General features: G+C 37.8%; 8 protein-coding genes across 8 annotated transcripts in view; 6 read left to right on the top strand and 2 right to left on the bottom strand.

Annotated features, from left to right (window-relative positions):
• Positions 1–5,330, bottom strand: part of LOC115444514 (protein ERGIC-53) — an 11,912-nt gene extending 6,582 nt beyond the window's left edge. Inside the window, exons 1-3 of the mRNA XM_030170308.2 lie at positions 5,091–5,330; positions 1,667–1,821; positions 12–184 (exon numbers count right to left, since the gene is read on the bottom strand). Coding sequence (XP_030026168.1) covers positions 12–184; positions 1,667–1,821; positions 5,091–5,256 — 494 coding nt within the window. The 5' untranslated portion in view covers positions 5,257–5,330. The remainder of the gene's footprint in view (positions 1–11; positions 185–1,666; positions 1,822–5,090) is intronic.
• Positions 5,331–5,837: 507 nt separating this feature from the next.
• On the top strand, positions 5,838–10,338 carry LOC115444524. Its single transcript, XM_030170325.1, has 3 exons — positions 5,838–6,295; positions 9,167–9,364; positions 9,972–10,338. Exons 1-3 carry the CDS (start codon positions 6,086–6,088, stop codon positions 10,332–10,334), a joined length of 771 nt encoding a protein of 256 aa, XP_030026185.1. The 5' UTR covers positions 5,838–6,085; the 3' UTR covers positions 10,335–10,338.
• Positions 10,339–10,458: 120 nt separating this feature from the next.
• LOC115444523 (aldo-keto reductase AKR2E4) lies at positions 10,459–20,368 on the bottom strand. The gene is made up of 7 exons (XM_030170324.2): positions 20,133–20,368; positions 19,182–19,274; positions 17,923–18,099; positions 17,410–17,526; positions 17,132–17,299; positions 16,602–16,805; positions 10,459–10,764 (listed from the first exon to the last, which is right to left on the bottom strand). The coding sequence occupies exons 1-7, from the start codon at positions 20,175–20,177 to the stop codon at positions 10,558–10,560; spliced, it is 1,011 nt and encodes a 336-aa protein (XP_030026184.1). The 5' UTR covers positions 20,178–20,368; the 3' UTR covers positions 10,459–10,557.
• Positions 20,369–22,530: 2,162 nt separating this feature from the next.
• Positions 22,531–27,873, top strand: LOC115444531 (aldo-keto reductase AKR2E4). Its single transcript, XM_030170337.2, has 8 exons — positions 22,531–22,654; positions 24,472–24,570; positions 24,815–24,925; positions 25,394–25,465; positions 25,783–25,899; positions 26,271–26,438; positions 27,005–27,208; positions 27,674–27,873. Exons 1-8 carry the CDS (start codon positions 22,613–22,615, stop codon positions 27,857–27,859), a joined length of 999 nt encoding a protein of 332 aa, XP_030026197.1. The 5' UTR covers positions 22,531–22,612; the 3' UTR covers positions 27,860–27,873.
• A 2,940-nt stretch (positions 27,874–30,813) lies between these two features.
• On the top strand, positions 30,814–37,001 carry LOC115444525. The gene is made up of 9 exons (XM_030170326.1): positions 30,814–31,022; positions 31,525–31,632; positions 31,915–32,047; positions 32,231–32,345; positions 32,671–32,776; positions 33,617–33,795; positions 34,337–34,488; positions 34,739–34,925; positions 36,426–37,001. Exons 1-9 carry the CDS (start codon positions 30,911–30,913, stop codon positions 36,609–36,611), a joined length of 1,278 nt encoding a protein of 425 aa, XP_030026186.1. The 5' UTR covers positions 30,814–30,910; the 3' UTR covers positions 36,612–37,001.
• An 875-nt stretch (positions 37,002–37,876) lies between these two features.
• LOC115444519 (flocculation protein FLO11) lies at positions 37,877–43,063 on the top strand. The gene is made up of 8 exons (XM_030170317.1): positions 37,877–38,149; positions 38,474–38,575; positions 39,090–39,286; positions 39,518–40,049; positions 41,012–41,190; positions 41,522–41,673; positions 41,951–42,137; positions 42,570–43,063. Exons 1-8 carry the CDS (start codon positions 38,038–38,040, stop codon positions 42,756–42,758), a joined length of 1,650 nt encoding a protein of 549 aa, XP_030026177.1. The 5' UTR covers positions 37,877–38,037; the 3' UTR covers positions 42,759–43,063.
• An 8,980-nt stretch (positions 43,064–52,043) lies between these two features.
• On the top strand, positions 52,044–53,002 carry LOC115444527 (trypsin epsilon). The gene has a single exon (XM_030170328.1). It carries the CDS (start codon positions 52,144–52,146, stop codon positions 52,990–52,992), a length of 849 nt encoding a protein of 282 aa, XP_030026188.1. The 5' UTR covers positions 52,044–52,143; the 3' UTR covers positions 52,993–53,002.
• A 5,652-nt stretch (positions 53,003–58,654) lies between these two features.
• Positions 58,655–141,621, top strand: LOC115444504 (talin-1). Its single transcript, XM_037440143.1, is given in 64 exon segments — positions 58,655–58,984; positions 76,316–76,452; positions 91,151–91,264; positions 91,631–91,782; positions 92,200–92,357; positions 92,694–92,849; positions 93,166–93,269; positions 93,564–93,705; positions 94,176–94,367; positions 94,460–94,538; positions 94,978–95,146; positions 95,431–95,603; positions 95,897–96,058; positions 97,028–97,119; positions 98,083–98,171; positions 99,007–99,126; positions 99,406–99,544; positions 99,923–100,128; positions 100,284–100,385; positions 106,312–106,482; positions 106,805–107,006; positions 107,234–107,385; positions 107,585–107,704; positions 107,863–107,973; positions 108,286–108,375; positions 108,668–108,805; positions 108,985–109,103; positions 111,209–111,353; positions 111,532–111,728; positions 111,965–112,094; positions 112,426–112,550; positions 112,837–113,005; positions 113,322–113,489; positions 113,801–113,963; positions 114,170–114,297; positions 114,479–114,610; positions 114,934–115,119; positions 115,586–115,740; positions 116,032–116,175; positions 116,413–116,546; positions 116,790–116,902; positions 117,125–117,283; positions 117,364–117,491; positions 117,493–117,522; positions 119,631–119,733; positions 120,094–120,224; positions 120,558–120,690; positions 121,164–121,287; positions 121,538–121,702; positions 121,905–122,095; positions 123,139–124,245; positions 124,247–124,810; positions 127,895–128,011; positions 128,260–128,445; positions 128,773–128,980; positions 129,389–129,519; positions 130,277–130,396; positions 130,703–130,912; positions 131,025–131,503; positions 131,807–131,986; positions 133,338–133,373; positions 135,513–135,710; positions 136,584–136,699; positions 136,702–141,621. Coding segments are annotated over 60 exon segments (10,917 nt in total). The 5' UTR covers positions 58,655–58,984; positions 76,316–76,452; positions 91,151–91,264; positions 91,631–91,782; positions 92,200–92,218; the 3' UTR covers positions 137,547–141,621.
• The last annotated feature ends 2,558 nt before the right edge of the window (positions 141,622–144,179 follow it).

Below are 144,179 nucleotides of genomic sequence, written 5' to 3'. Positions count from 1 at the left end.
TCGAAGCTCACCTCTTATGGTCGAAGATCTTGGTGCCATCGTTGACCACCGCCATTATGTACGGGTTGTTGTGCTTGTTGTCGTTGTCGAAGGAGTCGAAGATGACCGCGAGCCCGTTCCACCGGTCCGAGGAGCCAAACACTTCGCCCGTGTAGTCGCCGCGCTGGGTCGTGTACCAGAACGCCTAGAGAACACGTAAAAGTATAGTCGTGAATACATAATAATGACACTGTTTGTGCCACCGAAATATCTATTTATATCGGCAAGCAACAGTGTCCATACACATGTTGATTGTTGTGTTCCGGTTTGATATATAGTACATTGTAACCAGCATAAGTACTGGACATTATGAGGCTTAATATCTCATGTCTCATGACGAGCGCAGTGGTAGCCATGTTATAGTTTGTAATTCAAAGCTCTGTATAGCGTCACTACATTTTATTTATCTATACTATTATATAAAGCTGAAGAGTTTGTTTGTTTGTTTGTTTGAACGCGCTAATCTCAGGAACTACCGGTCCAAACCGAAAAATTCTTTTTGCGTTGGATAGCCCTTTGTTCGTGGAGTGCTATAGGCTATATATCATCACGCTATACCCAATAGGAGCGGAGCAGTAATGGCTTATCTCAGGAACTACCGGTCCAAACTGAAAAAATCTTTTTGCGTTGGATAGCCCTTTGTTCGTGAAGTGCTATAGGCTATATATCATCACGCTATGACCAATAGGAGCGGAGCAGTAATGAAACATGTTGCAAAAACGGGGAAAATTATTAGTTTTGAGAGCTTCCGTTGCGTGCGCTGCGTAAACGGTTAAAGTTATGCAACAATGATGTATGACGGGATTGTTCCTCTTAAAAAGTTCTAAAAAATATATTATAAAACAAAGCCCCCCGCTGTATCTAAATATATTATAAAACAAAGCCCCCCGCTGTATCTATCTGCCTGAACGTGTTAAACTCAAAAACTACCCAACGTATTAAGATGAAATTTAGTATGGAGACAGTGTTAGACCCTGGGAAGAACATAGGCTCCCGGGAAACGACTACTTTTATAACGGAAAACTTTAGCCTGAAAAACTTTGTAACGCGGGCGGAGCCGCGGGCAAAAGCTAGTGGTCGAATATATTACTACATAAAAAATAATGTTTCCGATACTGAGACAATTGTCTGAAAGGAAAAGGTAGTCAATTTTTAAATTATTTCTCTCGGTGAAGCTTTACACCTATATAATGATTGTAAAGAAATTGATCAGTTTTCATATTTCATACTCTTATGGCAGGTGGTTTTTCTCATAAATGTTGATCGATGTATTTTGATGTATCGAAACTTTTATACGGCCATTTACACAATCTTTTTGCGTTCTTTTCAATGATCGTTTCTTTTCAAAGGGTTGATTTTCTTTTAGATGAAGAAAAAATTATATTTCGATTGAAGCTAATGCGTAAAATCGTTTAGAAATTTTTAAATTGTTCAGATACTATCGTAGCTGAGAGTCGTGCTTCCATTATTGCACTTCAATCTTTGGGATGGAAGTGGTTTTCTGCTCAATATCGACCAAGATTCTGGGATTATTCTAATTAAATATAATTACGCTGCCCTCTATATCTTAGACAAAATTTTAAATACAACGAATAATAAAAATTGGTGCTGTGTCGTTAGTACTTACCAACCCGTCGGCACCTATCCTGCCTCTGCCGGTGATCTTGAACATGATGTCCACCTCCCACCAGTCGAAGTTGATGGGTTGTTTGGTCCATATTGCGCCCTTCTGGCTCCGAAGTGATGGCGCCAGTCTGACGCTCTCTCCTGACGCGATCGCATCTGAAATGAAGTATTGTGAGGTAGTCAGTTCGATTCCTGCAGCGTTATAAAGTGCGGTGAATAATATGGAACAAAAGCTAAAGTGAAATAGATTAGCTAATATTGCAATGACAAAATTATATGAATCAAGCTATAAATAGGAACCGTCTAAGTAAGAATTACTAACAAACAAACATACATCACTTCATTCTTCTCGAAGGGATAGGCATCAGTGACAAAGAGTGAAATTTTCGGAAAGGGAATCCAATACAACATATACATACTAATACGCATGAATGCGTTCTACAAATCGTTCTAATGATAATTAGATTTAACATTATTAAATGATAGAAGACTGCAGTAATCGGGTTATATGGACCCTCCACTGGTAGGCAGAGAAGTAGACAACCACATGTTGCATGTGTGGGTCTTGTGTCTAAGCTCACATCTTTATCGATATGAGGATATTGCCCTTGATACATCTGCATATTATGTTATGTATTATACTATGATACGTGATAATGGAAATACCAATCTTTATTATACAAAAGTTATCTTTATAATTTATTGTTATTGTGATATGTGGAGGAATGAACGGAAGATATAATGGCTCAAATAGTTCTTGTATATTGTTTGACAATCCCTTTGAATTGTTAATATTTATCAACTTTCAGTGTTGACGTCATATGGCCGGTCGTACAAACACGCTTCTACGTTAAAGAAGGGTAATGATAGAATATTCTGAAAACTAGAACGATATTCTAACTCGAATGTGAGTCGACTAATGAAAGATGATTACTCCTCGGCAGTCGACACAATTATGCCGGCCAGTTGGAACTGGATATAAACATACTGATCCTGGAACGCGACACATTTAAGTGGACGAATATGGCGGGTTTTAACACTGTAAAATATATCCTACCACTAAGCAATAGCGTTTAATGCAAACTGTCAACAAAGGTTGCATAAAAAACTTAACAAAATGTATGTCAAACATATTGCTTGGCGGTAAAATATCGCGCCCTACAAAAATACGTCTGTAGCAGTAAATTTTGCTGCGTGATGCTTTCTAAAACAATTCAGTCCAAATTCGTCGCTATTCGTAAGACTATAAGGCGTAAATTGCATTGATTATAATATTTCGCAACTTATGTCCAGAAGTATGACATGCCCTCATTTATTTCTTTGATACATGTATTTTAACATAAGGATTTTAAGTTTAATTTATTCTTTATCACATGTAACTGAGCGATTGATGACCTTAATATATAAGTGTATGACAACTTCTGCAAAATAAAAACTTATGCTGTTTTCAACTTAAAACTGAGACAATGATTAGAAAATTTATTTTTTTTTAATTAGAAAACAAATTTATTAAAAATTTTAGTTATATTAGGTCATTTTAAAAAAATAATATTTAATCCCTTGCAATGGATATAATGAAACTAGTTTTTGATTTTAGATTTATAAAGAATAAAAATCTCACTGTGCATATCTCTGCTATAAAACAAAAAACATATATATTAATCCAGGACTTCCTACATATGTGTGTAAAATCTTATCCAAATGCATTCAGCAATTTCCACATTTACTTTTACCAAACAAACACCTCAAATAAGAATACTTAGATTTTAATACCATCCCCCATGCGGCATTGTTAGACTCTCTACACACTCAGAATATATTATAATACTGAAGATTAAAGATGATATGCCCCCATAGATATTATATCAAAGTAACGAATACATTAGAATTTTAAACAGTTCTCATACATTGCAAAATGTGTTATTATGTAAGAGATGAGTTAGCATACATTATGTGACATACTAACATTAGAAATAAAGGCTTAAACTCATTTGAATAAAATTTTAGACACTGTTTTTGTAACTTAGTAATATTGTACATTTATATTTAGGGTGGTCAGAGCGTGGAATAAACTCCTAGAACATGTGGTTACAGCTGGAAACATAAACCAGTTTAAGAACCGTCTGGATAAATACTTAGCTGCAAATGAAAACCTGTAGTAATAGCAAGATACGGGCATTATCAGTTGTTTCAACTGCCTGCCTGATATATATAATAGTAATATTTTGCTAAAATGTTTAGTTGTTTGTTAGAAGTTAGACCAGAAACCACTGAACTGACTTTGATGAAATTAAGCACATTGATAGATTATATTTAGGAAGAGCACGTAGATTACTTCTATTCAGGTAATTTGCTCTTGTACGAAAATATTACAATTCTTTAAATAAATGGTGTTGGTATTGTACAGGTAGCTTTTGTTTTCATTTTATATGGGTATGTGGAAAGTGCACTTTTAGCATCAGTAATTAAGGAACTTTTGTAACAGAAAAGGCTTTCACATGAAGCCACGGGTTTCACCTAGCACTGAATAAGAACCGCTGTGTTAACAAGGAAGTAACAGATGACAAATTGTCTAATAAAGAGAAACAATTAATGCTGAGTCTCATTTAAAAATATATTCAGGTTTTTATTGAAAGTTTCTAATAGCTTCTGGTATCCCATCCAGAAGAATTGTATCTGTATGGAAGTTAGGACACATAAAGTTTTTTTAGTGTGTTTATGATCCATTTATTTAACTACATATTTAAGTGATGTTTTCAAAACTTTTATTAATTGATTAAATTACTAATAAATTAATTTATATGGTAATTGTTTAAATGTATTCGTTTTAGAAATATAAAGTCGGCATAAAATTTTCAAAGATATATCATATATACACTGAAATAAACAACAGTAAATATTCATATTATAATCCTATTTCTTTTAAAATGCAGTTATTTAAAACAAGGATCAATAAAACTATACTTTAAAAGTAAAAGTGATATTTTTCATCACTGAATATTATAACAAAATGTATAACGATTTGCAAATTATCAAACATTCCAATGCATAACGAATAAACTTGTTTATGTTAATGTTCGTAATTTAATTTTGTTTTAACATAATTATCAAAGGTTTTCAAAGCGTGTCCGCTGCCGTCGTGGAACCAAAAAACACGCTCAATACCATATATAGATCTCTCTTTCTACCGCGTGTCTTATGACCTGTCTCCATCTCATTCGGAAAGCACAAATGACAGATATCACTGACGTGTCTATGTCAGAGCACTGGCGCTAACAACAAAACGAATTAACACCTTTATCTATATTATTATAATTAATTTAACTATTCTAACGATTTAGAACTGCAGATTGGTTATTATACTACCATAAAACTACATTAAAGGTGTGTCTATCATAGAAATTTGAACCAAAAAATATACTTACTGCCACCGTACTCCCAGAATGGCACAGATCCGTCTTTTTGAGCTAAATAAGGCGGTTTAAAAGAAAATTTATATTCAAAACGTCTGTGAATAGTCTGGGTGTTGGCACACACTAATATGCATAATAATAAAGCGCACACGCTTAATTCAAAATTTATTAAAGCCATCGCTACGTCGGATGGGCGCACTCGCGTGAAATAAAAAAAATGTTGTTCGTGTGAAAATCGTTGTGACTTGTCAGTTGTCAAAAACCTTGTTTGGATACACAAACTTGAAACATGTTTAATTTTCAACACGTTAACTTATAAATTTTTTCCTTATTATTAAATAAATAATTATATAAAATAAAATATTATCATAAACGTCGCACCGATCATACCGATTAACAAAAAAAAAAAATTTAACGACGGTTTTTTTATCTAAAATAAGTTTAGTGATGCGTTAAATATTTTTGTCTGATATATTGCAAAAAACAATGTATACATCGTGTTCTGAAAACTAAGCCTTACCTATTCTAGAACACTTCTAAAAAACTGACTAAAGTTTACGATGTGTTTTTCTATGCTGACCCTACATTAACGTAGAATAGGAGTAGGAAGGAATCGAAAGAACATTTTCAATATATGTTGAGTAATCTCTTTAAATCAGACGTAAACTTTGAATAAAACTGTTGAAAACATTGGCCAATCAAAAATGATGCCTACAGTGTTGTGTATCCGAATATTCCGTACATTCCGAAACCTCCGAACTCGGCTAGACGGCGTTGTTCTTGTAATGTCAAAACATTGAAAAAGGGAGAGATTCGGAGATAAAAGAGTGCAATTCTAACATAATTTGTTTTCATTATCCACATAATTATCTTTAAGTGGCGAAATAAATAATTGTAACATAAAATCCTTCCAAAATTGGACCGTAATTGTCCCCTTTTACCTTGATTTGTTCATTCATTTAGTGGCCATAAAAAACGCAATCATTAGTGCCGAAAAGGATATTGGTATGGGGGATGAGTTGCTGTACCGGCGACAAGTGTCGCGGCACCACTTGGAGGTGCTTGCAGAGTACATGGAAAGGTACCCACCGCTGGCACTGGCGAGCGCTAGATCCCGCGAGGGTATGATCCAGTCGAAACGAATGTGGGAGAAGATAGCCCGCGCACTCAACAAAATAGACGATAACATAAGCAAGAGCGGGAAGAATTGGGCTCGTGTGAGTAGCTTTTGGCTTTATTATACAAATATAAAATAGGTGAATAAATATTGTAGCCATAGTTCTGACCACTGAGATTCAAATCTTGTATCAACCACGAGAGACTGTAGTAATAAACTCAAAACAAACCCTTTAACATACCACTAATCTTAAATTTGCTTGTCTACTGTGCTCCTTAAGGTCAAAATCAAAATGAAACAACTTAAATGTGTATTGAATGACATCCATATGCATTTAATAAAATAACTGAAGTTTGTCAATCTTAAAATGTCTAAAATCAATGAACTGTTAATTAAACAAACTTTATTTCATCAGTTGAACCCGAGCTGCTACTTCCTCCTGTTACATAGATGATACTTTAAATTGTCTCTTAAAATACTATTATTTAAATTTAATTTCTATAACATAGAATTTTTTAGCCAAAATAAAGTAAGGAGATTGAAAAATACACTAAGCATATTAATTTTTTTTTGTGTAAAAGTATGTGTTGTTTTTTACCAATCGCTGGTAATGGTATTTCCAAGTAGACATGTAGATGAAAAAAACACAAAAGTGCAAGAGATATTCTTTTTTATTACCTATCTTTATAATAAAACAGTGAACAAAACTATTTATAACTGGAATGTAGGAAAAGAGCTGATGATCTTTAAATGCATCAATAAATCTTCCTATATCATAAAGAACCATACTAATCAAATCAGTTTTCAAACAAAAAATAGAGCATCAAAATCAGCCCGTTTGTTTTGGAGCAACAATTACACGGAGAGACATACAGATACCCAATTTAATTATTTATTCTGCTATTACTTATCTCAGAGTTAACTTGTATACTAGTATCTCAGTATAAATATTCTTGCAGTCACTATAACAGTAGTGAGAGTATATTTGTTTCAAGTAGATAGCAGCCACACTATAATAATAATATCAGCTCCAAATTATATACTGTGTCATTGCTGGGAACAGACCTCCTCTACTACTGAGAGGGATTATGCCTTAGTCCACCACGCTGGCCTAGTGCGGATTGGTAGACTTTACACACCCTTAAAAATCCTATAAAGAACTTCTCAGGTATGCAGGTATCCTCATGATGTTTTCCTTCACCATTAAAGTAAGCGATAATTCACAGAGAATGAACATAAATTTAAAAAAGTCAAAGATGCATGTCCTTGGGTTTTGAATCTGTGGACATTTGTCTTGTCAGTTCGTTCCACTTCTAACTAGGCTACCGCCATTTGCAGATGTTTGTTGCTAGTAAAATTAATTTAAATAATGTTAATTTATGATAAACAAGTATTGAATACTTAAAAATATTTTTTAATTTGCACATGTTGTGTTCAGAATTGGTGCATGCAGGACTAACCAACCAAATGTGCTTAACAATTAATAATTGTTTAAAATAAATACACTGTTACGAGTTGCCTTGTGTGTTTTTTTTAATAATCAAAGGCTGTTTTTCGTCAAATCAGCCTAAATCGGTAAAGTTAATTATCAAATGCATTGTCTAGCCAGGGTAACGAAACGTTGATGTATGCATGAGAACCTTTAACACAACGCTATCATGTTGGCTTTTTATCAGAGAAGAGTCATGGTAGTACACTTTTTGCTATGATATATTTAGTAAATTCAACCTTTGAAAGTGCATAAGATTAACTTACAACTAATAACATAGTCTCTTCCCGTCGACGCCACACGATCCGTCTGTGCCGACTCTAAAACCCGTACCTGCAATAATTGCAAAGGTCCACTTATGTGTGATCACGGATCTTGGCATGAAACCCGTTTTACATGTTTTTTTCATCACATCTCAGCACCAGCTTCGCCCAAAACTGGTTTTAAATAGTGTAACAAATGCGCTAGCGCAACAATGAAAGCTGGAATCGTAAACTACATTTATTTACTAGCTTTTCCTCGCAGCTTCGCTCGCGAGATTTTTTTTCCGGGATAAATAGTACTCCGGATAATGGTCCAGCGCTTGGTTCTCCGTTTGGATTACGCTTTAAGTTTTTGTAACACCTGCCTGTGATTACATGGGGATTGGAGTCAGGTAGGCGCCCCGTTGTAGAAAAAGGCCAATGTTCAACATGCGTAAAAAACGTTTTGGGACTACCCTAAATTTCGACAGGTCGAAATTGTATCGGCTCTCCTTATACACAATCAGAAACACCTAAGTACGCGCAAAATCCGCTCGGTTTAAATAAAGTACTAGTACTGCTTCGTAGGTCCACTGGAACATGTATAACCTGCGAATCGCGAGGCCCTGGGTTAGATTGCGAAGTCGGTAAACTTTGCGTGTTATAAACACGCAAAGTTTATCGACATTACATTTTAAAAAAATACATGTAAAGTGGCACTAATGGGTTTGGAATACCGTCAGCATACTAGTTGCCTACACGTGTCTCTTAGGGATATAGTTGGGAATTTAAATAAGACAACAAAGGAAAAACAGACACCTCATTTCTTGCATAGGCATACAATTCATTTACTGACGTGTGTATTGTATAATATGGGCATAAGCGTGGGCACGCCCCTTTGACTTTTCTAAAAAATGATGTGTGTATTCTTTGTGAATTATCGCTTGCTTTAATGGTAAAGGAAAACATCGTGAGTAAACCTGCATACCTGAGAAATATCTATAGGGATTTTGAGGGTGTGTGAAGTCTACCAATTCGCACTAGTTCAGCGTGGACTTAGGCCTAATCCCTCTCAGTAGTAGAGGAGGCCCGTGCCCAGCAGTGGGACAGTATATAACACAGGGCTGTAATTATTATGTTCCTTAAAATGCAGGGTTATTTTGGGACTTCTTTCGATAAAAACCTCGCGCAAACTAAACCGTGTGAAGCAACTGTACGAAATTGACTTTTAAATTTCCAGTACTGGATCGATCTGAAATTCAAAATTCGTCGCAAATACGCGTGCCAGAGGAAATGTCAGTCTGAGGGCGTGCAGTGTTCGGTACAGCTGAATCCGTTCGAAGAGAGGATCATCAAGGTCCTCACGGACGAGGAGGGCAACCTGCTGTCGCCGAACGGCACCTACCAGCCGAAGAACGTCGGCGTTAAAGGGTGCGAGGTAAGATTTTATAATTTGGAAAGTGGGGCTAAATTACTTTAGTTCGGCTATAATCAACTAGGAGGCCGCTAAGCTTTTGTTCGCGAAGAATTTGCAAGTGGATCTGACAAAAAATCGTTAACGCTTATTAACCTTTCTTATTCGCTGGAGTTGTAAACTAGTACTAATCTTATAAATAAAAAAAATCAGTTGACCGTGAAATCTTTTTACTAAAATAAATACATTTACAGTAGGTCAATGTGTTTTCTTTTTGGCCATAACTAAGACGTCTTTATGGCCCGACTAATAAAAGGGTACGGGTAGGCTAGTGGATTAGATTTATGTAATTCTTTTGGATGAAAAATGGCACACGGGCAGACCAAGTCCCGGATTAACACATGCTTTTGATCGAATTTATGCTGACGAAGTATTTTGTACGCGTCGACGACTACGGCGACCTTAAAAGCAAGAACAGCGCGCGGGAAATGCGATAGATACAAAGTTGTTTTATAGTGTAACTTTGCAATACATGTGTATCCTGAAAATGCATACCGTCGCGTATCAAATACGCCATCTGCTTAGGCCCTAATTTCCAGTTTAATTAATGAAATTACATTCTCCTTTACAGGATTCGAGCCAAGAGCTGGTAGACGACTGCAAAATGGACGACAGCGAGGACCAAGACTTTCCTGAGGAGTATCAGGACGACTACATCCTCCCCGTGGAGCAGTGTACCACAGAAGTGGTGAATGTGCCAGAAGCCGACATCAAACCCACCATATCTTCACAGAACGGGCTGCTGGACCCTATCCACATAACAGAGAAGAAGACCACGGACGAGCTCCGCAGAGAGCTGATAGAGTTCGAGCTGAGAAGACAGCGGGAACTCTTCGAGATGGAGAAGCGGCAGAGACGAGAGAAACATGAGCTAGAGATATCCATACTTAGGTTGCGGAAACAGGTGTTGTTGAAGGAATTAAAAAAGACGTAATGAGTTTTGTGGTTTTAATTTAATGGATGGCGACGTGGTTGTAGTGTACGCGGCTATTGCACTGCCGAGGTCTTGGGTACGAGTCCTAGATCGAGTGATATTTGGTTTCATAATAAACAATTAATTTCAGATTCTATAAATTGTATTCTATGATAATTGTTATGTTTCAATGTACAAAGAAAAGAAAACATGAAAATAACACTAACATTTATTTCCACCCAATCTAGTTAACAAGATCTTTCTGTCTCTTCTCGAAGGGATAGTAAGGGTGGTCGAGCCACTTCCACTGCGGGATCGTTCTGTAGTGCTTGTCGAAGGCTTTCAGTACGTCGCGCTCTTCCTGAGTTAATGAGAAGTCGAACACTTGGATGTTCTGCTCTATGCGGTCTTTGTGCAACGACTTGGGGATCGGTATCACGCCCAGTTCCACCTGGAAATGAATTGAAGTATAGACCTTGGCGCTGTAAAAATAATACATTACAAAAAAATGTTTATTCAAATTTTGTTGATAAACTTCGGTTTGTACATATATATTTTAATTATGTGCCTTCATAAAACACACAGCGTTGATGTGAAGAAGCTGTCTATGGTTATGCTTTGTCTATAGTTATATACCTGTATAATCTGTGGATTCTGTTTACTTACACCTTCTTCTCACCAGAGGCGCCACTGTCGTGACGCTTGTGGCGAGTTGACAGTTATTTGAATCATAGCGTTTGTGGTTTTGCTGTGTTTTGCCGCGAAGTTTCAGTGATAAAGTAATTGCAAACAACTTTATGTGCAAAATTAGTGCATCAAGTCCAAATTATTCATCATTTACTTCGGTAAGTCTTTAGCATATTTTAAGATGAGTGATAATCGTGTTTATGACCAAGATAAGCCTGATTTTGTTGCTCCGGAGGAGAACAAAACAGGGCTACGGGCTCGCGTGAAGATTTACACAGTTCATCTTCTTCCTCATCTTCGGAAGATGAGGAGGGTTTCGCTAGCCCACCGCCGAATAAGCGATCAAAACACGATCACCGACATAGCTCATCTACCGTCAATGATCCACGAATAGACGCATTAATGACTCAGGTAGCTTGTATATCAGATTATCTTACGAATTTACCGTACCATTTACATACTGCAAACCAACCTTCGGATAATTTAATAGGAACTCCATCAACATCACAAACACCTTTTTTAAATAATCCTACTCAGACGGACGTTAAATTTGGGTGAAATTCACGTTGATTTTGATAGTAAGATGGTTATTCCTGTAGCCGATAAAGATCGTCTCAGGAATCTAGAACAGTTGCAAATGTTTGATTCACCGGCGTGGAAATCGATCCGTTATAAAAAGGCATTACAAACGTGTGTTGCTAGCCCAGGGTTTACAGCATTAAAAGTTAATGAGGAACTCTGTCATTTCAACAATCAGAAAGATTATTTGCAGTCCACAGAACAGGTGTTAGCAGGCTTGTCAAATTCTGTCTTGGAGCAACGGCAGCTATTACAAACAGGTCTTCAGAGTCTGGTAAATTGGGCTGCCGCTAACCCTGAAAATATAAATTCTAATACCTTGGTAGAAAAACTAACAGGTCTTTTTGGACCTAACTCAGAGAGTAATAAGAAGTGGGAGACTATAATGCAGGTTATTTGTGGTAAGCGGGGAGAATGTATACAGACTAGGCGTGATAGAATTTTAAAAGAGATAGCCAATCCCAATTTAAAAGCCACATTACAGAGAATCCCGCCAAGCTCTGAGTATTTATTTGGACGTGAGAAATTGTTGCCAGTCATACAGTCTTTGGGTGGTACACAGGTTTGGTTAAATACTCCAAGCTACATAAAAGAGGACAAACCATCAACATCTTCTTATTCTAACCGTGTTACACATAATAAGGATGTTAGGAAGAACAAATATCATGATAATAAGTTCCACCGCACTCCAAAGAATAAGCCAGATTTTAAGAAGAATCAGCCCTTTCGTCACAGTAAAAAAGGCTCAGAATACAAGCACAATCCAAAGACATCACAAAAGTGACTATCACTTCGAAGGGGGGTTGTTTAAGAAATCATTTAAAAGTTTGGAAGGAATTGGGCGCAGGCCCATTTATTCAAAAGATTATAACCTATGGCCGTATACCTTTCAAACGAAAACCCCCTTGCAGTATCCATACAGCCATATACAAAGAGCTTTAACAACCAAGACAACGGACCAAATGTCAGAGGTCATAATCAAATTAAAATCCCAGAATATTCTAGAGAAACCATTGGTAATAAATTCTGGTTTCTTTTCAAAAATGTTTTTGATTCAGAAGCCAGATGGGGGGGTACGTCCTATTTTCGACCTCCGGAACCTCAACAGTTATGTTGCTACAACAAGATTCCAATTAATTTCTCAGGTGGACGTTATGGATTTCCTTCAAAGTCAGGATTGGTTAACGAAGATAGACCTTCAGCAGGCTTATTTTCATCTACCCATAGCGGAAACACACAGGCATTTTCTGCGCGTCATATACAAGCAAGAAATCTTGCAATTAACAGCCTTACCTTTCGGTCTATCCTCTGCTCCTCAAATTTTTGCAGCCCTATCAAATTGGATTGCGGAAATCCTTCGGGCTCGAGGAATCAGGATTATAGTATATTTAGACGATTACCTTTTGGCCCACCAGAATTGTCTCAGCCTTACCAAACAGGTTACGGAAACCGTGACTCTCTTAGAGTCTCTAGGATGGCATATAAATTACCAAAAATCAACACTAATCCCTACCCAGCAGTTAGAGTATCTGGGTCTCAGGTGGGATACTCAAGTCCAGACAGTAAACTTACCCTTCAAAAAAGTTCAGTCAATACAAAAGAGCATTCGGGGCATTTTAGAGGTAGAGAGTTGTACCTTAAGACAGGCTCAGAGCTTGCTAGGGCAACTAAATTTTGCCAACCATACAGTACCCAAGGGCCGTTTACATTGCCGCCAATTCCAGGTTTTTCTCAGACAGTTCAAACAGACCAGACCTCGGGAGAGAAGGCTACTAACCCCCTGTGTGATACAAGACCTAAATTGGTGGCTGAAAGAGATAGAGCACAGTACGGTCTCTCTTCAAAGAAAGGAAATTACTCATTTCCTCACCACAGATGCATCGGATGCAGGCTGGGGTGCCCAACTAAATGGGGTGTTCTTGGCCAAGAGGTGGACATCACGCCAGCGGAACTGGCATTCCAACGTAAAGGAATTGTACGCAGTTTTGCGGCCATAGAGAGTCGGCAGGTAAATTTGTCAAATGCGCATATCCTAGTGCAGTCAGACAATCGTACACTAGTGGCGTATATAAAAAATCAAGGTGGCACTCGCTCAATAGCACTACTAAATCTCACCAGCAGGCTTCTGGAGCTAACCGAGCAGCTCAACATAACGCTGTCGGCATGTTACCTCCCGGGAGGCTAAACGGCATTGCAGACCGCCTGTCGAGGGGTCGGCCAGTACCCGAGTGGCACTTGTTACCCCAGGCCACGGAGGCCATATTCAGACAATGGGGAGTTCCGGATATAGACCTGTTCGCATCCGAAAGCACCGCCGTCGTTACCAGTTACGTCACGCTGGATTCACAAGATGGATCAGCAGTATACTGCGACGCATTCAGTCGCGAGTGGGACTACAATCTTGCTTGGGTGTTTCCACCACCCAATCTAATTCCCAGAGTTCTATCGCACCTCAATACCGCGAAGGGTCTTTACATAGTGATAGCACCCCAGTGGACCCAATGTTACTGGTTACCAGACCTACAAACTCGAGCAATAGAGGATCCAATAACCATATTGCACCTGCAGAGGGTACTCATAGATCAGACCACCAGGCAACCACCTACCCAGGTGGACAAGATACATCTCCAGGCTTGGAAGGTTGGGGTGGTCGGAACACATCTCGCATTGGAGTGTAGATGAACAAAAATTATTAAATAGCAGCTGGCGTTCTTCAACTCTGGAAACATATAAGGCTCCGATTAAGCGCTGGCAATCCTGGTGTAAATCAAATGACACTAATGATAAATCTCCAAAGGGTGAAGATATTGCTCGATTTTTAGCAAACCTTTTTCTTAAAGAAAACCTAGCATTTAATACAATTCTTCTACACAAGTCAGCCATATTTACTCATTGTAGACCGTGGAAAGAAAATTATAATAAAAACTTTTTATTCAGCAAATATTAAAAGCCATATCGCTGGCTAGGATACCAACTAAAAAGACGCCTATCTGGGATACTAAAATATTATTTGACTGGCTGTTAGCTACTCCGCATTGTGAGACACTTTTGACATATCAAGGCGTACAGCTTTAATATTGCTTCTGGCATCTGGTCGCAGAATACATGACCTAACCTTGCTAGAGGTGACTGAGGAAAGTCTTGTTATTGAAAATGACAAGATTATTTTGTGGCCTAAATTTGGTTCAAAAACTGACACAGGAACACATCAACAATCAGGTTGGCTTTTGTTAAAGAACCAGAATGTTAATATTTGCCCAGTCCGACATGTCATGAAACTCTTAAAATTTCCAAGAACCGTCGAGCCAGTGGTGGTAATATAATAAGCCTTTTTATTTCCATTATGGGAGTCATTAAACCAGCTTCTAGGACAATTATAGCTGGATGGATCAGGTCCATTTTCAGGGAAGTTAAAATAGATGCACCCCTGGCAGCATTCGATCAGCAGTAGCATCAAAGAGTTGGGTAGAAGATAGACCTGTACAAGAAATATTAGACAGAGGTAATTGGAGGAGTATGTCAACATTCACCAATCATTATTGCCGCAGAGTACAAAGACGGAATGATCATTCCGAAGATTTGTTGCAGAGAACATTCTCAGTTATATAAACAATAGTTATTATTTTATTATTATTGTTATTTTTGTTTTGTTTTGTTTGATTATTTTACCTTATAATAAGGAATTGTTATTTTATTATTATCCTTTTGTTTTGTTTGATTATTTTACTTTATAATGAGAATAGAATTTATAACTGTGATCAAAATGATAGAATTATATGATTTTCATTTTTATATTTTCTACTTAAATAAAATATAAATATATATATATATATGTGTATATATATATATATATATATATATATATATATATATATATATATATATATATATATATATATATAATTGTGGTAAATATAATAATCACATAGCGTTTGGGTATTTAATTTCTCCCTTCTCACCAGCAGATAACAAACAGGTCTTCACATCAACGCTGTGTGTTTTATGAAGGCACATAATAGCACTGTTTTGCATTCCAACAAAACAGATATTATGTGTAGAATAAAACACACAGCGTTGCAGCAAGACTCTTGCAGGTGAGTGAAGACACGTATGATTCAAATAACTGTCAACTCGCCACAAGCGTCACGACAGTGGCGCCTCTGGTGAGAAGAAGGTGTAAGTAAACAGAATCCACAGATTATACAGGTATATAACTATAGACAAAGCATAACCATAGACAGCTTCTTCACATCAACGCTGTGTGTTTTATTCTACACATAATATCTGTTTTGTTGGAATGCAAAACAGTGCTATTATTGCTTTTCACGGCACCAAATAATGTATATTTTCCTAACGAAAGATGCTGTTGCAACTTTTAGTAGATTTCAACGGCTTTTAGCGGAATTGAAATTTCCTGACCTATAAATTACTGCCATCTATCGATTTTATTGCGTACAAAACAAGCAACAGAGTTATCTAGCTGAATTGAAATTTCCTGAACTATAAATTAGCGCCACCTATCGAGTCTTTTGTGTATAAAACAACAGATCAAATAGTTTCAAGTTAATGTTCAAGATGGCGTTGCCAAAAGAAAAGTGCGGTAAGATACTTTTTATTTTGAGAACGGACGTTGGATATTCCCTAATAATTTATTTCGGAAAAACATTCATAGAGGGCGCTATTATACATTTTTTTATATTGATTGCTAAGACTGAAAAGCGTTCTAAAGAGTAACTTTTGAAACCGATGTACGGTAATGAGCTCTGGAATCTTTCTCTGAATAAAATGTTGTGTATAAATAGTTTTTTTTTTAATTCATAATTACTGTATCTTTTAAGGCAGATTCCGTGGTAGATATTCTTTACCAGTGTTATGAACTGACTAAGATAAGCTTCAAGTAAAGTAGTGATGAGACCACGAACTATACAGTTTAATGGTCGATGGATGAGATAATATATTCGTATTCGACGTTTTTACACCCAATATCCGAGAAAGGGTTAATAATAATGTTATATTACTTACAATATATCTTAAAGCGACCTGCGGCACAGTCTTATTGTATTTCTGCGCAATAGCGATTAGCGCCGGGTCGTCGACTCGCGGAGGCGGCGCTTCCGGTAGCGCCTTCTGCGGGAACAGCGAGCCGAAGGGTGTGTACCCCATCACCACGATGCCTTGGCGACGGCAGTATGATAGCAACGACGGCTGCTGTAGATTCAGGTTGATCTGGAATTTGTAATATGAAAATTTAAAAATGTGGCATTGATTAGACTTAATAGAGAGGAGAGTCATCTCATGTTAAACAACCTCCATGTGCAATACCAGAAAAAGTAAGAATGAGATGCAGAAAGAAAGGAATAGGGATCAGGGAAAAATAGATAGTAATTTCAAGTTCAACTGCTAGGCAGAGACTAACGCCTAAACATTGTTTTCTCGGAATGGGAATCTATTGCGAGATCTCACGTTTCTACTACAGTGCACTCAACGACTGAAGCGATACTAACAATTTCTCACAATAGGTAGTAACTACTAATAATAATTCCTTTACACACCTCAACCTGCAACACGGCTGGCTTCTCCAGCCCGTTTTCAAGGAGTCTGTCGATCTGCTGCTCGTTGAAGTTGGATACGCCTATGGACTTGGCCAGGCCGAGCGCCTTCGCCTGCATCATCCCTCGCCAGGTGTCGACGTAGTCCGTAAAGTCATACGAGAGGTTATTCTGCAACGTTATGATTATTTTGATTTAACTAATAGATACCAATTTATAACACAATTTTTGTTAAAGAGTGATTTGCTCGTTTCTATGTAAAGTTGTATAAAAATACTCACAAACTGTCCAACAGGCCAGTGAATTAAATAAAGGTCGACATAGTCCAAGTTCAGTTTTTCAAGAGACCTTCTGAGCGCGGGTACCACGGCGTCTTGTGCGTGTGCGTCGTTCCATAGCTAGAACATTAAAATACCCAAATAAAATTTTGATCGCATTAGGAATTGAGTCTATTTCCGTAGTCCTGGGTTTATTAAGTGAGGTTTAACTGTTGCATTAACTTATACGAGGTTCTGGCGACAGACCTTTCTGAGGCCTTAATACCCGAATGTCGAAGGAAGGTCGTGTTTTTGTTAGTTCCCCTTGCATGCGCGAGGCCTTGGACCATAGCCCCGTTCGTCACCCCTAAGGCTATCACTGGCTTTAGGATCAGTAGGTTCATTAGTAACACCTAAAGAAGTCTTTTGGCACCTTAAAGAGACTGTAAGTAAGAACATAACATTTAATATAGGTGCGACACAAATTGTCCCGAGAATAGTAATGAATGTTATGTACCTAAATTCTTTTTCTCTCACCTTGGTTGTGATAAAGAGATCCTCTCTCTTGGTTCCTTCCTGTATCTTCTTAGTCACAGCTCTTCCGACTTGATCCTCGATCTTGTAAGCGAAGGCCGTGTCTATATGTTTGTATCCTGCATCTATTGCCCACGATACCGCCAGCTCTACTTCATTGGAAGCAGCTTCGATACGACCCTTAAGATTATCAAGCTATCATTAGATCTATTAAGCCAGTTCGGCTGATATCAGTAACGTAACTATATCGTAAAGGTTGGTGGCAAATTAATCGGATGAGGCCCCTCCTAATATTACAAATTATCTGATAACCTTTGTTAGGTCCCAATACACAAAATCGAATTATATTTTACAAAATTTCGCGACCCCTTGCATTTGGGGGCCCTGTGGTATTTTATAAATAAATACTGTATATCATTTCAAGCATTCCTTTCACCAATAGCGAAGGGATAACCCGATTCCTGCCCATTTACCTTTCGTAAGTATGTAAAATCGAATTATCATTAAAATGATTTGCAGGCCGCACTCAAACATATCAGTACCTAAGTATATGTTGTATCAAGTTCCCTTTAAAAAAATTAACCCTTTGACATTATTTTGCACCTTTGCTTATCTTCTCAAGGATACAGCACAAGCTATTGTTATATCACGTGCAAAAATACAACAAAAACACACGATATACTTAATAATAACATTGATACGGAAATATACAATGTCATGATTATTGAAATTTACGTTAATAAATACAAATATTATCTGAATGTTTGTACGGTTATCGTGAGGTTAACCAAAGCAAATTAAATACCAAATATATACAGATATAATTATAGTCTACTGATAATACATGTGAAGGATAGATACTTGTATTAACTATGTTCATAGGACAGCCCCTATTAATATGCTAAACAATGAATAAACAGTTAATTATTTTTTTCAATTTAAACAGTGTTACCTAAGATATTAAATATAGAAATTAATTTAAATAGTTCAAATGATTCTCAAGCACATTACTTTAATTACCGCTCATATAACGTAAACTGCGAGAAGTTCAAGGAATCGATTATAATACCTGTATAAAATATTTTAAAACAATAATATTTCGGAGCAAATAAATGATTTCCACTGAAATTAATTTACGAAAATATAATTGCCACTATTATATATTTTTTTCTGTTGAGACAAAAAGTACACATAAATCTATCAATAAACATAATATGTTCATGTTATCACCTGTGCCAAAAAACCGTAAGTATATTAGTTACCTGCGTGCCATTTCCAAGCCATGTGCCCAGAGCTATTGCCGGGATGTCCCTGCCGTCGAGTAATTTCAGCGTCGGCACAGACTCAGCGCTCGCCTGCGAATGATTTTAAAATTTCAACTGCTTTATAAAATTAAGAAACTTAGTTAGTAGCTTGGTAGATACCTATAATGTATAATATCCAGAAGACAAAATTAATAAGAGCTATTTAATTGATGGTAAATTATAATCGACGTCTGCTACCTAGTAGATACATACCTATTACGAATTGCGGTTGCTTTACTGAACCAAAAAATAGAATGAGAAAATAGAGAAAGTATTTTTCAAGACTTAGCAGTCTGCTGTCTCCATGAAACATTATTGCTAGAACTCCACATCATTTTTTTCGATACAAAAATAGTATCTCTGTTGATCTGCCTGTTTACAATAAAACGGGATGCACACACTACATATAGTACAGATGATATAACTATATATCGTTCATGGTTACTTTGTTCCAATAAATGTAAAAATAGGTAGGAAAAATAATAATCACCTATATATGAATCAGTTCGTCAGTAAATATATTGATATTAGTATTACTGTATCAACATCACAATTCACAGAACTACTTTTGTAGCCAAGCGCCGAACCGGCATTTATTTATGTCGTGTAAAGATGATTAAGAGATCATTATTGTTATTGGGTATCTTGGCTTTAACATAAACGTAAAAAGTGATGCGTGGCCGAACATAAAAAATATATATACATGTGGAATTAAGAATCTCCTCCGTTTTTATTGTTGGTTGAAAAACTAGTAATTATATGAAATCTCATTACACGTAGCATACCTAACGTTACTTGCTAATCTCGTAGTCCATGCACGTTTTCAAACATTTAACATATTTGACCAGGAATTATAACATTCTACATTTAAAGATTCCCCACAAAGTGAAAAATACAACAAATACTCACACATAACAAGAACAATTGGAACACAAGTACAAAATTAATAATCATTGTAACACACGTGAGGTAGACCTGGCTATCGACCACACACTGACCGATATTAGATAAACCGCTTGAATAGCATCCATTACGTGACTGTTTTTTTTAACGGTAAAACATCTTGTTCTCGCAGTGGCTCTAGCCGGATTTTGGCTTGTAGAGTCTAACCCCCTTATTCATAGACGTTTTTTATCGAACGATCGAGTAAGGCTGTGATAACAAGTCTGTTTCTCAGTGCTGACGGCATGGCAGTTTTCGCAGTGCGTAGACGTAGGGCCGTTGTGATTGGCTAATATTGAAATACAACAATAATAACCAATCACAACGGCCCTATGTCTATTTCTCAGTGCCGTTGGGCACTGAGAAACGGGCTTGTTATCACAGCTTTACTCCGTCCTTAGATAAAAAACGTTTATGAATAAGGGGGTAAATGTTAATGTTACTACGTCATATAATTAAATTGTATTATTATTTCAAGTCTCTATTCAAAATTTGGTTTCACAAATGACCAATGTTTAATCCCTTACCCAAAATCTAAGGATGAGAGTAGGTACCTTAACAGAATGGTTATTAGATAATGACTAATGGTGTTTAGTTATAAGGCTAATATTTTAATGATATACGAGAAAGTAGTTTATATTTGCTTTTATATAGCTAACAGCCATTTATAATATACTATCCCAAATGCTTTTTTGATCCATTGCGAAAATTTGCCAATCAGAACAAAGATTTTTTTAAATGCTCACAAATATTTTATTGGTTTGTTCTTGAGGATCGATTATGGTTGGGATTGTATGTTTAAAATTGCTGCTAGTCGGTAAATAAGCGACGAATTAGCTCGTAAAATCCGTGAATATTTCGGTTCTTTTCTGTGGTCAAACAGCGTTTTGTACGGATTTATTTGAATTAAAAAAACACGTCCGTTTTTTCGGGATTTTGTAGGTACAAGTGTGGTGATGATTTCGTCGCTTATCACATGTTGGGACGAAAAAATACTTGCGCCTCTGCCTACATCCTTGAAGATCAGAGAGTGAGATTATTTGTATTCAAAAGATGTAGTTTTGTAAGTACAGCGATGTAGTTGTCATTGATAACGTAGATTAAAATAATAATAAACTAATTTGTACAATTAATGGAATTATTTCTTCATTTACATATTAAAAGAGGATTAAAGTTTAATGGGTAACTCATTTAATATAATTGTGGTAATGTTTTCTTTTCAAAAAGCACGTCAATATATCTCTTCACTTGATAGTAATGAGAGAGTCAAGATAGAGTGACTGCTTGAGAGATTACGATATATGTCCTTCGACAGTATGAAGAATTACTTTTAATGTGCACTAATATTCTTTTTCAAAGATCGGCATAATTGTGTCGACTCTCGAGGGGTAATCTCTTGTCAGTTTCCATCGGGACCCTACTCCACTTACCATCATGTAGGGAGTTACTTTGGCGTGTATGTATAAAAAATATATTATTGACGCTGGGCCATGATTTATGAGAAGGAGCCGCTACTACGTATTTTTGAAATCCATTATTTATTAAGGTATGTATAGGTATTTAATTAATAATGAACTATTTAATATGCAGGTAGCAAAGATACTGATTTGGACAAAGTTGAAACAAATAGTTACATATGACATCAATATTTATGTTAACAACATTAAACCTTAGGCTTCGCGTATCACAGAGGCACACCTGCTACGCTATAAAGCCTGCCAAAATATATAAAGTATATAAAACAATACAATACATACTGTAACCTGTATAGGAGACCATAACACATGGACTTTATCAAGGTAGTGATTTCAAGTAAAATAGGATCTCGATAAACTGGATGATCATCATCATAAAACTCGTTTTAACTATACAGCAAAGTGTTGCAATACCAATCCTTGGCACAGAATAAAATAACAGAACTGAGAAATCAATTTTTTATTTGTACTTATACTTATAGACGTATACACGATGGGGCACGTAGAGATCTAACTATTTCCTTACGGTTTGCGATCTTAATAACTTTTCCATCCTGTGAGAAATAAGGAGATGGTTTCATATGGAGTTTGGACACAATTCCATTATAGATATTTTTGAATTTCTAAGAGTAAGGAGTAAGGTACTGTATATACGGTTTGACTTTGTCTTTACTAACGCCAAGCAGCGGTATGTAGGTTCTATTTCGGTTACAGAATGATGTAAAGGATAATTACTGAGAGTGAAGACAATATTATTATTTCGAAATCGTAAAGTGACGAGCGCTGTGTACCCTTAGATTTGTAATTTAAAGTTTTAGATGGTGTAAAGAAATTATTTCTACGTCTCTTCATAGATTATATAACTGCCAGGATTATATTTTATTCTTTGTCGATAGTCGATTGGGTAATACTTGAAGCTTTGCAAACACCGAGCCAGTGTTGTATCGACCTTCGCACGCACACCGCATTGTGATGGACAACAAAGCTTTGTACTTTGTATTTTTCTTTGTCTTTGTAAGTTATTCTTTTATTTACTAAAAAAAGGCCTGTAGGTCAAGTGGTACGAACGAAATGACATTATTTTTGGATCAAGAAATGGTTTCGCCGATTACCGTTCGATATTTTGTTATTTTTTACAAAGTTGATGCAAATTATTGCATTATTAAATTGTATAAACTTACTAACTCTTGTTGTAAACGGATTGATTATTGCTTTAAATAACCGCTTAATCAGCGACATTTGCGCTGCAACTAATTATGTCAGTATCGACTTACTTCTTTATGAGCGTAGTTTGTTTAATATTTGGTTATTCCTTCACTTTTAACTTATGCTTCTCCTGAATTATTTGAAACATTAATAACCTCCATTCGCTCTAACAGCATTAATCTGCGAAAATCAGATTTTTTTTGTGTGAAATACAGACTACTTTAAACAATTAATATTATATGTGTCTTATTGTTACTGTGTATTAACTACTAATCAGAGCTACTAATCACTACTAATCATGTCGCTGTTATCTAATACAATATCAGTGTCAACTGTCAAATTATTTCTTTATTTTTTTTTCTTCTTTTAAGCAAGCATTCAATACCGTATGTTAAACGCTAAAACACACGAGTACTCATCGCACATTTGACATTGGCAGAATTGTCGACATCGGCACTAATTGCCATAAAAAAAAGAAGATATTTGGTTATCGTTAACTGTAATTAATTGTAGAAATAAAGGTATTTTTCGGATTATATCGAGGTTTCTTATATTATATTTTTTTGCTGATGTTTCGAAGATATTGTAGCCTTCATGATCATGGAGTGGACAGAAGTGTAGGTCGTAAGATAAATGAACAACCGCGATAAAATCCAAAAATACTTATTTGCGTAAATATAAGAAATCATATATAATTAATATTTTTTCCGCTGCAAAGTCTTCATTTTCATTGTTCATCGTCTTTGTCCATTATTCATTATGGTCATTGAGAATCTTGACTATTTCAATATCACGTACGAGTATTTTTGAAATCGATAAGTAAGTGAAAATGTAGAGTTACTTATTTAGTCTCTATCAATAAGATAACGACATTATCGTTCGCTATATTATTGTTTTATATAGTTGAATGAATATAAAGTAGTATTCTGTTGGTTAAAATGCAAGAACGTAGTACTAACTTACTAAGTTGGAAAAAAAGTATCTCTATTTATAATTAAATAGAATCAATACTAAACCATACTCAGTGACCAGCATTTGTCTAGAATTATGTCTATATGGGCATCGTACCTAAGACATTTCATGGTCGACTGAATATGCATGTGAAGGCTAAAATGGGATTGCAGCCTAACTAATTACATGTTTTACTCCTTATTACTGTGTACAGAAATAATTAGGAAGGTTAGTTATAGTAGGCAGAGATTGTAGCGTATCTAATGACATATTTAATTAAAAATAAATACATACTAGGTAGGCCGGTGTACTCGTATTTTTTAGCAGTAGCGGTTAACAATAATTAGTGCCCTTCTGCTAAGGCAAATCAAAATCGTACGTAAGGGGCAAATTAACATGAAAGTAAATGTCGTTCCAATTACTTTTGGTATAATGGCCACATATTACGAGTTTCGCTTTTAAATCCTATGAAATAGGCATATTTATTTATATTTCAAATAGCTTAGATCAGTTCACACATGACATGGAAAGCCATAACGCCATATTGGCTACACACTCGAAACGCAGACAAATAATATGTATTTTGAAACGAAAAACTGGAACAAATTGAGAGATGGATCTTCGAAAAGTACTCAGGATCATTTCATCATTAATTATTATTATATTATTTTTAGAGTGTTCGGGGAGACAACAAAGTGCCTGTTGTAAAACTGAACGATGGAAAGGAGATACCTGGATTCGGGTTCGGAACTTGGCTGGGTTTTGGCAAAAGGGTAAAGGATACATCATTGAACTATATCATGTACTAAGAGCAATAGCGTTCGTCTTCCTCCATATGAAAATTCTGGAGAATCCTTAAGGATGTTTTTTACAATTCTTCACACTTATTAAAGTGTTTCAGAAGATTTCTTAGTAAAATTATAGTGTTTCCTTAGAGCATTTCGCTTTTAATTTAAAAAATATTATAAGTTCTATTTAAAAAAATATATAAAATAATAAGTACTCAAATTTCTTCAGGCGTGGACAGACAATCCATCCGATGATGCTGTACAGAAGTCAGTAGAGTGGGCGATCGATGCAGGATACAGACATATTGATACTGCGTACATATACTTCATCGAAGACCAGGTAACCTTGCATTAGCTAAGGAAATGTAAAGGTAGAGCTGATGATAACAAAGTATTTGGTTTTAGGACTACCTAACAGTAAATGAAGGCCATCTTAATTTAGAGAGTTATTAATGTGACTGGCATTTTTGGTGATCAAAAAACGAACTAGAAATATACCTAACTATGTTTATTTCGAAGTTTCAAACAAGCACATGAACGATGTCTTTACCCCGTTTAGTGGCAAAATTAGATAAGCTATCTATTGTATAGACGGGGTCACTTATACGTTACCTTTCATTCTAGAGTTGAAGGCTATAGTGAAGTGTAGAATAGAATATATTCCACTTTTCCATTTTATATTCACCCCCTTTTAGTCTTGTTTCATATCTAAACTAGTGTATATTAGAAAATGGTCGATTTCCATTTGTTTCCTATTTAAATTCACCCCCATTGTTGTCGCGTTTCATATATTAACCAAATATTACAGGTGGGTCGTGCGATAGAAAACAAAATAAAGCAGGGCGTAGTGAAGAGAGAAGATCTGTTCGTCACATCGAAAGTAAGTATAGTGACGAAGCTTGTAACAAAACCTGTATATCTAAATATTCCCCTTTCCTAATTATAACCGATAATGGTCTACTCATTTCTTCATGTTATTTTTAGGACTTATTGTTTTTGAGTCCTGGGTGTGTTAGGCTTTACTTTTTGTTAGGATGCACTCAACGGCATTAAAACTTGTGCCCCAGACAGTCGACAGAGTGACAATGAGCCCTCAGTATTGACAGCCATGAAGCTAATAGTTGATTCAACTAATTACTAAACTTCTAAGACCAAACAATACATAACCACTGGCATCGAAAATGCCTTTTGACACAGCTATGGAACACATTCCACGCGAAGGAAGCTGTGGTGCCGGCGATCAAGGACTCCCTGAAAAAACTGAAGCTGGACTACTTGGACCTCTATTTGATTCACTGGCCAGTGGCTCAGCACGTGAGTGTTATACCTTCAACGTTATTACTTATTATTGAATAGCATTTTTTTATGTTGTTGCTCGTTTTAAAGTATATAACCGAGTAAAAGTCGCATTGTGTTTCCCGATTGAAAAATAACCTAAGTATTTCGATCGATATCGAAGGGGTAGGTAATTCCATAAAAAATACTGTACTGCAATAAGTTTTAACTCACACAAGGTCTTACTAGATACAATAATTATCTTTAAAATCTACCAGATATATAATGATTTTTTTTTTTTTTTGTTCCGATATTAAACATCTCTCAACGTTGACACAAAATAAAGTAATTAGGTATTAAACAAGGTTATTAGACATTAGTAAATAGCTCATCAATATCTAAACTTCCAGGCTAATGAATCCTTAGCTGATATCGACTATCTGGAGACGTGGCAGGGTATGATCGAGGCGCTCAATCAGGGCCTGACCAGGTCCATCGGCCTGTCCAACTTCAACGAGAAGCAAATAGAGCGAGTTATATCAAACAGCAATGTCAAACCGGCGGCTCTACAAGTCGAGGTGAGTGTCTAGTTACCCGTCTAAATACTAATACAACATTTAATATGGAACAGCACTATTTTAAATGTTTTGTAAGCATAATATAATCTTTTTGAATAGAATTGACATAAATATATGTTGGATTTAGTTGACAAAACAAAAGCTGAACAAATTCTGAATAAAATTGTTTAAGTATATATTTCTGTGTACTTGCGAAATGCCAAAATATTTTTTGATCAGTGAAATAAATTAAACTACACATAATGAAATAAATAAATCTTTCTTTGACTTAAAGACTGCGTACACGAATACATTGGCATTTCAACATTGGGTGTTTACGAGTGGAGGTAATCACCTAACTAAACGAACATAGCTATCGTGGTCCACGTAAGTTTGTCGCGTTCCGGGATCGGACTGTAGGTATTCGGCTCCAACAGGCCGGCACAATTTTATCGACGGCCGAGGGGTAATCATCTCTCGTCAGTCGACTGGACCCAACTTCACTTACCATCAGGTGCAGTGGGGCAAATTAACCGAACTCGTATATTAAAAAAGGACACGCTTCTTTCACAAAACCTTCTTTCCAGATAAACCTGAACCTCCAGCAACCGTCACTACTATCTTACTGCAAGAACCAGCAGATCGCCGTGGTGGGGTACACACCGTTTGGGGCCCTGTTCCCCCACAGGGCACCGGCCGACGCTCCCCCGCCGCGCGTCGATGATGCAGCCTTGGTGGAAATCGCCCATAAACACAAAAAGACCGTCCCTCAGATCGTTTTGAGATATATTGTAAGTAAACCTAACATTAGTATCTTAAACGCAATAGGCCAGCGTGGTGGACTATGGCCTACATTTTTCAGTAGGAACATTTTCAGCAGTACAATAGAATATAGTACAGGACTTCATATTATTAAACAAATAAATACACATCACGGCTTTATCTTCGGAAGGATAGGTAGAGCTACAACAAGGGCACCCACGTTTCGCCTGTTTTCCGTCCCATGATGTGATGGGGATCAGCTTATTTCCAGATCGGGTTCTATTTCCAGACTCTGAGCTAATATAGAGCAAAAAAACTTATCGCTGCCCGATCCGAGATTCGAACTCAGGTCCTCAGGGTATATATTATACAAGTGCGCGGCCAAGCAATCATTATCAATCATAATTAATATTGCAAATGAAGGTATTTGTGTGTTACAATTGAACTCTTTAATGATATATTCACCAATCCCAGTAACTTATTTCTCTTCTTAGATGGACTTGGGTGTGATTCCGATTCCAAAGTCCCTGACGAAGTCCCGGATTGAAGAGAACTTCCAGGTGTTTGACTTCTCCCTGACGGATCAGGAGCGAGCGACGTTACGCACCTTCGACAAATCCTACAGGATCATACCTGTTAAGAACTGGATCGAGTCGCCTTACTATCCCTTTGAAAAATAAATAATAATCATTTAGGTATTTTGTTTTATTTGTGTAAAGTCAACCACAAAAGAAGCTGAAAAACTTTAAGATTTCAGATGGCCTTTAAATTTTAGTACGGTCAGCAACAAAAGTCGATGAACAGATATTAATTTACAAAACACCTGAACATTGAAACGGACCATAAAACACTTACCAAAGAAGAGTACAGATTAAGGTTATCATTCCAATATGGATGGTATCCAAAAGTAAAGGATTGGCTGAAAAAAATATGAAAAAGAAACTGACGTTGACGTTGAATCCTTCGAAGAGAATCTCCTGCCAGAATAATTTTGAATTTACACATTTGTTCCTTAAACCGGCCAGTGCTCTATAAAATAGGATGTTTAAAATGTAACTAACCTATTCCCATTAATGTTATAATATTACTTACTAATATATTATGATGTTTTGTCCGTACTTAAAAATTTATAATTCTGGTTATTAAGTTCAATATATACTATTATATAAACCTGAAGAATTTGTTTGTTTGAATGCGCAAAACTCAGGAACTACTTAACCGATTTTGAAAATATTTCACTAATAGAAAGCTACATTACTCTTAAGCGCTATACGCTACTTTCTATCCCGGGTAAATATAAAGCACGACTTCTCTCATTGAAAAACTTTTTCACGCGGGTGGAGTAGCGAGCCAAAGCTAGTATGTTATAAAATAACAATTAAATGAATATTCTGGACTGTTGTATTTAGTCAGCAATGTTTTGATAGTAAAAAACGCGGTGCGCTGCGCTTCGCGAGATGGATGTCTCAAAGCTTGATGGGTTCAATTTAAAGAATAGGAAAAAAAGCTTGTATATAAAACAAAGAATTTGCTAATTTCGGCCACATTTGTATTTATTACAGATCATAAAAAAATGTCGCTAGTAATGTTTAACTGTTAATGGTTTGACAGCTTTCAGCTACTTTTGTAGTTCAATTATGACAAGTTGTTTTGTATTTAAATTAATCAGTAAACTTATGGTAAATGATAATGATTACGAAATATTGGAAACAAATTATGTTCAACGACTTCTGTTGCTGACTGTACCAACACTCGTTTTTTCTTCTCTTAAATAAACTTCAAATGGTTTACTTTATTTTAGAGAAAGATAAAATGAATATTTTGATTCAAAATAATGTGTAGAAGCGCATTAAAATGTTGAATTTGTGCAGCTACTACTTACGTAGTTTATTGTACCAATTATACCTATTATCTGAAAGAAATAATCGAAGACATGGTATACGCTACGCTTAAGTTATCAAAATAAATAACACTAAATCTTGATCCCATTACAAAATTATTATCTGTACCTCAAAAATTGTTGTGACCAACTTGCTCCCTCATATGCTAAGTTGAGACTACCCAGGTCCCGCAATAATATATTGCGCAGTAACTTCCTGCTGCGTTTACACTAGCAATAATATTTCAATAGTTCTACAAATATCCTGAGGAAACCTGCATATCCGAGAAGTTCTCTATAGGAATTTAGAGGGTGTGTGAAGTGTACCAATTTGCACTAAGCCAGCGTGTTGGACTAAGGCCTAATCCCTCTCAGTAGTAGGGAGGCCCGTGCCCAGCAGTGGGACAGTATATAATACAGGGCTGATATTATTAGTATACATATGCGACTCGCCGCAATTCCAAGCTTTATAATTGACAGATGTCAGCTTGCCATAATTATGTACATGATCAAAATCACTTGTTGATTTTAGATTCAGCAAGTTTTCTTCTCAATCTTACTCTTGACAAATTATAAAACTCTAAATAAAAACTCAGTATCCTAAAACCAAACTTGCTTGTTTCAATGAATCGTAATTTTCTTTCTGGTGATAGTTAATACATTTTCAGTAATAACTTGGCCAAAAATCAAACCCTAACTGACAAAAAGCCATTAAACCCAAATCTCTTGCGTTCGAGCCAAATACTTATCATTTTAAGTTTCCACAAACCCTCCCCTCCTATGTACGCAGATAAAAACAATGTAATATATATTGCCAAGTAACTTTTCTACGACTCCCTATAAGGGTAGCCCTTTTAAACTAACCACATGAGAATATGAACCTTAGCCACATAAAAACACACACCAAAGTCCGAAAAACTTGCTATCAGTAAATTTGGCGCCACCCAGACATAGCTTCGCCCGGGAAAATATCAAACTTTATGAAAACACCAGCGTTTAGATGTCAACTTTGAGCTTATGAAATAGAACTGGAATTCGGATAGCAAGCCTTAGCTATCACAAAACGCATAACTTATATCGAAAAGTCAATACTGGAACTGCATTATCGGGACAAAGGAAACGGAATTTTGATCTGTAAGTATAAAGGTGATATTACGTTGTGCTTGTTTTTCGAGTTGTGATATTTTCGAGTCTGGGCGCCGGATCTTTTGGCGCCAGACGGGCCGTCGCCATGTCGTATTCCGTTGTAGGCAAAGGCATTTGTCTATTGTGCCTGCTTCCGTATTTCTTTTTATATTGGCTAATTTACTGTTATTGCAGTGAGTTTGCGAAAAGCCTTTGTGGCATCTCCTTACTTCAGAGAGTTTAAGTGGTTTCCCTTAGGGAGATTTAATGCTTTTTTTGGGGATTACCGAGATGTCACAAGATTTTCCTGGATAGATATAATATTATAATTGTGCGTAAATCTGTGACTTTTAAAGACATACATATGTACTTATTTACTAGGTAGGTCCCCAACCGCTACATAAATGTATATACAATAAATACAGGGCCAGCATTTATGACTGATTTGTAATACCAGCACGTATTACTACTTCCCTGGTTGATTGATATTGTGTTTCTGTTACTCCTATTGGTTAATTTTATGATGATCTGGTAAAAATAACACTCACCATCATCATTCGAATTATTCTCTAGGCTTTCGATGTTGGCTAAATCTCTGAAGAGTATTCATGCATTTACTACCTCTTTCTAGAACACAACATTTGACGTGTTGCCACTCAATTTTCATTTTATAAAAGCAGAAAGTAAAATGTGTTTGAGCTAAATTGTCCAGTTACATGAGAGGCCAATGTGGTGGGTGGTGTGCGTGGTGAGCCTGGTGACCGTCGGGGCTGCTGCTCAGTTTCACCACCATGGTGGCTATGACGGTCAAGATCGTGACCACTTTCTTGATGATGAAGGTACTTGACATGACATTCCGTGTGGTAAACGTATTAAATCTTATATTGAAAGGAAGTAACGCGTTTTAAGAACTCTGTGATAGGAAATTGAGGATTGTTTGTTGTTACGCTGTCTTGGAATGTGACTGCGCTTTATGGTTATTTTAGTAAATAGAAAATACAGTCGTGATTTAGCTGGTTTGTCAAATGAAAAAGGGCGAGTCTGTCGCCTAATTACGCGATAATCCAGACAAGAAGAAGCAATTAGTCGGGGGATGTAATTATTTCTTGCCTGAAAAAATTTTTCTTCACTTTTTGTTAAGTGAATTGGGCTTAATTTCACTTAACAAAAAGTGCATTGAAATCACTTTGCCGTGCCTTCTATAATAATAATAAGGTGTCCAAAGCATACGTAATAGTATGTATAAAAACCTGTCTAGAACACAATCCGTATCACATCAGCATGGGAGGCCTGCGTACAATATGGGATAGTGCCTAATACAGGGTTGGTATTATAACGCAGCGCCGGCACCGACGTCCGACAGTTCCCCATACGCGCTAACCAGGGTCCGCCGCTCTATGGACGGTGACGTCAGGACTCTCGACCCTGACGAAATAGACGATGTCCAAGGTGAGCCATTCATGAACTCGACGGAAGTCTCTTAAACCCTTTCGATGTTACTTCAGAGCGAATAATATCAGCAACATTAATACTATACTATTGAAGTACATTAGTAGTATAGATAATTATTGGATTGTTATGACTTAACATCTAATTTCTTAGGTTGATTATCAGATCAGTACTATAAAGAGATATGTAGTTTAATTTTAGACCGTGTTGCAACTGATGGATAGTCAATAGTCGTGAATGTAGACATAGACTTTGAAAATTCTTTAAGCAATTTCATTCCAGGCGCGATTCAGCAACTGCTTTCTGGAAGAAATGTGGATTTTGCGCCAACAAGAAGTTCTAGCAAATACAGCATGGAGCGGAACAAAAAGCAAGATGATACTACTGGCAGCGCGTTTGATATCACCGTGACCACGTGAGTTAAATTACTCACACCATTGGAGAAAGTTATGATTAAAAAAGTTTCTTTTGTTAAACAGATGAATTCTCACAAATTCTGAATAAGAGTTGCGTTGATTCAACCTTATTTATTTTAGAGTACGTAATTTTAGTTGTAGAACTAAGAGCTTGCACATGATAATATTCTTACCATGCGCAGTACTGACACTCAACAAACCTTCACGGATCTGACGCCGTCCAGGTCACACTTCACGAGCGCCTCAATGAACATGGAGCGGGATTGGCTCCGCGAGAGTGAGATCCTTAGGCAACGGGTGAGCTATCGTGTTAATCTGCTTCCACCTACCCTGATATCACTCTAATATAGAGTTGGCGTAATAGATATTGTAACTTATGTCGCTGAAATAATTTATCATTAATCGGCTCATGTTAAGAACTGTATGATAGGATTTTTTTTTTGCATAAACCAGTACTAAAACAGTTAGCTTAGCTACAATTCCAAAATAATTACTTAAATAGGATGTATTGACGGCCTTAAATTAAAGGAAGATAATTTCGGGAAGGGTGAGAAGTTAAATCACATGATATTCTTAACGCTGGATTTTCGACAACAGAATACCACAATGATTTTGTATGTAGAGAATCGGCGCATCAACGGATCAGTCAACTGCTAACACCACGGCCACCGAAGAGTCCACCACCACCACTGTGGCAACCACCACCATACCCAAGTTCGACATTGATGGTAAGTCTATTGTCACGACGAAAACACGGTGCTGTATAATCTCTATTACCATTACAGATTGTTTATTACCTAAATAGATAACCAAGTTTCTTTTCTTATGTTTACGCGAATGTTAAACATTGAAATTAAACTAATTTTCGGATTCTATAGCGGTGTTACTATTTTATTTTCTCCCGACGTTTCGAAGACTTTGCAGCCTTCATGGTCACGGGGGGACTGAGGTGTTGTTCATCCGTAAAGTCAAAGTTACAGTATCTACCTACATTTTACATTTATACAACTTTTTTAAATTTTTTAAAATTTTAGCTGTTGGTGGTCCGATCTACGCAGCAAGAACTCACAGTGTCTTGAAGTCTGGCAGCCGGTCTTTTAGGTTCCGATTTAATTAAATGTAGAACTGGATCCCAGGCTTGTGCAAGCTTCCAACCATCTTCCCTATTGAAATTAGGATGTTTTTTAATTTCAATAGCCTCGCGAATCATCCTAGGCAGGAATCGGTGTTCTTTGGCGAGGATTTGTGGCTTGTCTAGTCGCAGATAATGATTGGCGCCTCCCTCAGAGTGTTCAGCGACTGCAGACTTCGTCGAGCGTCGGTGTTTTCTTGTGTTTCAAATTATGATCCACTTGAAGTCGATTTCGTAAATATGGCCAGGAAAAGGAGATGAAGAAGTTATTATCAGCGGCGGTCGTTTATTGCCCGTGTTGTTAAATTTTCCGTCTCCTTTTCAAGTGTTATTCAACTTCTTTTCTAATACTGTTTTATATTTCTACAACTAGTATTTTATAAGCACTATTAAGAATATTCTTTTCAATAACTATACCCCAAGTTCCATGCATCAGCTCTTCTGGCCATTGTGGCCAATCTGACGTACGACTACGACACCAACCTGACGCACGAGCTGAACGAGACGCTGCAGCGGTACTCGATCCCGACGTGCGCGACGCCCACCACCACAACCACCACTACTGCCTCGACGGTTACCACCGAGAAATGGTACTCCACCATGGTTGTTGCTAAGGTAAAGCTTCGTGTAAAGTCTGTCTTGTCTTACTAAAGCAATATTAACTAATTCCACTATTAAGCAGTGTAGTGTCGAGAAAAAGTTGAAATTTTACTACGTGAATAATAAAAGTTGTAGTTGTAAAGGTAGTCTTAACACCAGAGGCCGTAACCAAGATACGTTAACGGTTCACTTGCCAACGCTATTGGAAAACTGAAAAAAATATGTGAATTACATATGCTTTAAGTCTATCGCAACGATACATCATTCTCATATATAAAGTTAGCGTTAACGATTGAAAAGAAGAAAAGCTTTTTGGCCCCAGGGCAAATATGCTGGTAAGTAGTGTAGTCTAAATAGAACATCGATTGTCGATCAAAGCCAAGTGTCCCTAGATAGTAGGCCACCGCAGTCGCCAGCACTACATACGTCGTATCTTATAACAAAACAATTTGTAAGAACGAGTCGCTATGACAGGATTTGCATTGCGTACAGTGACAACTTGACTGGATAGTCGAGACCAGGTACAAATGTCCAGTATTCTCAGTTGTATTTGCAGTGTTTCGTTTGCGGAATGGACGCGAGCGGCATTCCTCAAGACGCGTACTGCGCGGACGCCTTCGCCACCGACTTCCTGCCGCTGGTGCCGGTCGACGCTCGCGCTAAGGGTCACATCGCCCGTTTTAGGAAATATTGTCGATATTTTGATGTGTGAGTATTGCTTGCAGAGATAATTTCATTACTCATCAAACCTTTTATTGGTCAAAAGGCTAAGCGTACTTCATCGCCGTGAAGGTTTATATTTTAAGGTGTATATTATTATCTTTTATAGTTCTTTCGCCTTTATAAAAAAGGGTACATAGACCATGTTCAGTTGTGGTTGTCTTGCATATGCCATTTTTCTACGTCAAAAAACAGTTTGAGGGTTTGATTCTTTCATACCTACTCGTTGCCCCCGCAGGAACAATTTCCAGCTCAACCATTCGGACCCGCGCGCTGTTCTGGGTCGCTGGACAGGAGGCTGTGCGGTTCGGTGGATAGACCTAAGCGGCGTGTACACGCAGCGCACGTGCCGCAACCGAGTGCGACCGGCGACCGGCCGGCACTACGGCAGCAAGAGGATGGCCAAACTGGAGCTCACGCTGTCTGTTCGTATGATTTATCATAAAGTTCATACTGTCTTTGTAAGATCAAGTATCTATACTATTATATAAAGCTGAAGAGTTTGTTTGTTTGTTTGTTTGTTTGTTTGAACGCGCTAATCTCAGGAACTACCGGTCCAAACTGAAAAATTCTTTTTGCGTTGGATAGCCCTTTGTTCATGGAGTGCTATAGGCTATATATCATCACGCTATACCCAATAGGAGCGGGGCAGTAATGGCTAATCTCAGGAACTACCGGTCCAAACTGAAAAATTCTTTTTGCGTTGGATAGCCCTTTGTTCGTGGAGTGCTATAGGCTATATATCATCACGCTATACCCAATAGGAGCGGGGCAGTAATGGCTAATCTCAGGAACTACCGGTCCAAACTGAAAAATTCTTTTTGCGTTGGATAGCCCTTTATTCGTGGAGTGCTATAGGCTATATATCATCACGCTATACCCAATAGGAACGGAGCAGTAATGGCTAATCTCAGGAACTACCGGTTTCAACTGAAAAATTCGTTTTGTGTTGGATAGCCCTTTATTTGAGGACCGCTATAAGCTATATATCATCACGCTATGACCAATAGGAGCGGAGCAGTAATGGCTAATCTCAGGAACTACCGGTCCAAACTGAAAAATTCTTTTTGCGTTGGATAGCCCTTTGTTCGTGGAGAGCTATAGGCTATATATTATCACGCTATATTCAATAGGAGCGGAGCAGTAATGGCTAATCTCAGGAACTACCGATTCGAACTGAAAAAAATATTTTTGTGTTGAATAGTCCTTTGTTTGTGGAGTGCTCATAGTTATATATCATAACGCTATGACCAATAGGAGCGGAGCAGTAATGGCTAATCTCAGGATCTACCGGTCCAAACTGAAAAATTCTTTTTGTGTTGGATAGCCCTTTGTTCCTGGAGTGCTATAGGCTATATATCATCATGCTATGACCAATAGGAGCGGAGCAGTAATGAAACATGTTGCAAAAACGGGGAAAGTTATGAGTTTTGAGAGCTTCCGTTGCCTGCGCTGCGTAAACGGTTAAAGTTATGCAACAATGATGTATGACGGGATTGTTTCACTTAAAAAGTTCTAAATAATATAACAAAGTCCCCCGCTGCATCTGTCTGCCTTAACGTGTTAAACTCAAAAACTACCTAACGTATTAAGATGAAATTTGGTATGGAGACAGTTTGAGACCCTGGGAAGAACATAGGCTCCCGGGAAACTACTATTTTTATAACGGAAAACTTTAGCCTGAATAACTTTATAACGCGGGCGGAGCCGCGAGCAAAAGCTAGTAAATAATATACAGATGAAGAAACCAATTGAGGAATTATGAGTGATAATGCACGTTTTTTGGATTCGTAAATTGCCCATCAAATACACTTTTAAATTTACGAAGAGACACTAGGGTTCTTTTAAAGTTTTAGGCGTTATAATTTACTCTACATTATTAACATTTTTGTACATTTTGATGATTTAAATATGCTTCCTTGCAGAACATGGATGATGGCTGCATCATCAGTCCCATGGCGACACTGGTGCCTCTCTCCCGCGGTGTATCTCTCTACGCGCGGTTCCATGCTTGCGTCTGTACTGGTAACTGGTGCAACAAGGCCGTAGTCAAGCAGCAGTGGACTGGGTGGTCGTGGTTGTTGTTAGTTGTGGTGGACATTTTAAGATAGATGCGAAGAATGGTGGTGCACGAGAATGAACGAAAAATAATGTGTTGGATTCATAATAAATAGCAAAAATAGGTTTTAACGTGAAATAAAAAAGGAAATATTTATAATTTAGTAAAAATTGTAAATTATTTAGTTATCTTGTAGTGTGTATATTACGTTCTACAACAATAACATAACGTGTTTTATATTATTGTCGTTTATTATAGTTATTCAATGTTAATTATTTTTAATTCATATTTGTGCGCCGCCATCTTGACCGCCATAATGTATTTTCCATTATCTTTCTAAATGTGTTTGGAACTTAAGAGTGCAGTGTATTGAAGTTTTTAGTATTTACCTTTTACTTGTATTAATTTTGACATTATTAAAATATATAGTTTCATACCTGTACGTCTTTTTTTTCTTGTCAAGTGTATACCTAACTTCTTTACTCTTCTCACTGACAGCGTATTTTACTATTGTATAATATGTTGCCGGTGAAGATAGAGATTTACATTGACACTGGGTGTTGACTTATTATCGGTTTTGTTCAGTCAAAGTTATAAGGATGTTTATATACCTAACCACCATAGTTAGATTGTATGGTCGATACTATAGGATCCGCTATAGATAAACATTTTTTGTTATTATAACTGTTAGCTAGAAATAACGTTTGTACCATACTACAAGACTAAGTGGGTGATCAGGAGGGATAGCCAAGATACTTCTATACAATCGTAAACGCTAATCTATTATCGAAAGATATTATCACTCGTTAAGATATGTTATTCTCTACCGAAGGAATAAACATGCTTAATAAAAGAATCTATCAAGCGTATAGTTGGAAATATTGGATAAAAAATATGTGTTTGAGCCTCTAGAAGAGCTTGTTTTTTACTAACAACTCTATTAGTCTAGCAGTGAAATTAAATGAAATAATTAACTTTAATCAATAAAATGTTCAACATTATTTAGATCTCGTCATATTTACGTATTCTGAGATCTTGTTAAAAGCTGTAATGAACAACTTTCGTATACTAGCTGCTTGGAATTTAGTCATATTTAAGGACTTTGTCTCAGCGGGAAACTTTGTTATAAAAGTATATGCAGTAAAAGATTTGCTGATCTTTTGGAGCCTAGTTTTGTGATAAATAAATTAGTAAAAATGTATCCAGGTGTAACTAATAGCTTCTTTCTTATCAATCTCTATTTTAAACACTTTGTACTTTAATAAAAAAACTCTTTTTACTATGTATATACTATATAGTATCCACAGCTACTATCATATAAATGTTTATATTTTCTTTGGTATCCTGTCAATCAATTTCCAGTGTCATGTAATTTCAAAAGTCCAAAGCATAAGTTCCTTCTACAATAGTAAAATGGGTTTGAAAACAAGCATTAAAGACAGTTTAAGTTCTCTTTGAACTAGTTACATGCTGTGTCAATGTGGTGGGTGGTGTGCGTGGTGAGCCTGGTGACCGTCGGAGCTGGTGCTCAGTTCTACAGCCATTACAGCTATGAAGGTCCAAATCTCGACAATGATTATGAAGACGAAGGTAGCTTGCATGAAATTGACTAGCTTAGATGGTTATGTAATATGCCCCGAGGACTCTATTCCAACCGATTGATCAGCATTTTAATTCATTAAAACGTAGCTTGAACTGTTTCAAATTTTATCTGGAACTGTACACTTTAGTGATACATAAAGGTAATCTTTCCAATAATGTATATTGGCGTTGAAAATTTAATTCGGATGACACAAGAATCTAGAACGCATGGACGTTAGTCCAAATACGAATTCTCGATTGTACAATTTTAGATGTCAGTAAAACTAGTATTTCCCGAGAAGCCTGTTATTTTATTAAAACCATATCCCGTAGCTCCGTTGCTGTCCCGTCGTCCCGACGCGGTGACCAGGGTACGACGCTTCGGAAGCGGGGACCTCAGGATGCTCAACCCTCAAGAAATATACGACGTTAAAGGTTAACATATTCCTTTAGATTTGAAATTCGCATATACGGCTCTATGCAGCCAGTGGTCATTATTGCAGGTATATAAATCCTATATTATCTCGGCTTTAAAGGGAAACGGTATCTTATTTTTAAGCATCACAAGCTATTACTCGATGGTTTTCTATGATAGAATATCCCTCCGTTGTGCTATAGAGGCGAGTGGACAATCTATATTTCCAACTTCGCTCTATCTTTCTATTTGATTTATTTTATAGCGAGAAAAAGACAAATTAGTGTTCTCTGAGATTGACTAAGCTTTACATTCATCTTCACTCGGTGTCATAAAATGCGTGCCACTACTGATCCTGGCTTATAGGAGTTGTAGTGGGTTGTAGTGTGAGAAAGTCTACTACCACCCAAATATAATTTAGCCCATTTGTACTACGCTGTGGGATAATAACTACAGCGCAAGTCATTTATCATTTTAAAGATGAAGGAGGCGAATGGAATTAACTCAGTTGATAGTTTTCATCTATTATTCCAGGTGCGATAAAGCGACTGCTTTCCGGCAGAATGGTTGACATTACGCCAACGAGAAGGTCCAGTAAACAAAGCACAAACCGGAGTAAAAATGAGAAGCAACATACAGGCGCAAGGCTGATGCCGACCAGGTCGCGTCCCACCAGGGCTCCCATTATGGAGGACGACTGGTTTCGCGAGAGGGCAATCCTGAGGGAAGATGTGAGTTTACCAAGACCTTAGATTTTACAGTTTTGTCGCCAGGCTAGTTTGACTAGACCTAGGCGATGAATATTTTCTATGTTACAGTCTCTCTGGGTAGGTACTACCGCAATCAGTGTTTGTTTCTGCTGCCAAGCAGCAGTGAAGGACTGTTTTTGTATTCAGGTTTGTAGGACATTTTTGGTCGAGGTCGAGATATAAGTAATATCTAAAAGCTTGTATTGAATGTAGACAACCACCACAACAACGAGCGACGAGATCACCGCAACGACGATGACACCGACCAGGAGCTCACTGACTACCGCCCCCGAGGAACCAACGACTCCCACCACCGCAACGCACGCTGAAACAACGCCCCCGCCTACCACTAATGAGGTTACGACAGATTTGCTACCGACTACCACCCCCACTACAAGTATTGAAACGACCACGCTAGCTAAGACCCTCACCACCGAATCGGATGCGCCAGGAGAGACCCATGCCACCGAATCAACACACACTACTGAAACGGACTTGCCAGGGAAGACCCACACAACTGAATCGGAGACAACAGCGAAGTCCCTGACTGCCGATGAGGACGCCGCAACAAAGACTCTGAACGAATCCACACATGCGTCAACGAAAACCCCGCATACCTACTCAAAAACCACTGTAGCAGGGGAAAGCACGTCCAGGAGGCTTACCACCACGACCTCCATGAGTACCAGTGAAACTCCTGAACCTGAAACGACGGAAACATCCGGTCCCAAGTTTGACATCGAAGGTAAGTTTCGAAATATTCTTCTTTATTCTTTATACAGCAAAAGATATTAATAATAAATAATAATATCAACCCTGTATTATATACTGTGCCACTGTTGGGCACGGGCCTCCTCTACTCTCTACTCGGCTACTGAGAGGGTTTAGGCCTTAGTCCACCACGCTGGCCCAGTGCGCATTGGTAGACTTCACAAATCCTCGAATATTCCTATAGAGAATTTCTCAGGCATGCAGGTTTCCTCACGATGTTTTTCTTCACCGTTAAAGCAAGCGATAATTCACAAAGAATACACACATATTTTTTTAGAAAAGTCAGAGGTGTGTGCCCTTGAGATTTGAACCTGCGGACATTCGTCTTGGCAGTCCGTTCCACAATCTACTAGGCAATCGATGCTTAAAAAAATAAGATATTCATTAAAAAAAAATTGTTGTCTTGAAGAGGTACATTAGAAATATGTACTTTGAATTTTTCTTTATACATATTAAGTATGTAAATGACAAAGCTATGACGAGTTAAAATATTCTTAATCCTGCAAAAAGTTATGGACAGAGCACATATTAAATAACATAATATACTATGCAGATCACATGTCAGAGCGACATTCATCAATGAATATTAAATGGGAAAGAAACGATTATTTAATGAATGAATATAAGACATGACAAAACTCAAGTTGTATGAATTGGAATAATGGACGCTAGAAAACTAGAATTATTAATCAATGTAACTTTTAAGACCGAAAATTTAATTTTTTAGGAATATATTAAGGTTTTTTTTATGTCAAATATGTATCTGTATCGGCAGAAGATAACGCTTTTTTATTTTTGGTCATTGAAAACTAGTAGCATATAATTGTGTCATAATCTGAAATAGAGTACAAAATTTCAGCTTGTACATAATATATATGTGCAGAATACTATTGAGAATGGAGAATGCTATAAAAACTATATTTCCTCGTGTATCAGCTCTCCTGGCCATCGTCGCAAACATGACCTATGACTACGACACCAATCTGACGCAACAGCTGAACGAGACGCTGCAACGGTTCTCGATCCCCACGTGCGAGATCCCCACCACCACTACCACCGTCTCCACTACGGAAACCACCACCGAAGTATGGTACAATACCACCATCGTCTCGAAGGTAAACTTCACGTCTAACCGATTATAGTTATTGTTACGCGCCGCTATCCTAGCCGATGGCATTGGGCATTTCCGGAAGTATTCAGCTGCCGGGCAGGCTGGCAGAGGAGAAGAGATGTCACGCGGTGACTATTCTATTATTTTCTCTGGTTGGACGTTGTCAAAAAATGTCTAAAATTGTATGCTGTAATTATTTTGCTAATATACCTAATGTTTACTGTATAAAGAGCGTTTAACATTATTTTAGCAAAACATGTAGTTCAGAAGTTCACGGTACCCCTCTTTTTACTCTCCTTGCAAATATCATGTCAAGTTTCTTATAACATTTGCAGTGTTTTGTATGCGGTATGGATACCCACGGTATACCTCGCAACACTTACTGCGCAGACGCCTTCGCCACCGACTTCCTGCCGCTGGTGCCTATTGATCCTCGCGCCAAAGGCCATATCTCCCGATTTAGGAAATACTGTCGATATCTCGATGTGTGAGTATTTATTTCTCGATTATTTGAACATTCGGATTTCTTTGTAAATCTGTGGTTGTTGCTGCAGTGTGTGCTACATCTCAAGATGTGTAACTACTTCTCAAGATGTATATGTGAAATATAAAGAAAAGTCGAGGATATTTGGGTTACTTATTTTATGCCCCCGACCTAATTTTATGTACATTTATCTAATTTATGCCAGTTTAAAGGCAATAAAAAGTGGAGTTCTGCTGGTTCTACCTACTCGCATCTCATAGTAATGCTCTGTTTCCCCCAGTAACAATTACCAGCGCAATAGGTCTGATCCTCGTGCGTTGTTGGGTCGTTGGACCGGTGGCTGTGCGGTCCGGTGGGTCGACCTGAGCGGCGTGTACACCCAGCGCACGTGCCGCAACCGATTCCGACCGACGACCGGCCGGCATTACGGCAGCAAGAGGATGGCCAAACTGGAATTAGCTTTGGCTGTTAGTGGAATATTTTTTTTATTACCTAAGTAGGCAAACGAGTGTGGACCCGTGGACTTATGCAATACCGGAGGCAAAGCTATGTTGCTGTCTACCAGGAGGTATCCACTCTTTCTAAGCCTAAGGAACAACGATGCAGGGAGTTCATTCCATAGTTTGCATGTGTGCGATAAGAAAAGAACTTTGAAATACCAACGTGCCAGATTTTCGAGTACTGAAACATTTTAGAACCAAATTCAACAATACCAGAAAGATTTTCCTAGTCACTGAAACACGAAATTATTAGAGATCTTTTTTGGGACTTATTTTCCTTCATTGTTTCCAGTAAATTCGCTTTAAATTTTTGATTACCTACTGACAGTAAAAATACGTTAATATAACATTTGTTTTTGTTCTGCATTCCAGTGTTTGACATAATATATTTCCTTCTAGAACGTAGATGACGGTTGCGTGACCAGCCCCATGGCGACGCTGGTGCCTCTCTCACGCGGTATTTCCCTCTACGCGCGGTTCCATGCCTGCGTCTGTACTGGTAATTGGTGCAACAGGGCCGTAGTTGAGCAACAATGGACTGCTTGGCTGTGGTTGTTATTGGTCATCATGGTGGAAGTGGTAAGATGAAGTTTGTAAATGGCGGCGCACGAGAAATCGCGAAAAAATAAGTATATGTCCTCAAGTCGCGATTAGTGTGGTAATCACAATATATTATTTTTAGTAAAAAAAATGGTTTTTATTTTCTTCTTTTCATTATTCTTTAATGAAACCCGGTGCATTGTACGCAGGACCGTGCGCTCCCATTATTTGTAGGATTTGTAATGTTTTTAATTATTTTATGTGATCAGTCCAGTGTCTTGACAAACTTTTATGTTTATTATACTTTTTAATAATGTTATAAATATATTTTACACTTTACAATATAAGTAAGATTTTATACTGCAATATAGTTTTATTTAATGTTTTCTAACGCGCCCGTGCGACAAGCACTAATCTTTCAGTTGGTTTAAGAGCGGAATTTTTACATACATTATCAGTAAATAAGCAAATACGTATTAAAGACATCGAATACGTCTGTTCTGACTCTCATTCATCATTCACAAATAAGTATCAACAAAAATCAATGACAATGCCGCCATTTTGCCGCCGCCATCTTGTGGTTTCAAATAAAACAAAGACTTCACCGCAGCTACGATGCGGTTTTAAAAATAATTTTCAACCCCAAGGTGGCTATAATGCGTCGGTGGGAGTGCCCTTAAGGGCCGCGACCTCAGCCGCAACCAATCGTAGCCGAAAGCAAACAGGTGGGCGAGGGACGCCATCTTGTCTACTGAAAACTAAATGTAGAAGGCTCTCGAATTTTTCAATAGAAAATAAATTGTGTTATATAAGAATGAAATGAATGAGCAATGTCCTCGCTTAAGGAAAAGCGTGACAAAAGAATATTAAATGTTACTAAATCTTAACTCATTTAGTAGATTTTTCGATTGATGAATTGAGCATAATATAACAAAAAACTGTTCTTTCCGCGACTGCATCTTGCTATTACTATCTTTATCTTTCCCATTGTTTAATCGGTATCAAATATTAACAAGCGAGGTCTCATAGACTGGAAAACATAGAATTTCTTGTTTATATGTGCAAATAAAGTTTTAAATTTGTTACTTAACTTGAAAAAAAAAATATTTAAGTATGTTAATAAATATAAAAAACCACTACAGTAATAAAAAATTATACCTACTATAAAAACTGAAAAACGGCTAGATTTACTATTCTGGTCTCCAAGATACAGGCATTGCCTAGTTTGGCCCCTTATTAAATAAGTAAAGGTTTAAAAATTCTGTATAATCATAAACAATGTTGTCTGTGTCAATTACTTGTTCAAAATATTGTGACTGATTCAAAATTTTGCCAAAATAAAGTTAATTATTATAATTATAAATTAATCTTAGCGCCATCATTCGTCAAAGTAGTTGTTTATTGTCTAGAAATAATCTTTGGTACCTATTGACTACGTTATTAGCTTTAAATCTTGTTTTCAAATTAAAGGATGTATGAAGTTTGGATCTGTAGCAAAGACTCCATTAAAATAAGACCACAAATTACAGCTGACTGAGTCGTCAATATTACGTTCAAATACTTATCAGTTTTCTCCCTTAATCCTCGGAAACTAAAGATCTTACACAAAATCACCCGCGTGAAGTCAACAAACTGGATCCCATCACCAAAGTGGTCTCTAATCCAAATACATGTTGAGATCTCGCAAATCCGTGCAAGCTATTTGTCTACGCGGCGTCCCTCGCGCAAATAAAGATCGAGTGAATCGTAAACGTCACGGGGATTCGAACACTTAACTTGATTAACTGATTTACGGATTGGGGTTTTGACAAAATATGAATTCATTTTTGGGGGTCGTTCATGTGTTGATATAGGGAACTCTTGTTGTGTCATCTTTCATAAGTATGATTTTCTAATACGATTTGATATCGTTTTTTTTTGAGCGGGTTTAGTTAGGCGGCCTGTAAGAATTTAGTACAGCAAATCGTTGCTGCATCTTACGTGAAAACGTTTCTGTTTTGTAAGTCAGCAACACCTGATATTATTTGGTGTTTACCGTTTACATACAAGCTTCTACGTTGCCTGGGAATGGGATCAGAGTTCTATGGAGAGTCTAATAGCGCCGTCGTGCTCGACTTCCATAGTTTCAAGTGATAGCGTCGCGTCGCCCAGTCGTTGGCTGTTTGACGAAACCATAAGAAATAGTGGTTGAAATTGTTTATGACTAGTTAGTCCTAATGCTGGCTGTTGAAACATAGCAATGAAACTACTACTTGATTTCGTTGTTCTGTAAGATAAACATATTCACCCAACAATCCTTGTAAATTTTTGTATTTTACAGTTGATACCTCCCTTATTTTATACGGCCACAGCAAACCCTGTGCTTCTGATGATATAGGGAGTAAGGTCCAGATATGATGTCGACTAACGATAGATAATTATCCCGCACCAGTCAATACAATAATGCCGTTCTGTTTGAAACCGGATATACAAAGACTAATCCCGGTGACACATTTACGTGGGCCACTATGGTCGGTTTTACACCTCGTGTATAGATATATCTATCCGAGCGTATACAAATATCCTACGACCACGAAAAAAGAAAAAAGAAGCAGTCCATAGCAATGGCGAAGGGTGAAATTTTTCAAAAGGGAAACTGACACAATATATAGGTACTAATATGCATGAAGACGGTCTGCAAATCGTTCTAATGATAATTATATTCAATATAGAGGGAAGCCGATAGGAATCGGGTGATATGAACTCTTCCCCACTGGTCCATAGTCCACACATGGTGTTAGGGTCTACTTCGAAAAACGAAATCCGTAGTTTCGGATGACAGATCGCACGTTTTGTTACTACGAAGTGTTACGGATCCGATGACGGATTCGACGACGGATCAGATCGCAATATTTCAGACATGGAATTTGTAAGAACTTATAGGGTTTCGACAACCCTTTTTAAAACCATCTGCGAGGATAAAGTTCCACTGCTTTCTCCAAAAAAGAATAAATAGGGGAATTGATCCTGCTACTAAGGTAAGCTACAAAACGGTGACGGATCCGAATTTAGTAGTCAAATAAATCCGAAGTTCGTCATTTCTTCGTTTCGGACCGACGTTTCGACGTTCTTTTTCGAAGTAGACTCCCTTTTATCATAGGCCATAGCTCTATAAGTTACAATATCATTAATATATCTTATCCGACATACAAGAGTAAGGCACCCTCCACGGCTATAAATCAGGCATTCATAACGAGTTGTGTCGATTTTATTGCGACTATCTCCCCGCCATCTCAGATACAATTATATAACGGACAAGTTATAGATTTTCCTTTGAATGTTTTGATCGATCAGGGAATGAACTGCAGTTGAATGCCTTTTTATTTAGCTTCGCCGATTAGGTAAGACCGCATATATGATCCAAAAATAACTCCAAAAATAACCATTTACTCGATCAGCTGTAAGTCAAAACCCGCCATCTTGCCTCTTAAGTAGGTTTAAACTAGGTGATGTTTTTGAAAGCTATTTAAGCAATTCTTAACCTCCTCTTAACGCTAAAACAAGTTTATGAGTAAGACTGTATATGCTTATAATGAGAATTAATTTCATATCTACGTACTTGGCTTTTAATATGTACAAATGTATGATTAAACATGCTGTTTGATTGCTTCATATTAAGAATCAAAACTGCTTGTAACCAGGAGGATCACACGGGACTTCATATGTAAATTATTACGTGCTGTATAGCTTTGAACGTTTGACGTTCAGTCCTGTAATGGCTAGAAATTGATTGGCTTATGCGAATTTATTTTAGAAATTCGAAAACTCTAATATGTAGCTTTTTTTTGTAATCGAAGTCACTATGAATATTGCATTAATTCCAACTGCAAAAGCGTAGTGCCCCATGAATAGTTCCAGAAGATATAACAGAAACGATGACTATAAAATAGTTTTTGTACGAAAGTGCAGTGTCATGAGAAAAAACATCTCCGGACGACAGTCGGCATATCGCGAGCTTCCGGCGCGCAGCTTCCGGCATGACGTCACTCAGCACCCGGAACTTAGGGGCTGCGGAAAATATCTAATAGGGTGTACATAATATTTGGTGAATTGTGGATTCAAATATTACCGTATTCTTGGTCATTAAATGAGTTGATTTTTCAATCGTTGGACAAATTACTAATTTAATTCGTTTTACTAAACACAATAGTGACTACTTAATGGATATCTTATTAAGATTTTTTTAGTAATTTCCTGATATCAACACTGTTTTAAATAATATTTTAATCAGCTTACAATTCTATTCCATACTTATTTTGTGACATCTTTCTGAACAAACAAGACAACTGTTATAACTTGGTACTTATTAACTTAAAGCGCCAAAGTATACGATTGATTCACATACTAGGACGTCTGTAAAACCTTACACTTCTTCGCAGATAGTCAGCTTCGCAGATAGTAATAAATACACAGGTGCACTTTTTATTCCTTCACTCTGATAGTCCGGTGAGACGGCAATCTGACATGACCAAAGGGAGACCAGGCGCAGGACCGGCAGCTTTACATGCTTGACTACAAAATATGTATATTTACGCGATACATGCGTGCACAAACATCTATACTTAAATCTAGTATAAATCCGGCGTTGGATAGTCGAGCAAGTATTTATTTACGTCCTGTTGTACAGAATGTACAGTTTTCGTGAATCGTGGTCACATTACACAACTACCGCCGACAATTTGTTACCCTACAGCTTGGTATTGTTACAAAACATAAAGTTTTATTGTTCAATATATTATATTTATGTATTAGCGACGGATTCACTAACAAAATGCGGCTGTTTATGGGAATTTGCAAGTAGAAGTTAAAAACATGTTTTTGTTGTTTTTTATCCAACAAAGCCAAAGGAGAGTTACGATTTTAACAGTGTACCTATATAATTATGTTTATCAGGTCCGTGAGAGCTACTGTTTCTTATTTTGCCATTTTTTTCTACACACAGCAGTGATCTGTAGGCCAAATATTGTTGTAGAGTAGACATATTAACTCATGTGCCTGTGCCAAATTATAAAAGTAAAGACGTTATTACGTATGTAACCGATATGTGATCCAGTCTAGGTAATTGGTGTTGGATTCAAAAACGTCTAATTTTGATTATATTTTATTAACCAACTTGGTGGTTAACCACTAGGCATCAATTGTTCTATATTAACTACATTTCGTGTACTATCCAGCTACAAAGGCGACGACATCAAACTCTATAACCAAAACATGAGTACTTCTTGTCATTCCCTAACCACAATAAAGTCTCATAAAAAATAAGCAATACAATTTGCAACGGCGTCGCATTAAACGCGGCGACAATTAAAACGCGGTTAATGGTTAAAATAACAAATGTTATGTGTCTCCGAGGGGAAGTAGTCGCAACTGCGAGGGTTGACGGTAATCTGTATAAGGATAGCGGATTAGATGCTTTTACATATCTTAGTATCTATTGTTTATATGAAAATATTAAAATGGTTGTATGTTTAAATGAAACTCATCGTTTGTAGCTCTGAAAATACAAAGGATAAGCAGATGTAAAAACGAAAATATCTAACCGCCTTTTTCAATAAACGATAGTATCGTTATATTTAAAATAGCTTTTTCGATCTATCTCAAAAATTGACCAATCAGAAGAAAGCTTTTTTGACATACTTACAAGTAATTTATTATGATTGGTTCATTCTTGGATTCGGATTAAAGCTTGAGATTCGGATAGTTTATTGAAAACAGCTGTAAGTACATGCTTAGCAGGCAATACGATTGGTAAGATGCGTGAAACGTTCTCTGGAAGCAATATTTTACGAAGAAATTAATAAAATAGAAAAAATTGGAAATGAATTCAATGCCTATACTAGAACAACGGTATTTATAGTTATTTTCGTCTTGTGATATAATAAGTATTATCGTATTAATAATCCTTCTTTTCGTATATATGTAAGTAATATGCATAGTAATTGCATATCTAGGTACTCTATAGTAAGTACAATACGACCAATTAAGACTGCCGATTTTAAAATGTATACTGTTTTATTAAATTTAGCAAACATTGACGCGAGTACGTTTAACTAAATCATCTCTTGGTTCCCTTTTAATTTTTTAGGCATCTCTATTAAGACGGCGGTCGTTATGACAATATTCTAATTTGTTATATTTCCCTCCCTGTCCCGTTGCCACTCCCTTATCGTAACCACTCAGCGAAAACTACTAATTGACTGACTTATTGTTATTGTTTTTGCAAATGGTGAATTTCTCAGGGCTCTCGTTCCTTTTTTGTTGTCACTTGCTGAAGATATTTTTGTTTACATAAAGTTTTTAATAACTTACTATTGATTAAATATTATGTTACTAAATAAATCATAATTTGTATAGACTCCTCTTGTATGAAAAATTATAATTCTTAAACCATATTTGTATAGTAGTCATATAGTAGGTAAAGATTTTTTTATATAAACTTCTGCTCGTAATTCCACAGACGTAAAAGTTCGTTACCAGGAATTATTAAAAGTAGTATCTACTCAAGGCTATATATAATACTAATAAAAGCTTTTCTAGGATTGTAACCTTATGTTCCAAAATCTGGCGCGTTCATATAAACAAAAACTTAATTTTTATGAGATTATAAAATGTCTTCGCTTGTCTCTGCGTCTGCATTTTATGTAGTCTGTGGGTAACTTATAGCGTTAAAGAATGAATTCTAGATGACCACAAATCGCTCGAAGATTTCCCATCTGCCCAAGATATGCTCATGTAAGATAAATTGCTGCATGGGTCGTATATTCTTGAGCCTGGGGTCAGCCCCCACGATCAGGAGGGCCCGTCGCGCCTCATTTGTCGCCCCGCTTCTCTCATTTACATACGTGTCAAACATACAGATTTATCTGAGAGATAAATATCACGCATGAATATATTTTTGTGTATCTTTTTTGCGAAGGGTTTGCGTGAATTTTTATGAGTTTGATAAAGGAGCGATGTTGTTCCTAGTGGGTATTGTTAGAATATTTACAAAGCTTGGAGAATAGACAGGGAATAATTGGGAGTGAATTACTTAGTTTCCAGTAATTTGACTAAGTGCCAATTTGACAAAACTTTCGCTTTTCACCATCACCAGCTTTAGCTCTCCATTTTCCCCACGTTACATTACTTTTCAAGACTTAGGGGAAATGTGGCTTCATTATGTGAAAAATTAATTTAAAATCGGATATCTTCCAGAAATTACCTTCTACATCCAAACTCTATAATTCTCTATAATATTAAACTAGTAAATATATATTCTAAAGAAAAATGCGATAACTTCTACATCAAAATATTATCTAGATATATGCTAAAAAGAACTGCGTGAAAAAAACACCCAATATTCTGTTATGTACTAAGAATATCACGACACAGCATTACAAATACATACGAACCTTCAATGCACACCACTTACTCCAGACATAAAACACTAAAGTACTTATTTAATAAAACGGCATCCAGCCGCTCCGCTGCATCCGAGGGCCGTAATCACATTGACTTAATCAGTATTTATGATCTACATCATTTGATTTAAACTCATCGACATTTGGCCTGATAGTATTTTAAATGCCGCTAATGGCTTAGGCGTTTACGATTTAGAAATTAATGGATTCTCTGATGTGTTTAGCGTGTCATCAATTTAGCAACTAGCTTTTTCCTTTTGTTTATTTTCACGTTAGTAGCACCTACTGTGGAACAACGTAAACATAATATATTACTTATAAAGTATATACTAAACAACCCTCCAATTATCTCCAACATTTCATCCGTTTCCGCCCATCATTAATTCTTTTCAAGATGAATTCACCTGTATTTTGTATTATAGCTTAATTTTAAATACATCATGTTTTCATTCGGACCTGTCAATTATACTACACGTAATAAAGATTACTAAAAGCGAGTAAAAAATATTAACTACAAAAAAATTGTATAACTATTTTAAATTTTGTTTTTTCTTCCTCGTATATTACATAACTTCTCTCCTTTCAAGATTCTACAGTACATTGAACATTTGAAAGCCTAAGCCCCTGTGCCACAACCCCTTTAGTCGAAAAGGAAGAGTACAATAAATCTTATCAATCCTGAGTCCAGCGTCTTGTCACCCCGAGCACAGGACACGGGTCATCGCACCCGACCCCAGTCTTACGGTTCTGTTAATTGACTGATCAGATCAGATTTCTGTTTTATTGCCCACTGTGGTCAGGGCATCTGGTTTTATTGTCTAAATGTCGACTTTGTAAATTATTACTTACTTAGTTGTTTATTAATAAGTGCTAACGTTGGTTGAGTGAAGAAGCTATGGAACGGTTTAAGTTCTGTGTTCGTGCAGATTTTAGCACATATTGCAAATATCCGATCAATTATAAAATATTAAGTTATTAAAATTAATGGTAAAACCATGACGTTTTTATCACAGTAAATCTTTATAGAATAAAACCGCGAAAAGCTTCAAGTAAGTATCTTTGTCTTACCCCCTGTGGACTTTACTAGCACACATAATATTTGCTGCGTCTTGTAGTTAAAAAATTTAACTTAGACAGCCTAGTACCTTCTACTTACTACCAAATACAAAATACAATTTCTTATGTAAGTAATGATAGTTTATATTGAATAAAATTATATATTTTATTTGTATAAATGAAAAATAAAAAAAGAAATATTTAATCGAAAAAATGTACCAACAACTAAAATAATAGCAAAGTTGCAAAAAAACCTCAGAAAACAAATGCTTTCAAATTTCATATAATGTACGTATTCCTGTAAAGTTAATTCTATGTATGTATGTACCGTTAGGTACATAAATACAAAAAGGAATGCTTGCTTTGCAATAATTTATGCTTTTAAGGAAAAAAGCTGAATCGATCGTGGTAAGATAATTCTAAAAATATTACAGTATAAATTATAAGTACTGTTGTATAAAATGTAAATTTTATCTATAGAATATTGATAATAAATCACAGTTTTGTAACAAAGTTTCCTGGGGTCCGGAACCGTCCCGCAATCGGGAATCGAATTTGCCACACCGTATTAAATTAATGCTTCGTACATTTTTATGATGTTTATCGTCATTTGTGTTGCGTCCTATTGATATCGCATTAGTTTCGTATTATTTACCCTGTGAACTTCTTTTCATGTTTTACAAATTGTTTACGAGGTCCTTTGAAAATTTATTCTACTATGGGATTATGACAATATGGGGAAAATGTTTACAACATAAAGAAAACGTATTACATACTTATTTAAAGCACTAATTTTTATTTATGCTCTATCCAACAATATTTACCTTTATGACAAAATGTCATTTACCGACATCGAAGATCACTGTCAAATAAATCATTTAGTATTATTATTTATTTGTAAACCCCAATTTTAAAAATTCCACAATGATTCTCCCAGAATGAAGGCGGCGTGCATAATCCTGACGGTGCTGATCCTCATCGCGATCCTGGCCGTCTGCGTGATGGTCAAGTTCGCCACCGACATCGCCTTCGAGGAGCGCAAAAGGGAACACGCACAAGCCAGCAACGTCTTCCAACTCGTCAAGACCATGGGAGTGATTGCGCTCAACGAGAACGTGTCCCTGTCAGTGTCAGACAGATTTCCCTACCTCGCTGCAATCACCAGGAACTCGTCAAATTCGTGGTCTTTCGCGTGTTTCGGAAGCGTGATTCTAATCAAGTGGGTAGTGACTTCCGCACATTGTAGGAAACCAGGCACGACCCACAGGGTGCTGCTTCTGCACGACTACTCCCGAAACAGTAGCCTAACGTACCCCGTTCTCTTCTGGAGACTACACGAGAAGTACAACTCTAGCAAACCAACGCCTAAGTACGATATAGCTGTCGCAAAGCTGAATGTGGACTTTTACCAGTTTTCAATGAAGTCTTCACTATTTGATGACAAATTAGCGACAGTTGTAGAGGCCAGTGTTTGGAAGACTGTCTCTACTATGGACAAGAAAGTCTACTTGACAAATGACTTCGACAAGTTTGATGCTAGAGTTGTGGATAAGACGAGATGTTACGAGGGGTATGGAGTGGATTTGGATGACTCGTTGATGTGCGTGGACATGTCTCCGTATGAGGACTGCTTCGTCTTCGAGTTCGGGCCGCTATATGCCGGAGATAAAGTGGTGGGGGTGCTGGCTGTGAAGCCTGCGGATTGTGATACCAAGCTAGCCATATTCACCAATGTTTCGCATTATACTAACTGGATAATGAGGTCTACGCATACTAATTATAGATGATGTTTGAACATTTTGCATTTTTTATTATTATACGAAAAGACGTGTATGTCGCTTGTCTCATGATCGGCTCGTAAACAGTAGTAATGCTATTTAGAAATTGTTTTCGTAACAAAATAGTGGTAATAAGTGCTCTCCACTATACTGTGCACTGTAGAGTAAGAAATAAAATATCAAATCTCACGTTAAATAAACCAGACAATATTTTTCTTACAAACGCATGTGTAAATGCTGCATAACGTTAGAAAAGGAAAAAACCCTGGTCACTGGTACACATAATAATAATATAATAGATGGTCTCTTGTACACAATAGAGCTATAAAACTTACAAAATTTCTATTTATCCCTCGATATATTCAAAAGATGCGAGTCACGAACTTCGTATAAAATGCTGATCAGACTTGTAGTTGCTAAATTACCATTCTTTTGTAGAATGAATCGACAAGAATCAACTTAGATATGGATCTCGAATGGAGGCAATTGGGATAGCGATCTACATAACAAGAGAGTCGACGTGCGGGAGGGGGCGAGGAGGGGATGTATTAATGGCCATGTGGGCAACACTATCTGTTATTGTATCGCGTAGTGATGTTCAACTTTTACTATAATTTTCTTGTTTTATTGCTTGGGGGTGGATTAATGTTTTGATTTTTTGCGACGTAAATGATATTATTGTTACTTATTGCAATTTTAAGAACTACGAAGGAAAACGATGACCGTTCAACGTTGGGCACTCCGTATTTAGGAATAACACATGGGCATATCATTGCATTCTAAATATGTGTCAGACTGAATCATCTGGTGGTGCAATACTCAGAATACAGAACCTGTATTCTGAGGTTCCATAGGCTCGGAAAATGATTGTATTGTTTAGATATTTATAAATACAAACGAACAAAACCGTACAAAGCGGTGACACGTAGCCAAACACATTGTCACGTAAGAGATCTATATATATAGTAAGTGTGCGGGCCCTTTCTTTCTATCTACCTAGTAAAACATTATAATCTTACGTAGACACACCATCAATGGGTTCTATTCAAATTCCAATAAGCATGAGAATTTCTTTGAAAGAAATGAATAAGAGTTTTTTTTATAGTTATTTTTTAGAAAAACATACACAAAAAAAAACAAAAACAAAGAAAATTATCATTGCATTTTGGTCTGCACTCCAAAACGGTATATTTAGGCATATTATTTATAAGAAGATGTTTTATACACTAGTCTAAATTCCTCGAATTCAAGGAAATACACATTATAAAGTATTTTCTAACTGTAATTTATATTGAAAAATGAGTGTTAGAACGATGGTTAGAACAAAGACAGCCCTTTGTTCAGTGTCGGAGAAAGATGTGGACGCCGTGAGATACCGCCTACGAACAAATGTATTTACGGCTCGCACAACAGAATTAGCGGAAGCTTTCAATCAGCAATTACACTTCATCGAAGCGGAAACTGAAAGAATAGGTAACTACATGTCTTGGGCTCGGTAGTGCGTGCTGAAGCCAAAGTTCTTAGATTCAAATACTCGACTTGACTCCTGTTTAACGCAATTTTTTTGGAAGGCACACCACTCATATAATCTGCTGGTTAAACCGAGGATTACCATCATAAGATAGTTTTTTTATTAATTACTTCCTTTTGCTCGCGACTGTGGCTTTAACAAAATAAATGTCACACTGAATACTTACTGTACCGAGATATCCATTATATAATAGCTTACTTAGGTTACCTATTCAGCAGTTAGACTACGGCCTCGAGGTCTTGTCATCTAAGCTTTTTATACGTGCACACCAAAGTCACCCTACTGCACATAATGGTAAGTGGGGTCCAAAAGAAAATCTACGATTACCCCTCCACAGTCGAAACAATTATGCCGGCCTTTTGGAACCGGATATACGAAGTCAGATCCCGGAACACGACCTACTTATGTGGGCCACTATGGCGGGTTTTAACACTGTGTACGGTGGTCGCTGTCCGGGCGGACATAAAATATATCCTACCACCAGCAATAGCACATTTACCTACTTTAACACAAAAATATTTTAGCTTAGTTTGACACTATAATGATAATCATATCAGCCCTGTATTATATGCTGACCCACTGTTGGGCACGGGCCTCCTCTACTACTGAGAGGGATTAGGCCTTAGTCCACCACGCTGGCCTATTGGTAGACTTCACACAACCTCGAAAATTCCTATAGAGAATTTCTCAGGTATGCGGGTTTCCTCACGATGTTTTCCTTCACCGTTAAAGCACTGACAGTTTGACACTATGACTAATATCAATTATGATACTAGGTAAATTAATACATAATAATTTGCGTTCATCTTAATTAGATTCCCTAATGACTAACCTTAGCATGAGTCACTTAATCATGAGTTAGTCATGATTGATTAGAACACAACATTATATAATTGTAATGTATTTACCTATTTAAGGACTTATATGCTCACATTTATATCTTCAAAACGGCAGACAAGGATGCAAGTAAGTACATTGACGTTCACATGGTTTATTTTAGCTAATTATTAAAAACTGGCTATGAATGGTTAATGGATAACTCTGAAATATTGGATTATAACGGTTTAAACACAACTTTTTTTATTGCTTAGAATGACGAGACAAGCCTGCCGTTCGCCTGATAGTAAGTTATACGACCGGCCATAAACAGTAGAAACACCATCCAACACCTTGAATTACAAAGTATTGTTTGGTATTCCATTGCGCTCGCCATCCTGAGACATGAGATGTTAAGTCTTAACATGTCCAGTAGTTACACTGGCTGCAACTTTCTTCAAAAGGAACAAATCAGTAACTACATACTAACTACATACGTCGTAAAAGCAGCAGCTTGGCGGCAGAAATAAACATTGTGGTGGTGCCTACTTAGGTGGATTATCACATAAGAGAGACCTATCACCAGTAAACAACTTGTCAATTTTTGTCCTGGAATTGAATATACGTTAGTCTGCAGTCTAGTTTCTAGATCATAATGCTAAGTTTGGACTAGCAAGATCTTGCAGCAATATATGGCGCAAAAACTTACAAATTCACAGACAATGTTAAAATGATCCTGTATAACACTCTCCGCATTCCGAGTTTGTTTATTTTCATAAGAAATTTGGCAGAAACGATCCCACCCCTCTGATTTCTCTCTCGTTTCAACTAAACTAGATCACTTTACTAATTCTGATAAATATCTGGACCCTTGGAAATTTTGATAAATTGTCCATGTACTTCTCTTTCACTCGTACTATATTTATGGCACGAAGAAAAGAGACAGAAAACCGTAGTTTATGAGTGAGGGTGGAATTTGGAATAACGTGATGACATCACTTACTTAGATTATATGGTTTTATTGTACCCTGACAGTTAAAACTTTGCCATTACATTAAGTTAAAGCAGTTAAAAGTATAAAACATCATTTCAAATTGCATTTTGAGAAATTATAGTTATAGATCTAGTTACTTAAATGGTTTGCGAGGAAGGTGTTCGCACTGACAATATAATATAAAAATATTAATTCGCACAATATCATACAAATAAATTACAAGCAAAATAATGAAATAAAATATACCAGTAAACAAAATATCATATTAATAGAAACTAGTAATGCAAAAAACCTAGTGCATCATTCAGAATTTCATGGATGTGGGAGAAAAACTAATAACAGTGCATATAAACAACATATCAAGTTAATACATAAATGCAAAAACCTAGTGCATCATTCCGAATGTCATGGATGTGAGAGCAAAACCGATCCCAATCAGCATAAGCCGCAGCGCTAGTCTTTCATGAGTCTGACGTAATACTTCGTAATTATCTGAAATTTGGAAATATAAACATCACGCCTTTATCGCTGAAGGGGTAGGCCGGGCAACCAAGTCGCCACAAGCCTTTATTCGCCATGTGTCTTTCGTCCCACGATGTGACAGGGGGCAAGACTGTCGTCATATTGGGCACAAATCAGAGACGCCAGACGACACTGAGCAGTAAAATCCAATATAACTTTGTCCGACATAGGATTCGAACCCTGGACCTCAGTACGGTACGTACATATACTAAACTACGCCATCTAGACAGCCGAAATATTACGTGTGTACTAAATATTGCGGACCACTACATTGTATTAGTCATTCAAATAATATCAAATCTAGAGTATGAATAATAATATTATGTAAACTTTATATCTTAAATAATGTCAATTATACAGCTATAATTGTACCACAAGAAATGTTTGAGATTGTTTCTAGGCAAATGTTATGAACGCCTAATGAAAATATGAGAGCAATTCATTATTAAAATGATTATAATTGAGGACTGAAATGAATACGTCGAGGTATTTAATTCGATATTTAAATAATATTTCCATGATGTTATATTATCAACAAAATTTAAATTAAGTATGACATCATTGGCCTATATATAGCGTTTTTCGAATTGCTGACTTTCATTCGTCTGTCATTGTAAATTTAAATGCTCAAGAAAATGTAAATTGAGGTAAAATGTACCCAGGAAGGTAAAAAATAAAATATCTTATTTAAATTTTGTTAAGGGGAAAACCATACTCAAATATTACGATAGGCAGTTTTATCGTCGAGAGTTAAATATTTCTTCCAAACATCCATAGAGTCATAATATTATATTCTGTATTAGGTATGAGTTTCCAAGTAGTTTACCACAACACCCAGAAACAAATCAATATTTACAACAAAAAGAAATTAACTGCATAAATCGAACCTGCGGCACTACATTTTATTACTTTAGAGGGACACTGCGAGCCGCGCTGAGCCATGGAAGCTGAAACATAGTACCTTTTTATTAATTGCATCCAAAGCAATATAACTTTATTAAATTTTTTAAGTACATCGAAACATAAACAAAATTCAAAAATAAGTCGTACCTACTGTATTAGCTACTTACTATTAGTTTACTTTATCTATACTATTTTATAAAGGTGAAGAGTTTGTTTGTTTATTTGAAGGCGCTACGCGCTCGGGAACTACTGGTACGACTTGAAAAATTTGTTTTATATAAGTATTTATAGTAATTCTTTTATAGTGTTGGATAGCTCATTTATCGAGAAAGGCTATAGGCTATATATTATCACTCTGTGATCAATAGGAGCGGAGCAGTAAGTAAGTAATGAAAAATGTGGAAAACCGTGAAAATTTATTCCTTATGAGAACTTCCGTTGCGTGCGCTGCGGAAACGGTCAAAGTTAAGCAATAAACAGGTATGACAGTATTGTTCCTTTTAAAAAGTTCTAAAAATAAAAGACGTCCCATCTGTCTGCTTGTCTGAACACGAAAACTCAAAAACTACCCCACGGATTTCGATGGAATCTAGTATGGAGATAGTTCGAGACCCTGGGAAGGACATAGATTACTGTCTTCCCCGGGAAAATTAATCACGGGGGCGAAGCCGCAAGCAAAAGCTAGTCTGTAACAAAATTACTACGTTATAGACTTTAGAGCCTACACACTGGTGGTAAAATCAAAAAAACAACGCGCCATTTAAGGCGATGTTACCGTATATGAATACAAGACATAGAATAACATTGAGCGTAAATTTTACCAAGAAATCCATTCAATCTGCAAAACTACAAAAATAACGATGAGTCAATCACGGCGCGCTCACTCCGTCGTGAATCAGCTGGTAGCAAAAATCAATACAGAACGTTTGGAATCTATTCGTCACGCGGTTTAAACGCATAAACACGTTTTATAGTTCTAACGTGGATTAATTTATAATATTTAATACGGTTTTATGTTTTAATTTGTTGTTTAAGACAATATAATTAAAATTGATTACAAAAAAATTATCTGCCACCGGTGTGAAGTTAGTCACAGGTAACTGCAATATACCCAGAACGCACCAGATGGCGCAGTTGTACCCGTGATGTTGTTACATTCTGTATGGGCGTGTGAGTGCTTGTGTAAAAAAATAAGTGTTTTGTGATGTTTTAAGCCCTAATGGAGAATAAAAACGGTAAGTAAGGTGATACGAGTACGAATTCTCTTACTTCCGACGGTTGCATGCATGTACGCGCCACAGAAAACTCGTAGATAATGGGAATTCGTACATCTGTGCGATCGGACGTATAACCCGACCAAATGAGGTCGTGCGATTGATCCACAATTCCTTTTATACTCCTATACTTCTGTATTTAGTCGTATTATAATCCCGCCATCTTGTGACTGGAGCTTACAGGATTTCTTATAAATATATCGATCCGGAGCTTACTGTAACCTAATTCCGTCGTTATTCTTGTTGTACATGAACAGTTCAGTTTACATGTCAGCAGAAAACAATACCGCATTTGTTTTAACAAAAGAAAAACGCATCGGGTTTTTTGTTGACATAGTGTTTCTTAGTTTTTTTTTTATTGAAAGTAATATTTATATAATAATTTACGAAGGGCTGAGGCCTCTGCGTTGCGTGAAAGGTTTGCTCCCTCACGTAATACACCAAAACTGATAATTTAATTGGTGTTAATCATTTTACGGTGTTAACTCAGTGGCCTTGCGCATCGCGCCTACATTAATGACATCAGAAATTTTAAATAGATATTTTTTAGGAAAGTATTAAGCGATTTTGGAAGCATACGTCGGGAGCGAGGACGCATTACGTGTCCAGTTCACGATAAAATCGATGCAATAAGAGAAATTTCGGAAAAGGCATTGTACGCAATGCGAAACACCTCCGCGAAAAAAATTTAGAATAGGCCCTGCCTCTTCCCATGCTTAGTTAACGTATGTTTCCATTATATTCACCCATTAGACTATAGTTATTTATATTTCTTAGGTCACTGAAAAAATCGATGTCACAAGAGAAGGCAATATCGACTCATGACTACGCCTAGATATGATGTAGCTTCTCGCGTGCGAGTCCTCCTTATTTAGATATCAAACAACTGACATACTCTATATAAATTACCCTTTAACTATTTTTTTTCCAAATCTGTCTGGCCATTAAGTATGACGTCATTTACTTTCACACATGCGACGTCGTAAATTAATGGCATATAAAATTAAAAATAACTTGAAGCAGAGATAACATAAGTATCAATAAGGAATATAAATACTTCATAAAATTATTTATTTATTGTGTATAAAATTATACATGCTTGGATTTTGCTGCTCTCCCAAAACATGATTGGTGACATTGCATAATATTAACAAAAATGGTTTTACTTATCTAGGAAGAAAAAATATTTTATAAAAGACATTAATTTTAATAAATAGAAGGTTATCTATCAGTTTTCATATTGATAGCAATAAATCTTGTGTAAGGTCAGAAACTTGAATCTGATGCGTTCAACATAAAACATAAACAAATTACATTACATATTCTTGATCTTTGAAGTGTATGTAGTACTACTGCTTGCTAGAATAATGTAAAGCTGTGTTATACAGTCATCATATATATAAATTACAATATTCCTGAATATTGATTAGAATCGGATCTTAATCTTATTGGTCATAGCGTCAAACAATTCTACTGATTATGTGGACATTGACCCCACCATATTATATTAATATAGATTTATAGGATATTTACACTTGTCTGTTATGGTGTGTGCATAAATTGGGCCTTTAAAAATATTGGATGTATTCTAATAACAAAATGTACCATTTAAATGTTATATTTAAATGATTCTTGCATGAATGTTATAATTAGAGTAATGAAGTATATTATTTAATTTTATTTATGTGTTAGTGTTCGCAAGCAATACCAATCTGGTGTGATTAAATGCTAACATATTATTTTATAATAACAAATTAAAAATAAGTAGAGCATAAACAACGAATTCCACAATGATTAAATAATTGTTGTTGAAGTTAGATTATATTATATGTTTAACGGAGAATAAAATTTGTTAAAACATACTATATTATTAATATGTATTTGATTTATATATTGTATTTGTTTGAGACTTTTTATCTTGGCCTGGTTAAGTATGATGCATTTAATGCTTTAATATGGTCAGTGTAGTGTTTAAAATATAATGTTAAGCAACAAGATCCACTATACCTTTTGACAGTCAATATATTGTATTTACTGGTGGTCTAAGTTTATCTTCTATTTGTTTATATTTATAAGTACAACTATGTAACTATGTTATCAGTGTAGATATTAGTGACATTGTTCCAATAGTCGATTATCTTTATTTTTATAATTACATCACTGGCTTTCGTTCGATATAATTTTGTTACTGTGTAGCGACTCCCCTGATTACTATATATATAAGATCCAGCTATACTTTCGCGGGCTGGAACTTCGACAATTTGGTATTCCAATTACGATAAATTTGTTGTGTGATATGTAATATTGAAGCATTTGTTTGAATGCGCCAATCTATGTAACAACTGCTTTGCTTCTAAAAATTCTTTCTCCAATAGGAAGGTACGTTATTTCGTGAGTGCCATAAGGTAATTTTCATCGTTTATGCAGAACAACGTGAGCGTAGCCTCGAGCGAAATTGGTAAACACTATTATTAACAAGTAATTATACACAGATTCCTATCCTAATAACAATCTAAGATGTAAACGAAATGGGCGACGGGAACAGTTAACTACATACATACATACATAACATCACGCATTTATCCCCGAAGGGGTATGCAGAGGCGCAACTAGGACACCCACTTTTCGCCAAGTGTGTTCCGTCCCATGATGTGATGGGGGCGAGCCTATCGGCATATCGGGCACAAATTCCAGACTCCGGGCTGATACTGAGCAGAAAAAAGCAAATATTAACAACAGTTAACTAATCCCTACAATATCCATGTTGAGACAAACTTTCCTTATGTTTTCGCTGGGTCTCGAACCCGCTGACGTTGACCGGTCATCTCGTCGGCTGCGTCACGGGTGACGAATGCGTGGATGGTCACCATAACGTAAAATACCCGTCGGTGACTCATGGCCATGAGTCGTTTTTTCGAATAAGCTAATTTGTTATGGTTTTTGAGGTGTACATCTAAGCAATATTTAGTAATTAATTGAGATGCTAACTTTGTCCAATGTAATTATGCCTAAGCCTTAACCGTCCGTTGCATACATCACCCACATTCTAAGAATATTTAATTTTTATTCTAAAAATTGTAGCCGTCAAAGAGTTGACTGCAGTCGCGTAACGCGATCATAAATATTGCATAGCAATAAAATTTAGTACTATTATTAAATCGAAAATATTTAGAACTCGCAGTGTCACTAAACCGCAAAATATTTGAAAACTGGTCCGATCTTTTTTCTTTTTTATTGATTATAATAGTCCAAGCCAGTATAATACTTGGGCGCAGTGACTTCTTATGACAATATTTGTATAAACACGGGAAGACGTATAGTTTTTAAAATGACATGGTTCTCACGTTTTTATATAAGTTGTGTATATTTAATGATATAACATTGGAATAGCGCCAACACATGTATTAGTCATGTGTATGAGTAATTCTTATTGTTGTGATCTCCATTAAATCTCAGGTTTTATTGAGTGCACAATTATATAGCTTTTTATGTAACAGAATGACTTGACGTAACGTACTCGCTTGGAAGCGCCTGCACTTTTATATTTAATTTGCTGAATATCATTTTATAACAATCTGACCTGATCACAGACGTGTCAGTGGCAAGGCACCCAATTATTAAGTACTGCATTCCCCTTGTCATTCTCATTAAATGTAATGACTAAATATATAGTCAAAAGGAGGCAATGATACAACTAACATTATGCTGTAATTGTTAAGCTTGCGTGTCGTGGTTTACGGCACTTCGTTTATTACCTCGGATGGTATGTACTCGATAAGCTAATGCAGATTTTTTCAAAATATCTATCAACCTTTAAGTTAGTTTCAAACAGCTCCCAGATTACAGCCCACGCCCTTATATTTAGTTAAACGATTGCAAGCCGTACTGTGGCGTCAAGACGCAATGTTTACGAGCCCGGTCTCCGAAGAACGTTTCGCAACGTGCTTCCTGACTACCGACAAGTCTATTTCAGACCGACCCACATATCAGAAGCTGTACACCATAGTAGTATTATTATGTTGTACTAACATTTGTTCGCAGCTTCGCTTGGTTAATGTTAAGTTGGATTACTCCATAGCCGTAATATATTTGGTGGTATGAAAACGTGTGAATACACCAATGTGGTAACTTTCATGTTGTAGAGTCCTGCATGGCACAGCACTGTAGTCAGTACTCGGTATAATTAATATTAATGAACAATAATTGCGCTGTCCAGTGTCAGAAGCTTAGTTTATCGGTAGAAATTGAAGTGATGGATGGTATCTATAGATGGACTTATACTGGATACCTCGCCGATTCCTCAAGTTTATTATACTAGGGTCGCTATGAAATTGGTCACGGGTGGCGGCCTTTGTTTTTGGAGACTAAAGGTCGACGAGAGATGTAGAGGGTGGATTTCGTGCCTTCAAGTTGGCGACGACATGGCGGCCGTACAATAAATTTCAGTTTAAAGATTAATCAATTCGTAGGGATTTCTGACTGGTGCCGGTTCCGCGCAACTATCTCAGTGCATCAAGATACCTCGGGGCCGTCCCATATGTGCTGAAGGAGGTCACGGCGGGTTTTGGTTGGTATGCCGGTGTAGGGTATACATAGGGTTAGGGACATGGTGCAATGCTCTCTCGGATGTTGTTATACTCCCGAGTGTCGACATTAGGCCGTAAGACCGGTGAAACCAATATAACCATTTCATTGATCCGCAAGTGATAGTAATAAAAAAGGGCTGTTATGATAAATACAGAATAAACTAATAACTTACACAGAGCAAGCAAATCAATGGAGAACTTGCCATTTCAATAAATGTTTCGCAAATATTTGTTCCGGATGTTGGCTTTTAGGAACTTCCTTAAAGTACTGATAAGTGATAGGGAACAGCTGGGTATTTACGTTGTAACGCAACACATTGGTGTATAATGCAAAACGAAGTAGAAACCGACTATAAAATATAAAAAAGACGGTCATTAAACTAAACCTAAACGGTTGGTAAATTCGAAAATTTCTTTGTTGGAATGAAAAAAAAACTGAAGTGAAGTCTAGATTATGTCTTGAAGCCTTTTTTATACTGCATCCAAATTCAATCGTTGAACATATTTTTGGACTCGTATCCTTATTCAGCGTGTGACATATATTCCTGTACACGCATGCATTGTGCAGTGCAGATATTATCGAATATACGAGGCGCGTGACAAGGCCTTACCCTGACCCGCAATTAGGTCGTCCGACGCGAGTCGCCGCGTTCAGTTTCTTTTTAATACCTCAAGGATGATGTTATGATAATGCTTTATAATTATACATAAGTTCATTTATATCGGTGGGCAAAGGTGTTTTAGTGCATCCATTTCGCCAAGGTATTTCTGTCCCGTGATGTGATAGATGCCGAGCCTATATCGACCATAAATCTCAATTCTCGTGTGTCAGTGTGTCGTGTGTCTAATCAGCGAATCGTTCCCAAGACCTCACGGCTCATAGTTCATTTATGCTGCCAAAACATTAATGACCATTACATCCAGTCATATGACTATGACAGAACACACGTTTATTACCTAAAAGATATAGATTAAATTATCAACATTTTCGACAACCGATAATGATCGTATGTATCCAATTAGTAAATATAACACATAAAGAATCTTAATCATTTGACGCGTACACAATATCAATCTCAGCTTTAACTTTAGAACTCATTAATCAACATACTTACCCTTACACCTCTCCCTTTTCATAGGTAAGCAGTCTCCGATCTGATATTGATGGGTAGGCAGAGACTCGGATCTAACCAATCCGGCAATCGAAACTTAGAACCTCGTCGCAGTGGTCACAACGCGTACGCAATGTAACTACCCATCGAGACATACTCAATGACGTAGTCGAAATAAGGTTATGTAAAAGAATGATAAAGGATGTACGCCCAGTGGGCAGTTGGCAGTTGGCCAGTACAACTGAAAAACTCATTGAGAGTCTCATTTGGGTTAATGTTACGGATAGTGCTGTCGTGCGGTTATAGGGAGCAGATTTGGCTGTTACTCTGTGTGAAACTGCGTGGTTTACCCGACGATATCCAATAAATAGACGGCCACTATTGTGGGATTATCTCTATACCAAATTTGGTGGTTTTCACAGTTTTTGTAGTATAACTTGTATTTGTTTATTTCTGTCTCCAATAAGCAAGCAGTATTGATTTTCGATAAGAAGGACACCATAGCCACTGTAATTACTAAGCATTATGAGGAATTAAATTTAATTTCTGAGCACCCAAATTAGTGCTCACTAATTTGGGTCCCGTTGACTGCGTGTGGATAGTAGTAGAGTGTGTCATTAGGCGAGCGATTTGTTCTGTGTATGCAATTTGCCCATACAATTTTCTATTTCAATTCAATTAGATTATCTCCATTGTTGATAAACTTGATAATAAAAATCGCTGCAAATTTTTATAGGTCTCATATCATCTGTGATTGGAGTGGTGTGGTGTACAAATCAGACGAAGTAAATAAAGAATAGAGAATATAAAACAAATATCAGAAATCATAACCGAATTTTCTCTTCAACTTATAAACGTTATGTGTTTCTGTCATAATTATATATTGTTTTGCTGTCTTCAGTGATATATGAGTACATTATGTCTATATAGGAAACGGATAAAATCACTGGCTACAAATCCTATAAATCAATGACTATAAGAGATGTTTACAATATTTATAACACTTGCATTTTTCCCTCTCCAGTGTGGATACGGCCAAACACTACGCATTGCAGCCAGAATTAAGCTTCTAGGTCTATAAGGCTTAAATTGTAATTGTAAAGGTGTAAAACAATAACAAATCCGCCTGATTTGGCAATCGGGTCACCGATGTAGCGTCGCCGGTGAGTGCACGACGCACGGCGCTGCTCGCGACGTCTATATCCGACGATGACATCGCGGTGTACGCTACAGCGGAAGCGGCGCTTATCGCTTCCGCTTGTCGCTTGACACACGCGAATGTGCAGTTTTTTGCACTTATAGATCTTTTTATTTGACGTAACTCATTAACATAGTCTTGTTATACACAACTGCTTTATAATAAACGAGATATATTGATCTAATTCTTGGGCTACTTGATAATCTTTACTATAGGTTTTCAAGCTGAACACATTCTCGGAAAGATTGGTCGGGGAATAATAATTTCTGTATTTTTGACTTGACAAACACACATGTGCTGACTGCTGAGTTGTAGTTGCTATCGCGACTTACAGTTTCTTCCCCTACACGGACTAAGGGTAAACTATTTGCACAACTCACTGCCCCACTGACGATGCTCGCGTATAAAACGTTGTTTTTCTAAACATGAGTCAATCGATTAGTATGCGGAAGATTTATGCAAAAAGTTTTGCTGTTATAAAAAGTCAATGGATGACAAAATATATCTGGCTTTTTAATATTTCAATTCAAAGGTCGATAGCATCTGGTTTTTGTGTATTTCCTGTTTTGTGACTTCTTATTATATTTTTTGTCGTATATTTTGATGAGCTATACATTTAAAGTAGAACTGTCTGGGTTTTTTTACCAAATTTCTCCGTAAACGGCAACGATGAAGTCTCCTGTTTATTGGAAATTCAAACGACTGATTTCGAGTTCCACTTCTGCACTAGTTGTGGGTATAGTTTCTTCAAGGTAGATCGTGTATACGACAGTACGCCTGGGTATACACTTCATTGCTATATTGATTTATTTAATAGCAGCATGAAGGCTTGTCTGTAAATTGATTGAGAAAATAATAATTGTAATTACTGCATATAGTGAGATTTAATATTATTTGGAGATAAGAATTTGTACGAATCATAATAATTTCTCCTCAATTTTAACTACACTATATCATCGCTTGCGTTATCTTATACCAAAAGAAATCAATTTCAATTTTGGTTTGTACTTTATACGATGTACTGCCATTTTCAACAAACGATTCCAATAGCTTGTTTAGATCTGTCGCGAAAATTTACCATTGAGAACAGTTTTTTACATGTTTACAAATAACTTATTTTGATTGGTTAATTCGGAATCGGATTACAGATTGAGATTGGGGTAGTTTATTGAAAACGGCTGTTTCGCGCTCGTAACAAGGTTTGCACTACCCTTTAATTAATTGGTTTCTCAAGACAGGCTTAGACTAATTTGAGAACCTCTGGCAATGTTTTTCTGCACCTTTCTTATATTTAAATAAAGATTTTTTCTATTTCATTTTTTTAAGTTATTATTAAGTTCAAACCGCTGTAAGTTTACACATTGGGCACGTTAAATCGTGTTGCAGTGGAAGGTCGGTGTATTGTCTCTAGGTTATTTTTGCAATATGCAATGTTTAACCTTGTCAAAAGGAAATCCTGATGTAGCTAACATATTTAACTTTGCCGATTGACCGTCAAAGTTTGCGTCTCGTATTCTATTATAGTATCGTTTACAGTTACTTGGTTTTTAGTGGTTAACTTTGGATATGGTTTATATTACAATATGAATTTTATTCATAGGTATTATGACAAATATTGAATTATGTTACTACATTCTGATTTAGTTCTTTCAACTATGACTGCATGTGCTGCTGTGCATACCTTTAATAGTCACCAGAATTTGTATTATTATTTATTAGGCACATTAGGTAGTCTAAAAAACCCAAACCTCTATAACACTGGCAATACAGAGAATAAATGTTTAATAATAGTGTTTGTCGAATCGCCATGAGTAATCCGCCGAATTGCTCTTATTAGAACTTCATTGGCACAACTCGGTCAAGAGCACTGGCTGATTGGCGCGTCTCGCTCGTCCGGTGTGCACTCTTGTGGATTGTACTACGTAATTGTATGCAGTTTTTTAAACCTTACCTTTTAAATGGAATTTTGAAAATTGGGCGTGATCTTGGCCTACGATTATATTAAAAATTCGAAGGGACTAAGGGCATATTTACACTTAATAAACTATTCATGCATTTAGATGTTGAGTTGCTGAGTATAAAATAATAAAATCAGCCCTATATTGTACTGTCCCACTGCTGGGCATGGGCTTCCTCTACTACTGAGAGGTATCAGGCCTTAGTCCACCACGCTGACCTAGAGCGGATTGGTAGATTTCACACACCTTCAAAAATCCTATAGAATGTTTTCAACAATGTTTTCCTTCACCGTTAAAGCAAGCAATAATTCGCATGGTTGTCTGCATCATTTGTGCCTTTCTACTTATTTTGATATCGAGTTCAGTATTTATTGAACAGTAAAGCTCTAAATAAATAAAATATTTGCAACACTTCAATATTGTTCCATCAAGTGACATAGTGTGTGTCGACGCCCACGATCAAGTTTTCCATATGATATAATCCCAATATATTCATGAATGAAGTCAGTGTGAGTTGAATCACAGGAATCGGCCACCGAGTTCACTGGCCCCAGGCCAACACTTGGCCAAATGTTTGGACAAATGTTTAGCTGTTGGACGATCATTGCGGTGTAGTGGAGGTTTAAGGCGAATGGAGGCCTGAAATATTTGATCTTAATGTTAATTATTTATTGATTTCTGGTATCTGTTGTGCTGAGCAGTCGCTTATAGTGGATTTTAAAATAATAGCATTTGTATTAAGCCTTTTTTATGTGAGGGGGTTGTGATCATCGTCAGTCAAAAACATCCATGATAAGCATTAGGTCACGGAATTCTAACAGGCCGGCATAATTGTGGACGGGTAATCGTTTCTCGTTAGTCGGTACTCTATATGAATGCTGCTGTACCTACGTCAGGTACAGGGAAGTCACTGCCGTGCCCCTAAAAGATAGAGGAAAATAGAGTAGGTATCTAGGTATTACTCTATTATATGGTCATACGTTTGGATATAATTATTTAACAATTAAGTAACCAAAAGCTTACAGTGGTAACAACACACCAATAAGTGAAAGAAAGACAAACAAAATAATTCAAATTATCAATCAAAAACAATTACTTATAAACTATTGTTTGGAACTGCTTATGTAATGATTATTTAATTATCCCTTCCTAGGCGAATTTTGGCCACGGTGGCCAATTTCAACGGAGATCAGCCAAGTACGCAGGAGACATTATATTGCACAAGTGTGTTTCATTTACAAATATATTTAGAAATTACAAATATTACTGAAGTCATATTTAGAAATTTTAAACAGAAGGTGACGTAAGACCCAATTACAATGGTAAATTCCATCAAAACAGAATATTTCAACGTACCGATGACTGAGCGATGATCACATACGACCGCCGTCAAGGGCGATATCTCGTTTGTATAGAAAATAAATGTCATCACCCGACCTGCCAGGAATAACACTGTTAAGTGAAATAATTATAATGGCGTCAGTCGCATAATGGTTCTAGCGACTCAAAAATAAACTGTAGCGGGTTTTGTGTGAGACTCCTCTCTGGGAATTAAGGCGTTTCGTACATTGTTTCGGGAATGAAAAGGAGCTAGTGTGTTGATCCAGGTCTTGATCTATCTGTGTGTAAATTCAAGTCAAGCAGACGCGTAAGCAGATCCCATTTACAACCTCACAAGATAATAAATGCAAAAGCATCCAGTCATATCACGTATAATTTGTTTTTTAACCGACTTCAACAAAAAGGAGGAGGTTATCAATTCGACGTGATTTTTTTTTAATTTTTTTTTGTTTGTTTGTTACCTCAGAACTCGCTCAATTATGAACCGGTTTGGAAAATTGTTTTTTTATTCGAAAGAATTTCTCTCCAGATTGGTCCCATAAATTTTTTTTCAAGATTGCTTCGGTAGTTTGGTTTTAAAATTAAAAAAACTAGAATAATTATGTCGTCCAAGAAAACTAAATCGCGAATTTAGCTTTCCTGTGACGTATTTAGTTATTTTTTTGCATTGAGTTTGGTTGACTGTACTTCTTACATACTTATACATATAGCAAAACATTTTTTCCCCGTGTCAGTGGTAGGCAGGGGCGTAACATTTCATCGCGATAGTCGTACTGTGTGTGAAACATATAAGTTGTGTTTTTGGGTTGGGTTTAATTGACTCTACTTCTTACATACATACATATATGTATATAGCATCACACCTTTTCCCCTTTTTAGGGATAGGCAGAGATGTAACACCACAGCGCCATAGTTATAGTATGATCGAAATATATCAGTTGTGTTTTTGCGTAACGTTTGCTTGAATCTACTTCTTACATACATATATTATATAGCATCACACTTTTTCCGCTTTTCAGGGGTAGGCAGAGGTGTACCATTTGAGCGCGATAGTCGTACTGTGTGCGAAACACATTAGTTGTGTTTTTGTGTTGGGTTTAGTGGACTCTATTTCTTACATACATACATACATATAGCATCACACCTTTTCCCCTTTTCAGGGGTAGGCAGAGGTGTTACACTACAGCGCGATAGTTGTACTGTGAGCCAAATATATCAGTTGTGTTTTTGCGTTAGGTTTGCTTGAATCTACTTCTTACATACATAATATAGCATCAGACCTTTTCCCTTTTCGGTGGTACTCAGAGGTGTAACTCCTCAGCGCGATAGTCGTATCGTGAGCGAAACACAACTATGCCATTGAGACGGTCTATTTTTTACTAACACAAAAAAGCAAAAATTAAAATAATTTTAACAAAAAATTAAACCGCCTTCAAAAACCACTCAAATCCAAAAATAATTCCACATAACAAGTATATATTGGATACCAATTTTGGAGTCGGTGCCTAATTAAAATTGCTAGTTAAGCTAGATAAATACATTAACAAATATACGAAAACAATGTGCTGCCAGCGTACAAAGTCAGCAAGTCAGATCGTCACCGGAGATAAACACAACGCCGCAGCACAGCAAATGGAAGCTATTAAGAAAATATTTAAATTTGTGAACTGTACGCTACCCAAATTCTTCCCCTGTTACCTATAGCTGGTCAAATGTGGGTGTATTACACTCTTATAGAAAGATGAAACACCATACATGTGCTTGGTATTACACCTTTCACTGTGTATGTTGTAGTACACGCAAACCTACTCCTTTTAATTGATTTGGAAGAAATTTAGCTCTAAGATGGACTATGCAACAAATATAGCTAACTAGCAATTTTAATTAGGCACCGACTCCAAAATTGGTATCCAATATATACTTGTTATGTGAAATTATTTTTTGGTTTTGAGTGGTTTTTGAAGGCGGTTTAATTTTTTGTTAAAATTATTTTTATAATTGTTAAATATTATTTTTTTCCTACTTAGTACTTAACGTGGGACCTATGTAATAGTCCGGCAGATGTCATAGATGCACTAGAAATTAACTGTAAATCATGATTCGCATTTTATAACTCGAATTTTAGATTCTTTCTGGGCTTTGACATGTCTGTTTACACAATAAAATGAAGGTTCCGACTACGGCCCCGTGGCCTACGCGATTTGTTCCATACATTTATCGCAGGTTTGTGATTTATTCATAAATAATATAATATGTAGATACAATATTTTTCCTTCCTTCCTTGTTTTATAATATAACTAAATACATATAAATAAGGAAAATATTTGATATCAGTTATTGATGCTTTGAGCCGCGGCGCCATGGTAGTGCGTAATCACCCTTATTAAACAACTTGACGCAAATTTGATCTCCAATGTTACACCAAGGCGTTTCTATACAGATGTATTAGGAGATAAGTAAGATATTAGCCCGATAGATGCTCCTCTTTCTCTATTTAATTACACTACCTACTGCAATCAACTGAACGGCACAGCTTCTGATAATCATGTCAAATATAATAACACTGGCTACATTATTCAAGCAAGATCACAAAGGACACTAGCGACGAAAACGCTATGCGCTGGTACCCAATCCATATGACACTACCACTAACTAAATTTCTTATGTATCCTTAAGCTTCATCTGAGCTGAACGTGCTAAGCTGTTTACGGATAAATGTGGTAACATGAGTCAGAGCGGTTTCATCTAGTGACGTCACTTTTACACATAGTGGCATCATTGGTGTGAAGTTGGCGAGGTTGGTGCTAGAGGAAAACCTAAAATAAGGTCAGACATGAATGAATAGCTTGGTTAAGGGATTGTGAATGAAACTTGACTTGTCGAAATTATATTTTTGGATCGATTGCTTTATGGAGCTCGCAGACTATGTGCTGGTGGTAGGGTATATTTTATATTCGCCCGGATAGCGGCCGCTGTTCACAAGGTATTAAAACCCGTGGCACACGTAAGTGTTTCGCTTTTCGGGATCAGCCTGTGTATATCCGGTTCAAAAAGGCTGGTATAATTGTGTCGACTGTCGAGGGGTAACCATCCTTCGTCAGTCAAATTTCTATTGGATCCCACTCCACTTACCATCAGGTCCAGTGGGGTTAATTTACCGTGCCCATTTAGAAAAAAAAGAAAATGTTGACTGCGACTCTGTTATGACTGATATCGATTAACATTATTAATTAATTTCCGTTGTCAAAGTAATTACCAGCGCCGATAATTCTATAACATCGATAATGCAGACATTTCAAACATATCACTTAGTAGAATCTTCAAGGTTTTTTGGCTCTGCGGCGCCTTATTCGAAGTATTAACATCAGTATTGCAGTGCAAACGTAGTATAATCTGGTTTGAGGTGATATTGGTCCACAAAAACAATGTTGTAAGACAGGAATGTAGTGGGCGAGTACTTTCTCCCAACGCGTCGCCTACACGGCCTGACGCAACGTATCCGATCTCGTGGGACGTAGGGCTCATACAGTAGGGTCTTGATGAAATGTCTGTATCTCAGTGACTGAGTATAGGTTATAGCTTCTTTATTAGCGACTAGCAGGTATATAGTAGGTATTTCAACTGCTAAGACTATGAGCAACTAGCAGGTATATAGTAGGTATTTCAACTGCTAAGACTATGAGCAACTAGTAGGTAACTATTAGGTATTTCAACTGCTAAGACTCTACTATTACCCATGAAGGTAACGTAATTTATTGAAGTTCACAATAATGTCTCCCGCTTTGCTATGGAGGGAAGTGGAAATAATTATATATTTCTAACTCCTCCCTATCCTTCTATGTGACTAATCAGTGTTAAGACTTATTAGTGATTCCCAAGGCCCGCCGAGCTCCACCGCTTGGTGTCATAAAATGCATGCCACTGCCGATCCTAGCTTACAGTACCGTATCTACCTACTATCTTAGCTATGGTAGAGTACGTTGCAAGTATAGTGCCTGACCAAATCAACATATTAGCTTTTTATAACCTACCTACTCTTCAAAACGTTGTTAATTGTTTTACGCAATGAATGAATCCCTCCTAGACGCATTTCGGTTATGACGGCTAATCCCGACGTAGATCAGCCAGGTACGCAGAAGACAAGTGTGTACGCAATATACAGATACACTCTGTGTTCCTTCACCCTCATAGTCCGGTAAGACAGCTATCTGACATGACCGGAGAGTGATCTGGCGCAGGATCAACGGCTTTACGTGCTTACATTACTTACTTTCTGACTCGAGCAGCGACTATAATTTTTAAAATGGAAAACCCGAGTCACATTGATTTTGGCCCGACCTGGGATTTGTACCGAGGATATCAACGCAGTAGTTACGCGGCGGTGGTAGGTACAATCTCTACGTCACCGGGTCAGTCAATTTTACGCAATGAAAGAGTTATAATGGCTTATATTTAAAAACCGAATGCTAACAAGATAAAACACGCAAGCGCGCAAACGTTGTGAAACATCGACGCGTGTTAATGAGTACGAGGTACAGGCGAGATGCGGACGGAAGCGGGTCACCCTGTCACCCACATAGCGACGGGTACGCGGCACGCACTCTCCTTACCCGTGCTACGCAGCACGCACAATATTTTAACACTTGCAGAATGCGTTTTTGTAGTTGCAATGTAATAATTAAATAAATTCATTACTGATTAACAATGTTCTTTCGTAAGGGTATCGATCTGCCTACATATTTCTTCCAACTTTCTGTTTCATGAAAATATTTTTTTAGCTATGTGATACCTATATATTTCTCGCCTTTCGTATCTGCTTTTACTCATAACTGAGTTTACGAGAATTTTGGGATATTTATCTACGTATAAAATTTGTCCGACTTCAAGTCATTAGGTGTCCTTAAAATATATTTAGGCATGAACTTAAACATTGATGAAAATGAGCATTATAAATCTAATGGCATGCAATTAAGCAGGCCGACACAATTACGGCGACCGCTGAGACGCTTCCGCTGTTCATTGTTTGTCATTGTTTTGACAACTCCTTGGTATGAAAGGGCTTAGGTTCCATTCTCTACAATGCATTTTCATGATCATTAACAGTCTATTGTGTTGTCCACTAGGCAACATCCAGGCACTGTGCCTGATCAGGTAATCATGATTGGGAACTTCAGATTTTTGATCAGTGATTAGACTTCTTGACTGTCTATTTTTTTAAATTAAATTTCAAATGACATTACCTGAAACTCAAAACTTTAAAACATTTAAAATAGAAAAATATTGTGTTTGTTTGGAGACGTTAATTTCTAGAATTACTACTTTGATTTTAGATTTTAATAATACGAAAGTACATTATCCCTTAGTACTCTAGTGTATGTTCTATCGTGTTTAAAGACTCTTCACAAACAGCAGCTAGTCTTGTTATAAATGAGAATATATTAAATTTAAATTTAAAATCATTATTTTCCGTAAAACAAAGGTAGTGGATTTTGCGAATAGGTTTAGTATATCGGATTCAATTTGTATTGGAAGGTTAATTAGGATTGATAAGCGCTTATTAAGGGTGGTACGAATTTCATCGAGGGATCTCGTCTACCTTCGTTACCTTCGTTGTCTAGTCTAGTCAATAAGTAATACCTATTTATTAGTGTTTAAATTCTAATCATAGGTGTAGGACGTAGTTCTATTTATATGCAACATGCGTTGTTTGTCGAGACTGAAGCGCTGTCTACGTGCTGACGCTGTTATACGTTGTTATCGTGACAACAGATACCCTACGTAAAGTATTAGAACTTGCCGAGAGCAGGTTCTTCGCCATACGGTCTAATTTTATAACTATGATAGTTTTGTGACTTGTTTCCTTTTTATCCTTAGTGCATGGTTGCTTAATTTTTACTTGAATCCTTCTCAGTTCATAATTATTATCATCATCGATTGTGGCAATTTCAGTTCCTCTCAGTATTAAAGTACAAATAGTTACTCATTAAAGTATGTTAACAAATTAGCTTGCGGAGCGGTTAGCGTCACTGCGCAAATTGCCTCAAAACGAGCCACTCCCACATTTTCATACATTACCATAACAGTGGGAAATTTGGAGTGTTTCCCGGGACAGGCCGAGCTCCAGGTTATGTAAGAGGCTCCATGGAGACGGCAGACGCCTTGCAGACGGCGCCAGGGCGGCTGGCGCCGAGAAAGGGACGGATATATGCGGGATACGATGCCTCCCTCTCACCGGCAGAATGTTGGCGCCCAACGTGGTGCCGGCAGGCTGCAGCAGGCGCGCTCCCGCTTTATGTTCTTTTGATTTGCACCAATTTATTGGTGTGTTTTCGATTAGATTTTGCGATTTGTGGGAGATGGTTTTGATTTATTGTTTGTTTTGAATATTTTGTGCAGATTTTTACTAGAGGGCTATACGAAGACCTCTTTACTTTGACATAGTAACAAGGTTACATCATATAATGTGTACCTGTGGACGTCACGCGTAGGTGCGACATTTAAGGGACGCCAACGCGCATCGGCTTATAGCATGGGCCGGTGATCACAATTAATGACTACCTTACACGAGAGAGTAATTAGGGTCAATCGATAAGGAAAAAGTATTATATTCAACAGACACTACACTTCAATATAAGGAAATAATCACACTTATCATATCTAAAAATAAATCTACGATTATATACAGCATTGAATGAAAAGAGTAGGTAATAATAGGAAAACATAAATCTAAGAAAATTACAATATAACAAAAGCTATTAAACAAAAGGAAACAAAAAAATATTATAGATTCCTGATCACGCACCCATTTATTTTAGCACGATACGATAGTAATGTTATCCGTTATCTTTACGATTTCGCTTTTAAACAACGGAAAGCACAAACGGACGAGGGCAAAATTCAATTTATTTATTATGCGTAAATATCAAGACATATTTTCGGTCAGGCATGAACAGATTAAATTAAAATGAGTTATGGAACGGAGTTTAAGACGTTTATTACTTTAATACACTATTCTAGGATTTTACCTGATTGCTCCAAGAAAATATTTTTAAATCGGTTGACTTATTTTTTTTACAATGTATCTCTTTCTTCCTCAGGTAAAAACACTGCGATGTGAAAGAGACGACGACGAACTAGCAAACCCTAGTGCCTTCAGACAGACAAACAAGTGCCTATATAGAATACAAGTAGCAAGTACGAAACGAACGACAAACGCAAACGACATTACATACACGTGAGTAAGCTTAATCTATAACTAATATCCTTAGAAAATGTTTTTATCCCGAATAAACTTAGTCACGTTGGTGGTATTAAAAGATGTTATAATTATAGGCGAACATGTTTTGCTAGAATAATAACTTATAATTAGCATGATCTTGCTATTAGGACCTCGAACTTGGAGACCTCGCGAGGAAAGTCCCAAGATGCTTTTCTGGGATGAAAAACCTTAATGTTAATTGAGGACTTAGTCCATCTGGGTGCCCAAAGATCCCGCGAGGAAACTCTAAGAGTGGCCTTTTCCGTGTTAATTAATAGAGCCTATTGCTGTTCGCTGTTGGTCATAGGTCTCCGTAAGTAAGCGTCAACTAGCTTGATCTTAAGTAGGCTTCTTCAAGTCGTCAGACCATTATGCAGCAGTATAAATAGCAAAAGTAGCTTTCATGTATATAATAGCTATATTATATGCCAATCAAAAACTTGGTCCAGCATGTGCCTAACATCCAAACCCATTGAGCTTTTTGGTGCTTATTTCTAGAAAACAGACATACCTCCAGTTATATTCTTATCATCTGTATAAGAAAACAGCTCCAAGTACTTTATTTGACTGAACTATTTTTGCATTGGTTTCTGATTATCGAATTTTTAACTGTTAACAAAATCACAATAATCGTCGTAAACAAAAATGCTTTACTTGTTCCTTCAACTGATTTAAAAATCTCAACCGGACCTAGCGATACATATAGATTTTCTTAAAATAAACGTAAGAGCATTTCGAGTCTGCGAAAGCGCTTTGTATGCAAGCGCAGCGGGGCGCCGGCGCCCGTGCTGGACAGTTTGGGCGGGATAAAAAACATCGTACAATCCCTTAAAGGGGATCGACGGGCGGAGTAACGATGATAAACTTCCAGTACTCCTTGCATGTATACGTCTTGAGTTTGGTAGTAATTTGTTTTATCCAGTTGTAGGAACTCAAGAACGTGTAAATTACGCACGCCCTTACACAACGGTGAAGATATTCAAAAGCTTATAGTTTTTGTGTTATTACATATTTGATAAGTGAGCAAAGGTAAGATGGTAGGAAAGGTGGTGTAAGGATCCATCATCACTATATTCCACGCTAAAACAAATGTTTACCGTATCCATAATATTGAGGAACGTAAAACTTAAACTTGATACAAATATTTACCTATACAATCATTTGCTTTTGCGAGGTTTGAATCCATGACCTCTGGTTTCAAAGCGAGTTCGTTCGCTGCGTCAGAGACAAATGACGGTCACGATACCATATTTGATAATACTAGGAACAGCGAACATTCAAGTTGCCTAGCACGGTGAATTAATTTGCATATTACTATGTTTACATAAAATCTCTCAGACAATAGACCTAGAGCTTTAGAGTTATTAATAATTAGACCTCCAGTATGCGAAATATTATATTTCTTTGAACAAACGTTAAGGTACACCCAAAGCAAGAATTTTGTACGAAACAGTCGATTAAATTCCATATTGAAATATATTGACGATATTTGCTTGTCTGTTACAAATGATAAAGTTAGACACACATTTAACGCTGCAGCAAAAAATAAGTTATGAATATTAAGTAATGTCATGTCAGTGTAACTACTGAACATAATAAGACTTAACGTCTCATGTCTCAGAATGGAGAGCGCAATAGAATATCAAACAATACTTTGTAATGCAAGGTGTTGGATGGTGTTTCTACTGTTTATGGGCGCTCGTATTGCTTATCATCAGGCGAACGGCAGGCTCGGTTCGTCATTCAATGCAATAAAAAAAAAGTCAGCATGAAGCGAATTAAGAAGCCACCTTCTAGAGCTGATCCGAAGTTGTGGCAACGAATGTGTGTCTACCTTATATGTATTTATATGTGTTGTGTGTAGGAATTTGAGTGGTTATGCCATTTGATACAATTTCAACAATTTCTGTGTATTCGCCGAGCAGTTTCCATTAGACTAACATAACATTTGAAATTCGCTGTAATTTCATACGACAACAGTTCATTGTGTGCGCACTATTTGAGTACGGAGCGTGTGCCCTGTCACCCATCCCGTTGTCAAAACACGCAACCCTTCGCGTCGACGCCGATTACTTCTGTCCCGTCGCGTCCGCTTCTTCGCCTAAATATTCATAATTGTCCTTTGCATTCACTTTTATAGGGCATCCATCTCGAAAAATAACACCCTGACCCACGATTGTGGACCCTACACCCACAAAAATAAGGATAGTTTTCATTTAGACCAACTGTAATCCGAATCAATGCTCTTTTGTGCAAGTGGCCGCAGGTGTATCGTCAACTTTACCCTAATTTGTGTCAGAACCTGTGATTTCGTTACCGGCAATGCAGTTTTATAGGCGTCACACAGATCTGCCGTGTGGGGATTAATAATCGCCGAACGCGTTCCCCAAAAGCCCGGCCCCGATGTCTTCGTCTCCGTTCCTAATCAATAAACAAAATCACGAGCGGCGGAAATCCGACCGGAGTACGAGATGCATTTCCATCTTTCACCGTCTTTTCACCCTCCGAATATCATCCCTAAGGTTCTGCCCCGTCTCTGTCGGTCGCGGCGTGTGCGAGCGGGAGGGCGCCGCGTGTAATACGCATGCGCCGATCAACCCCTCATGCTCGCTCGGGAATGTTGATAGTGGTGAGCGCGAGGTCCTGGCTTGGTGCCGGGGTCGGGCAGCATTCCTCCGTGGATCGTCCGCGAGGGCGGAGGTCCCGTTCTCTCACCACCTGGCAAACTGCACAAGTGCACAAACTACTCTTTGCCCGACTAGAACATCAACATCTTCAGAAAATAACTTAGCAGAACCAAAGCCAGGCTGTGAGAGAACGAGTAGGGTGCCAGTATTAGATAAAGTGGGAACGAGACGCGGCGATGGTGCGGCCCCGCTCGAGGTAAGTGAAGTAGAGCCACGTGTTGTTACTTAGTTTTCACTTTCAGCGTCGGCTGTGGGTCGCGTTTGAATTTGTTAAGCTTCGCCACATGCCTTTTGTGTTGCGTTACTTGGTTACGTTACACTAAATATCTTTTTGATGTTAGGCGGTTTCGCTGTAGTTTTGGCAGTCTTGTATTCGGTACGTTATTACTATTTCCGTGCGTGTTAAGTAACGGGGTTTCATCACCAAGTTTTAGGATAATTTGTAAAAGACGTGTACGCAATTCCTTCAATTCGCGATTATGATTCTAGTACTATAATCGACTGTAATATTTCTTATTCTTAAAAGATGTATTTCCTCTATTTCTTATTTTCATTTCAAAGAAGGAATATACGGCGTGATTTAGATGCAAAATACACAGTATATTTTGCATAAGCTTCCGATCATGGCTCCGCCCGCGCGAAAACTTTTACCGGAGTAAAAATAAATGAAAAATAGCCCATGTAACTACTTAGATTCAAGAATAGTATAGTGTTCGTATTACTGTAGGAAAGGGTTCAGTTGTTTCAGTAGTTTCAGATATAATCCCCTACAAACCACAACTTCTTTACACCGTGCAAATAGATCTCCCTGGTTCATTATAATCCGATCTGAAAAGGTTCGGGAAGTGAGCCGAAATGACTACATTAATGACAATTTCTCCCATATATTTCAAAATTTCTTAATTTTCTTATGAAGCATTTTTATATGCTAGTAATAGTTTGCAGTGTTATTCACCCCACTGCTGGGCACAGGGCATTATGAGCCATTTACAGGCCAAATCGAAATATAATCAATAAGACTACGCAATTAAAATATAATTTAGTTTTTCAATTGAATGAAAAATGTTAGATCGTTCCCTTTTTGGCGATATGCTTTAACCACTATATTTGTAATGCTCTCTCTAATCTCTAGTAGTATTAATAACTCTGCTTACGCTTCGGGGATACAAGCGTGAGCTTATGCTGCGTTAAAGTTCTTTAATCTGTCACCCCTGCAGCAATCAGCACGTTTGTTGCAACCAATAACAGTCATTATCGACGCCCCATCATAATTCGTTGCTTTCCGAGGGTCAGCTTCGATGATGCTGTTAATTAAATTTAATAAATCGCCAAATATAGTATTTATTGGTGTATCATGTGATTAAGTAATTATTGTGGTTAAACCTTTTGAATTTAGGTTTTTTATGTTGTGGCCTAAAAAAACAGAGCTTATCTTTAAAACAAAAATTTTGTTAGGTGCCGCCAAGCACTGTCGTGTTCCGATCCATAGGACATTGTAGTCGTTGTAATTATTGCGCATTATAAGATTTAATACGTGTAAATAGTTCACATGCATTTCTTTATAGCATAAACAGTACCACGCTTAGTATACGGTCGATATCACTAGGACAAAAACGCCACGGCGCCTATAGTTTTTAATCAACCTTATTTTGTACGCAGTAAGGTTGAGTTTTAGTTGTAACGTCTTAGTAAAGTCTATTGAGGTGTTGAACAGTGTCAAGACGGAAGTCGTGAGTTCGAATCCAAGCCCCTGGGTATCTTTTGGGTGTTTATTCATTGTTAATTGCTCGCTTTAACGTTAAAGATAAATATCGCATGGAAATATGGTTGGGCGAGTATTAAATTTTTTTACGGAATTTAATAAACTTAAAATTCTGTATTTAATAAACGTGGTGTATAGAAGTTTTAGCCCTATGATGAATAATACATCTGTAGCCCGCATTGGGACATATAATATTTTTTAAATGGCTATACTTTTTGTATTACCAATATTAACCAATATTAACAACATTGAATTATCATAACAAAATATAATCAAGCGAATTCCAAATTGGTGCATTGCGTAGGTTAGCTCAGTCGATGAGTCGCTCAGCGTCCGAGCACTACGCTAGGAGCGGGGGTTTGAATCCGAATATGGTGCGTGCGTGAATATTTTGTAGCGGACGTGGGTGAGAGCATCATGAGGACATGTCAACTGTACTTGTATGGTTAATTTAAATTATCTTTACGGTCTGTGGAAGATGTGTAAATTAACTAGTTATGTAGCCAAGTTACGTAGATAGAACGTGTTTGATTACCATTTATTTGGAAGGTCAGTTGTAGGTGTGGTCTTTGTATTTAGTCGTCTTAATTATTAAGTTTGATAAGTAGACGTCAGAGATCGAGAATTTGTAATTAATTTTATTCCATAGTATTCTACAGTAGAAGTTTCATTAATATGGAATATATCATTTTCAAATCGTTGGTGCTCGTACTACATAACCTTACGTGAGATACCTAGGATTCGATTCTTGGAGCCACACAAATATTATGTCCCAAAATAATTTTAATTTAATTGTTAGCAAGTGTTAAACCCACGACACAATACGGCTTGTATGTGCGTGGCGAGGACCTGCGATTGTAAAAAATGTTTATCATTGGCACAACGCGGTACTTACCCGTCACTTCCGTTCTGCCTAGTTTAGACATCAACGCAGGCCCATTCAGCAATACATACGCGCTTCCTGTTTATACGGTAGCTTTAAGATTTAGTTTTAATTCAAACGATGCATTTGTATTTTGCGATTTTAGTGGTAAAAAAAGGGTAGAATTTTTTTGCTTCTTATAGCATAGTCATCTCGAAGTTCAATATTTGACGTGTAGACAATTTTTATATTTAAAGGTACTAATGTATATCCTTTCATGTATATATAATAATAATAGTCATATATTATATATTGTTCCACTGCTAGGCACGTGCCTTCTGTACTACTGAGAGAGATTAGGCCATAGTCCACCGCGCTGGCGGTGTACAGATTGGTAGACTTTACACACCCTTAAAATTCCTATAGAGAATTTTTCAAGTATGCAGGTTTTCTCAAGATGGTTTCCTTCATCGTTAAAGCAAGCGACATTTCACAAAGAATACACACATAATTTTAGAAATATCAGAGGTGGGTGCCCTTAGGATTTGAAACTGCGGACATTCGCCTCGGAAGTCCGTTCCAGACCCAGCTACACTATCGCCGCAGTTCTCTTTCCTTGTACTCCTGTGTTAATATGTTTGTCTTCACTGCTGGTTCGGTCTGCGACGCGAACATTCGTCACCGTTGAAATTCAAAGACATCCCGTCTCATCTCAATGGGATATCGACTTGTTACTACATTAGTCAACATCTCTCTCCTGCTGACATCCGCATTAAGGATTTCGCTAAAAAACACACTTTGTTAGTCCACCGCGGGGCGCGGCGACACGCGGCGATGATTGCTCGGATACACTAATGAGCTTCGACTGGCTTGTTAGCGGATTAGCTCGTATTGTGATACGAAGGGGGCTTGATTGGGTTTAATTTAAGGGAAATTTATGGTTTTCAGGTGGTGTGGGGTTGTTGTTGCTGTATTGGTTTTGATTTTGGTCAGAGGTGGTGTTTAGGCCGTGGTAGAATAAGGTGAATTAGCATTTTGAGTTTCAAAATTGGTTTACTGTTTATAATTCAAATTTAAGGAATACAATAGCGCCTCGTTTTGGATCACGTCGATACAACTGCGGTCTGCATATGATGCATTATTCGTAAGGCCCAAGGTTCATACTCACATTATCAATCGACAAAAGGCAATAACAATTAAAACGTTCGAATCGTGACGAAATATTCGTTAATAAGATACTTATCGGAGATACGTCCTGCGGGCAACAAGTCGACTCCCCCTCGGCCCCGGCGACCCTAATTCGTTAATAGAAAACATTATCACCCCCCCCCCCTTCGACCTCTCAACCTCTCCCGTGAAGTCCGGATGTGCGGATGGCAGATTGTCAGAAAACGACAGATTCTGCGATGCGTGAATTTGGGTATGTGTTGAGGATAGGTCAATTATTTTGGGCATCGAATTCCGATCTGCTGTTCTATTAAATGAGTTATACAGGATTACTTGTAGATTTTGGTACAAGATAACGGATCTCTTGTTGTCCTTTCACCGATGCTGAAGGAAGAACTTAGCCATATTTACATAATGGTTTTATGTTTACGCGAATGTTAGACCTCGAAATAAAGCTAGTTTTCGGAATTTATCGCGGTTTGTATTTTAATTTTACCTAATTTCACATCAATCCTTCCCGTGACCATGAAGGTTGTAAGTGTTCTAAAGGTCGGAAGAAAATTCAAACAAAACATAGTGTTTAAATTAAAAAATTTGATTTATCTCCATGATATATTTAATTTACAGTTTTTTTAGTATTGTCCCTAAACAGCTTTACAGGCTAAATTATTATTTTTCGATCTCCGAATAACATATCTGTTAGGTACTCAAGAGTCTCCTAATTTAGGCCAAGGTTGGTGAAAATGCCCAACAATAAGAACAGGAAGCGTGTATAGAGTATTGAAGTCCAATTGCCGGTGGGCGGGGCACATGGCTCGTAATGATGGTCATCAAGTGCCGACCGCCCACGGGATGGCGTGTGGCATTCTTAGGACCGCATGGAATATTTAGTATTGATCAATTTCTCATAGAAGACTATATTATTTTACTCCATCTAAAGTTCAAACACGGATCATTTTGTGGCTGAGTGTGCGCAAAGTTTTGTTCGAGACTTTAAATTTGAATGTTAGGTAAACCGCCTTACGCCTTATCCCTCGTCCTCCCGGCGCCAGACCCGCCGGCGCCGGAGTCTATCGACCGTCCAGCCTCCGAGGACATGCGCACTACACCCACAATCAGACATCCTTGAATTCCCCACGTATTTTATTTGGCTATAAATGAGTTCACATACGAGTTAGCTTGGTTTAAGACCAATTATAAGTAAAAAAGAAAATTATATCAATCCAGAAGTATTAATTCATGTTTCTTATCCACTCCAAGATCTGTTCTCTATAAATCGAATATTGTATGCTGAACGGTACCACTCGAGAATCGAACCATGTTCCCATCACACCGCCCATAAGCTAATGTACCCCACATCCGACAGCATTAACCATTGTCCGATCAATCAAGCGACTTCCGCGACCGTCGCGGATATTAGCCAGATATCTTGTTCCCCCACTAAACAAACGTCTCCGGCCATGACAAATGACGTCACCCGACACCGGTAACCAAACACTATAATAGATTTTTACTCGACCGCAACTTGGCTTTTGTCTTCGAACCCTTTGTGTAAATCGGAGGGATGCTGTTTTTCTTCGTGTAACAGATTAGCGATGTGATACAGTGATTTGATTGGTTGTGATTGATTTGGTTAAGTTAGTTTGTGTTGGGTAGCAGTTCTACTGTAACTCAGTATTTTTCGCACACTATGTATTTATACTGCCATTTTCAATAAAGACTCTAATCGCTTTTTTAATCTATGTTAAAAATGGACCAATTTGAACATTTTTTTTGACACGCTTACAAATGAGTTCTTTTCATTGGTTCATTTGGAATCGGATTGGAGATTAAGATCGGGATCCTTGAAAATGACTGTTAATTGTGTAATACCGACGTAATTTATTTATAATTATATACATTTTTTATTACCACTGATAGCTTGAAACTTGACTGGAAATAAAATAAACGGTCGTAGGACTGCACGAAGGCCAGGGCGAGCGCGTAGTGCATAAATACCCAAGAAATCGAATTAGGTATGTAGTCAGTAGACCGAATAGTACAGCATAACCAAGAGTCTGTCTAGAACACGTGTGGCTCACATATACATCATTAATTGCGTTACCTATCCACATTATGTTCTTAGCTTGAGGGTAAACAAAACACCCTAATTGGATTTATCTCTATTTTGTCAATATCGGTGCTAAGCATCAAAGCACATACGTCGCTTCTCAGTATTAATATTTGTACATCGCAAAATGCGTGGATGTACTTCGTCCGGGATGGGGTCAGGCGTCAGGCGCGTCCCGTTGCCTAGCAGCGCGGACGACGCGTCGCGACGGCGCCTCGCACGCCGCCCACTACCACAGTAATGAAGCTACATTGCTTAAAATATCTTAAAGTATTGCTGGCACGACCTGTTGCGACGAACAATTTGATAGTAAAGTCTTTAAAGTCTAGTGTTTGATGTTCAATCTGATTGTCCTGTTGGTAGTGCGGCATAATGATTGCTGATTGTATTGTTTCAATAGTACTTGAAAGTGTAGTTCAAAAATTATAATTTTATGCAGTGACATTTGACGGTCGGCAGAATTAGTATGGCCTAGTTATTTTGGTTAGATTAATTTTAAAAGTTATATTTTCATTGAATGTCACAAATGTTAAAGAAAACTTTATCTCACATTTAATTCCTTCGATGGTCATCAGAATTATTTATTTATTTAGTTAAGGACCTCCAACAAAGGATACACGGCGTATAATTAATACAATGTCGTAATCTTGGTACAATTAACAATGTGACGTGCCTCTTCAATTATAGGAGACCACAGCATGCAAATTTATATATTAGTACATTATGTTATATTATGTTAGTTATTTTACAGCTGTACTATAAATCGTTCTATTTCATTAAACGTCGCAAGTGTACTACAAACTTCACCTCGCCATTCATTCCGTGAACTCTCGTAGTTTTGTGTGACTGATAACGATATTTAGATCGTTGATAGTGCTGAGCGGAGATTCTCCAAAACAATATTAACATTGATAAGATAATGTGAGATTTGCACTTGACGCGGTTCCCACAGGTTTGCGCCGTTTACAAACAATACGCAATGCGTCATTTGATGAACTGGTTGTTGGTCGCGGCTTTGCTCATGTGGAAGTCGGATTAAAAGTTCACATGTGCTTGATTTCCTGATGTAAAATTAAGGCTTTATTATCCTGTCGTAAAGTATCTGTAAAAACATGTCGATCTGTTGGTGTTGCAACGTAAGAATAACAAAGCAACAAATACATTTTCGTATTTAGATTACGTGGTTTTGTGGGCAACTGCTGTTTTTCTAAAAATATCTTATGTATATTGTATATAAAAAAACATTGAAAATTAACTTGTAGTTAAAAAATGATCGCTATATTCCTGTTTCGCTTCTTCCCTTCTTGTTAAATTATAATAATGCCTACATCTAATTTGATAAAAATATTGTAATTTCTATAAACCCGTTCCAATTACGTTTTCATACGTGTTCACAACGCAAACTAAATAATGATCCCAACACAATCCGTAATGATTACACTACATACCGACCGGCAACAGCAGTAACGCATACAAGTGTTGTTAAAAATAAAATCTCGAAATGTCCGCGTGCGATAGCGGTTATCAGGTCCGTCGGCGCGTCGTCTGTCGGTTCATCGAACCGTGAGATGCGTCGCGACGCGCCCGTCTCCCCGCCACACCCCCCGCCGGCCCTGCGTCTGCGCACCGCATAATTTCGATCACCCTCCAAGCGATTAAAATGTCATATGTCGTTAGCGCACTCTCGGAGGAATATGTTAATGTGGAATGATTTACAATTATTTATTGTTTTAGCTTCCGTCTGTATTCTCAGTGGTGTAGTGTTTATAGTGCATTCAGTCTGCGGGGTATTGTAGTCTTATATTGTGTTTTGAGTTTGTCGCAGATATATTAACGAAATGTACTAGCAACTAAAAGTTACGCGAGTTTTGTCAGATTCTACCTTCTTTCCTTTATAAAATATGGCAATAATGATTTTTATTATGACCTGATCCAACACAAAGATTAAAGTCCAGTATCTAAGATGAGGAAGGCTTTACTGTAACATCCAGAACCAAAAAGTATTCGCGGATTACACAAGCAAGTTCAGTCTCATTCCACAACACCGCTATTTTGTCATACCACCGAACGCAAGACCCCAAAACGTCTCCCTCAAAACAATAAAACACAGCAATATTAACAGCATTTCTTCACAACCCACTCATCATAACGTCCGTTTGAAACGTATTTAAAATTCACCCCTTAAATTACAAGCGGCTCGTAAAATAAAGAGCCATCGAGACTTCTTTATTGCCGATGAGGCACTTTCGGGATATAAATATGTCATACCATCGCCTTCAATGACTGTGCAGCAGGGATGTTATGGATATGAAATTTCGGATATGGATACGGATATGGATATAGGAATAAAATTATATCGGTTTCGGATACGGTTAAGGATAATAATTATTTCGGATTATCCGGTAGTTTCGGATAGTTTCGGTTACGGATATTTGATTAAAGTTAAATAAAAAAAAATATATATATATTATGTAATACAGTAGGGTGACGAATACTAACTATTGTTCATCGTCATCGTCGATTATTAATTATCGATTAACTAATTGGGAGACATAGGTGTTCGGAAAAACTGTGTGTTTTAGAAGTAGTGACACCTCCTCTCCGTGAAAAGTTTTTATCACACTGTTTATATTTTGCAAAATTAACGTGAACAAAACCAAGAAAAAAAAAAAAAAAAAAAAAAAAAAAAAAAAAAAAAAAAAAAAAACTTTGGACGCATTTCACTTCACTTTACTCAATAAAAAGAAATACTATTTATGAATGAGTTTATGTTATGATTAAAAATAACAAACTATACAAATTTCACGTAGCGTGTGAACGGTGAAACAAAAACGTGTCGGAACATATTATCCGTAACTTATCCGAAACTTTTATAACGGATACGGTTACGGTTACGGATATATTTTTATTTCGGATATCCGATAGTTTCGGTTACGGTTACGGAGCTCCATAACATCCCTACTGTGCAGTTAGATTGTTGTAGTGTGGTTCTGTCTTCGATTTCAGGGTCAGGAAATCGTACGGGTTTTGATTCGACAAATGTTACTATGTTAGAGTTTCTGCGTAGATAGGTAATAACACATTGTCCTTTTCTTTCGCCGAGCAGAAGAGTATGGAAGCTCGTTTGGGTAGTCATAATGTATAAAGGTCAGCCTTTAGGCAAGCAAGGTTTCCTGTGTAGTATATTTGTCAAAACACCCTTTATTATTTCCTATTTATGATGAAGATCGCGACACTCGACCTGTGACATGGAACGGAAATAAGCGAGTAAAACAAAGGCCGCTTTAACACCTTACTTGTAGTGTGTGCTTTGTAATATATTGTATGTCTACGTATATTAATATAGTGTCGCAATGACGTACTTTGGGCCATAACTCGTCCCATCAAAAGTAATATGGGATGGTCGAAATTCCACAGCGCGCAGTCAACACTCGCGAAGCCGCTCACTACGTTATTATGCAAAACTAAATGGGTGCGAGTTCGGTTATTGCTTGCGGGCTTTTTAATGAATTTTTGGGGCACGTTTTTGATGTGAAAGTGAGTCTTAAATGGTTGCGCGTGAGGGTGTGAATTATTTGAAATGGATGGAATTTTAACATTATGGTGAGTTATGGGATTTAGGTGCTAGTTATTGCTGTGTTTAAGTTTGATGCGGCTTAACCATTGCTGATGATTCATAATAATATTATAATAGTTTGGAACAGTACTGTAATAAGTGTTTCAAAAATTTAGTTCTGTGGCGCTGCAGTGTTAAGCTAGTCTCTTGTATGTAGAGTTAAGTCGAAATAACAGATTTCCGTATTACAATAATGTGCACTATTGATATAAGAAAACCAAAACATATATCTGAAAGTGGACGTAAAGCGTTAGATGTAGAAGTTTCTAGACTCTTAAGAGTTAAATAATTTTTATCTTCAGTTAAGAATCTGCTACAGATATAATATATTAAAAATAAAATCGTTAACATGTCGCAACGCATCGATTCCTCTAATAGTATAATTATTAACACGTGACTTGTTTGACCATTTACTCTCATACACAAGTGGCCCGTAAAAGTACAAAGACTTGTAATTAATCGATCTTTTATCTCCCTGAGATACAGCATCCGTGTTTATAAATAGGATAGAAATAGCGTCGCAGGTGTTGGCGCCGACGCCTTGTGTTCGGGAAAGAGGTCCCTCGGGAGCGGAGCGTTCGTGACACGTTTTTGGAAGACTGTATCGGGCGAAAGATGGGTCATGAAATGGGTGCGCCTTTTGTGTATTGTTTGTACTTTTGAGATAAAACTATTTTGAGGATTTTTGGAAGAATTTTTGAGAGATTCGCAGTCGCGGTACGGACTGAGTTGTTGGTCATCTGATAAGTCAAAGTTACAATATCTACCTCCATTTTACAATTATATTTTCTTATTTTATTTTTACCTGTTAATAGTCCCGTCTATGCTGAATGGGCTCAGTGTCTTGATGTGTTTGATACTTACGAGTTTTAAAATTAAACATATCTAACTTTTATTGATAATAATTTTAAAAGAGTACAAATGCTGGTATATCTTAATGGTTATCCTGCTCCTGTGGTCAGCGAATTTTGTATCCTTGACTAATTTATAGATATGTTATTATTCCACAATTTATTGCTAATTATATAATGAATAATAATGACGCCGCCTTGTTATATTCTTTCCATATTAAATAAATTATGTAATATATGTATTAAAACTTGTAAATAAGCAAAAGGATATTTTTGTTTTAACCAAAAAATAAACTTTCTTTATTACTTTTACTATTCACGCAATATATTATGATGTAAAATAGAAATAATAGTTAATATTGCTCGAAACACAAAACAGACGTCGGTAGCTAAAATTAGACGCGACGCATTAAAAAGTTGAAAGGCGCGTCGTACGCACGGCAAGTTCACTGAAGACGGATGGCTACGGGCCCATGGGGCTGGCTGTAACTTATAACTTCCCCCTAACTCAAAACTCAAACCATCAGAACAAAAGTAGAATTGAATTTTCCCCAAGAACTAATAATAAGAAAGTTTATGTAGATTTTGGATGTTAGTTAATTAGTAATGACTGTCACGGTGGTTTAGTTGTATTGTGTGCGGTATGATGCGGCTCTGATGTCCTGGGTTCGAATATCGGGTCGGGCAGTGGTATTGGGTGTTTCTGCTCAGTCTTAACCAGGAGTAAGGATTTTGTGCCCGATATGAAGATAGGCTCGCCCCCGATCACATCATGGAACGGAACGAAAGTAAGCGTCCTTGTTGCAGCTCTGCCTACCCCTTTGGAGACAAATTGTTTGTTTCATGTGTAATGGTCGATGGCTATAAACAATTTTAACACCTCGCGTAAAGTTCATATTCAAAATGGTCCAATTGGCATAGAGTATTGACTTGATTACAGATGAGTTATTTTGATTGGTTTACAAGTACCACCAACGCCTAGTTACCGGTAGAAATGAATTGAATCGGCCTTTAATCGTTGAATGGATTTCTACGCTTGGCACAGGGACGGATAAAATCCTGAATAAATATTTCCTCCTATTTATCGGTTATTTTATAATATTAATATTCCTGTTCGCTGAATGTAATTAATTATGAATGAAAAGGTGTAGTCTGTAGGTGCGTCACGTGCTTTGTTACGAGGAAAAATCGTTTTGTTTGCATGTATAATAATTCTGCGAATCGTTCATTCATGTAATAACTTATTTAATGTGTCGATGTCAAGGTCGGGTCATACTAGGTAAATTGTACCGCTTAATTGTAATTGGAACTGATTATACTTTGAGGTATATTTATTTTTGTAACGCGGCCAATGCTTTTGTTTTGAGACTTGCTTTTGCCTGCTCCGCCCGCGTTAAAAAGTTTTTTCGATATAAATATTTTCCTCAGGAGTATTTTTTTTTTATTTTTAGTAGCTCCTTAGATTAACGCCAACAAATAAACAAACTCTTCTTAGTTCCTTCGTCTCAACAATTCGATTCATTCCCGAAATCAATTCGCATATAGATGACAATTATTGAACATTTGTGTTTCTCCTTTCTTCATTGTCTCCCATCTGAAGAAGTTGTCGTTGTCTCCAGGTGGCAGCTGGTATCACCCCATCGCAAGCACAGGAGACATCGTGACGCAGCGTCCGCGAGCGAGTGCAGGCGGCGCTGCAGGACAACTGGAGGCGGCTGACCGCCCCGCGCATTGTGAGTCAATAACATATAGGTCATAGGTAAACGTGGATGTTCTCACGTACGAAGAAATGGGTCACCTGATGGTTTCATCGGATGCAGGCTTTTTAGTTTTCGAAGTCGAAGATTGAAGAATAGATTAAGTTTTCCGATATTTATATAAAACATTTCTTTATAGTTGTTTTCAGTTGTGTAGCTACTTGGTAGTGTAAACATATTAATATAATAAATGCGAATTTATGCAAATGTTTAGATGTTTGTTAGAACTAAACGCAAAAACAGCTGAATGGATCTCGTCATTAATAAAAAAATACACGTTGAATTGATAATCTTCTTTTTTTAAGTCGGTTAAAAATTCAGGATGTTCGATAATAAAAATAGGACTAATTCCAGGGTACACCACAACCCCGGCCGCGCCAGCGATCGTTCAGCCAGGAGCGACCGCGCCGGAGGAGGCCCAGCGCCACCTCCTTAGACCTTGACCTCGAACGCGACACACAGGACACACCTTACAGGACAGCTACTATACACAAGTGAGTTTAATGTTTGTTACTTTTCATTGGTTTCGGATATTGTTTGTGGAATGATGGATCGCTTCTTCGATTCTTAGCAATATTTAATGCAAGTTTTTCTAACACAATTAACAATAGGGCCTGTATCTTCACAAGAGAATATCACGTAGATGGTCGGTAGCAAAAACCAAGCCAAACTGACTTTGTAACATCCATGCACAGAATTTTGCACAAGTTCACATCGAAGAGGAAGTCTACTTATGCATCCTTTAACCTTATTCGTCCAATATTTTTTTTCTTTTTTTACACGCACACAGCAAATCGATACCACTCATATTGGTGTAAGGTCCAAGATCAAGTGTCGACTGACGATGATTACCTCTCAACAATCAACACGTTCTTATGCACTACTTATATATGTTAATACCTTGTCCACAGAACTCACTCGCTGGTAAAGATGGCGTCGTCTTTATCGTTGAAGATCTCGATCGACGGCGGCAAGGTGGTGAAGACGATCCAGTTCGAGCCGTCGACGAAGGTGTACGACGCGTGCCGCATCATCAGGGAGAAGATCCTCGAGGCCAGCTCTGGGGAACGTGAGTATCTGTAGTGTTGAAAAAGTGCTGAAGTTTTGTTATTGCATTAATTAGCGAGTAGGGTATGGTATATTTGAAGTGCAGTTTAGTTTCGATATGCAACTAAAAACATCAATTTTTTTTTGTCATTGATAATAAATTTTAATTGTCGAAATAAAACTAGACCACATTTTAGTTATTCCGCATTGTAATTTATGTCCGATATGGTATTAGACTTGGCTTGATATCATAGGTGGGATAAAGCTCCCTAAATTGTTTCACTAGTTCTTCTACTTACCACTTCGCGTGCAAAGAGCGCGAGTGCATTTGTACATATTCCTTTCTGTTCGTCTACAGCAAAAGAATATGGGCTATTCCTGGCATCCGACGAGGACAACAAGAAGGGTATATGGCTGGAAGCGACGCGCAGCCTTGATTACTACATGCTGCGCAACGGAGACGTTCTCGAGTACAACAAGAAGACTAGGAATCTGCGCGTGCGCATGTTAGACGGTACGCACCATGATTTACTTTCTTGATTGCCTCGTAATTGGTGTAGTGTTTGCAGTACGATTGAATGAGTTCTCGGCTTTTATCCTCGGGTAAAATAAAATTTGATTTTTCTGCTCATTACTAGAGTCTGAAATTTGTGTCTGATATGGGTTGCCCCTTATAACTTCGTAAGACGAAAAAACTGGTCATAAACTATTTGCACTAACTGTTGTATATTTATTAGAGTCATTTTGCGATATTTTGTTGCCCAATTTGATCGTTTGTAAGACTATTTAGAAGATTGATAAAATACTAACCAAAAGATTGTATTGTGCAGGAACGGTAAAAACGCTGCTGGTGGACGACAGTCAGATCGTGGCCAACCTCATGGTGGTGATTTGCACCAAGATCGGCATCACCAACTACGACGAGTATGGACTGGTAAGCCGTTGAATACTACATAATGGTACATTATAAATATTTGGACCTGTATGATAACATCAAATACAATATACTATAATGACAAAAATGGGTCAAATAAGTTACATCAAAAAATTATATCAACCAAAGTTGACGCTAGATTTTTAAAGGTTAAATACGCTCAAACATAATACATATTTATAAGTGATGTGACGATACGGTCGCTTTATATTGAATAATACTCGGGAAGTCTCTATTTAACTCTTTAGTGGTGAATATATGAGTTGGTATATCAACAATATCTTCCTTGACCAGGTCCGCGAAGAACAAAAAGACGAGCCGGACCCGTGCGAGAAGCCCAACTACGGAACCCTGACGCTGAAGCGGAAACACCAGGAGAAGGAGCGCGACACCAAGATGGAACAGCTTCGGAAGAAGTTGCGCACTGATGATGAAGGTAAGCCAGTTATTAACTCAACTAACTACTAACTGTAACTGTGTGGAAGTGGATTCCGCCAAAGGTGTGTGAGGTTGCTAATTTATATCAAGGTTCATAGCGAGGTTGTTAAATACTGAAATTTTCTGTTAGGCTTTATACGCTAAAGCTCTTCTAAGGGCTGCACTATGGCTGATGAGCTCGTTTTTGTGGCACGGCTTTAAGTTAGGGTGGGGGAATGTAGTGATAATATATCTTCTAGTGTCCATATAATAAAATTCCAAGATAAATAGGAAAATTATATAATAAGAGATATTCAAAATATATTAATGAAAAATGATTATCTTTATCCTAGCGTACTGTTTAGCTCCCTCACCCAGGCACTTTTAATATCGGTATGAGTATTGTCATTATGACTTAGCCTTATGACTGTTAGTAATAGTATGAGTGTAGATGTGGGTGGTGTATACTGTACTGTATGTGCTGCGCAGTGAACTGGGTGGAGCCGTCGAAGACGCTGCGCGAGCAGGGCGTGGACGCGGCGGAGACGCTGCTGCTGCGCCGCAAGCTGTTCTTCAGCGACCGCAACGTCGACTCGCGCGACCCCGTGCAGCTCAACCTGCTCTACGTGCAGGCCAGGGACGCCATCCTCGACGGCACGCACCCCGTCACGCAGGACAAGGGTACACATATACACATATACACTGTATACTTCAGCTCATGACTTGTGACAGATAAGAAGTTCAATTAAATTATTATATATTGTTGTGTGCAGCGTGCGAGTTCGCGGGCATTCAGTGTCAGATACAATTCGGTGACCACAGAGAGGATAAACACACGCCGGGATTCTTAGAGTGAGTTGTATTTACATTATGTTGCATGAGATCCAATTAACTAATTATGGTAGTATTAAATCGTTTTTTACGATCAAATTTAATAAATTACATATCTCGATTAGTATTTGCAGATTACAACCAAAAATACACCAATAAAAATAATGTCAGAAATATTACAATAGTGCGTAACTAGTATAAGTAAATATAACATATTAAAAAAACCAAATTATAGTTAAAATGGACTTTATTCTTCATTAATTTGTATCTATAACTCTCAATTAGACTATTTATTATTATTATTTATTTATTTATTTACAATATTATTATTTACTTACAATATTTGCTTGTGGCACCCAAACTTGTATCTTGGGCTAGTTTTGTCAGATCCGATGTATTACACTATCTTTAACTTTGAGATATATTCTTGATACACACTAACTGTTGTCGATGTCCGCAGCCTGAAGGAGTTCCTGCCGGCGTCGTACGTGAAGGTGAAGGGCATCGAGAAGAAGGTGTTCAAGGAGCACCGCAAGCACGTGGGCCTCAGCGAGCTCGACGCCAAGGTGCTCTACACCAAGAGCGCCAGGGACCTCAAGACTTATGGGGTCGCTTTCTTCCTCGTCAAGGTAGGAGGTGTTGAGCACTTTCATATTTGTAGATGTAGTTAGGTTGTATATGGAGTAAATGTTTTAGATTGTGGTACTGTTGTTGGTAGACCCTTAGCAAAATAAATGATTTGGTTGGAGCGAAGAATGCGAGTTAAATTATTTTAATCAATAAGTGAGAATAAAATAGTTTTTCTAAAACTAGCTTATTTTTCGAAAAATTGATATATTTTTACTAAGTCCATGTAAAAATTGTTTTTTTTTTATTGTACTTAGCATTTGTAACGATAACTTATTGCTCACAGGAAAAAATGAAAGGCAAGAACAAGCTAGTGCCTCGTCTTTTGGGCGTGACCAAGGACTCGGTGCTCCGTCTGGACGAGAAGACCAAGGAGATCCTGCAGACGTGGCCGCTGACCACCGTGCGCAGGTGGTGCGCCAGCCCCAACACCTTCACACTCGACTTCGGGGACTACAGGTCAGTCAGAGGAACTGTTATTAGTTTAGAGGATAGATCTCGCTTATCAGAGGGTTACATTTCACATTTGCCCCCTCTGCTGTGAATTCGTAAAATATGACGAGATGAGCCCATCGTTTGCCTAATAGTAAGCGATACGACCGCCCATAAACAGCAGAAACATCATTCCACACCTTGAAATACAAAGAATTGTTTGGTATTCTGTGGTACTGGTGGTAATACTGATTGGTAAATGATATTTGTCAATTATACTTCAAGTGTAACAAAAATAAATGATGTACGTGTTGTTCCAGCGACCAGTACTACTCGGTGCAGACGACGGAGGCGGAGCAGATCCTGCAGGTGATCGCGGGCTACATCGACATCATCGTGCGCAAGCAGCGCGCCAAGGAACACCTCGGCATCGAGGGGGACGAGGGCTCCGCCATGCTCGAGGACTCCGTCTCGCCATCCAAGTTAGTGTATAGTTATTTGAAAATATCACGAGGGTTTGAGTAACCTCACCCTTTTTTTGATGACGGTTAAAACGCTACATACTGTGTTTAATATTTTTGCGTTACGAGAAAAAAAAATATGAGTTTTTTTTGTCTGAAACAGTTTTCAATATTATAAATCAATGAGGATAGTACTTTGGAATTTCAGTGAAACGAAATGATCATGTAACTAATAGTTGATTTTCTTTAAGTTTTCATTGGCTCTTACAGAAAAAGTGTTTATCCATTCGCTTGTTGTGTTTCTTTCTATACAGTGGTTAATTTCGTAGAGTTATTGCATAGACCAGTCTATTTCTATCGATAAATATATGAGTCGTTAAATCCCCTATTTGGACACTAGATGGCGCAGACAGTGTACAGTAAACATAGTGACCTAGTTCAGGATTAATATTCATATCGCTGCGGATCACTGGTCGCACCTCCGTACCAATTGATCTGTGACATAGGACTGAGATCATGTATTGTAACGTCGAGTTATCAAACTAAGATTAGTAGAGGACGAACCGAGTCATATCGCGTAGTTCACGTGTGTTTTACAAAAAAAAAATTGTACTAAGTCGATGTGCGACAGTCCGTGTCTACATCTAATATAAATTCAGTGTTCTATCATTACTGTGTTTCTGCTTAAAAAAATTACAAGTTCAAATACTATTATGAGATTTAAATCTATAATTTGTTTAGTATTTTTTATATTTATCTCTCATCTCTTCTCGGCCGAAACACAGCCACATTAGTAGCGTAACAAGTTCAAAATTTCAAATCGCCTTTACTCATCTATTGTTACCAAATTCTTTTGTTGCTTCACAAAAAAAGGCTTTCGATAAAAAACTTGTTTCAAATTAAACTTGATATGAAATTTATAATTTGTTCAGCTATTTATGTGGTTAATCATCATTAAACCATGGTTACGGTGTAACGTATTGTTTGCAGAGCGAACATCATCCAGCACGACACGTTCAAGTCGGGTAAGGTGAACACGGAGTCCGTCGCCAAGCCCGCCGTGCACCGCCCCGGCGCTGAAGGTAACAAACATACATACTATATTAGTAATGTACTATATGCATACTACAAATAATCGATTTAGGAGTTAGTGAAAATTAAATTGCTTTTCTATGGAAATAGGAAACCTTGAAAATGAATATTTTTGGATAAGAAATGTGTATTACAACTTGAATGATAAAAAACAGCGCAAAAATCAGTTGGATGTTTAATATTTGCGTAAACACAATAAATCATTATGTATTTCGAAATTATAATTTCTTAATTTATCAATGATGTGTTGTTTATCTTAGTTAATTTCGATATCCAAGATCGTAAACTGAACTTAATTGCTATAGGCACTACAAAAGCTTAAAAGCATTCCATAAGAAGTTAATACGATAGAAAGTATGCATGTGGTCCATAATTTTAGTAAAATTATATTGATATTTATGAGAGTTAAAGTATTACATATATTTACAGTAATAGGAATGTTGACTTTATTGTTTTTAAATTTAAGCACCTATTAACTGAACAATAAATTCAGTATCACCTTTCGAGATATAGACTTTGCATATTTCTCAACAACTGGCATTTCAATTAGACTACGTGCCTAATATCAAAACCAGTGTATTTCCTTTCTTTTGTTGAATAAAAGAAAAATCATGATTCAAACAATCATAACAATGGTCTTAGTTTTTCAGTCGATTTTCAGACTGGTTAAATTTATTTTTATAATTTCTTAATAACGTTCAAAACAGTGTCACTATAAGTAAAGCAAACTCTTGTATTTTAAAATCATTGGTTGATAATATAAATAAAAAAATTATCATCAAAATCGGTTCACCCAGTCAAAAGTAAAGAGGTAACAAACAAAAAAAACTGTCCCATTGAGAACCTCTTCCTTTTTTTTAAATCGTTTCTGAAAATGAACCCCATGTCAATATCCCCACACCTAGCACATTGGCTTGTTATGATTTGCGTTGTACAAAGCTTGGTTGCGCTAGGTGCGAAGCCGTTCGCCGTGGGCCACATCACGGGCGCGCAGCAGACCACCGTCTCCGGCCAGATCATTACCGGACACACGCCGCCCGCTGTTAGTATTCTTTTGCATTTATAGCTCACTTAGTTGTGTTGGTATTCATGTGTCTCTGGTAGTGGAATATAGCTTAGTGAAATGTAATTTACTTTATAATAAGTGTTCGTCAATCTTTTACGACTGAGTTTCGTTACCCGCAGCTAATATAGCGTATATGTTTACGTGCCTTATATGTGTAGTTTTTTGCGGGTAGAAATTATTTGGTCCTTCGAGCTGGATGTTTGTTTGTATATTTTATTGAAATCTTACTTAAGGAGTAATGAATCTGATGGTACATACGCTATGATAACACATGCTATATTGTGGTTTTTTATAATAAGTGTATTAAAACGTTTGTATAAATAGGTAAGTAAAAGATGTGAATATATATTTTTAAACATGTATATATTTCGTTGTTTCACGCTTTCTTTGGATTGTAACAGCCATCGAAATTCAATGTGTACGTACTAACAATGAATAAAATTACCGCCATGTGTGTTGGAGTTACAAAACAAATTCTATTTACGGTCGATAGAAGCATTCATTTGAATTTTTTTTTAAGAATACTATATTGGAAGTCATATTTTTTTAATGCAAGATATTAACTTAATGGAACCTGCAGATTATATGTCTCAATACTCATGGATTATAGTCATTGAACCTAAACTTTATGCAAACTAGAGTATAACAGCATTTGAGTTCATATTTTGGCTGCAAAGTTTCTACATGCAAATTCTATTGGAAAATCCGTATACAGTAAAAAAGCTAACAAAAAAGTAACACCTCGTGCTTACCTAAGATCTGTCTAAGGTTATACCTGAACACATGCTGATTAGTTTTCTCCTGGATGCAGGCGTCCCAGGTGCAGCAGACGAAGGTGACGTCGATACTGACGGAGCCGCAGCGAGCGCTCCTCACCACCATCACCAGCGGCAAGGAGATCATACGGCAGACGGAGGAGGAACTCACCAGGGTAAGACCAAAGTACGGTTGTCATCAAAATTAGTTGAGCAAATACTGTTTATCGTGCTTGTACAGACGTTCATAGTGGCGGCAAAATGATAAGAAGTTATTTGATGCATACACTATTCACATACTGAATATTCTGGATATTATATATTTTTGTAAAACTGACCTAGAATTCATTGTTTATATCCCATTTTTTACTGTATAAAACCTAAATCATTTAGTTTTCTTATCTTAGTTATTTTTTATTGCGTAATCACTAAATAATTTCATTTTTTATACGCAGGCGTCCTTACCAGAACTGGGCCAGGACGCGGCGTCGGTGAAGTGGAAGCAGGTGACCATGGACACCAACAAGCAGGTGGTCACCTCGCAGATCGCTGCCATGAACGCAGCCACCGCACAGGTCGTCACGCTCACTTCCGGTAAGATCAATTAGAAATGCTTTTATAATATGGTTTTATAAATAAGTATAATAATGTAGTATTCAAGTTTAGTATATTGGGGGTTATATGTATTTAAACAAATGGTTTTTGAGATGAATGGAAAAGTTTCAATGTCTGTCCTTGAAGTTGTATTTTTTCTATATTACTAGACATATTGAATTCGAAATTAACTATAGACGTGGCCCATGACCGTAACATCTACAAATTAACTGTGGAAACCTCGTCAAAATCGGTCAAGTACTTTTGCCCTACACTGATATACAGATTTACAGACTTAAAGGAATGAAATCGTTTATTGAAAAACACAGTCCAGCAAGATCCTTTTATACTATTTACCAATTCTTATTTTGTCATCAGGTCCAACAGAGGAAGTAGACCACACAGCCGTCGGCGCGGCCATCACAACAATCACGACCAACCTCCCCGAGATGACGAAGGGTGTGCGCATGATCGCCGCGCTGATGGACGACGGCGACAATGGCGACCGGCTGCTCGACGCCACTCGGAAACTCTGCTTCGCGTTCACTGATCTGTTGAAGGCTGCCGAGCCTGAGACCAAGGAGGTGTGTACTATGAGTGTGATACCTCTATCTTGGGTGATATGTATACTGCTATGTCAGATTGCTGGAATACAGAACATCAGCTTTTTAGATTTTACTTTATGACTAATAAAACTATAAAATTTGCAATCTAAACAAATGGTTTGTTGTATTTCCAGCCGCGGCAGAACCTGCTGAACGCCGCGTCCCGCGTGGGCGAGGCCTCCACCACCGTGCTGCACACCATCGGCGAGGAGACCGAGGAGGACAAGGAGACGCAGGTAACAGACACAGACCGCGCTAGGCTTAGCAAGAAGTCCTTCTTCTACAGGAAACTAAACTACTGCTATGATAACTTTTACAACGTGTTTTTCGGACGCAACAAAGAGTTTGGCGACGATTTCGATTGTCCCGACGACTCGAAGCCAGAGCCGAAAGTAAAACACGATTACGGCGATGACGTCAAACCGACTGTGATGGTCGGGAGTGAAGGAAAGAATAACGATGATGATGGTATATACGAGGATGTAGACACCAGTAGGAATTGGGGCGCGTTAGACGTCATCCAGGAAGAGTCTGATAGCGATTATTATAGGAGTTTAGATTACTGTAATATGTTGCTAAAATCCGGAAAGCCGGTCACTATCGATGATATAAATCACTTCAGAAATAGTAAAAATGATCTTAATAAAGTAGGCGACGTTAATATCGATTCTCTAGTGGAAGATTGCGAGGGGTATCTCGACGAAAAAGTAGATAAATTCGCGGATCTAAAGAAAGATTTATCGACAAGTTCGTCTAATGAGAACGATAAAAAGTCGAGTGATTACGAGGCTATAGGTGATTATCTTGGCAATCCAAAATTGTACCCTAAAACTATATCGGATAAAATATACAATTTCAAAAAGGATTTCATTAATCACGACTACGTTAATGTCAATTTCGATAGACCGAAACACGAGTACTCTAACATCGATTTTAACAGACGCACTAAAAACGACTTGCTCCGAGAAAAGTTCTTCCTCTCAAACAATATCGATAAAAATGATATAAACGAGAAATTTAATCGATATAAAGAAAAGAAAATCGAGTGCCATAGCATAAAGAATGACATAACTAAAACCGGTTCTGACGTCAGAGTATCGGGCGCTTTGAACATGAAGCTGTTCGACCCTGATAAGTATAATAGGGTGCTCACAACCACCGAGACGTACATGCAGACGGCAGAAGCGAGTTTCACCAAAAACGAAATAAGTAAACTCAGGCGAGACGGGTTCGAGAATTTCGTTAAAAAGAGCGAGAAATACTACACTAGCGAAGTTAGGGACAGACAGACTGACGTGTTGAATAACGGCAAAGAGGCGAAGGGGAAGACAGAGATCCGTATATTCTACAACCCTACATTTAGATCTACAGGGGACGGTATCAAAGGCTTCTGTCAGTACTGCAAGCGACGATGTCCGCGAACTGACGAGAAGTGTTGCCATCAGTGCGTTTGTTTGGAAACCGAGTTGATAGCTGTATGGAAAGAGCATTGGCTGAATATCCTGTGTTTCCTTTCGCTGATATTCGTGTTTCTAGTACTGTTACTGCAGTGTTTCATTCCTAATGATTGTAACAGGGAAGAGAGTGAGAGACAGACGGACAGTCACGGTGGTAGTGGTTGCAATGAGTATTGGTTTTGGTAGGCTCCATATTTGAGGTTATAATCTCCAAAACGAGGGTAGAATAGTCTGCACAAAACTACAATTTAACATATCATATTTTATTTTCTAAATATTTGCCTCCTTGACGCACTAATAGTATATGAGCGAGAAAACACAAATATTTTGCCATATTAAAACTTTTTTTTGGCACAGGTATTATATATATTTTTAATACAACGGTATTATTGAATCTCGACTTTATTTTTCTACGGAATAAGCACATTATCCATGACATATCAATATTATTTTTTGTATCGGAACAAATATTTTTTTAATATCGCCTTATTGGAGGTCGTGTGCACGTATTTTTTGATAAATAAATGGAATGCGAGTTCACACTATTATCCCCAACGGGTTAAGCAGACGTTTATGAATAATTCGGAAAGCTCATATACAGCACGTATTGGTGTGTATTAATACGAGTATTAAACTCTAATAGTAAACCATACATTTTTATTATGTTATGAGAATAATATAATTTATTATTTAATATATTGACATATCTTATAAAGCAGTTTATAGGCTACAATATTATTACAACAAGATTCAATGCGAATGAATGATTGACTACATAAACGCCCTATTTCTGGGTAAAGGATGCCCTCAACCCCTCAGTAAGAATTAGGACGATAATTATATTAATTTGAATGAGATGGTAAGATTCATGTGTTAGCCGTATGGAGTAGTTGAGTAATTCTCAGAATTTCTAAAAATCTCATTAAAATATAAGGTGACGAACGGTTCAGGGTTATTTACATCACAGTAGGATTAAAATATTGATAGAGTTTGTAGTGACGTAGCATAAACTAAGATTGGCATGCTAGTGCTGCCATCAGCGTGTTGCACTCGAAAGTATGAGAAGATGTCGAATGGCTAACGTCGCTGTCGTCTGGCGTAGTGGCGCTTATTTTAATATGGTCACTGACGCTACTGACGCACGTATCTGACGCAATGGTCAGATGTGCCATGCATGCCACTAGTGTGTAATCAGAACTATCGGGGTGTCTTAAAATACAGAAAATATTTTTTATTAGCAATACTAAATTACTCGCCACGTTAAACAAAGTTCCTTTTTTGAATCTCTCGTTTTGCTGTCTTTTTCCTGGCAACACTTAAATTATAAGAGTTATTTATTGAAATTAAAAATTGTTTTTTTTTCGAACACAATATTTGGAAAGACCAAAATACTTTGGGAAAAGACTGCGTAATGACATTATATTTATTCTAGTTAGGTTTTGGTTAAGTTAACGTTCTAAAATTAGAATAGTCTTGCCATGTGTGCCCGGTAAATAATAATCCAGGGTGGACTGAGGAACTATACAAGAGGTAAAAGTATGGTTTGATGTCAGAAAGTATTTTTATTACTATCATAGAATAGGCAACTTTGGTATCAAAAAAACATTGCTAAATATGTTCTATTTCATTTTTTTTTTTCAATACAAGAAGAGCATAATTTTTGGGTAAAACAAACAGATAATCTCAATTAACATCTAACATTTGTTGTATTAACGTTTGGGAAATGCAAATAATTTACATGATGAGTATCCGCGGACAGATTCCCTCGGATATCTCTAAAGTATTTCTTTGCATAAAGCATCGGAAATCCGTTATACATGCACCCTGGATCCGTCCTCGTAAATTATTATATAAGTATTATCACTAACTGAAGGTTAGTTTTAGGCTAAGGCAATGTGCTTTATAAATAGCAATACAGGGAAAATCTGACTAAATTCATATAAAAATGTACTTAAATCATAATCTTCATCAAGCGAAAGATTATATCAATTACAAGTCATAAAAAGTCAGCATTCTAGCAAATAAAGAATCATATTTTTATATTTTTTTCTTATTTTATGGGTTTAGAACCTAGTCCTTTGAGCCCGTCCGCCATATTTGATTGTGTTGCTATTTATAAAGCATCAAACACTGGTATGATGGTAATATTAAGGTACCATTAATATTTTGTTTTCTGGGTAACAATGTTTCTAAATGCTTGCTTAATTCTAGTCTTTACGATTTTTATGTTAACTAATTTGGCAGCTAATCGTTGAATTTATAACTGTTTGTTAATTTTATTTAAAATTTTGTACAGGTTTTGAATTTAAATGCAGCTAACTATGCAATTAATTGTGATTTTTTTGTATATACATATTTTTTTTTATGACACGGAAAGTACAAAGGTTTTGTTGCCATACATTTTACTACAGTCCTTTAAATATTTTTTTGCCTTATCGCGTGTGACGTAGCGTTACTCGCATTTACTTTTTAATGTTATTTTTTTATTATTACATTTTAATTTTGTCATACACTTTCGGACAAAAATATCGGATTTGTTTTCTATTACATTTGAAAATGGCGACACTATCAGCTAAAAATATATGATTCATACTCAAGTCAATATATTATATCGTGGTTATTATTTTATTACAGTATTTTTTTAATGATGAAGACTTTCAAAAACTAATTAAAACATGGGAAAACACTTGGAAGGGTAATATTTAAAATTAACACGATTTTTCCGTATGTTATATGAGGAACAATTCAAAATGAAGTTAGTATAACTCTCAAATCAGTGGTGCTTTTAACATATATATTTTTTTTATTTTTTCATAATTTTTTCCGATATTTTTGTCCTTCATTACAAGTAAACTCTGGTTGTGGGCTATATTAGTTATTATGTTATATTATTTTTGTCACTGCCGTAAATTATTTTGTTGAATTACATTTGCTTTTATTTATTTGGTATTTTTATTTACGACTAACTGTCTAAATGAACGTAGTGACAAAACGTACTCGACTAATATACCCCATGACATGAGATGGGCTTCTCAACCCTCCAGTTTACTTGTGAAGAACCGGGTTCAAATCCCACAGCATGAGAGAATCAACGTCGGATAATATTGTACATACTAGAAAAACGGCGCTTCATTCTTCGCGCTAAATATTGTGATGCTGCTTGCATCATAGCGATTAAACTAATTAATTATGTTCTAAAATTATTTGTACATAGCCTACTAACTTACTATGTCATAAGAAAAGAAAAAAACGAAGGTATCTGTCTCAATAACAAAATCTGAAGAAAAAGTATTAAACGTTTCATCAGTTACCGTTAAACAAATGGATATATTGTATGGAGTGAATGCCACTACGGCGTATGTGGTCAAATGCGCCATGTTAGCTCATTTAACAGTTATACGTCTGGCAAGATAGGCCGGCATAATTTTGGCGACCAGTTACGGAAAAAATATTTAGACATTGTAAAATATAGGGCGAGCTGCCTGTCGGTGTAGTATATCTAACAACTCAAACAGGCTGGCCGACATATTTTTAACGACTGTCGCGGGACGCATGATATTTGCAAGTCATTAGCCATCAGTAGACCCAGGGTTCATCGGGCTATGATACAAAATATATCTTATGATGAATATCGTAACATTTAAATGCTTAAAAGTAAAAACAGTAGTGTTGCTCATGAAAAAGTGAAAAGTCTGACCAAAATCAGATAAAATTACCTTAATGGCGAAGATAGGGTTGTGTTCCAGAAACATTTGTTTCCAAATGAAACTATTAAGGTGCCTTTCCATGCTTGCCAAGGCTTGACAAGCGTCCACAAACACAAGCGTGCAAAGAGGGTGTTTGGCTTGGCTTGCGTGAGCTTGTGGACGCTTGTATCCGATCCGGTCTAGTGTCGGTTTTTGGACACAGATCAAAGGGCGCTTGCGGCAAGCGCTTGCGACGCGTTCACACGTTGGCGCGCGCTTAGTAGCCGTTGTGATCTCCTGGTACGATTTCTATGAATCTTTATCATCCACCATCTTCGTGGTCGTCGGGGTTTCCTTGCTTTTGTTTTATTTTGCTTATATTTGAAATAAAAGTACGTTAAACCAAACGTAATAGCCGATACAAGTTCGGTGTCCGCCATGCTTGGATGTATGTAGCACACTGACGCATTCACAAGCGTATAACCGACTTCCAAATGCCAAGCGAGATTTGTGGACGCTTGTGCCTTGTGGATGCTTGTCAAGCCTTGGCAAGCATGGAAACGCACCTTTAGGATAACGCTTGCATCATTTGATCACAAATTATGAACAACTATTACATACAAAAACACGTAGACTTTTGATTCTCGAAATCATTGCTGCGTCCACAGTTAACTGAATTAATATCCAAACATAATAGCTAGAGGGCTATCTTATTATTATCTAAGATCCATTGTAATCGCGAGCAAATCACTTCTTTATTGAAAGATATGACGTTAGTATAAACGCCCTCAAATATAACTTAGTGTCAAACTATTGATTAGGGCGAAACTAGCACTCTCGTGGTCTGAAACTTTTTACTGTAATGAAAGAAGGTTATATATATTCTATAAGTTATTAAATTAGTTTGTTACCGTAGAAAGCCTATACTACCAAATCGCTTTTAACAAATTAAACGTTTGGTGTAGGTCGCCATCAATTTCAGATTTTTACTACACATTTATAACCTGTTCTTCCCGCAGGATATTCTCCTATCCCTGGCGAAGGCAGTAGCCAACACGACCGCCGCCCTGGTGCTGAAAGCGAAGAATGTGGCCGCGCAATGCAAAGACGACCAGCAACTGCAAAACAACATCATCGCTGCAGCCACGCACTGCGCGCTCGCTACCAGCCAGCTCGTCGCGTGCGCTAAGGTAAGAAAACTGACAAATGTAGGATAGTTTGGAACTGTTCGTAGTAAGACATGTTAATGAGGCATTACTTATTTTATGTATAGTAAATATTGCCTAAGTTGTGCTAGCTTCGTGGTTTAATACTTGAGAATTTTGAAAAACAGTACCATCCTTCTGTATTTGTCATCAGTGTTGTTACTGTTACAGTATAACACTGTTGTTTGTGTTATGTTACTTTGACACTGAGATCGAGTGCAAATTGTTTTTTTTTTTTCACAAGATTTTGTCAATGCACAAAGCAATTTACTTCTTGATTGACTAACGAACTATCGATTTGTCGCAGGTGGTAGCCCCAACCCTCCACAACCCAGCCTGCCGCGAGCAGCTGATGAGCGCGGCGCGGCAGGTGGCGCAGGCGGTGGACCGGCTGGTGGAGGCGTGCCGGCCCGTGCCCGAGGCGGCCGAGCCCGGCGTCGAGCAGCTCAACATCGCCGCCGCGCGCGTCACCGACGAGCTGGAGAGGCTGCTGGCGCACTGTGAAGTTGGTGAGTGTTGAACACGTAGTCCAGGGTTGCAGGAGTCCAGGGAATTTGGTGGAGTTATATGCTACGTTTCCGAAACTGATTATAGGTATCATTAAAAAAAATGGTCCTTCGAGCCATTAACATGCTCTTTGACGAATAGCTTTGGTTTTTGGATCAGTTCGTAAACTTACGATATTAAGTTTAAAATGTTATGCCACTCGCAATAAGTATGATCTTTGTGTGTGCAGAGCGCGGTGGTCAGGCGTGGAGCCGGTCACGCGCGGTCGAAAGCGTTCTGACGGCGTGGGAGCGCGTGGCCGATGCAGGTGATGCGGGAGAACTCGTGCGACACGCCAGACATCTCGGACAGGCCACCGCCAGGCTCATCACTGATATCAAGGTGAACAACCCGTACATAATATTATTGTCTTACGGTATGACTTTAAATACATTGTAGTCAAATATAATATTGACCAACGAGGATCAAGCTACAGTCAACAATATTACACATTTATTTGCTTTATAAATTTTGTTATAGAAAATCTGTTTGAATTTGAATAATTTAGTTAAACTATAATAATATATTTTTAATTATATAGACGGAAGCGGAAGCATCACCATCTGACTCGCAACGCAAACTGCTCGCCGCGGCCAAGTTGCTGGCCGACGCCACTGCCAGGATGGTAGAAGCGGCTCGTCAATGCGCGTCATCGCCTCAGGTAACCGCGACATTATAGGTTAACATAATTTATGTCATGATCATGCAGAAAATCTATTAAGTTTTCTGTGATAAAAACGTCTTGGTTTTAACCAATATGACTGTGGTCTTCTATATTGTTATATAAATTGTACAATATATTTGTAAATACTTGATCAGGATCGTGAGAAGCAAGAAGCTCTTCGCAGAGCGGCGGAGGAGTTGCGCTACATCACCGCGGACTACGCGCAGGGACAGGACATCGTCGGCTCTCAAGTCGCGAGGCTGCAGGTACGACACACCTTGACTATACGTGTAACTGATTGATTCAATCTGGATGATTGTCTACTGTATCACAGTAGGATGTCGATTAAAGGAATATATGACGTCAACTATGCCAATAGAGGTTGCGGCGATCGCTATGTTTCAACTAAATTACATATATTTCTTGTCTTTCGGTACTAAAGAAATCAATCTTCAAAAGTATAAATAAGTAAACATAAAACATTTGCTATTTCTACAACATAGAATACAACATTTCGAGACTGTACGTTTTAAGATGTGAATATCTAGTTCTGTTTCTCTATCGATATCTTTCAACAGGAGAGCGCTCGCCAGGCGACGTCGAGCGCCACTCAGCTCATCACCTCGGCGCAGAACGCCACGCAGTACAACACTAATAAATACTCGCAGGTGAGTAACAGTGCTTATATTAGTAGAGGTGATATGATGATTGGCCGAAAATGTTGTAGTAGAAGTATGGGGCGCAATTAAAATATGTATTACTATAAATTTTATAATATACTACAAAAAATATCTTGAAAAAAATAACCACCAACATCGTTATAATACATGTTAAATTATTCATTTATGTTCGAAATTGAACAAGGTTTTCAATATATACCGCTGTGTCTAAATTATAATTACTATAATACTTCAGAAAACGTAGCGAATCATGTGTTCCTCATTTATTATGTCCTCACAGGAGACCCTGTTGGAGGAGTGCAAGATCCTGCAGGAGCAGATCCCGCGCGTGATGGACGCGGTGCAAGTGTCCACGCACAAGCCGTCCGAGGCAGCCGCCAGGCTCGACCTCATCTCCGCCTCCGAGACGTTCTTGCAGGTACAACACCATATTTGACACAACAGCAATGGGAAGCAAACCTCTCCCTAAACGGAATAAATTATATACAATAAAAAAAATAGCCCCTGTATTACTGTAACACGATTTATGTAATTATTGAAGTCATTATCTAGATTGGTAATTTTTTTTTTGATTTATAAAATAATTTGTATGTGCAGAGGAGCGGCAACGCGATCGCGGCTTGTCGCGGCGCGTTACCGACTGTCGGAGAGGCGCCCACAGCCAAACACCTGGCAGATACCGCACATCGATTCACCACCGCGTGCGCTGACCTTAGGTACGTTTTATATTTATTAAATAAAATGAAAACTTGTCCGATATTGTAATAAGTCAACACGTAAGGCGTCAACGTTCTACTGATTATGGTGGGAAATTGACATGTAAAGTGTTAGCAGCCAAAGGACAATGCCCAAAACCAGGCTATCTTTGCGTCAGTCATGCGTCTTAACCAAATATTCACGAAAAATCATCATTTTAATAATTACTTCATTTGTATTTATTTCAGTCATAAGCGAATGGGGTTTAAAAGATATGAAAAAAGTTGTTTAATTGTTGCAAATTAAACACCTTATAATTTACTTCCAATATTTCTATTTGATACCAATTCATAACAAATTCCCTTTTTAAATTGAATAAAAAAGTAAATATTATGTACAATAAATGTGCCCGTACTTGAATCTATAATATATGTATTAAATATATTATTCATCTCAATTATATTGTTATAAAATAATATATTTTACTTAATAATTATGACCAAACTCCAAATAGCGGGTAAAAAAAGAGAAAATATTAATTGTTCCAAAAACAAACAAGTAGCGACTTGTACTTGCATTGACAGAAATACAATAGTCGGCTAAAACATATCTGGATTTTATTTTTAATTAATGAATATATGGGTACAGATTTTTATTACACTGGCAACTGAGATTAATGACATTTGGCACTACAGATTTGTTTGAATGTTAAATCATTAAAATATTTTAATATATTTTATCTTACTAAAGATCGGAGTGTTTTTCTTATGTATTTTAATGTTGAGTCGAAAAATACTCTTTTAAAAAACAACGTGTATAGTGCGTTTCGAACTTTGAGACGGAAGGCTTTTAGTAAGCAACACAATGTCGTCTAGAGCCTGGACCCAGGACGGTTAATCGAGTCGGCATATACCGGCGGTGTATTGACTGCATCTTTGCGGCGCCACAGTAAAGATAAGTATATTCCTTGGACGAGCTGTCCAGTTTGTAAGTTATGTAGATTATTATTAACATACCCACAATGTGAGAAATATTTTGCCAAAGTTAAATAAAACAGTTTAACAATAATAATAATATGAACATGTTTATTCAACTTCTACATTATATTTTAGGTTTCAAGGCTGGAATGAGTTTGTGCTGCCTGCTGGAGATCAGCTAATAGAGAGGTTCACAGACAACAACATGACATGACACAACCAGCGATGCAAGAAGTCATTCGCTCACTTCAGGAGTATATATAAACGTGCTGCAGCTACATCAAATTCTTCTTTTTGTTTTGGGATGCCAAGAATATATACCTCTATTAAAATATACATCTATATAAAAATATGCATCGGATTTCGTATTTCTGGTTTTATTTTTCTTTCCCTATGATAATTAACTATTAACCTAATAAGGCTGTGAAGTGAATTCCTGGGTTCGATTTCCAGGCCAAGCAACATTTTATCTCGGTATTTTTAACATGAGTTGCCTGGGATCGGATCTGGGATGGGATTGGCGTCAGGCATAAGGCCGGCCATAAAAACTAAGCTGGATCTATTCTACAATATGTGTTGACGCCATATTGGAGTGAGATAATGGTAGGTGGAAATAAAGATTAGGTAATCCATGTAATAGAATAAGTCGTAAGTCAGAAAAACATATACACAAAAGGTCAGGTAACATATGTATGCTCCGTGAAAAACTAATATTCCGCCATTCTATGTTAGAAGTTTTATTGGAGTTTCGTCTTATCAGATATTTTAGTACCTATCAGTTGCTTATGAGGGCGATTAAAGCTAGGTGAAAAGACCGTCCACTAATCGCTTATAGCAATAACCAGTAGGTACTGCAATATTGAACTTAATCAGGCACATAGGTACTTTCTACCTTACATTATTGCAGTCCATACTTAACCTCAAAATAACCGCGCTATAAAAATTCTGATTACTCCGAACTCCCATCGAATATCTAATTGTTTTCAATTTGTATAAAAATTAGGATATATTCCCTATAGTTTTGTGAAGGTTTTGTACAGACGCAAGCGTAGCCCAACTCTCATACAAAAATGGGCAGTCAAATTTCACTGACATCTGAAGTCACCATAAATAACATTACATTATATCTGTGACATTGCTCTACACAGGTCTGCAGTAAATCGTGCTCGCATTTCGAACAAGGGCCTGGAAATGGACGCCGCGGCGGAGATCATCCGCTCATTGCAGGGAGAGCTGGATGAGTTGGAGGAGGCTCTGAGGGCTTTCGACCTTAAGCCACTGCCTGGACAGACGGTAAGGCGCGATTATGTTGTCATCTCGAACCAAATTTCGTTTTAAATAGTCAGTTTTTTCATGATTATGAATTAAAGATATTGCTAAATAAAAATCCATAAGATTTGTCATAACTTTGCCAAAGGATACAATCGTAAGAAAGAGACTGAGTAAGGTTAAATTTCCCTTCGATGTTTAGGCGGAATGGGCAAGTTCTTCGCTCCGTACATCGCGTCGTGCAGCAGCGGCGGCCACGGCTCAGCTGGCGGCGGCGGCGCGGCTCGGCGACGCGGGCGCCGGCGGCGGGCGCGCGGCCGCGGACCTCGCCTCCGCGCTCCGGGACTTCAACGCCGGCATCCGCGCCGCGGCCGCGCACGCACCGGCGCACGCGCACCCGTACGTATACACACTAACACGAAATAAATTGCCTATAGTTTTGAATTTTATTTCAAATACTCTGTATTGAGAAACATATTCAATATTTATATAAAAAAAAAAAACTAAAATAATTTATTTTAAATGTCAATCTTAAATTTTCCGTGAATAACCAATTTTATAATTTCCATTTTACATAAAAAAAATCAAAACAAACAGTCCATATCTATTACGTAAAGATTTAATCCACCCATCAGGATGATTTCATCTGGCCGTCAAGTGCTGCACTCCTCGCTGACCATGGTGGAGACAGTTAAGAAGTACATGAGCACCTCAGAGCAGGTGGACGCCGTCGCCATCGCGTCCATAGCCAAGGACATATCGCAGGTAATATATATACTATACTATTATATATGCTAGTGTTCCTTCTAACCATTTTACCGACTATTCTGTGCTATAAAATGGACTATCGAAAAAAAATATCGATATTGACTATAAATAGATTTCGGCGTCAAAATTATTTAAAAAAACAAAAATGTTTATTTGATAATAGTTTATGAGATCTTTTGTATTTAGCCAGTTTCTATTTTAATTCCTTTCTAGTAAAAATGAAATTATCGACAAAAAAATTCTTACAGCTATGTGTATATTTTTAATTTGAATATCGCGTATTTTTTACCATCACAATGATCTAAACTTCTTGTATGACATTACCCAGGGTCTTGACCAGACAATGGAGGCGGTGCCTTCACACGCGGAACTAGACCTCGCCATGGAGAACATCAATGAGACTTTGAACATCCTCAACATGGGAGAGTTCCCGCCCACGGACAGCAGCTACGGGTAAGTGCAATCATTTACAAACAATGTTAATTCTTAACTACGTATGACTGAGAGTCAGACAATGCACATATTAAGCCGCTGCTTTGTTCATACGACTTTCTTATTTAACTAGATTAGCACTGAGATTATGTGCATGTGCATATACCTTGTAAAAAAATATATCGATTTGTCCTTCTTTTACTTTAATAACTTTTGATATTCAACAAATTGAATTATACTATTATGTTTGTTTATTTACGTTGTACGCAATAGGTTACAAAGAGTAACTATTTGTCGATATGTACAGCGAGCTGCAGTCGGAGCTGAACTCGGCCGCGCTGGGGCTGAACTCGGCGTCGTCGGAGGTGGTGCAGAGCGTGGACGAGCCCGCCGCCCTCGCCGACAGCAGCCAGCACTTCGGACAGGCCTTCAACCGCCTGCTCGGCGTCTCCATGGAGATGGCGGGGCAGACTGAGGTGGGTTCCTTGCAGATCTTGTTGTAATTGAAATACTATTCGATTATCTTTAAATCGATAAAGTTGTTGTAGTTAGTTTTGTCGAAATGCGCAATGACTATTAATAAAAAAAAGATTGTTCTCTTGTTTTCGTTCAAAAGCGATTGATTGCAACTCAATGGTTGGTATTAGATTTATGATATCTCTAGTAATGTGACGCACATTATGTTTGATAAACATTCGGTCAAGGATCGTATCGAGTTAGAAATCATCGTTGAATACATATTAATTGATCCATTCGTATATTTTATCTACATTTTTTCATTTGTTCGTGTAGGACCGCGAAGTGCAGTCGATGATGGTTAACTCGATGAAGTCCGTCACGGTGAACTCCTCGAAGCTGCTGGGCACCGCCAAGTCAGTCAGCCAGGATCTGACGCGGCCCAACGCCAAGAACCAACTGGCAGCGGCGGCGCGCGCTGTCACTGACAGCATTAACCGACTAGTAAGTTGATTGGACTATGTTATGCTATAAGTAATTCGCCATTTTAGTAAATTGAGTTATTGGGAGTGGTTATAGTGTTTTGTATGTGTTAGAATTAATTCAGCAATTGGCCTATTTGTATGTTGAATTGTAAAGGATGATAATATTCAAAATCTTGTGGTTATTAATCGATACTGATCATATTCACATACATCGACTATATCGACTTGAACATACGCTCACGCTACTATTATAACTAGGCCAAAGTAATGCTCATATGGTCCAAGAAGTGTATATGTACTTCATTGTGTAATGTGCGTGTGTGTGTGCAGGTGGACGTGTGCACGGAGGCGGCGCCGGGGCAGAAGGAGTGCGCGGCCGCCATCCGCAGCATCCAGAGCACGCGGCCGCTGCTCACGGCGCCCACGCAGCCCCTCAGCGAGCTCGGCTACTTCGCCTGCCTCGACTGCGTCGTCGAGCACAGCAAGAGCCTCAGTGAGTGCACAACTAAATTAACTTTATTGTGATTTGTACATATCTTGTGGTAGTTATGACGCCGAAGGAGCTTTACGGTATTTCTCAGAGATTTAAAAGAGCTTTTCTAAGTATCTACTATTTAGTTACCTAGTCTTAGTTTCATAATATACTAGACGGCTCTACTAAGTAGTCTTTGTATAGTAATTATATGTTGTGTGTCGCAGGCGAAGGCATGTCCGGCATGGCGGGCAGCGCGAAGCGTGGCGAGGCGGAGTCGTTCTGCCGCTCGGTGGCGGCCGTGGGCGGCGCGGCGCAGCAGCTCGTCGAGTGCGCCGCGCATGCCGCCTACCTCGTGCGTACTTTTTTACTATGCTATACTTTACTATCCTTTATAAAAGGCCATGTAAGGTTTCATATAAATTATTGATGTACTACATCGATAACAGTTATGTTATGAATCAATTAAAATTCTCTTATTAATTGTATATGTGAATTGTGTGTTATATTTTTACAAATAATGTGAATGTGTGCAGGTGGCGATATCTGACGAGACGTCGGTGGCGGGGCGCGCGGGCCCGGTGGACCAGGCGCAGTTCGCGCGCGCCGCCGTCGCCATCGACCAGGCCTGCCGCGCCCTCGCCGACTCCGCCACCAACCAACACCAGGTAACCACCACCCACTACCGGTGCCAACGCTTTGCATACATTGCCAATTAACCATGTCTCATGATATTCACTTTGGAAAACGTAGTTTACGAATACTTTCTCAGATGTACCTAATGTCAGCCATCTTTATGTATTGTACTACTAATTTCCTAAACAGCCAACGATTGATCTGCTTTAAAATACTACCCGGGAAGTAAATCACTATGATAAATTTCCTCTTGTAAAGACAATCACTTATTTAAATCATTAAATTGATTATATTTCGCATCCACATAATATTCAATCTTATTTTCCCATGAATACATTATCCTTTGCCCATCCAGGTTCTATCAGCGGCGACAGTGATCGCGAAGCACACGAGCGCGCTGTGCAACGCGTGCCGCGTGGCGTCGGGCAAGACCGCCGAGCCGCAAGCCAAGCGACACTTCGTGCAAGCCGCCAAGGACGTCGCCAACTCCACCGCCGCGCTCGTCAAGGAGATCAAGGCTTTGGACACCGACTACAGTGAAGTTAGTATACAATATATGTCATGTTCAGTTGTGCCACGGGGAGTGCTGCTATCCGTTCCCGTCCTTCTGTCTATGACGTGGATAGCTGTCTGTGTATTTTTTTCAATATAGTTTTCATTCTAATTGTTTACTTATTGGACCACGTACAACTATTTCAAATATAGTTTGAACTAACAATAATTTTAACTGATAGATGAACTTATGTTATCGTTCTTATGATAGTGGTATGTCATTGTTACCGAGAACAGTGTCAAGTAACATCATAGAAGCTTTATTTTCAATGTGAAAGATATTATAGGCAGTGCAATTATTAGGCGTTATGACATTTAATATCCACATGTTACAATCGAACGATGTAATTTTCCAAAGTAATTTAAATAAGTAACCACATTTTATAACCACGAGAACCACAAATTTATGTAAATAGTATTTAATGAAGCTTACCAAAGAACTTGTCCTTTATCAGGAGAACCGCGCCCGTTGCGCGGCCGCGACGGGTCCGCTGCAGGACGCGGTGCGCTCGCTGTGCCAGTTCGCGGACAGCCCCGAGTTCGCGTCCATCCCCGCCAAGATCTCCCCCCAGGCCAGGCTCAGTCAGGAGGCCATCCTGGATTGTGGCAGGTTAGCAACTAAACTTATTTTATACATATAATTTTTGGATACACATACATCCATGTATATTTTTAAATACATCTTTCAATACATCAAATTTGATTATGGAGTATAATCCTTAACGTAATGGCTTAAACTTTAAAACACAATCCCCACATTATAACACAGACAACTTAGTACATAAACAGACTGCCAATTTTATAATACAAAAATGCCACCTTTTTAAAAATATTTTCTTGTTTTTTTTTTAAACCTGTTATATAAAAGAGAAATATAACCTCAAAATGTTTGTTACACCAGGAACATAATATCCGGTTCGTGCTCGATGCTGGAGGCCGCCAAGCACCTGGTGCTGTCGCCGCAGGACCGCGTGCAGTGGCAGCACCTCGCCACGCACAGCAAGACCGTCTCCGACAGCATCAAGTCACTTGTCACGCAAATCAGGTCAGTAGACTCTCAGTATGATTGCGTAGATTAGCAACAAATATCGGATTCTCCCACCCTCATTCAGCCTCTTCAGTTCTTAAAGGGGGAGGAGGAATTGCTGGTTCTTTAATGCGTCATCTATTGGCAAAGTACATCACTAGTCGATGCTGTTGAGCAGACAAACAAATGTCAATTTGATTCTTTTAAAATATCGAGGAACTGGTTATGGTTTAATAAGTTCCATTAATGTAACAGGGAGAAGGCGCCGGGGCAGCGCGAGTGCGCCGCGGCGCTGGACACGCTCAACAAGCAGCTGCGCGAGCTGGACCACGCCAGCATTCAGGCCGTCGGACAGGAGCTGCAGCCCAGGAAGGCCAACACGCTGCAAGGTAAACACCACCTTTATTATACAGGGTGTAGGTAGAAAATTTTGAAAAATAATTTGAAAGTGAGCAAATCACTGAATGGTATTTTTGTTGTTTTAATATGGTTGTCATGGATTGGGTGATGGATAATATAGACATCTATCGATTAAAAATACGGTTAGTTTAATATTTAATTTAGCAAAATATTGAAAAATTTACAGTGTTTATTTTTACGATTTGGGTGGTTAAAGAACAGTTTTGTTGTAGGGTACTCGGAACAGATAGAGAACAGTGCGTCGGAGATGCTGGAGCGACTGGAGCCACTGCGCGTCGCCGCCAAGAGCGAGGCAGAAAACCTCGGGCACACCGTCAAACAACTGGTACGTTATAAATTTTACTTGCTCGTCTATTATTGTTGTCAAACAGCAGTATAAAGATACTTTTAATGGGTAATTTAGTCAGTAAATTATTAATGGCCATATTGGAATTTAATATCTAATATTTTAGTCATTAATTTTGTATGTATGTCTGCTTGTATTGGCAATATTTTGTGTTTGGTTATTTTAGAATTGTTTTGAGTATATTTTATGTTTGTGTGTCAGGTGTCGTACGCGGAAGCGTTGTGTGGCGGGGCGGTGGGCGCGGCTTCGAACGTGACGGAGTCGGCTGCGCAGGCGGCGCTGCTGGCGCATGCACGCACCGTGCTCGAGACCGCCGCGCTGCTGCTGCACGCCGCACGCGACGCCGCCGGCAACCCCAGGGTAAGTATTGAACAGCAACACGTTGTTGGTAACTACATGTTAGTGTACTTGTGATGTTATTATTGTGTGCGCGTGCGCAGGCGGTGAGCGCGCACGCGGGCGTGGAGTCGCAGACGCAGCTGTGCCGCGCGGCGCTGGGCGAGCTGCTGGCGTGCGTGCGCGAGCTCAGCACGCAGCGCGGCGCCGTGGGGCCGCTGCTCGACACGCTCGCGCGCCATCGCGCGCCTCACCGAGCACAGGTACCGCGCCACCACACTCATAATGACTCATTCTGATTAGTCCTTCGTAAATCGGACAGTGTAAACCTCCTAAAACCATTACATAAAAAAAAGAAGTATTTTGGCTACCGTGAAAACGTATAAAGAAAACGTGTAAAGAAGTATGATGGCTACCGTAAAAACTACCTGTTCAAAAATAATAATGAACACAATAATTGGATCAAAATTAATCTAATGTCAAAAATAAGCACAAGATCGTAAAGTTAAAATAGAACAAGAGTAATATATCTCTTATATATAACTATATATCGGCATAGCCTTACCAGACAACTTGTGACACGGTTACAGGTATTTGACCAATTTCATCAATCCTTATCCCAAACCGCCACAAAACCCAAACCTCAACCCATCCTTAATACATTTATACTTGTTTTTGTTATAACTATTTAAGAAGCTTGTAAGCTTCTGAGTTGTAACTCAACGTATATTCCGACTACACTCAATAGATCTTTTCCTGTATCGCCATAAAACCTTTGCCCCGTCCCGTCCTTGACTCCCGCGCCGGCCGCGGGCCCCGTGGCCTTCACCGCGGCCTATTTGCGTCACGCGTGAGTAACGCGGCTATTCCTAGACTTCACGCGTGTCTGCGAGTTCAGCCTAACTGTGTCAACTGCGTTCAGTTAGGTCTACAGTGATATATGAAGCGTGACTATACTAGCTTAGAAGTGGTAGTTATTGCTTGCGTAAAAAAGTTTTGGCGACAAGTTAAAGGAGGTATGTTGAAGATACTACAAACATTTGATTAATATATCCAAACGAAAATTAATCTGTTTACTTGACAGATAATTCCGTGATACATTTTAACATGCAAAAGATTTAACACTCATTAAAGAGTAACTCCTTAAAACCTGTGTCCTTATGTTGCTCTTCCTTTCTAATCTTCTCTTACTTTTTTAAAGGTGGGCATTTGTCTGTCTTTAGTATCATAATATGATATTTCATTTCTTTCCATGTACTCTAATAACAAGTATATTAGTTCCTTTTACATTTTGCTATAATTAATGCACTCTTATTGACATACAAAATACTATTTGAACATAACAATAACATTATGAAAACATATTTTATTTAAAAATTGTTAGCTGCCCTTTCCTAAGACACTTGGATCAGATAATCACCACTCTTCGAGCCCTAGCAAGTGTCCACCACAGTAGTTAACATTGGCCGTGCATGAGCCGACAACGGATCGTTGCAATTGGCGTGAGGCCAGTGACGCGCCAGTCCTGTCGGTGATCCAACCACGCTATAAATACCTTTGATTGATTTACAACCAGCCGAGCCGTATTGCTTTACTCATTAATGAACATGACTTCATAGGGATGTTAAGTGGTTAATGGATTAGATTGTGGTAATGAGGAATTACCATGGCATTGAATTTTTTTGTAAATATTAAATTATTTTAGTTCTAAGTTCTTTAGAGGTTTAATGCGCTTACCAATCTCAAAAAAGAGCTGACCTGTACTGTTGTTTATGTAGACGACCCTTATGGCTGTTCTGGGTATTATAATTAGGGAGATCCTATCAACCATAGCAAATTTTCAATCTATATTAACTACGTGAGACCATTATAGGAATATGATGATCACGAGAGGTCTTGAGATCATCAGTAAATTTATACCTCATGACGTTGATTAAAGCATAAACTGTACTTATCGAATTCCGAGCAATCAATACGGTACGTATTAATCGATTCAAAGATCAATGCACTTGAATGTATCAAAATAATTCGCTCACCGGTCAGTGCGTGCGAAGACACGTTCGCGAACGGACGCGCGTGCGTTGTTTACGTACACTAGTGTTTGTTTACAAGCAATATGGATAAATTGTACGTGTTTGTAGTTTGTTTTATTTATATACTACGGCGGTCTGTGTTCCTATAGGTCAAAATATATTCAAAGTTTAATATTGGTTTGGTGTTCATAGTTGTAAAATATATGTTTGTATTATGTGAATCTTGAATATTCTTAATAATCTTCTACAAGATTTATAATTAATGACATCCTTTTTGATGATACAAATTTAAAATAGGTTAGTGTTTGTATGGTTCATTGGAGTTTATTTGTGTACAGGATGTCATTGATCGGCTCGTACGACGAGACGGACTCGTTCGTCGACTACCAGACCAGGATGGTGGGCGCCGCCAAGGAGATAGCGAGACTGGCCACGGACATGGTGAGAGATGTACTATGTTGTAATAAAACTAATATAATAAGTATGAAGTTAGTTCAGTGTTCAGTGAAAATATAATGATGTTTTTTATCATTTTATTTACGATTGTGGCTTTTAAAGCAATAGCAAAATATAAATTTGCGTTATACTTTACATTAAACCAAATGACCTTATGTCTATGTTTGAGGGGTCAAATTGTTTTTTTTACCTCTTAAAAATAAAATGCAGAATTATAAATACTAAAAAATTATACCATAAATTTTATCACAAGATTTGTTTTAAGGATTATTAACCAAGGCTTTTCAAACTAACCAGAACAACTTATCTTTGGATTAATATTAACATAATCTTTGTTTGTGTCAGACGGCCAAGTCGGCGACGGACGCGAGTCGCCTGGTGGAGCTCGGCAACGAGATGTGCCAGAAGTACGAGCAGCTCGCGCAGGACAGCGTCGGCGCCTCCGCCACCACGCCCAACGGAGACGTCGCCAACAGGTGACACCTCAACATCACAACCAGCTGATCTGTGATAAGGCTCTAAGCGAGAGACAAAAATCTCATAATGTCCTCTTGAAATATCGTAGTTTGTCAAATCTTTATCGATGAAGAAAATTAATTCTACCTTTATCAGGTGGTATTACTTGTGATTCGTTTCTTGTCAATGTAGTCACTATACAAATTAGCTGAAAATAATAAAAATGTTTATGTAATTTTTTCTCATGACCAGATGCCTGATGGTAAAACAAATCTGGTGATCGACAATATCGTACAAAAAGTTTCTAGAATTTCGGTTATTTGATGAAGTAAATTACTGTGTCTCATGCGCAGGATCCGCGTGGCGGTGGTGGAGCTGGGCGAGGGCGTGTCGGAGCTGATTAAGGCGGGCGGCCACTGTCGCCTCTCCGCCATCGCGCAGAACCAGCGCGCCGTCGCCGACCACGCCAAACTCGTCAACGAGAAGGTGAGCTGTCCTCAGTCATTTATTACATACTAGCGACCCGCCCCGGCTTCGCACGGGTGCAATGTTTCTCCACTATTTAATGGATGTTATTCTACATATAAACCTTCCTCTTGAATCACTCTATCTATTAAAAAAAAAACGCATCAAAATCCGTTGCGTAGTTTTAAAGATTTAAGCACACATAGGGACAGAGAAAGCGACTTTGTTTTATACTATGTAGTGATTATCTACAATCGAATAGTTGTAAATCATCTTTAGTGTGAAGGATATAGGCAGCGACAGAATCATTTAAAATCTGCGTACCGGGATAACACTAGATGCATCTCTAACTATTCTTCTTAAGATATGTTTAAAGTTACTGCATTGGTCATTATGAATATAATATTATGATCAAAACCCATGAGCGCCAAGCTACAGGGTGTGGCATGGGCTATCGTCCAGCGTGTAGAGTGATAACCGTGAGTGTGCGGCAGGTGGTGGCGGTGCTGGGCGCGCTGCAGGCGGGGTCGCGCGGCACGCAGGCCTGCATCGACGCCGCCGCCACCATCGCCTCTATCATCGGCGACCTCGACACCACCATACTCTTCGCCAGTGCTGGTGAGTACCCTTTACATTGTTGTAACTTATTTGAAATCATTTTATAAAGAGGTACTTTGAAAGTTTCTAGACGGTTTCTTCGGAAACCCATTGCAAATTATTGCAAAACAATTATACAAATTTCGAGTATCAAGTTATATTTTATTTCGATGTCAAAACTAATCAAGTTAGTGTCGCGAGTAATAGAGGTCATCTGTCATATAGTTATATTTTGAGGCATTAAAATAATATCCTAAATATTTCAATACAGGCACCCTACAGTCGGAGAAGGAAGCGGACACGTTCTCGGACCACCGCGAGAAGATTCTGAAGACTGCCAAGACGCTGGTGGAGGACACCAAGACCCTGGTAGGAGGAGCGGCCGGCACGCAGGACCAGCTCGCCGGCGCCGCGCAGAGCGCCGTCACCACTATCGGTGAGGGTTCCACTCTTATCGTACCTGGATTTATTAATAGTACAGTCCTGATAGTGGGGAATATTCGATTGGATGGTGTAAACGTCACTGTAGGCGTAAAAAGCGGTTTAATTGTCATGGTTTCAATCAACGCACCTTGATGTTTGACATTGTAATTGTAATGTTTGTTGGCTAGAGTTGAGCTCAGTTTCCATGTGTTCAGTGCAACTGTGCGAGGTGGTGAAGCTGGGCGCGATGTCGCTGGGCTCGGGCAACCCGGAGCCGCAGGTGCTGCTGCTGCACGCGGCGCGCGACGTGGCGGCCGCGCTGCGCGACCTGGCCGCCGCCACCACCGCCGCCAGCGGCAAGCACGTGCACCACCCCGACATGCAGCGCCTCAAGCACGCCGCCAAGGTACGCCACGCACACACACACACGCACCAATATACATCACATACTTTATACGAGTTAGAAAATTAATGAATACCTCTCAAAATTATAAAAACATACAGATATCACAATCTGTAAAAATGTGACTATAATATTAATTCAAAACCATTTAACGTCATATTCAGTAATATATATGAAACTTAATTCAGAATGATACAATTTTCTTTTAGTACAAAGGTATGAATAATATTTTGTTTTGTGAGATACTATTGTCAAAAAAATCTATTAAATGCTTTGAAAATCGTATATAAGTCATAAATTCTTATGACACTTCAATAGAGGCCCAAACAAGGTATGTAGTTGTATTAATTAATATGATAGTGTTAGATTGTTCGTCCGTAGTCGGGGTCCTTGTGTAGTTCATGGTAGAAGGTATTGTGGATGTCAACGGGTATATATTGGTGTTAGTTACTGTAGGTTATATGTATTGGGTTCATTTTGAAGATTTACATCCAATAATATCGATTGTGGCGACTAATATCGATTATTTAACAATATCAATCGAATAAAAAGTGAAATATAATAATAACAATTATTCCTTTAAAATGTGAAGAACAGACTTAATGATAGGAGAGAATGTGTAAAACATAAGTAAAAGTAGTCGCGTGTGAAAGCTAGTTTAATCATCTTAATGCTGAGGTTTTCCGAATCTAATAACGTGTGTATAAAGTCGAAACTAGCACTTTGTGTTCATTTGTGTACAGTTTATAATCAAACATTTCGGTTGTTTAGAACACTGCTATTGTCAAAAAATCGATTGAACATATTTTGATGTCTATAAAATAAAAAAAAATAAACGTATTACTCCTAAATCAAAATCTATAATCACATTATAAAAATATAATCTATCTGAATTTATCCCTACTGACTAATAGCAATGTTCATAAGCACAGTGCGTCACCGAAACAGACAAGCACGTTCTCACAAACTCGCTTCACCTAATACACGTGTACCGTCAATATTGGACTTTGTACGCGGCCGGCCATTAATATGTGTGTTCTCGGTAGCGGCTGTCCGACACCACCAAGCGTTGGAGTCTTCCAATCAAAAACAACACGCTCCCGCGACAGACCAAACGCAGGTCGCTCATCTTTAGAAACGAATACAACTCGTGCGACTCCGAGACGGACATATTCCAGTCCGACCAGGAGGACGAGCTAGTCAACTTGCTAGACTACTCGAGCCAGGACGACGATGTCTCCCCTACCATATTCCACGATGATTGCGAGGAGGTCATCACGTATATCGAGGGTCTGATGCGACACCCGCCAGCTCGCAATCCCAAGGATGATGATTTAAACGAACGATACAATACGGCGGCCAAAAACTCCCTGGTCGATATGGATTGGCGTGTGCTTAAATATGGCGAGAATATATTCCTCGGCGAAGTGAAGAAGTTGGTGGATTTGTTTGTTGATCTCAAAAATAAAATCGATAATAAGAATAAGAGAGAACGGGCGCAGAGAATCAAGGCCAGTTCGGACTTGGATGACGAGATGAAGCGCATATCCCAAGTCATAGAAGACATGGATTCTGAATTCGAAGAGACTGACATCAGAGTCACTACCACTATAAAAACAATGCAAACCACAGTTCCTATTAAAAAAATTAAGTTAGAAACTAACGAGCCTAAACTGAAAAGTCCAGTCTTTAAGATTAAAAAAGTAAAACCCATTAACCTGGATACGATATCAAAGAGTCCTGATAGAGAATCTTTGAAAGAGCTCCTCACACCAGAACATCACAAAGATGAATCCACAGAGGTTATTGTCAAACCTGAAGTAAAGACTGTAGAGAAAAATGATACTCTAAAGAGAGAAGTCAAGACAGAATTTTGGAAGTTATTCAAAGATGATACCGAATGGTGGAAGGCACTGGCCAAGAGAAACTTAGAGAAAATGGAGGAGACGAGAAGAGAGCTGGAGAGATTCAGTGGACACGAGTTGATTTTAGAGGAAATAAAAACAGAAAGAGACCGATATGAGAAGGACAAGGCCAGTCTACAAACCTTTATCGAGGAAGTGGACAAGTCCAAAGCGGTCAACAAAGATTTAGCGTACGACAAAAAATATGAAGACATGGTTCTCAAACTAATCGACTTCGCCAAAAAGGACTTTTATTTATAAAGGCTTCGATCCGCTCATCGAGCAGCTAAAGGCTCTATCTAACGTTAAAATAGAAAGGAAAACACTCCAGGATCTCATAGATATTTATACTAGAATAGACATTACTAAGTACACGTACGAAGAGTTGAGTATACTAGAATCTTACTACAAAGATATACTGAGGAAATATAGTGAAGATGTGCCGCCTAAATCTAACACCTTGCCAAGATCAACGGTGCCCAATGGGGAGCGAAGGTCGCATAGAAATATGGAGATATACGACCTGACGAGAACGTATCCAGAGCAGTACTACGCCAACAACTGGTGGTCAATATATAAGGATGTTTTAAAGACTAGGGAGAGACAGTTCGGCTCCATAGACAGCTGGTGGAACTTCTACGAGGACATGTTGACTAAGAAGGATTCTCAAGACGCGAGCAGGTTGAGAGAGATCTTAGGGTACTCTCGGAGACGGCGCAACAGTCGCATGGAGGAACAGTTGCGGATGCTGGACGATATAAGAAACGATAGTTTCCGCGAAACAGAAGCCGTCACGACCAAGGACGATCAATCGGTCAGATATGAATATTACGAGGGGCAGTGCCGGTCGGAATTTTTGGTTTTCATCGGCTTTCTGACCGGGCTAAGTTGGTTGTCGTAGAATTAATTAAATTGAAAGGATTGCGAAAGTTATTAAATTCAAAATGTGTGTACGATTTTATCACGACTCATAACCAATCCTACTTTTGTGAGTTTATTTAAAACATATTATAGACTAGGATCCTTCAAAAGCAAATCAATAAAAAAAAGATTAGATCATTTAAAGAATATTGAATAACCGACAAAAAGCTGGTCACAAAGCCGAAAACGTTGGTCAAATCCAAAAATTCCTGACCAGTGTATGGCCCCTCGCCGTACATTAACTCGCACCGAGCTAGCTGGTCGACTAACAGCGGCGTGGCGCGCACGCGGCATGGTGTTCCGAGCTTGTACCGCCGGCGAGCATAGATGTCGTGTGTCCACTGCGATGGTGTTTAAACGTATACTGTATCGGCCTCCGCGTATGTGTTTCATGTTCTCACTCTGTACTCAAATCTGGACAATCAAGATTGGGACTTGCAAGCAAATTTGTATATTGTCGTTTTGATTGTAAATATTTATTTCAAAATTTTAATTATCACGTTATTTGTAAATAACATGTGAATATGCTTTAAACACCATCGCGAGCACTTCCTCCAATCACTTCATGTCTGTCTCGAAAGCAATCATTATCGAAATGTGTTTAGTACAGTGTTATTGTGATGTGTGTGGCATGAGCAAACTTCGATCTTTTGTATATACACATAAGGTGTTAAATAATTTGTGCGGTGAAGCCTGCTGTATGAACAGGGTACCACGGGAGAAGCAACGATATTTTGAACATTATTCTGATATTGAAATTCAACATAATATCGTCCCCGATTGTTCCTTCATACTGCAAGCAGCAGATTGACAATCTATCTATGAAATACTTTCGGATATCGAATTCGCAGTAATATTGGACATTAAATTAATAGCGTCTTTACGCTAAACACATTTCAAAATTCACAAATTCACAAAATTCAAAATTGAACGGTCATTTGGTATTTGTTGAGGTTACGATTAAATACAATTTTAATTCTATGTTTGTTACGTAAAAAAAAAGATAAAAGTTTGAAAAAGTTTTTTTGTTATTTCGAATTATATTAAAAATATAATTATAAGCGTTGCAAAACTTTCTTTAATCAAAAATTTATTTGTTATTTTGGATTACCGTCTCAAATATTATAAATTTAAAATTGATATTGAACTTCAACAATACTAAAGCACCGAACATTTTAATGGGCCATTATCATAAAGAAGTCGCTTCTCAAGCTTGCCACCGAGTGAATAACAGATCACAAGCTTAAGGGTGATCATCCACCGCACCGCACGCCGAGTCGCGGCTTGAAAGCCTGTCGAAGCCGCCGACTTTTAGCACAGCCATGGTTTGGGAAACGGTGTTTGTGATTAGTTCATTATACACTTTTATAATATTGTTATTTATTGTATTTAGCTTTGTGTGGAGATATTGAATTCGGAAAATGTTGTAATAGATAGGTTGTTAAGAGTGGACGTTCTTTTATTATTTTTTCTTTTTTTTTTACACGAACGATACTCCGTGGACATCGATCGTGATATTAATACAAGAAATACTGTATTTCATTTAAAAAATAATTGTATAATATTAATTAATGTTAAATAGTGACGAAGTTTTTTTTATGAAACTCCCAAAGTCCGCAACATTCACTACATCCCATGTCTTTTCCTGCATAACGTCCTTTCAATATATTGTTTACCTTAGTATAACCCGGTTTACCTTAGTATAACACAACACGCGTGTAGTTTCGGCGCGGTGGACGATCAACCTTATATTTTTCAAATCCGTCGCTCATCAAAGTCCAATATTGACAAATCACATATTTTATATGTTTATATTATATTTATATTCACGTGGTGTTTTGCGAGGGTTGGCAGAGTTCTAAGTGAACTTCATTGTGGATGACTTTTTCATATTTTTAAGTATTTTATTGAGGTTTAAGGATGTAATATTTTTATAGGTTATATTATACTTATCATCGTATTTTCGAGGATATAAGTGCAGTGAAATTACCACATATTATTCACTTAATAGGTTAAAGGCAAAATATAATAATATTACTAAAAATACTAGGATAATAAGATCTTTTATATGATTATGGGACATATTTCATGAGTGTGCACTGGAATTGTCACTTGCCTGTTACATGTTATACACAGATTAAAAAACATGCATCTTCAATGAAGACCACTTGTCATCTCCGGGAAGTCATCAAAGTTTCATCGGTAATATGGGAGGTGGCCAAAAACGATCTAGATAATAAAAAAAATCAAATACCTCATTCTTTATAGCTCTTTTCACTATAATAGTAGAATAAAAGTAGAATAAAAGAAGTGACTTTGAAATATAAATTTTGTGTATTTTTTATTTAATCACTTCTAAAATAGTATCACAACTGGGACTAGCCCCCCTCTCCCTTCTCAAAACATTGTTGGCCACCCCCACCGACGCCATGTTTTTCAGAAAGCTTGTGGGTTACCGTCGCATGGCTTTCGTCGTCGACACGCTGTGGTGTCCATTACCGAGCTGGACAACCCGAAGCTTTAGTGATTAATGCGTTTTCTCTAACAGCAATAATTACAACACAGCTTTGGTCATGTTCAGCTATGTGCAGTCAAAAAATATGATAACTTTTTTGTATTTTACGTCGTGCTTAAAATATTTGGGTGATATATTTGCCGTCACATATGTTGTTATTAATTATACGTGTAACGCGGTCTTTGACGTCACTTGGCTGTGTGTGACCAAACCTGACGCTGAGTGTGAACAATTTTTATGTGTTTTCATGCGATATTATGGGTTGTTCATCTTGTTAGGAACTGTTACGGACGAAGTGAATGTGGAAATATGAAAAAAAAAAATTTTTTTTCTTTTTTTTTATGATAACATATTACCACATTTACAAAGCCGCATATCATCTAAAATTCCTTTCATAACCTAACAGTCACCGCTTTGTTCACGAGGTAGTGTTGCGTTGTGCTCACCGTCTGTCGGTTGCAGGTGATGGTGACCAACGTGACGTCACTGCTGAAGACCGTCAAGGCCGTGGAGGACGAGCACACCAGAGGCACCAGGGCGTTAGAGTCCACCATCGAAGCCATATCTCAGGAGATTGAGGTAAATTGAAAAATATTATTATGACAGATGAAGTAAGTTGTTCCTAGATGGTTACTGATCCCTATCAATGAACTCATTATCAGAGGAATCTTATGTAGGTTGTAAAGATTATGCACACATTTTGAAAATATTGCAAGGAGCATAATAAAAGCATATAGGATTTTTTTTGTTGTTGCCTCACTTATAAAATATATAGGTTTCTAAGACAATTACTTTATTGTGCTATATTTTTTTTTTTATTCTCTTAGGTTCTGATGTCGCCATCCACGCCCAAATCTTCTGCGACTCCTGAGGAGCTGATCCGTTGCACTCGTCAGATGACGGTGGCCACCGCGAAGGTGGTGGCTGCTGGCAACGCCAACAAACAAGACCAACTGACAGCCGCTGCCAACCTTGGAAGGAAGACTGTAGTCGACCTGCTGGTCGCTTGCAAGGTGAGTTACTGTATAGAAATATTTACCGGTTATTATATATAGGATGTTACAAAAATCTGGTTTCTTTGAATCGTGAAGGTTTTGTTTTCGAGTATATGTGAAAAAATAGTAAATATAGTTTATGAAGCAATCGATATTCATATTTTAAAGTTATCGATAACATAACAAAGATTCGTGTGTCTTTAAAGAGTCAGAACATATACCATGTCACTGGCAATTGTTATTAAATGTTGGGTCAAGTACTGTTAACACTATCCATTTAATTATCAATAATATTAGATTTTGTTATGTTGTATGAATCGAGTATAAGTTGCACTCCCTGCGCAGGCGGCGGCGCACGCGGCGGAGTCTGCGGAGCTGCAGGCGCGCGCGCTGCAGTGCGGGCGCGCGGCGGCCGAGGCGTACCGCGCGCTGCTGCAGGCCGTGCTGCAGGCGGCCGGCGCCGACGTGGCCGCGCGCCAGCAGTTCCCCGACCTGTCGCGCCGCGTGGCGCACACCGTCGCCGACATCATCGCCACCGCCGAGCTGCTCAAAGGTCACCTCATGCTCTACACTCTACACATTTACCTTGTTTACTACGCTGCTGTAGTCACCTTCGTTGGTCGAAAAGGAGTGGCAGTTGCTCATGTTGATTAAATTGAAAGTCGACATACCATTACAGTTTTGCTGTAATTTCATGCGTTCAGTATCTTTCTTTACTTGTGATGGTCAACTCTTAACATTGTTGCTCGTTTCTAAATTTTAAATTAGTGTATAGTTATTGTTTTTTCATATGACGCTTTTTGAGCCAAATCCATAAAACTTTATTCCGTATATAACAAAAGGTTGCCTAGAAAAAATTGTCGATGTGATAACATTGCCAATAGTACTTTTCGTTAGTCTTTTGTTTACATATATTTTTTCTTTGTCTTAAATAATAATAAAATTCTAATGTGTCCCGCAGGCTCGGACTGGGTGGACCCGGACGACCCCACCGTCATCGCAGAGAACGAGCTGCTGGGCGCCGCAGCGTCCATCGACGCCGCCGCCAAGAAACTCGACTCGCTGCGGCCCAGGAAGACCGTCAAGGTTCAGGTACGGAGCCCTATTTTATATTATAACGTCTAGAATTAAATTTACATACACAACACTTATTTTAGTTAGTATACTTAAAAATATTGTTATTTATCTGCTAATGTATCACATTTGTATTAAGAGTATTGTAAATTTTATTTATCAAAAAAATATCAGTCTTTACTGTCAATCTATCCAAACAGAACATGAAGCACTTTGTTGAATGCAACCTAAGAAGATAGAAGAACGAAGGCGAAGATGCGAAGAAAAGCCGTTAGTGTCGATGAGATATGTTTGATATTCTTGGTTGTTTTTTAGTATCACCCAGGAATCAAACATATTACCCATCGACCGCGGCACAGTCACCTCAAGAGATCAGAAAATAATGAAGCAAAGAACAATAATTAAGAAGTAATTTTATTACTTGATGAAATGATTTATGCTCCTGATGGTAACTTCATAGCAATCAAAACGTGCAATTTATTATTGTTTTCATTTAAAAATCCCAAACTTTTTTTTAAATCCATTCAGAGATGCAATTTTATGTTGTTTGACATGTTTATTAATGAAGTATTTTCATTGGTCTATTTCGAGGATTGGATCGAAGATTAGGATTGGGATCGTTAATTAAAAACGGACGTTAGTCAAAACTTATATTTGACGCTTATTTTTGTGTAACCTGTGAATTCTTGTTCATTTGAAAATATTTATTTATCGTATTTACTTTTATTAATCGTTCAGTATACATTATGATATATATAACTTGTTTATTGCCCAGGAGGCGGACGAGAGCCTGAATTTCGACGAGATGATCTTGGAAGCGGCCAAGTCCATCATCACGGCTACATCGGCGCTGGTGCGGGCAGCTTCCGCCGCGCAGAGGGAGCTGATCGACCAGGTGAGTTTAATGGTCAAGATTCACTCGCTAGATGGCTTTTATAAAACATTTACATTTGTTCTCATTTTTACAGATGGTTTGTTAAGGAATTGTATATAATTAATTGGTGGAGCTTATGTTGTCCTGTCATAAATCGTCTTCTATGTAATCTATCTGTTGTCTTTTAAATCTCTACAAGTATCACATATCGAATCTAAAACTATGCTATATTCCAAGGTTATCTTTCGAGCAGTGATGGGATTTTTATATTTTTAAATTAGAACAATTAGTAATGAAGTGCGTGGCTCACGGTGCGTGCGTGTGCAGGGCAAGGTGGCGCGGCGGCCCACGTCGTCGTCGGACGACGGGCAGTGGTCGGAGGGGCTGGTGTCGGCGGCGCGGCTGGTGGCGGCGGCGGCGCACTCGCTGGTGGAGGCCGCCAACGCGCTCGTGCACGGCGCCGCCTCCGAGGAGCGCCTCATCTCCAGCGCCAGGCAGGTCGCCTCCTCCACCGCGCAGCTGCTCGTCGCCTGCAAGGTAATACACACCAACATTTAATGATAACGCTACTAATACTATATACCCGACTGGAGTGTGCGTTGCGGAAAATCCGTATACATACTTATACCCTTACTCCTCACTATTCCAGGTCAAAGCAGAACCATCATCAGAGAGCACGGCCCGTCTCCAAGCGGCTGGAGCTGAGGTCATCCGCTCCACGGACAACCTGGTGCGTGCCGCCAGAGACGCCATCTGCTGCGAGGAGGAACGCAGCCTGGTCCTCAACCGGCGCATGGTGGGCGGCATTGCGCAGGAGATCGACGCCAGGACCGAGGTGCTGCGCATCGAACGAGAGCTGGAGGAAGCCAGAGGCAGACTATCAGCCATACGCCAAGCGAAGTACAGGCTGAAGGACAGCAGCGCCGCGAGCGACGAGGAGCCGCCGCGGTTCAAGTCGCCGACGAGCTTCAACACGACGTACAGCCCCAACAGCACGTACTCGGCGCAGCACAACGCCAACGTCACCAACATCAGCTCGCACGTGTCGCAGCTCAACCAGTCCATACACGGCGCGCCGCTCAACACCACCACGCAGACCAACTTCGCCACCAGCCCGCCGCCTAAGAGGTCAGTAAAATCACCCCGCCCTATCTAATGAATATTAATAATTAATCTAGAGTTTATATTCTCTGTTATTAAGTATGATCTATATTTAAGCTTCACAATATTGTGTATACTTTCTAATTGAATAGTAATAGGTACCTTATTTAAAATTTCATGTCATTTCAGTCATGAGGATTCTTCTTTCAAAATTTGTATCGATAGCAAATCAATCCTTCGATCTATCTTCCATCCATTCCATTGCACAAGTCATACCAATAAATAAATTCCAATAGGATCGTAAAACTATAACAATATTATTTGTCATAGCCCCGGCTTCGCCCAAAACCCGTCCCCATCGCCGGGCTACGGCCCGTCCAACGGCTACTCGCAGTCGTTCTCGCGCGACGAGAAGCAGTACAGCACCGCCAGCGCCACCAGCCCCACCTTCTCCAGCTTCCGGCCGCAGGACGACACGCCCAAGCAGAACTACGAGGGATTCACCACTCGGTGAGCTCACACACCACGCGGTGTATGTATGACACTACACAAACACATCTACGAAGTAATGAGAAATAGATTTGTATCGAAGAAATGAACCTAGAGGTAGCTAAAATTAGATGGGCTGAATTAAAATGGTTTATCAATGTATGCGCCTTATAAGGTGTGCATCCTTTTTGAACTAGCAATATAAGATAATTAAGTAATGATAAAAATTATATCTAGTCGTAGTCTCATGGCAGAACATGCTTTAATACACATGAAATAGAAATGATTTTACGACTGACTTAACCCCCTCTGAGAGAAGCAAGCCCTATCAAGTTAAAAAACCTACATAAAAATACACACAAATGTCATACATACGAAATGAAGGTGAACTAACGATCCCCGCTTCTCTTCCACGCTGCGTTGGACGGTAAAGATGAAACAAGTGCCTTCAGCAATCACTTATGACACGTGCCTATATACTATAGTTATACATTAGTTTAGTACATGTTGCGGAGCGACGCGCCTCCGACCAAGGTACGATTCCTGTGTACCTACCTTGAACTTCATTGTGTATTGTAATGCTATGGAATAATTACTCAAGTATTAAATTCCAATTACGTTTAAATAACTGATCACCACCGGTAAAGGAACTTTGAAAAACGAAAAAAAATATAGAACACAAATATTAAATGAAATTTTTCTTAACTTTGAAGTTAAATGAATAAACTATATTGTATATACATTTATGGGTTTATATATTATGTATAATATCGAATTTAATTTCTTTAGCATTACATAAAATAATGAAGTTTAATTTTGAATATCACAGAATATAAAGTAGAGCATTACCCACTTGAAATAGTATGCATGGCTGTCATAGTGAAGTTGTTGTCTAGCCACTAGCCAGGCAAATACTAAAATATACTTCATAACCTATATCTGCCTGTGGTGTAGTTGTATCCACGGACTTTCAATAACAGTTAACGGTTAACAATATTTTTATTTTATATAATAAATACCATAAAACTAGAAAATACAGTTAAGTATTATTATATTGTTTAATTACCGCCGCTTTCAATAAACGATCTGAGTAAATTTTTCTATCCATCATAATGAACCAATCGGAACACAGATATTTTTGACACGCTTACAAATGCGTTATTTTGATTGGTTTATTTCTGGGATCGGATTGAAGATTAAGATTGAGATCGTTTATGTAAATCAGCCGTTAATGTTTATTGCAAGTCTGTGCACTCTTCTCAATAAAATCCGCAGACCGGATCCTATATACCAGCTTACTCGTCTATAACAGATGGACATTCTCGAATGTCCATAATGTCTATTATTTTCTGAATTAATATTTCGTTTGCAGAGAAACGACATCTAATGACAGAACGATGAGAGCTAAGTAAGTGAGGCCGCGTGTATGGCTTGTCGAATACCGTACTCTTTGTAAATGACGCGACGCTTGCCCGAATGTTGCGCGACACGACATCGTTCTGTGCATACCGGTGCTAATTATACATATACTATGCTTTGTTGTTTTTGCCGCGGATTGGTTTCAAAAGTTGCCGCGTCACGTATATCTATCTATGTATTAAATATGTTAGCAATGTAATTCTTGTGTCAGTTGTGAGAGACTATGCCAACATTTGCGCATCACACAAACATTGCTCCAAAAGTAAGAATTGAATGCATTGCCTTTTGTTTCATAATGAAAAATACTGGCCAAGTATTTTATCCATGCATTAATTAGAGTCCAAAATGACCAAGTGGATTGAACCTTAAATAACCAATCAAATCGTTTTGGTCCTTCCAGCCGGATTTTCAGTCGATAGCAATAATTGAATCTTCAAAAAATTCGATGCGGTAACTTTTGGATGCAGTCTAAGGCCCTTTTACTAACTTAAGGAGACGCGCGCGTGACGTCAGATACGCATTCAATATAGACAATTAACTAGAAAATTATTGCTTTTCAGAGTAACCGATTATTGGAATATATTATTATACTAGCTTTTGCTCGCGGCTCCGCCCGCGTTATAAAGTTTTTCAGGCTAAAGTTTTCCGTTATAAAAATAGTAGTTTTCCGGGAGCCAAGTTCTTCCCAGGGTCTCAAACTGTCTCCATACCAAATTTCATCTTAATACGTTAGGTAGTTTTTGAGTTTAACACGTTAAGGCAGACAGATGCAGCGGGGGACTTTTGTTATATTATTTAGAACTTTTAAGTGAAACAATCCCGTCATACATCATTGTTGCATAACTTTAACCGTTTACGCAGCGCAGGCAACGGAAGCTCTCAAAACTCATAATTTTCCCCGATTTTGCAACATGTTTCATTACTGCTCCGCTCCTATTGGTCATAGCATGATGATATATAGCCTATAGCACTCCACGAATAAAGGGCTATCCAACGCAAAAAGATTTTTTCAGTTTGGACCGGTAGTTCCTGAGATTAGCCATTACTGCCCCGCTCCTATTGGGTATAGCGTGATAATATATAGCCTATAGCACTCCACGAACAAAGGGCTATCCAACGCAAAAAGAATTTTTCAGTTTGGACCGGTAGTTCCTGAGATTAGCCATTACTGCCCCGCTCCTATTGGGTATAGCGTGATGATATATAGCCTATAGCACTCCACGAACAAAGGGCTATCCAACGCAAAAAGAATTTTTCAGTTTGGACCGGTAGTTCCTGAGATTAGCGCGTTCAAACAAACAAACAAACAAACAAACAAACAAACAAACAAACTCTTCAGCTTTATATAATAGTATAGATTTCCTTATAAACATTTTTGTTTTAAATAATCGTCATTTTGATACTTTTCAACCTAATAGCAAATAGTCTAAAAGTAGAAGACACATTTTTTTTTATAAATAAAGCTATTTATAGCGTCACTAATTGCCGTTATTCATTATCTACTTTTAATATAAAATAAAAATAAATTGAAAAGAAAATATCATGGTTGTTAACAATTTTTTTCGTAATAATATAATATAGATTTTACTCTTGGACAGTAATGATCTTCTATTTCACTTATTAATATCGCATCTCTTATCGCTTGTAGGACTAATTTTTCCATCGTTGGATAGCTTTGGAACTAGTAACTACGACATTTTGTAAATAATCCGTCAAAATGTCGCTGTTATTTGTGCTATAAATATATCTAAAGATAGAAACATTAGTCCTTATATTACTTACATGATAAGTGACTGTTGAGTGTCTAACACCGCTGCATAAACTCGTGGCTACTTGTGACACACGCTCGCGTCTCCTGTTAGTTTCGTTTAATATCTTCTTTATCCATTGGCGTGACTAGAAACTCGTAACGTGGGTCTAGCCCCCCATCCTGTTGTAATCCCTACAATATACTATAAAACCATACTTGTTATTCTTAGTAATCTAACTCCGTAGTAATAACACATTAATATGCGTGCTTAACTAAACAAACGCAGTGTGCGCATGGGGGGCGCGACCCCCGCTGCCGCTCCCGGCGAGCAGTGACGCCAATGGCTCGGTAACGTGCATGCGGGTGGTGTAACGCTAGGACGAGCATGAGCGAGGAGTCAGTGGTGGTGCGGTCGCTCGACCTGCCCGAGGTGCGCACGGCGTATTTGGTATCGGAGTCGGGTCCGGCGGCGCCCGCCACGTCGGACGCGCCGGACGCGCCCCACGCCGCCCAGCGGATATACTACAAGCGCGAGAGGCCGCCGCCGCCGCCGCCGCGCCGCGTCTCGCTGTTAAAGTACGAGGACAACTAGTCTTTGGACATGGGTTCGTTTGTGCCTCTTACATCTTCCGGCACATTCTCTTGTACGTTCACTGTATGTTCATGGACGACACTCATTTTAGGGTATAGGGGTATACGCTTTTATGGGTCACATTTGACCCAGTGTTAGATGGGATATGCTTTGTGTGGGTCTTATTTGACCCAGTGTTGGGGAACATGCTTTATGTGAGTAAGATTAGACCTCGAGTTCTCAGTTCTGTTTGTTCACAATATTTTGGGGGTATTAGTAATAATGGACTATCAATTTAACCGCAAGAAGCAAAAATAAACTAAATATAATTCTTGTTTTAAGGTTATCTCTGTACTAGACGAAACCTGATGGCCGTAGATTTTCGTAGTACATTTAAGCAATTGTCAGGGATATGATTGAAAAATCAAAACAGAATTTCCAACTATGTAATATGTCTCAAAAACATGGGATATAATAACATTATTCACAAAAAGTTTCCCGAATTTAATATGGGTTTTTCACTACAGACGTTAGAAATAGAACTAGTTTCATCGCCCGGTCGCACTCGGGTGGTTACAGTTCACGAAAACAGACGAACTTACTAACTTAGCCTCGCCGTCCCACTGCTGGGAAATAGCTTTCCCCTTCAACGGGGGGTGTGGACCAATCCCACCACGCAGGTCCAGCGCCGCCTGGTGGGTGTGACGTGGAACAGGGTAAATCAGTGTAGCACTAAATCACCACCTAACTTTACGCTCGGCTAACTGTGAATAACTGTTGTGCTGCATGACGCATGGTGTGGGTACTTCTCTCATTCCATTGGTAACGGGCCACCTCGCTCCCTTGACGATAGACTAACAATAAACACACTTCCACAGCTACGAGACCCGCCTGTACGACACGCCGCGACCCGTTAACGAATACGCGAAGACAGAGCGAAAAGAATCGAACCAGTACCAATTCAAACAGGAGAAGTACGAATATGATGCCCCAAGACACCCCTGAGCCCCAAGTTCAACGCCAGAGAACTGAAGTTCGATGAAAAACCTGAACCGATCTACTTTTCGTTGAAGAAACCGCCTTTCGATGGTGTTGGACAGACCTTCAGTGAGCACCAAAAGTCCACTGAGGCGATACCAGGCGGCACCAAGCACTCTGAGTACTCCGTCAAGAGCGAGTCCTACCAGAGCTACCCTAAAACAGAGTTCACGAAGACTGAAGTGCGACAAGAGGTCAAGTCTCCCTTCACATCGACTCCCAAGTTCGACAGGAATGACTACAAGCACACATCCACGGAGCTAGTGAAGGCAGTCACTCCAGATTACGACAGGATCTCATCGCCTTACGGCAAGGACGTTCAAAGCTACGGAGGCCCGAACTACATGGAGGAGACCACGACAGAAGTGAAGGAAATTCCGAACGGAACGCAGAAGATCACCACAACGAAGATCTATAGCTCGTCACCGGTGAACATGACTAGCACGAGCACCAAGTACGAGCCCATCAAGTTGGAGGGCATCGACGAGTTGTCCAAGTCGTTCGACAACGAGTCAAAATACAGCACCCTGGATTCCAGGTTCAACACCCTGGAGTCCAAGATGAGTTCGGATACCAGCCGCTCCTTCATGAGACCCTCCGACTTCCAGTCATCGGATTACCAGAGCACCACCAACGTAACCAAAGTGAAGAAACCAGAACTGTCCAAGGAGATCGACAGTTTGGACAAGAAGTTCTCCAAGCAGACGATCACGTCGGAGACCATCGAGAGGAAGTCGGTGATGACCAGCTCGCACAAGTCCGAGACAAGCTCGACGGTCACCAAGAAGTTCGGCAACTTCTAAAAGGTTTGCATCATCTCGCTTTGTCGCTGTCGTGTGCGCTTCCTGACACTAACAAGGTAATGGAAGGGCAACATGTTGACAGTGTCGACTGCCACTTCGAGCTTTTTTAATATTTATGCGGCGGAATTCTGTATAGAGTAGGTAAATGATCCCGCAGGTGACACAGAGAGTAAGTTATTAAAATTAAACAGTGTAGACTTTTTAGTAGAAAACGCTGTGTCATTTATGGCAACATTTATCATAAATATTTTAAATACGCGCATTAGTGTTTAACATAGACTATTTTCTGTTAAGTGATTTTTGTGAGAATTTAAATATGAACTAAAATGTAGAAGTATTTATATTATGATGTTGGATTTCTACCATAACTTTCTACCAATTTAGTAGAAAATGAAAGTAGTAAGTGTACGAAAATGTCTAAAAGGTGCTAAATTTATTTATTTATAGTGAACGCGGTGTCTACATTTGGCCTTAGAGATTATATGGAAGTTTTGATATTATGAATTCTATAAAAATATAGGGATGACGTGAAGTTCAAGTTTTTATTTTATCGATATTAAAATAAGAACTTGTTTTTTGCTGAAAACTATCGTGTGGGTGAGACATCACTTACCAGCTACAGTGGGTCCGATAGAGTTTAAACAAGTAAATCAAACCTTTAATATTTTATGCAAAATGATAAAATGTTATAACTGCCAGTAAATGGGCAACTTTAAACAAAAGATCTCCTTTTTTATTTTCAAATATAATTGATGCCACAAATAAACAGGCGAAATATGAAATTTATTTGAAAGTTTCTTTCATATAAATCATTATGAAGGTAGCTTATATAAAATTTTATGAACGATATTGATATTAAAAATCGCCGAATATTAAAAATACATGATGATGATGATAGATGACTCACACGATAGTTGAATTCCCAATTATATTCACAAAGTGCTAACCCCAGGGGGGACCTTATAATGTTGCCTTTCACTGAACGTTGAATCCGCCAAGTGTGCCATAATTGTATAGGAATTTTATTTCCAGAGTGCCTTCTAACTTTATATAAACGTTTAGATCTCGCCACGTACACCAACACATGGTTTCCATCTTTAATAATATAAGACGATGTGAACTGCAAATAACTTAGGCATTAAAGATATATTTCTAGAAGGAGAGTCAGCTGTATTAAACTAAGTAAAATCTGTAATTAAATAAGGGTGTATCTAAACGTTTATAGTTGCCTTGAAATAAATTATATTAGTGTGGGTTGTGTGCGGAAATCTAACACTTTGGACAATAGAAAATAGTAAAATGAACAGAAACCATCGTCAATTTATAATTATAAAAAAAAAATTAACATTACATTTAAAGATTTCGAATCTCTGTCTCACCCTACCCACTCTAGTAATAAATATATAAAAAACTAAAATTATTAAATTCTAAAAAAAATAAGATGAGTTTTCACATTTTTATATATAAAATCGTGTGCCATTTACGAATTGTTTACTGGATAATGTATAGAATTCTTTAACGCTCCAAAATCAATAATATTTACAATTAGCAACATAATACCGTCCGTATTTCGAAAAATATTTTGAAACTTACAGCTACAAGTACAAATTTTGGAGTGTTTCAGAATTCAAATTTAAAAAGATGTATTTCGTGACATTCTGGTGAAAAAAAAACTTTGATCGCATTAGCGTCTAAACTATAAATGATCATTGTCTCGAAGAAATTATTTCAAAGCAGCTAACTATACGTTTCAAATCTGACTCCAGTCAACACGAGAACGTCATGAGATGCTGTAGTGATGGTCTGGTGCAATTAATGAAGATAAATATTTACTAATTGTGTAGTTTTAAGTGAAACGTGTGAAGCAACGAATATACAAGCGTTAAGTACAGCGGTCCTTCGAGCCGCGCTGTTTTCGATCACTTTANTAAATNTNTTTTATTGCTANNGTTGAATAAAAAATAANCNCCTTTTAAGAATGGTGATTAATAAAAAAAAAAAAAATTAAATGAAAAGTGAATTGCCTCTCACTATTCTTAAATTTTAAATTTATAACCTATTGTTACTGCACAGATGTATAAAAACATTATTTTGTTGTAGAAACGTAGCGAGACTACAGGAGTCACGTGCAGTGAACGAGATTGTGTTTCTTGTCACGCATTGAGTTGTTGGAGACGCGTATGAAATATACCGTTTAAAATTCAATGTTATATATTGTAGCTATTGAAAGATTGCTCCGAATATTCGTACAAAACTTGAATTATTAAAATCTAAATTATTTCGTTTCATAGATTTGAAATTAGTATTTGTACCATAAAGTAAAAAATAAGGAATTTCAATATTCTAGAAATTTCACTATGTATTCCAAAAACGATGTAATTCCCACCGAAAATAGATATTTTGTTATCGGTTAAAAGTATATTCGCGATGCAATCTTTCTTCGTAGTAGATGGTGACTCACGATTAGTTGACTATGTACTCGTACACTTCGGGTCAATTAAGACCCAGAATTAGACTTAGTTTTAAGACAGCTTTTTAAAAGGACACACTGCAACATAGTCGTTAGGTTAGCGGTCGTTAAAGCACAGTTTATTAAGTGGCCTTTAAGTAAGAAAAAATGTATATTTCGTGTGTCACCACCTACCTTACACGTGCCTTAAGCAGCTTTGAGTATTTATGTAGTGTTAATGAGCCCGCGCAAGCGTCACGTCCACTGGAGGTATATGACACCAATTCTGATAGATTAGCTTACGTACAGATGTACGACGTAGTATTTTTTAATATCTTTTGTGAATACGCTGTGAAAAAAATCTCTGTCGATTTTAGTAAGGACAAGTTGTATTGATCGTAATTAAAAATAAATATATGATTTCAACTTACAAAGCACAAACGCCTCGTACATTACCCGTACTTTAATCACTTCAAATTAATAGGAGTGACATTGGAAGAACCTCCATCTTAGTCGATCCAAATATGAACAATCGATGGAACTGTTTTTTATTCAGCGTATTTGCAAATAACCTATAATATATTTTACTTATAAATCGTCTTTCATAATGTATTTTATATAATTAAATTCTAACTAAGAATTCACTCTAGTTTTCAATGGCAGTTGTAAAATAAGCGCTTGTTCGTACGAGCGATGAGTGACTCGATATTTCGAAACATAAATTATAACTTTGTATAGAGTAGTGTCTGCCATTGAACACTTATGTACTCTTCAATTATATACATGTTATACTGTGTAGTGTTATTATAATCGTATAGATATAACTATGTATTTCTCGATAAAAGCCGTGTCTTATTAATAAATAATAATGTACAATTTATGCGTTGTTTGGCAAATATCTCAACTGTGCATTTATGAAAATTACTGTTAGTCGGTTCATTTTAGACTATCGTGACAGTTCTAGCTGAACTTTGAAGTACATTATAACAACTAAAGCCATGCAAACGACTCTATTACAACATAAAATAAATGGGTCAATATTGACCCACCCCTGGTCACTTAAGTCACATTCCCTTTACAAGAGACATGTAGAAATAAATTGAGATTTTGTCAAACAGCGTATTTTGTCTATAAGTGCTTGTGTACGAACAAATGTATAATTGATATTTAATGTGTTTTGATATGCATATACTAGGAGTTAAGTGTAGAAACTAAAATCTCATATTATATACCAAATAACTTTAACTAATTTTTATTGTTTTGGCGACGTCCTCTCAAACATATTGATCATGGGAAAATGAAAACACAAGAAATAAAATAATTCTAATCGTTTGAAAACTCAGCTGTCGAGCACTGAACACTTCCATGCAGAACTTTGTGATTCAAAGTTGTACTGTTTAGAGTGAGAGAGCCAAGCATATTACTCGTCGCGTCTCAGTTAAACTTGGAAGTGTATCGTTATGTTTGAGAGCGAGGTCGCGTTCAGATGTCGTGACATTTTGTTCGTTGTTATAATTTTGCGAGATTTTATTTGGTTCGTCGTCGGTAGCTAAACTAATAATTCGTCACTTACGGGGCATTGTATGGTACGACTTACATCTGAAATATAAATTCACTAATTTATAACTCGTGTTTTATTTTACAACTACGCATAAAATCAGTTTGGTCTATAGAACCAAGTCACTCTGAGGGTCAACTTTGAGGTAATCACTTGAGGTATTGTCAAAACGATTTAGGACCAACAAAGAAATAGTCTATTCCTACAAAAAGTCGGTAACACAATTGACAATTCCTTACATCGTACACGTTTGCGCTCCTTCTATTACAATAATATAAATGACTGAGACAGTTGGTGGTTGGTTGGTGATTTTATAACAGACTTCTAATGGCGCTCTCTCAATGAATAATTCAAACCCCATTTTGCTTAGCAATTAAATCAATTAAATAAAATGCACTGGCCAATGGCCCAGTATCGCTTTCAATGATATGTACTCTAGACTAAAGTACAAATAGACTATTCCATAAATTTTAATAAAAGCTATACTTTAGTATTTTTCGTATTTTATTCTGTCTCGGTGGAGTAGTGGCACCACGGCACTAGCGCAAAGCCGAGGTCTTGGGTTCTGATAATATTAGCCCGCGGTCTGGATTTGTGCCCGATATGGTGTTAGTTAGGCTCGTTCTCTATCAGATCATGGGTCGGAATACACACAACGGAAAGGAAATGCCTACCTTTTCGGTGATAAATGTCGTGAGTATGTATATGAATAATTAAAAAACGCAGTTTCCATAAAAAACAAATAAAACCAATTTTAATATTTATACATCGTGTTTATTAACAAAAAAATACAAATACGTGATTACGATGTAAATCAGTCGGCAAAAGAACAACATCGCCATCGTGTGCGAGCTATTGCTTACATCTACAACGTGATCAGTGGAGGCCACGCCTCGCGCAAACATCGGATACCAAACAGATATAACGACTGAGACATTTTGTATCTGAACCAATATTGTGAGAAAAGTCGACCGATAAAAGGCTATTTTACCTTATTGCATCGTCACATAACTCATCTTCAGATAAAAATACCGGTATATAAATATTGCTTGCTCGTCATTAATTTAGACGTTACAGCATCAGATTAAAATCATGTCGCTAAATAATGAAACGTAGTGTTTTGCGCATTGAGCCAGTGTGCAAGGTACGCGCCGATACATTCACCAATATTCTTATACCTTCTGGATTTAGTTTAATACCTTTTGTATTCTGTTATAGAAATTAAGAATCACTTACTAACGATGCAATACATTTTAAGGTATCTAGTCGTCATATCTAGTTTGGTCTTTAGTAACATCTAATTATTTTTCTGTGACCGGTAAATTCGAGAATATAAAACAAAGCATTTTTGTGATACTACTAAGATTCTAGAAGTTTTGACAGTAACCAACCAGTAAGGCAATGGATGGCTTTTAGACTTAGATTAATGGAATCAAAGTAAGCGAGTGGAGATTCTCAAGGAACTTTGTGCTTAAACAATATACTTATTTATCGAAATAGGCAATAACTATAAACAAAATTATGAAAAATATAGAGAGAAAAGAAAGGTGTGAATAGTATGATTATTTTGAGTTAAGTGTCCACAAAATTTATTTGTAAATAAATAGTATAGTAGGACGCAATTAACTTAAGGGCTTGGCAATCTTTGATTACTAGCTTATGCAAATATGCTTATAGAATACCATCGAGTATTATTAACATGGCCAATGATGATCAAATGCAGATGAAAAGAGGATATCTAGGCAATCGGTAATATAAACCGTTTCGTGTCAATAAAAATAAAAGCATTATGTTTCATTACAGTTTTTTTATAACCACAAGTGAGTGAATAGTTGCATTGTCGAGACGTGAAGTTAGTTGCGTTCTACTATACACACATTTTTTGGCAAATTCGTTATAGGCGTTTAAGAATACTTTATCCAAAAATAAGATCATCTGACGCGACGCCAACGGAACGGTGAATGGTGCTGACCCCACACTCTCGCGCTATCTCTACACGCTAACACGCTACACACACACATACACATTTTACATTATTCACTCGTTACAACTTGTATCTTGAGATGTTATTACATCCACCCCGTGCAGTGTTTGGTCAGATTGTGGATTGAAGTACAATATGATGCATCAGTAACTACTGGTAGGAAGTCAAAGAATATATATATAATAAACTCATCCAGTAAATGTGTGTAACATTTAACTGTGTTGTAAATAGAAAAAAATACTTTTTGCAACTATAATAATATTGTTTTACAGCTGTTTGAAATCTATAATCGAAAACGAATAATATTTTCGTGCAAAAAGTTATTATAATTATTGTAGTCTGGCAATGTAAAACGAATTACAAACAACTTTTAAATATGTGTTGTTTGCAAGATCTTTACCAATATGCCTTCTTGGGGTGAAGTAGACAACATCTCAGACGCACTAACACACATCTCTACTATCTATTCAGCTTACACTAGAATACAATATGTACTGGCTTACAGCTATAATCAGTTTCAATGTGATTTTACGTTCTGACAATTATTTAAGTATAGTTCATTTTTATCAATCTCTCAGTAATACAACTAAAGAGGTTCATAATAGATCTCTACGGCATGAAGTTAGTCACGAGTGACGTCAC

Source organism: Manduca sexta, chromosome 18, assembly GCF_014839805.1.
Source record: "Manduca sexta isolate Smith_Timp_Sample1 chromosome 18, JHU_Msex_v1.0, whole genome shotgun sequence".
Taxonomy (NCBI): Eukaryota; Metazoa; Arthropoda; class Insecta; order Lepidoptera; family Sphingidae; genus Manduca; species Manduca sexta.
This window is presented reverse-complemented; position numbering and strand designations above follow the sequence as displayed.

Excerpts from the sequence above, each read along its gene's own strand:
- LOC115444527 (XM_030170328.1), top strand. The coding sequence starts at position 52,144 with ATGAAGGCGGCGTGCATAATCCTGACGGTGCTGATCCTCATCGCGATC.
- LOC115444525 (XM_030170326.1), top strand. The coding sequence starts at position 30,911 with ATGTGGTGGGTGGTGTGCGTGGTGAGCCTGGTGACCGTCGGGGCTGCT. Across the intron at positions 32,346-32,670 it reads GTGAGATCCTTAGGCAACGG|AGAATCGGCGCATCAACGGA; the intron begins GTGAGCTATCGT and ends TTTTGTATGTAG. Across the intron at positions 32,777-33,616 it reads ACCCAAGTTCGACATTGATG|CTCTTCTGGCCATTGTGGCC; the intron begins GTAAGTCTATTG and ends TCCATGCATCAG.
- LOC115444519 (XM_030170317.1), top strand. The coding sequence starts at position 38,038 with ATGTGGTGGGTGGTGTGCGTGGTGAGCCTGGTGACCGTCGGAGCTGGT. Across the intron at positions 39,287-39,517 it reads GGGCAATCCTGAGGGAAGAT|ACAACCACCACAACAACGAG; the intron begins GTGAGTTTACCA and ends TATTGAATGTAG. Across the intron at positions 42,138-42,569 it reads AACTGGAATTAGCTTTGGCT|AACGTAGATGACGGTTGCGT; the intron begins GTTAGTGGAATA and ends ATTTCCTTCTAG.
- LOC115444523 (XM_030170324.2), bottom strand. The coding sequence starts at position 20,177 with ATGATTATTAATTTTGTACTTGTGTTCCAATTGTTCTTGTTATGT. Across the intron at positions 19,275-20,132 it reads TCCAATTGTTCTTGTTATGT|GCGAGCGCTGAGTCTGTGCC; the intron begins GTGAGTATTTGT and ends AATCATTCGCAG. Across the intron at positions 18,100-19,181 it reads GGCTTGGAAATGGCACGCAG|GGTCGTATCGAAGCTGCTTC; the intron begins GTAACTAATATA and ends GATAATCTTAAG.
- LOC115444531 (XM_030170337.2), top strand. The coding sequence starts at position 22,613 with ATGGACAACAAAGCTTTGTACTTTGTATTTTTCTTTGTCTTT. Across the intron at positions 24,926-25,393 it reads TATACTTCATCGAAGACCAG|GTGGGTCGTGCGATAGAAAA; the intron begins GTAACCTTGCAT and ends CAAATATTACAG. Across the intron at positions 26,439-27,004 it reads CGGCGGCTCTACAAGTCGAG|ATAAACCTGAACCTCCAGCA; the intron begins GTGAGTGTCTAG and ends CCTTCTTTCCAG.
- LOC115444524 (XM_030170325.1), top strand. The coding sequence starts at position 6,086 with ATGGGGGATGAGTTGCTGTACCGGCGACAAGTGTCGCGGCACCACTTG. Across the intron at positions 6,296-9,166 it reads GCGGGAAGAATTGGGCTCGT|TACTGGATCGATCTGAAATT; the intron begins GTGAGTAGCTTT and ends TTAAATTTCCAG. Across the intron at positions 9,365-9,971 it reads TCGGCGTTAAAGGGTGCGAG|GATTCGAGCCAAGAGCTGGT; the intron begins GTAAGATTTTAT and ends TCTCCTTTACAG.